General features: G+C 35.7%; 3 non-coding genes and 5 pseudogenes across 3 annotated transcripts; 1 reads left to right on the top strand and 7 right to left on the bottom strand.

The window, feature by feature from the left end:
• Window positions 1-5,117: 5,117 nt before the first annotated feature.
• LOC128282119 (major pollen allergen Bet v 1-G-like) lies at window positions 5,118-6,724 on the bottom strand (annotated as a pseudogene).
• Window positions 6,725-33,813: 27,089 nt separating this feature from the next.
• Window positions 33,814-76,181, bottom strand: LOC108479578 (pathogenesis-related protein STH-2-like; annotated as a pseudogene).
• On the bottom strand, window positions 57,174-57,280 carry LOC128283003 (small nucleolar RNA R71). The gene has a single exon (XR_008273349.1). It is a non-coding gene; the product is annotated as a small nucleolar RNA R71 (small nucleolar RNA).
• On the bottom strand, window positions 60,366-60,472 carry LOC128283262 (small nucleolar RNA R71). The gene has a single exon (XR_008273604.1). It is a non-coding gene; the product is annotated as a small nucleolar RNA R71 (small nucleolar RNA).
• Window positions 76,182-78,144: 1,963 nt separating the features above from the next.
• LOC128283261 (small nucleolar RNA R71) lies at window positions 78,145-78,251 on the bottom strand. Its single transcript, XR_008273603.1, has one exon. It is a non-coding gene; the product is annotated as a small nucleolar RNA R71 (small nucleolar RNA).
• A 9,657-nt stretch (window positions 78,252-87,908) lies between these two features.
• Window positions 87,909-93,872, bottom strand: LOC128279315 (major allergen Pru ar 1-like; annotated as a pseudogene).
• Window positions 93,873-96,344: 2,472 nt separating this feature from the next.
• On the bottom strand, window positions 96,345-97,177 carry LOC108467838 (major pollen allergen Bet v 1-F/I-like; annotated as a pseudogene).
• Window positions 97,178-98,626: 1,449 nt separating this feature from the next.
• LOC108467829 (major pollen allergen Bet v 1-G-like) lies at window positions 98,627-99,408 on the top strand (annotated as a pseudogene).
• The last annotated feature ends 44,771 nt before the right edge of the window (window positions 99,409-144,179 follow it).

Raw genomic sequence — 144,179 nt, 5'->3', positions numbered from 1 at the left:
CTCTATAATTGATTTTTAGGAGAAGAAGGCGTAGTATGAAGCGATTGCTTGATCGATAGTTCGCTAATCTTGAGAACATTGATAATGTAATTATCATTGAAGTTTTGGGTCTTGAAAGGTATAGTCGGGTTCGATTTCAAGGATCCGGTGTTACCCAGGCCAATATTTTGGATCCGACTCCCAAGAATACATGCCTTCCTAGGAGTCAAGCTCAAGCTAAAGTTCAGAGGTTAAGAGACTAGATAGCTCGGATGCAAGTAAACACGGTTGAGCAAATTGCCGAGGTTTAAACAAAAAATGAAGAACTCCAAAGAACAACTTAGGCGGAGGCAGCAGAGAGAGGCAAGGCAAAGAACGAGAGAGGCAGAGGCAAAGAATGATGGCAGCAGAGCAGAGCAAAAGTACAATGAGCCCACTACTGACTTCAAGATGATGCAGATGTTTCAACAGTCGCAAAAGCCGCCATCTTAGACATTAGTTTTCTCGTTGTAAGAATGTTTTTAACATTGTCATATTTAACATTATTATAAGAATATTATGAGTTATACTTTATTTATTAATTACATTATATATCTTTCGTTAAATTTGAAGTATCATTTAGAATTAATGTTTTTGGTTGTATTTTTATGCTAAATTTGTTGTTTTTGGTTGCATTTTATGCTATATTTGTTGTTTTTGGTTGGATTTAATGCGGAAGGGCTGATATTGGTAAAAATGTGCATTGCAAGGCTAGGCGCTTTTCCTAAACGTCGGTAAAAGCCATGACTTTTAGCGGCTTTTTTTTAGATAAACACCGTAAATTTTTGCGGCACTTCGTATAGCGGCATTTTTTGTGGCGCTTGTGAAAACGCCGCAACTAGTTTTAGTGGCGCTTAAAAGCATCGCTAAAGGCTAAAAAAATGCCGCTAAAAGTCTTTTTCTTGTAGTGGTGGTCGAACGACATGGATCCATCTCGCATAAAGCGTAAGTGCTTTTCAGGAAAAACATATTAGTATAAATATCACGCACCAACTCGGTTTTCAAAATTTTAATTTTCTACCTATATGTTTACATTGTGATATCACCGTTATTAGGTATTGGAGTTAAACCGTCAATTAAACTTCCTTCTCTTCATAACTCGTAATGTTGCTTTCAAAGTGAAATTGGAATAGTAGTTTAGGACCACAAATCCAATGTCAAAAATGTATTTATTATTTTAAGGTTTACAACATTATAGTAGCATCATATAAAATTTCGTGGATAAATTTTATCGCTTGCATGCTTAATTTGATAAAAGGATTAAATCACGTAAAGTGTAAAACTTATGTTCTATTAGAAAAACATGTTAAATTGCTATGAACTTTAATCATGAGAGGCCTTAAATGGTGATTAAACCATTAATTTAAGTAGTGGACAATTATGGACAACATTAATATGTTTAATAAAGGTTATATTAGTAATTTAATAATAAATAAACAAAATAAATAAAATAAAAATCACATTACCTTGTCCATCTTAATCTAGCCAAATGCCTAAGGAAGAAAACCACCATTTTTTTCGGCCAATCTATATTCTCATTGCATGTAAGTATTTTTCATCCCGTTTTTAATGATTTCTATGCTTTTAGAGTTTTGTAGCTTAATCTAGCTACCGAGGATTAATTTGCAAAAACATTAAAAGTATAAGGTTTTACCATGTATATTAGTTCTTTTTTATGTTTGATGGATGAAAGTGAATATTTGATGATAGTTGAACAACTTTTGTTAAAGAAATTTTGATGAATTTGTTATTTAAGTAATTAATTGAAAAGTAGAAAATGTTCATGGAAAAATGTGAAATAAATGAAATATAGGGATTGCTAAGGACAAAATTAATATTCAGCTAGCATGCGTAGACTAAATTTCATGAATTTGCATTTTTATGAGCTAGGGACTAAATTATAATAAATTTAAAATTTTAGGGGCAAAAGCGTAATTTTGCCAAAAATATGAATTTTTTATTAAATTGAATAGGATGATATTGAATGAGCTAAATTTGATTATATAGATCAAGAAAAGTAACGCATTTAATTTAGATCGGGAAAGGAAAAAGTATTGGATTAGTTGATCATAAATTCTCGTTTATGATTGAGATAAGTTCGTACATTTAATTAAAGTTGTGTTATGCTAGATTTACATGCTTTTATGTTATATTATAGTATTACATCGTATAGAAAATCCAAAGAAGTTTTAGCGGCTTTCGGATCTCGTTTGAACCTTAGGAATAAATAGGATATAAATGAAATATCATTAGGGGTTACCATGTTTGGTGCTAGTCTTGTATGTTTGAGCAAAGGGCTAAGTTTCGCATGTTACTTTCATCGACAACTTGGGAGCAACCCTGTAGTTACGCCCTAATCGACAACTTCGTGAGCGCACCCATTTATGGCTCGAGAGAGAGCATTAATAATGAGATATGAGATAGTAGTGGTATTAACCACATGTTGGCACATACTATGCGAGATTATCGAGTATCCAATATTATTCTAGTGTTTCAATGGCTATGAAAATGGAAGATTTGACAAATGCTTCAATAAGTGATGTTATGAAAGTATGGAAAGGTATGAGTTGATGATATTTGAAATATGCTTAGCCATATGCTTGAAAGTATGAATGTTTATAAGTAGTGTATAAAAAGCTATGATGTTATTGAGATGATTTGCTAAGCTATGAGATTATCTAACTTGAAAGGTTGTTGCTTAGGTTAATGCCAAATCATATTGGATTATCTCAAATTGTTTTGTTGCTTATAAATTGAAATGGTAAGGTTTGTTTATGTATTACAAACTTGCTAAGCATTTCATGTTTACTTTGTGTTAATTTCTTGTGTTTCTAGATAATCGAAAGCTCGTAAGAGTTGGAAGTAGTCAGAATTCCATCACTCTATCCATAGGTTATGTCGGTATATTTTAAAGATTTTGATTCATGGTTATAATGGCATGTATAGTTGTTTTGTTTAATGAATTTAGCCATTATGTGTGACTTTTATATATGTTATTTTGGTTGATGAACAAATTTGTAAGATATTAAGATTGTATAGTATTTGGTGTGGTTGATAATTTGATGTTGTGTTAGTTAAGATGTTGATAAGGAAATGTTATGGTAGCAATTAATGGTTAATGTGGAATGAATGTAGCCTGATGTTGATAATGATTAATTTTGGTAGTTTGGAAGTGAACATCTTTCGATCAAATTGGTGTGGTACATGTTAGTTGTGAAAATGGTTTTTTGGTATTGGTTTTGCATGAAATTTTGGGTATATGAACATATAGATAAATGTGGCTTGAAATTGTTTAATTGGTAGTTTAATTAGTGAATAAATTGGTTAGGTGTTTAGATAAGTTTGATTGTTGAAATTGAGGTGCCATTTTGGCATATTGGTTGAATGGATAGTTTCTATGTTATGTAAGCTTGAATATGCATATGTAAAGTGTGCCTTAAATGCTTGATTATAGGTTCAATTGGCTTATGCATGAGGTGTGAATTTGGGTGAGAAAAATCGCTTAGAAATGACCTATTTTTTGTCCAGACGGGCAGAGACATGGGAGTGCGTCTCACACACGGCCAGGCAACACGGTTGTGTCTCCCTTGTAGCTTTCAAAGGGTTGCAAGTCAGCCTGTTACATAGCTTGGCACACAGGCTTGTAGGGTTAGTTCGAAGGGTACACAGCCTGGCACACAGGTGTGTGGCTTGGTCATGTAATCCAAGTCAGTAAGTTACACATGTACGGACACGGGCTGACACACAGCTGTGTGTCCCTATTATGAATGTCCACACGGCCTAAGACACTGGTGTGTCTCTTGGCCATGTGACCCTTGTAGTTTGAAAACTTTTGCCTTTTTTTGAAAAATTTCATATGTTTCCAATTTAGTTCCGAATCGTATCTAATCTCTTTTTAGGGCCTCGAGGGCTCGTATAAGGGACCGTATGTATGGTTTAAGTTTTTATTGCTATGATTTACGTGAATGTTAACTAAATGTTCATTGTATGATGTTATGACGGATATGGGCTAGGGGTGTTACAACAACCAAAACCCAGATTTTCATACAGATGCACAATGCACACATCTTATAGATAATCATACAATAGTCATACAAAAATAGAACTGCATATATTTAATCGATCGATTCGTAATCGCTTATGTCAGTATTTATATACTTGGTAACATCACATAACATTTTACAAACTATTAAATTAATGCTATAATTACAAACAAACACACCAATCTGAGCTGAGACAGAGTCTCAACACACTTATAGAGGCCTAACCGAGAGTCGGGTACACATACACATTAAACGGGTCAGTTTATGACTTAGAGCAAAAATTTGCGAAACAGGGCCACACGGCCATGTGGAAGTGCCTAAAAGATGGAGGTCGACATTTACGTGTGCAAGTCTGTACAAGCTCAGTGTGGAGGAGACACACTGCAGGTGACCTAGTTACATGGTGTGTGAGTAGCCCGTGTAACTCTTTGTCCAAAATTGATAAAAAGTTGTAGAGCGAGACACGCACTGTGTGGAAATATCACATGCCCTTGTGGCTAAGGACACGACTGTGACCAAGGCACACGCCTATGAGGAAATCGACTAAAAACCCCAAATCAAAGTGTCATGGCTATGTAGCACCAAAAATTACCTAGAAACCCTAATTCCCAATTTCACACTGTGTGAATTGCCCGTGTGTGGTACATGCTCGTGTGGCCACTCATGTGGTCACAAACCACACCAAACAGGCTGAAAAATGTGCCCAATAAATTAATAAATTAAAATTATTTTTGATTAATCAAAACCTTAGCAAAATTACTTTATCATCCATAATAATAAAATAATAACATGCATTCATTCACATACATTTCCTTAAACATGCATACAATTACAAGAATGTCACATGTTATTAAATATAATCATACATAAAGAAGAGAGGGATTTCGCTCGGTTTACGATATAAACATAGTACAACCATAGCTTTGAAACCAATTGTTGGAAAAAATCCGATTTGAAAATGGTAAAACAATTTAATCCCTAAATCGTTACTAATTTTTGGATTTTAAAGGAAACGAGTTTGACATTAACATAACAATCAAAAGATAGTTTAATATCTTAGTTACAAGCATCAAGATTAGTCAAGATATAAGCTTCAATGGCCTTGTAAACTAGCTCACTCCTTTGAATGAAAGCCTTAATTTCATCTTCAGTGATTATATAGTTGTCGATAGTGTAAAATTTCATCGAGCTCTTGAAAATGTTTCCTCCACTTGCATCAGCCACAAACTGGTTCTCATAGGTGATTTTCTCAAGCTTGTCCCCAAAGGTCCAACTTCGATCAAACTGAACTATATGATAAATTGTTTTCATCATGTCCTCTAATCATTTGTTTCATATATTGAAATGGAGGACCAAAGAAAATAAAACACTTGTTATCTAATAGAATTGTGTCAAACACATGCAAAAAAAAGAAGATAAAAGAAATTGAAAAATTAAAGAACTAACTAACCTTCAACAAGGTTGATCTTTAAAATACTTCTGAGCTTACCATCACCTTGGAGCTCAACACTCTTAATTACGTAAGGGGAAACCTTAGGCTAAACCTTCACGCCTTCAAAAATGAAGTCCTTGAAAAGATTAGGTAGGGTGACTTGAAGGTTACATCAAAGTTATAAGTGGCAACACTTATTATTCTAAAATCACTTAAGACTTTTTATGTCATTTCTTTGTGTTGAAAGAAGAGAAGAAGAAATTAATGATTGAGTGAGTGTTTTGATGTCTAGGAAGATAGAGAACTAAGATAGTATTTATAAAGAGAACTAAGACAATGTTTATAAAGTTGAACTTCACTAATGATTTCTTTTTGCTTTTTGTTAAGAAGATGTAAGGTCAAAATTTATTGAATGAGGTTTTGGTAATGTTAGCAAAAGTTAATATTTTAGAATTTTGAATATTTAAGAATGAAAGTTCTGAAACCACACTTGGAAGCAAGTTCAAGCAGCGCTAAATTCAAACGAATTTAGGCATTGAGTATGAACAAGGTAAAAAAAAGAACACACAATATGTTTATGTAGTTCGGTTTACTACGCCTATAGGGTCTTGCCTAAACATATAATGAACTACCTTAGCAATACGTACAACATGTGATTTCAACCTCTAACACTTCCCAAATTAGACTCCTCACTTTGGCAACTAAGATCTAGAAAACTCTCCTCTAAGTTTTTCCCTTGAAAACTTAGGACATTAACCAAGTAATCGACCACTTCCAGACGTACCAATGTCTAGAATAGAAATCTCATACAAAATATATTAAGAAGCGGTATCTAAAAGTATACGAATCGGGGTTGTAATATAGTTATTATGCGGAGTAGGTGAGTACTTGAGGATCGTACCCAAGGGAGGCAAGCACTAAGTTCACTCCAACCTAAGAACAAATAGGTTAATTAGTACTTTAGATAAATTATATTACAATAAAATATAAAGGAAGGTTTTAGGATTTTAATAGAAATAGTAAAAGAAAAAAATAATGAGAAATCAAATAGTAGAATTTATCAAATCTAAGCATGAATGATTAGCTCACTTTGGTAATCATAATGAACTGTTGCTACTGTGCTTCTTGTTCAATCAACTAGTCGATACCCCTAGCAGTGATCTTCCGATCTTCTACTAGAATAACGAGTCGACAAGAATTACTTATCTTTCAACCTCACAGTCCGCACCATTCGAGTTAAGGTGTTCACAGATAGGCCATACCAATTTTGGGTTAATTCCACTTTAATGACTTCCTTGGGTCGTCAAGCCTAGGGTTTAAGTTCTTCCTTTCCCAAACAGTTGATCCGTTAAGGGAACCCTACAAAACAGTTAATTTATCATACCTCCACTCGCTAATCCCCCACAAGAGGATTAGTTCCTCATGGATCTCATAAATAGTATAAACCTAATATAAAGAATAGACATGAATAATGATTCAAGAACATAAAGTTTAGTAGAAGCCTTATTTCTATTGAATAGAATACCGAATCCTCACAGAGTTTGATCAAGTTCAAAAATCTGATCTCCCCACAAAAGCAAGAGCAAAACTGAAATAAACCTAAAGCCTAAGAAAAGACAAAAACTAAAGACAGAATCGATAAAAGAAATTATACAATACGAAAAGTTGTACATAACATGTGTTAAATTAGCCTATTTATAGACCTAGAGTGGTTATTGTTCTTAACCCTAGGTCACCTGTCGTCCTCGTGTTTAACGTTTGATTGTGTGGACCAAAATGCCTTTAGCTCATAATTATTTCCCATAGAAATGTGATGTTGTGACACACGAGGTCCTGTGTCGCGATATTTAAGGCAATATGCTCATCTTTAATGTAACTCCCCATACCCGACCTACACATTATGGTCAGATTGTGAGGGTCACATTGCATGAGAAAACAATCTTGCTTAATTTTTGGTGAGAAACTCGTTTAACTACAAAAAATGAGATTGCTTGAAACGTTAAAAACACAACTATTCTAAAAAGCTCATGAGTACTTTGATGAAAAACCACATTTTATTAGCTTTGTTTAAAAAGATCTAATAGACTTAACTCCTTTGTGAATTAAAACAATGTAATGACTTAGTAAAAAACTTTACAATGAAAAAACATTATAGCGACTCAATCTTATAAAACCTTAGTCCTTTGTTAGTCATGTCGTTTTGTCTTAAACACCGATTAAAATGAAGTCCTTTGTAAAAAAATACCAAAATAAATTTTAAAGTCCCAAACAAAAACTAAAATAGCCAAGAGTCCAAAAAGCCCAAAGAAAGTCCAAAACATACTTAAAAACAATGTGTAACACAATAATGTGAAAATCAAGTTGCACACATGTTAGTAAAATAAACATTAATGTAAAAATATATATTTAAATCACAAGATTGAACAACAACAATATAAATATACATATATTTATATAACCGTAAAACAATGAAATAAAGATTGGACCGAAATATTATACTCATATGTAGGAAGGAAAAACAGACTAGTAGTGGAGGCTGTTTTCACAATTTCCTTAAGATGATTAAGTCGCTCCTCTAACAACAAGATAAGCACAGAGTAGCATGGCTGCAATGATCAACGAACAATAGTCTTGCCTTCATCTATCATCGAAAACAATTCAAAAAATATGTAGGGAAAAGTATCTCAAAATTTTGGAAAAATTCAATGTGTATCTTTTCCCTAGATATTTGGTTTTAAATAAAATTTGAACGAAGAACTTTTGAAAACTTTTGACTAATGGAGCCAACAATGTGTTCGTGAATTAAGGAGCCATTAAACCTAATTAACGTTTGAATTAAAGGAGCCATTAACTCATTTTAAGTCAAGCAGATAAGCTCTCTCGAGGAAAATAATAAGATTACGTATTGGGCTAAAATATCCGTAGGCCTAGAAGGCCCGACTAGTTCGGATATTTTGTAACACCCAAACCCGAGACCGTCACGAGTCGAACACGAGGTGTTAACAGACTTCAAACCACTTATTGAGAATTTCCCAGACAAGCTGCCAATCTGTGTACTAGTCGCTTCAAAATCATATCTTGAGTTTTACAACTCAAAATCAGTTTTGTAATTTTTCCTGAAACTAGACTCATATGTCCATCTACAGAATTTTTTCTAGAATTTTGGTCAAGCCAATTAGTACAGTTTATTAGTTAAAGTCTCCCTGTTGCAGGGATCGACTACACTGACCTTTGTGTGTTACGAATTGGATATCTCCTGTACAAGGCTTCAATACTGATGCCGTTTGTTTCTATAGAAACTAGACTCAGAGAGGAATCTACAATATATGGCATGACTCCTAATTATCTCTGGTTAATTTAAAATGATTTTCCAAAGTCGGAACAGGGGATCCAGAAACCGTTCTGGCCCTGTTTCACGAGAACTTTAATATCTCTTAAAATACAGCTCATATGGTCGTTTTGTTTCATCCATATGAAAATAGACCCATCAAGATTCGAGTATGTAATTTTTTAGCTATTAATTCCACTTCTACTATTTTTAGTGATTTTTCGATCTCATATCACTGCTGCTGTCCGCAACAGTTACTGCAGAGACTATGCCAATTTCATGAATCCTTCCTTAGCCTTACTACTCATCCATCATACGTGACACAAATTATGGCCACCTTATCAAAATTAAGGTTTCTAAGACTCGTGGCTATAGATTCTAGCATCCCACTCAAACGACCACATAGGCCATTTTCACATGGCTTAAAGTTTACAACCCAAAATTTAACAAAACAAAATAGCTCATACATGCCAAATGTTCTCCTAAGTCGACTAAGAAGACAATACCAAAATTGCTCACGGTGTGATGACTTCGTTGATGATTCTGAACACCCAAAAGGAGACGAGCCCAAGGAACCTAAAATGGGTGACAAGAAAACACCGAGTGAGTTTATAACTCAAGAAGTCATAAGCATTCAACAACCATCCATTAATACAATTATCATAAAATGAAATAATGAAACAAGGCCAAATGTTCCAGACCATACCGAACTATACCATAGTTCCTTAGATCTTTCGGATCAATCTCATACCAAGTCATACATTTACATTTCATATACTGTTCAATAGGATATTTGAAGCAATTTCCATACATCATTTCATTTCGCAACAATCATGCAATCAAATGAACTTTCATCTGCTCCACGATACCTTATTTACGGGAATGCAATTGAGATCATCACATAGATTTAAATCTTACCAACTCCACCCGAGCATGAACATAGCATCTATTAGCCATGAACTCAAGGTACTTACTCTTTCCGCTGTCCATACTCATCTCGATAAAGTCACGCCCATATAAATGTTCAATCGGAGATATGTGTAGAGTTCGCACACATAGTGCTTAATACTCAATCACGCACACTTAGTGCCATATGATTCAAGCCCGCACACATAGTGCCATATAGTCCAAACTCGCACACTTAGTGTCGTACATTACAAGCTCGTACACTCAGTGCCAATCTCATCACCGACACATCTATTTCTCGCACACTTAGTGCCAAGCAAACTTCCTACACATTTCACTATCTCTTTTACGCTCAACATTATCATCTTTTCATACACATACATTTGTATATATTTCATCTCATTAAACACAATTGCATAGATATTACAATCATTTAAGCAATATCAAATATATGCTTAATGACTTACCTTGTGTTGGGTAAAATAGTCCAAGTCGGCTACTCGATGACCTTCGCCTTTCCCTTGCTTGATTCTCCTTCTTTAACTCCTTGAGCTTAATTAATAAATCAACTAGTTTAACCATCTCGCTAAACATTCATAATTCAATTACACATGCATATGTATGTTTGTATATTCGCAACCATCCTCACTTATTACCCATTTAGTCAACAATCTAAGCCAAGATAAGGCTTCAATATGGTTGCCTCTAACCGAATACATGCTCACCAATTTCCCTTCATGTGGCGAATATGCATGTCCATGTTGAGGCCATTTATGCACTTATTACCACACAAAACAGCATACATTTTACTAACTAATACCTTTCCATATTGTAACTCAATACACATCTATCATTTCCTTCATAACCAAAACATCATCATAAGTAAGTATATACCTTAAGATAGTATATACGCCATACCAATACATCATGCTCAAACATATATACATATATGTATTCTAGAGCCGAATCTCAAGTTGATTGTAACTAAACATGAACATGATTTCGAAACACAAATCTTACTCTCCATGCAAAGAGCATAAATCACACTTGGGGATGCACCATGGCCGAATACATCACAACACCATAATTTTGGTCATGATTACACAAAGAACTTAGTATATCATTCAAAAATGCTCAAAGAAAATCTAAGAGTCCTCAATCCACCATCACATGTATCATCATCACGCTTCATATTTAACATGCAATGGCATTAACTCAAAATCCACCTTGGCCAAATACCATCCCCATGATATAACAAAGATTTGAACCATGGGCTAATAAGAACATCAAGTTAACAACCAAAGACATGCATGAATCTCATGGCACAACATCAAACATACCTTAATCTTGATGCAAATATAGCCAAACCTCTTCCTAATCCTCTTCCAACCCAAGCATGAAGCAAAATTCCTCCTTCCCTCTAGTATTTTCGGTCAAGAGAGAATGAAATGGATGAGCAAAAATTTTTTCTTTTCTTTTCTTCCATGTACGGCAATGGGGGGTTTCACTCACACACACATTTTTTTTCTTTACTACCCATGCTTATTTGTTTATTGTTTCCCTAATGCACCAACAAAACATGTTTCATGACATGTTTAGCCCATACTCCCTTGTCATGGCCGGCCATCACTTGTAAAAGGGGGTATTTGACATGCAAGGCCATTGTTTTGCATGCATGCTTTAATTAGTCATCATACATTTCCCATCATACTTTCAAAGTTTTCTACTAGGTCCTTTCTAGTGAAATTCACATTTATAACTCTAAATTAAAGCATCAAATGTCACACATGAGTTAACATATTATAGGCATCAAAATAAATATAAAATTATTTTTATGCCTCGATTTTGTGGTCCCAAAACCACATTCCGACTAGGGTTTTTTAAGGTGTCACACATTTCACGTCGCCCATGTCGTGGGGTGTGCCCCAACCCAAGGGTTTTGATTTGCACCATCTCGTGGGATGGCATGTGAGAGAAAGCATTAGTTTAGTCATTCATTAACCACTAAGTTGGTTCACATATATAAACATATTCCACACTTGATATATAACTAATATGGGATTAAGCTTTTCCATTTCCTCAACATTTACTTTGAGCATCAATTTCTCATTCACCAATCAACTATTTTGAGCATATGATATACCGCTTGCAAAGGTCACATGGAGTAGAATATAAAACCATAATTTTATGATTCAAGTCTCTAACTTTAATAATCAAGAATATTCCTCAAAGCTTCCAAAAAATCTATTTTTTCCAATAATCCCCCACATGAATAAAAATTGATAGTTTTAACGAAAAACGTTGACTAGATGTTAGAATGTATGATCGATAGTTTCATAGGATAGTAGGCATCAACCCTTTAACCTTCCCTTGTGAAAGTATATTTACTTTACTAGCCAACCAGTAGACTCGATTCCTTAAAATGTTCTGCGCTTTGTGTAAACGATGATATACCTTACACAACTACCTCCTTGGCAAGGTTTTAGTTCTCATGGGTATGTTTATATGGTCAAAACATCTCTAGGTTCTCGCAAGAGTTTGAAAGAATTATTCCAAGAGTCTCCTCGGTGACCGCACTTCACTCTCAAATAGATGACTTGTGTTGCTCGGCTCATTGAAACACACAATGGTCATTAAAAGCATTGCTTAACCTATCCCACTGTTAATCACTGTTTATATCATAGGAACGAACTTGGGATAAGAACCCCTAGAGTAACCTCACGAGGTCTATGCAAGTAGGTTGTCCCTTTGAACCTAGATCTTGGGATCTCCAGTTCACTAGGTTGGTTTTTCCTTCACATAGTGCATTTAATTTTCATGGGATTTCCATTCGATGTTTTATCAAAATGATCTCAGTTAAAGCTTTTAGTTAGCAGATTCAGAATGTTATCTTTTGATTTTACAAAGTCAATATATGCATATTATGGGTACAAGCTTTGGCTAGTCAGGAATATCCTCCAAGAAGTTTTGAAGCCATTGAACCTCTTCTCCAGATGTGTCTAGAGTTACAAACTCAAGTTCCATTGTGGATCTGGTTATAATCGCTTGTCTTGATGATTTTCATGACACAACTCCTCCTCCCAACGTAAAAACATATCGACTTGTGCCTTTGGCATCTTGAATATCATATATCCAACTGGCATCAGAGAATCTTTCTAAAACAAAAGGATCTCTGGAAAAATATAGTCTATAATCCCGAGTATATCTAAGATATCTTATGTAATACCCCATATTTCTTATTTTTGTTCTCGTAAATTTTGACACAAATTTGTATCTGTTTCAGTGGTTAAGTATTCTGGGTATGTGTGAGAGGTCCCAAGTTCAAGCCATGCCTTTGGCAAATTTTGAAAATTTTCTAAGTTAAGCCTCACTCTTCTTTAGTAGGCTTTTATTTAATTAGTTGTAAAACCATATTAGAATGGGCCAGCTGGTCTAGTGGTTAAGTAGAGTGTTGGTGTGTTGGAGGTCTTGTGTTCGATTCTGCGATGGCAAGGAGTAGTATTTTGCTTAAAGTTTGACCAGAGTTATGCTAAAATGGGATTCTAAATGGTGGATGTGTAGTAGGAGTTCAAGAGAAAATTAAGGGATTGAGATAGGGTAGGTAGTGGGATTTGAGTAAAACAGTTTCCCAAGAGTTCTCTCTGCAAAAAAAAAAACTGATCATCTTCTCCTCCAGTTCTTCTTTTTCATTTTTTTTTCTTCTTTCTCTTCTTCTCTATTCTCTGCCAAATTTTTGGTTCTTTGTCCTCCCTCTCTATTCAATTTTCCCTTTAGTCTCCATTCTGATCAGTGATTGAAGGCACACGTTCTCTTCCACTCTTTTTTTTACCGTCGCCCATTTCATTCTTTGCTGCCGATTTCCTTGTTTGATTCCCCTTCTACTTCTAAATTTTCTGTGGCTCGTTAATTTGGCTTTTTCACGATATCGGTAAGTTTCGGTTCTTCTAGTCTTAACGTTTTTGGTTACTTTCTAAGAAGGGTTCCTTTTTGGTGTTTAGGAGTTAATCAAGGGACTGAAAATCATTCCCAATCGATGAGTTGAGTGCATGGATTCCTCGTTTTGATCGAAGGTAATTGTTTTGATAGTTATGGATGAATGTCTAATTACAATAATGTTTAAGTCTTAGTTATGTTACTCAAATTGGGGCTTTGATTTATCGATTACTGGAGTGTTTGTGATTGATTAGGCATAAAAAATGATATAGGTGCATACTTGATTGCATAGAAAACGAGGTTTCAGCAAAAGCCGAAAGCTTCACTGTCAACACCACTCGGGCATGTGGTTGCCCTTGTGGTAGGCCGTGTGCCCTAAAATAGTCGTGTGGTCAACGAGGCCAGGCCGTCACAGTCAAGGCCAATTTGGGCCGCATGGGCACACACGGGCAGGCCACATGGGCGTGTGAGCCTATTTTTATTGAAATGACTGTTAAGGTTGCATAGGTCGCCCAAGTCACCTGTGAATCTTCCATAGGGTCGGTAAGCACTACTTAGACCCTTAACTGTGTGATATTGATCGTGTGAATTATGTACTGAGCATGTTATATACAAGCATGTGTACTGAACTGAATGTGTATATGACAAACCTATGATAGCATGACATTTCATTGTATGTTGCATTGCATTGGGTTGGGTTGATATTATTTGGAGGAAGTGTATTGAAAGGATTTTAAGCCTAATATACTGGCAGCTTAGCTGAAAATTACTGTTTTGGCCGCATTCAGTACTATCTGGAGCGTAGGGATGAGTGGGTTGATTTAATCCCCACATTGAGCGTAGGGTTGGAAGGAGATGATGTGTAGAGGCTGATTGGGTAAGAATTTGTTACTGAAAACTGCATGACTAATACTGATACTCAGATGGGCTAAGGCCCAAACCGTTACTGATACTGAAAGAGGCTTAGGTCCAAGATTGTTTGACTGTGCACTATGATTACTGATTGTCTATTGTTTTCTACAGGATTACACACTGAATTTATGAAAACTCACCCCTCTCTGATTAATGTGCACAGGTAATCCCTAGAACTAGATGGATCGGTGCGGTGGAGGACTCGATGGTGACCACAGTTCTGGACTACTGCCAGGTTTTCTATACGAGATCGACCACTAGTGAGTTCACAAGCTACATTGATTGCCAGTGTTGGTAATACTCGATCAAATAAACCCAAGTGTCAGAAATGAGAAAGACGTCATGTGGGTGAATGTTCGGGCAAGTATAATAATAAAGTTTGTTATAGTTGTGGTTCATGAGATCATTTCATTTGGGATTGTCCGAAGCCAGTTGAGAAAAATAATGTTCAGAGTGTGAGATCGAGTGGCGCTGTAGCTAGGGGTAGACCACCTAAGAACACGGGAGGTATGAGTGGTACTCAGAGAGGGGCTTCAGACATAGCAGTTCGATCCAAGACTCGTGCACCTGCTAGAGCATATGCCATTCGCTCTCGAGAGGAGGCCTCATCACCTGATGTTATTATCGGTATATTCACTCTCTATAATATTAGTGTAATTGCTTTAATTGATCCCGGTTCATCTCATTCTTATGTGTGTGAAACATTAGTATCTAGTAAGACTTTGCTTGTTGAGTCTACTGAGTTTGTGATTCAGGTATCAAACCCCCTAGGCTGATGTGTGTTAGTTGATAAAGTGTGTAAGAACTGCCCCCTGATGATTCGAAATTCATGTTTCCTGGTTGATTTAATGCTATTGCTATTTGATGAGTTTGATATAATTCTAGGAATGGATTGTTTAATATTACATGATGCGGTGGTGAATTGTAAACGAAAGACTATTGATTTGCGGTGCCAGAATGATGAGATAATTTGAATTGAGTCTACTGATCTGAATGGTTTACCAGCAGTGATATCTTCTGTATGGGCTCGGAAGTATATGAGAAAGGGTTGTGAAGCTTACCTTGCATATGTGCTTGATAGTAAAGTAACTGAAAAGAAAATTAAATCTGTACCAGTGGTGTGCGAGTATCTGGATGTGTTCCCTGAAGAATTAGCAGGATTGCCGCCTAATCGAAAGGTAGAGTTTGGTATTGAGCTAGTACCAGGGACGACTCCGATTTCGATTGCTCCGTACCGAATGGCACCTACTGAGTTAAAAGAATTGAAAGCCCAGTTACAGGAGCTAACAAATAGAGGTTTTCCGCGACCGAGTTTCTCTCCCTGGGGTGCACAAGTTCTATTTGTGAAAAAGAAGGATGGAACTATGTAAATGTGCATTAATTATCGACAACTCAATAAAGTGACCATAAAGAATAAATATCTGCTGCCATGCATTGACGATTTGTTCGATCACTAAAGGAGCTTCGTGTTTTCAAAAATAGATTTGAGATTGGGTTACTATCGATTGCGAGTTAGAGATTCGATGTGCCTAAGACGCTTCCGAACGAGCTACGGACATTATGAGTTTTTGGTGATGCCGTTCGGACTTACTAATGCACCTGCTGTTTTCATGGATTTAATGAATCGGATCTTCAGACAGTATTTAGATCAGTTTATGGTTGTGTTTATTGATGATATATTGATCTACTCTCGTGATGAAATCAAGCATGCCGAGCACTTGAGATTGGTATTACAAACTTTGCGAGATAAACAGTTGTATGCAAAGTTCAGTAAATGTGAGTTCTGGTTACATGATGTTAGCTTTTTGGGGTATATAGTTTCGGCATCGGGAATATGGGTTGATCCAAGTAAGATTCGGCTATACTTGATTGGAAACCCCCGAGAAATGTTTCAGAAGTTCGAAGTTTTCTAGGACTTGCTGGTTACTACAGGCGATTTGTAAAAGGTTTCTCGATGATTGCAACTCCGATGACAAAGCTACTTCAAAAAGATGTTAGATTTGAATGGACAGAAAGATGTCAGAAAAGTTTCAACTAGTTGAAAACTTTGTTGACTGAAGCTCCAGTGCTTGTTCAACCAGAATCAAGTAAAGAGTTCGTTATCTTTAGTGATGCATCCTTGAATGGTTTGGGCTGTGTTCTAATGCAGGAAGGCAAAGTTGTAGCTTATGCCTCAAGACAGTTAAAGCCATACGAAAAGAACTATCCAACACAAGATTTCGAATTGGTCGCTATAATATTTGCTCTAAAGATATGGCATCATTATTTGTTCGGTGAAAAATGTCATGTTTATTCGATCACAAAAGTCTCAAATATTTGATGACTCAAAATATTTGAATTTGAGATAGCGACGATGGTTAGAGTTGCTTAAATATTACGAGCTTGTGATTGGTTATCACCTAGGAAAGGCTAATGTGGTTGTTGATGCCCTAAGCCAAAATCACTATTTGCTCTGCGTGCAATGAATGCGATTTGGCTATGACCGATTTATGGTACGATTATAGCGTAATTAAAAGCAAGACCATTATTTGTTTAGCGATTTGTGAAGTGAAAAGGTTGATGATGACTTGATAGCAAAAAGGAATCACCGTGATTCAATCTTTGAGTCAAAATTTCGAGTTGATGTTGAGGATGTTTGCGGTTCGAAACCAATATGAGTACCAAAGGATCCCGAGTTGATTCGGATGATTTGTAATGAAGCTCATAATAGTAGATTGTCTATTCATCGGGGTAGCACAAAGATGTATAATGATCTAAAATAGTACTACTAGTGGCACGGTATGAAAAGAGATATTTCAGACTTCGTGTCGAAATGTTTGATATGTCAGCAAGTAAAAGCTGAGCATAAAGTACCGTCGGGATTACTTCGCTGATTATGATACCTGAATGGAAATGGGATCGAGTCACGATGGATTTCGTATCTAGTTTACTGTTGACACCGAACAAGAAAGATGCAATCTGGGTTATTGTTGATAGATTGGTGAAGTCAGCTCACTTTATTCCGACCCGTACAGATTACTCGCTAAATAAGCTAGCTGAATTGTACATTTCTCAGATTGTACAATTACAAGGGGTACCTATTTCTATTGCTTTGGATAGAGATCCGAGGTTTACATCGCGGTTTTGGAAGAAACTGCAAGATGCACTAGGTACTAAATTATATTTTAAAATTGCTTTCCATCCCCAGACGAATGGTCAGTTCGAATGAATCATTCAAATACTTGAGGATATGTTGAGATGTTGTGTTCTCGAGTTCGAGGGTACATGGGAAAGATACTTGTCTCTGATTGAATTTGCGTACAATAACAACTTTTCAATGAGTATCAAGATGGTACCTTATGAAGCTTTGTACGATCGTAAATGTCGTACTCCTTTGTATTGGATCGAGCTTTGTGAGAACAAGATATCGAGGTTGATTTGGTGAAAGAGACCGAATGAAAGTAAAAGTGATCCGTGAAAGTTTGAAAGCAGCGTCAGATCATCAGAAATCCTATGCGGATTTGAAGCGTAAAGACATAGAATTTCATATAGGCGACCAGGTATTTTTGAAAGTCTCACCGTGGAAGAAAATTCTTAGATTTGGTCACAGAGGCAAGTTGAGTCTGAGTTTTATTGTGCTGTATGAGATTGTAGAGCGGATTGGGCCGGCTGCGTATAGATTACTGTTGCCACCTGAGCTAGAAAAGATCCACAATGTTTTTCATGTTTCGATGCTTCGATGGTATAGATCCGATCCTTCTCATGTTATTAGTCTATCTGAGATTGAGATTCAGTTCGATTTAACTTATGAGGAAGAACCGATCCATATTCTGACTCGCGAAGTGAAAGAGATGAGAAATAAGAAAATCTCATTGATGAAAGTGCTATGGAATAAGCATGGGGTTGAGGAAGCAACTTGGGAGCTTGAGGATTCGATGAAAGAACATTATCCAAACCTATTCATCGGTAAGATTTTCGAGGACGAACATCCCTATAAGAGGGAGAGTTGTAATGTTTCAATTTTGACCCTAATTGGAATGGTGATTTGAAACCACGAATCTGAGTCAGAATAATGTTTAAATATTATTTTCTATGTTTAAAATGTGTGAAGTTGCTTTTGTGAAAGTTTCATTTAAAAATTTTAGTGTTTGGAGGTCGATTGATGAAAAAGGGTTTAATCGCGTAAAATGAAAAATTTAAGGGTTAATGTATAAGGGCCAAATTATGATTGTTTTTATACTATGGAAAATTAAGGTTGCAATTTGAACATAAATAGGAATTAGTGGCTGGCCAATATGCATGAAATAGTGACTTGAATTGTTTATTATATTTTATGGCATTATGGTATATTTTAATACATGTTAAAATATTATATTTGATAAAAGATGAAAGTGTTCATCTTTCTTATTATTTTTCCGAAACTATGAGAAAGAAAAAGAAAGTTTAAGTTTTGAGATTTTCGGTCCTTGCAAGTTCAAATGAGTAAGTGATTTGAGTTCGGTTTTATTAATTTTACGTTTTGAGATCGTTGCTTTGAATACTATAAAGCCCATGCTCGAATTTTGAAATTTGAATATGTATTCATGAAGTGTCATTGTTGATAGTTTGATGAAATTTATGTTCGATGTTAGAAAATAAAATAAATGTGTTCGATTAACATTTTTGGTATTGGGATTTTTGGTAATTTTGAGCATTTAGGGTTAAATTGCAAAATTCTTGAATTGAAGGACTAAATTGTGAAATTAGTGAAATGGGAGGACTTTTGTAAGCCTAGTGAACATTCAGCCCTAGCATTGTATATGCAAATTCTTCATATTTTGTGTTTTGTGAAAATTGGATTAAATTGTAAAAGTGCATAATGTTAGGGTAAATTGGTAAATTGCTCAATTATGTGTATTTGGACCTAAATGAATGAAATTATATTTGAATGAGCTTAATTTGGAACATTTTAGATCAAGAACCAAAAAGATCGGACATGGATCGGGGAAAATAAAAAAATCGTTGAGTAGTCAAATTTAACTGTCCGTCTATATCCGAGGAAAGTTATTAAGCAAATTTTTATTTTGTTGTTGACTAAATTTAAATCAATTTATGTATATGAGCCGAATTGAATTACATGAAAGATTGATGTTGCCGAATTTAAAAGGAATTGATGAATTTAAATTAATGTGTATTGGGTAATAGAATTTAGGCAGTAAGTGTGCGAGTATAAACGATTACGGATGTGAATCTTGCACTAAGTGTGCGAATGTGGTTATTGAGCACTAAGTGTGCGAGTTTAAATATCGAGCACTAAGTGTACAAACTATATATATATATTTTTCGAGTAAACATTAGCACTAGGTGTGTGATTTATTTGATTAGATCGGAAATGGTTGAATAAATTAAAGCTTCAAATTTCTTGATTAACAACTATGATGTATAGCTCAAGTTTGTGTAGGTAAGCATTGATTCTATGTGATGGATATTATAAATTGAAAGTATGTATAAAGATAGATTGGTTTTAATGGCTTTGTGCTCAAATATATTAATGTTATACGATGATGGAATGTTAAATGCATTCGGTTTTGTGTTTGAAAGTAATATAGTATATTGTGGTTGAGCAGATGCATATTGGACTTAATAAAAGATATAGTGCCTTCCTCATCAATGGATCTGATTTCATACAAAATATCGCGAGAGAATGAGGAGAACTCAAAATTGTGGAATTATTGTTAATTCTTCAATTACAAGTTATGCTAGTGCTAGGGACAGTAATACGGTTGAGGGTAATGTGGAGTATTACGGACTTCTTACTGACATTATTGAGTTGGATTACTATGGCAGATGGAAAGTTGTCTTATTTCGGTGTGATTGGGCTGATGTTAATACTGCTCGCGAAATTAAAAAAGATCAATTTAGTTTTACAATGGTTAATTTCTCTCGCTTGATTCACACTGGACAACAATTGATGGACGAGCCATATATATTTTATTCTCATGTGAAACAAGTTTTTTATTTGAAAGATCCAACGATGAGGGTTGGTATGTTGTACTCTGGAACACCCCTAGAGACTTGTTTGACATAGGTAATGGAAGTAGAGATGACATCGTCGAAAGATCAGAAACATTACCTTTTCCAGAACAAAACTTAGATGAAAATATCCCTAGTACTAGTACACAACATCAATGGGTTAGACATGATGTGGATGAGATATTTACGAATAATGATGTAGTAAGATTTTATGATTTTTTAATTATATGTAATATTATAATTTTAATCTTGGTCATGTTATATAATTTAACTATTTTATATGTACTATTATTGTTGTAATTTGTTACTAAAAATTCAACTATTTTATGTGTATTGCAGGAAAAATGCGTAGAAGAAGGTTACAAGATTTAAGTATTGTCCAAAATACTCCAAATTCGGAAGAAGCAAATAGTGAACAGCAGACAGTTGTTGGATCTTCGAATGTGCCGGAGACACTTGACGAGCCTGCAGAATTTCAAAGTAATGTTCATTTTACATGTGTTGACTTTTATTATTGATTTATTTGTCAATTTTAATATAATAATATACCGTTTTTCAACTGAAAGTTGTGGAACGCGCAGAGGTCGAGGACGTACGCTGCTTAAAGATTTATATGACTTAAATCCTGTCGAGCGTGTCAAAGTAAGTAGAAACAGTCATGGTCAGCCTATTGGTTCTGAAGCTCGACTTTTAGCAGGCTATTTGGGCATTATATCACGAAATGCCAATATGTTGCCCATCAACTACGAATCATGGCATCACATGCCTGATAGCAACAAAAATCAAGCTCTCGATAATATTAAGGTAACAAAACGTGAATTTAATTTATAATACTTTGGTTTAAGTTTCATTTATATTTACATTCTAAACTTATGTTTTTTTAGGAGAGATTTGCATTAGAGGTCTCTGATGACTATATTAAGAAGGCATTGGGTAAAAAATGGAGAGACCATAAAAGCACTTTGAAAAAATTATATTTTAAGAAAGACATAAGCCTCGAGGAAAAATTGAGAAATGTTCTGCTCGGAATGCTGAGGTACCAATGGGAAGATGCGGTTAGATTCTGGAATTCGAAGAAAGGAGAGGTATTACGTATTTCCAAACTCTTAAATATAGTGTTTACTATATACGTAATAATAATTTCATTATGTAGGACTGTGAACGAGTTGGAACAAGCAGTAGACAAAAACAAAAATTCACGCATACGACAGGGTCGAGAAGTTTTGCTTCTGTAGCTGAAGCCGAGGTATTATGAATTTATTAATTCTTTCAAATATTAATTACTTTCTACTATTAAATAATATTTTTACTACTATATTGTAGGAAGTCTCATTTGGTCAAAAAGTTGGACACCTTCAACTTTTTGAGATTACGCATAGGAAGAAAGATGGATCTCCTATGACATCTGAAGCTGGAGAAATTATGGTATATTTACTTAATAAAATTTGATTTATTATAAATATTTATAAAATGTAATTATAATGGTTTAATTCGTCATTAGTAGTTTTAAATAGTGTTAAGTTATGTTGCATTCCTTTTTATTATATATTTCGTTTCTAACTCTATAATTGATTTTTTAGGAGAAGAAGGCAGAGTATGAAGCGATTGCTTCGACTGATAGTTCTGCTAATCTTGAGAACATTGATAACAGAATTATCATTGAAGTTTTGGGTCTTGAAAGGTATAGTCGGGTTCGATTTCAAGGATCTGGTGTTACCCCGACCCAATATTTTGGATCCGACTCCCAGCAATACATGCCTTCCGGGAGTCAAGCTCAAGCTAAAGTTCAGAGGTTAAGAGACTAGATAGCTCAGATGCAAGTAAACACGGTTGAGCAAATTGCCGAGGTTTAAACAAAAAAATGAAGAACTCCAGCAACAACTTAGAGCGGAGGCAGCAGAGAGAGGCAGCGGCAGCAACGAGAGAGGCAGAGGCAGCAATGATGGCAGCAGAGCAGAGCAAAAAGTACAATGAGCCCCAGCTACAGCTTCAGTATGATGCAGATGTTTCAACAGTCGCAAAAGCCGCCATCTTAGACATTAGTTTTCTCGTTGTAAGAATGTTTTTAACATTGTCATATTTAACATTATTATAAGAATATTATGAGTTATACTTTATTTATTAATTACATTATATATCTTTCGTTAAATTTGAAGTATCATTTAGAATTAATGTTTTTGGTTGTATTTTTTATGCTAAATTTGCTGTTTTTGGTTGCATTTTATGCTATATTTGTTGTTTTTGGTTGGATTTAATGCAGGAAGGGCTGATATTGGTAAAAAATGTGCATTGCAAGGCTAGGCGCTTTTCCCACAAACGTCGGTAAAAGCCATGACTTTTAGCGGCTTTTTTTTAGATAAACACCGTAAATTTTATGACTTAGATAGCGGCATTTTTTGTGGCGCTTGTGAAAACGCCGCAACTAGTTTTAGTGGCGCTTAAAAGCATCGCTAAAGGCTAAAAAAAATGCCGCTAAAAGTCTGTTTTCTTGTAGTGGTGGTCGAACGACATGGATCCATCTCGCATAAAGCAGAAGTGCTTTTCAGGAAAAACATATTAGTATAAATATCACAGACCAACTCAGTTTTCAAAATTTTAATTTTCTACTTTGACAAAAAATCATTTCTAAACCAGATTTTTTTCCTACAACTAGAAGGTCAAGATCTTACCTAGAGGATTTATAGGAGGAAGGGAAGGGAATATGTCACATCCCAAAAACTGGGTTAGTATAATTAAGTATTAGGATGTGGGCTCGAGAGAAAAATTGGGTTTAATATCATAGAAATTAAAATAGGATAAAATAATTAAATAAATAATAATGGTAATAATAAAATATTAAAATGATTATTGGATCTAAAATTAGGTGGTGAAAATTAGGATTAGGTGATCAGTTATTAAATAACTTAAAACGAAATCGGGTTTGACAATAATTGAGAAAAATGTATTTTAATTAAACTAAGGACTGATTTAAAAAACAAGGAAAAATAGAGAGTCTTGAAAAGGTAATTTTCCCTTAATTCAAAAAAAATATTCATCTTCCTATCTTCTTTAAACAACCCTCTTCTTCCCTCCCATTTAGCTTCACATTCAATATTTAGCTTCAGATTTGAAATTTTTTCCAAGTTCAAATTTGATATTTTATCTCAAAATTAACTCATCGTGTGTGATTTTTGAGCTATCTAAACACCTCAACACCTTCCAATTTTAAAGAAAAATCATTAAATACTCATTAATTTTATCGTTATTCTTCTCACGTTCAACTTTGAATTAGTTCCACAACTTGCTGTTTTCTTCAAATTGAGGTAATGTCTTGATTTATTATGAGTAGATTAAGGTTTTTGTTTCTTTAATTCAAAATTTAATTGAGTGTGTTGAAAGTTTTTAAGATTTAAAGCTTTTTAATCAAATTTTGGTTCAACAATGGTGAAATCTAAAATAATGATTAAACCTACTATTTTTATTGATTTCTAATCTATTTTTAACTATATAGAAGGTATTTGATCTCAATTTAATAGATCGATATCCAATTTTAATAAATTTCGAGTTCCCCATTTTGTGTGTTCCTACAAGCTTAATTTTTTGGAAATTTTAATTTCGTGAGATTAGATAAAAATAAATGTTTATATTTGTACTAATAGGTTAAATAGAATGTTTTTAGAAACTTAATTAAGGTTTAGGAACAAAAATCGAGTGAGGAAATCTCATATTTCGGTAAAATGAGTTGATTTTTTGCTTGAAAATGGTAGATCTCATGTTTCTTGGATATGCTTAGCTTTTAAAGTGATTTCTTACTCATTTTGATCTAATTAAAATATATTTGATCTTAATTTAACAAATCCTTAAGGAATTTAAGCAAATTGAATGTTTTTCCCCCTTGTAAAAGATCATATAAGCTTCATTTTTTTGAAAAATTAGATCAGTGAAATTGGATGAAATTGATAGTTTGAATATATAATTAGATGATATTTAGGATGTATGATGTTGAAATCTGAGCTTATAAGTGAGATTTGTGTGGTTAAACACCTATTTCGACAAAACTAATTAAGTTTTTGACATAGAGGTTAAGAGGCTTTGATCTATGATTTTGGAATGATTTAATGGTGTTTGTTGCTATTAGCAATGTCTTGGTAATGTGTTTGATGTGTATGAAAAGTACCAATGCATTCGAGAGCTTCCACAAGTATGGACAAGGGCAAATTAAAGCTTACTTCAGCATGGTAGTTGAAGCAATGGTTGCTAAGGTGAGTGGCGTGATATACTGCATTTAAACTCCAATACATAGGCCAAGGTAACATATGTAAAACCCCTACTTAGTTAATATTCGAACCTTGATTTCTCTTGGTGCAAACCATTGCAATTTTGTTTGAGTGTATGGTATGCATGTTGTGTGATTTTAATGAGCCAAATGCATAAATTTAAAATAAGTATGTGGTTATAGGAATAAAATAGGCAGGCTGTAGATGTAAACCATTTACTTAACGTGATAATTGTGTGTGAATTGTGCGTTTATTTATTGCATGTGTGAGAGAGCATAATAGTAAAGGTGAGCTAATGAACTAAAATGGTATGTGTATATATGTAATACATATAGGTTGTATTATATATAATACATGTGTGTGGGTTTTTATATATATAATATATATGTGTGGTTCTTGATTATATATATAACGTATATGCATATATGGATATTGTTTTATATAATATATGTGTATGTGGGTTTTGTAATGCTTCCGAATTAATAAGTTTTTTAAATAAAAAACTTCACACGTTTTGAAAAATAAAAATAGGATGCCGACACTATTATTTTTTAAAAAAATAATTTTTGTATAATAATCAGTTCAGACTGAATTTTAAGAAATAGAGTTTCACATGCAAATGCACTTGAACCTCATTTTGTACAATTTCATTTTAGGATTTTTATTTCTTTTTTTTTTAAATATATACTCATTTGGCTTGCCTTGTTAACATACTTAACCTCATAATATGCCATGTGTCATCTTTTCATTGCTCTCGCCAATCACACCAGCATCCGTTAACAATCAAATTGATTAATGTTTGTTTTCATAATTCAAATTCAACATTTAATTTTTAGTATATCAAACATCACCTTAATTTTAACAATTTCTTTTGAGTTTTCTATTTGGGTTTCATTTGGGTTTTAGGGTTAATTTGATGAAAGTTAATTGCTATTATTTTTAGCTAATTATAAAGTTTCACCAAATCAACTCTAAAAATTAAATTAAGCACTCAAAATTTAACATTTTTATCTTCAGATGCCAAAATATATATTTTTTTATCAAATACATGTATCACATTAGACAAAAAAAAATATAAGTACCACGGTAAAAATTGTCAAACTTAAGTCAAATATAAGTCTGTGGTGGAACGTAAATGATCTTTCTCGACGCACAAAACACATATGCTTTTTAAGAAAAGTTTATTACTAAAAATATCACAAATCAACTTAGTTTTAAAAATTTTAATTTTCCATTATGGCGCAAAACCATTTCTAAACAAGATTTTTTGCAACAACTAGGAGGTCAAGATCTTACCTAGAGAGTTTAGAAGAGGATAGGAAGGGAATATATTAAACGAGTGAGGAGTTTAGATTGTCTGGAGTACCTCATAAGGGTACTCCGACCGGGGTAGGGAGGAGAATCCCATGTAAATAAATAAAAATATACTATTACTAGGGCCTTATAATTTTAGTCCTTATGGTCATCATCTAATAAAATGTTATCTTATCCTTGCTATTTCGTTGCGTTGTGTTGTATGCTTATGCATTCTCTTTTCACTTCCAAAGTGTTGCTAATTGAAAATAATGTTCCAGTGATTAACAAGTGATAGTCTTCAGCTTTTGTCGTGCCTTCTATTTTTTTCTCTTATGTAGACCTCTTGTTTTCAAAATCTAGTTAATTGATAACCACTCATTTTTTGTGCATAGCTTGTGTGCAAACTCGCCCTTTGCAATGAATGGTTTGAATGCATACCTGCCATTTTTGGCAGATGGATTTTAAGAACTGAAGCAGTGTTTTCCTTTTAAGTGTATAGAGGACGCTTCTAGAAGAGGTAGAAGGGATGTATGGGAGATTAATTGTGTGGGCTGACTATGTTATCTTGGGAATAGATATCAATGATGGAACAATGCATGTTATGTCATAGTGGGGCACAAGTCAATCTCCACTTGGGCTTTGCCAATTGGATGGTAGTCCCTGGAATTGTCACGCTCCGAAAAGTATTCAAGTACCTTCTTATAGATAAAGAGGTGCAGGGTTATAAGGAGTCGGACTTGGAGAATGGTTTTGAACAGGGGGAAGGTTCCAAGCCTTGGAATGAAAGTTTCCCCAGTGACGTAGAGAACGAAGTTGCCCAAATCCTCCGAGGAGACATTTGGAACCTTGGAATTTTTTGGAATTCAAAGAATAATACAACAAGATACTGTTAATTATTTGATAACTCTAAATTATATAGAACTTTTCAACACATTTTTACAAGTAACTCTTGGACTAAATTAAAGACAAATTTCTATTTTTAATTATTTACATGCTAATTTGACATATTTTCCCCTTTTTATCACAACTTTGTGTAAGATGAGGAAAATTGGTCTCGAAGCTCACCTACTCAATGCTTGATGTTGTAGTAGTGGTGTGTCATTGGAAGTACCAAAAATACCCTATCCCTAAATAATGGAAAGAAATAGTATAGGGGAGTAGGGTCATATCCTCAGGGATTGGATCACCACAGCTCCTTATTTCTCAAAATCCTGGGCACAGTCATGCCCAAGAAAAACAGCTAACCTGGGAAATAAAATAAAATAAAATAAAATAGAATTAAAAATATGGATGAGTCGAAATTAAATAGATCGAAATTGTAATTATGATAAGAAGCAGAATTGAGAAAAAATGATTTTCCAATTGAAGGATTCCAGCTTTCGGTTATCTCGATCCTCCTTTGGTTCAATCATAGGCTTTTAGGTGATCCTTCTCATGACCGAATAAGCCAGTTATAGTGGAAGAGGACACCTACGACCACTAGCTTCACTTAAGTTTTAGCCTTACGATTTAAAGGAACCTGACTCTAGCCAACTGTCACTTTTGTGGGACGGTCTTACACTAGATCATCGTTTCTCAATGGCGAATGCCATGCCATTTCACCTATTGGGCTCGACAACCTCTGATGTAGTAAGTTAGTGAATCGACTGTGCAACATTCCCAAAACATACAAGTCGATTGTCTTTTCACAAGATGAAAAGATTACTTTTGGTAGGACATGGACGGAAGCGCCAGTCGCGTAATGCGAAGAAATAATGAATACTCGTTGGGAAGAGCTAAGTGCGAGTTCTAAGCCTCATGAACTCTTTTGGGGGAGTCTTGACAACCTTTGACTAGATGAGTTTAGTGACTCATGCTTTTCAAAAAAGAAAAAACACAAGTTTAATGGAATGAAATTTTATTGGAAAAGAAAAGAAACAAAAAGGCTTAGAGCCTTAGGGGGAAGGGGTTTTTTACAAAGAGTGATGAGTCAATATTCATGTCACTCCATCCCCTATTTATTGTACATGGAAAACACTAGGTGGTTCCTATTTAAACTCTTGATGATAATGTTTAAAATATATAATTTGAAATTAAAGCTAAACAATATAATAATGTTAGAATTAAGTGACCCAAATTCTTATTTAAATAAAATACGATGGAAAATAAAATAAAAGTAAAATCCATATAGAACTAGACTTCTTTTATTTTATTTTAGAATAAGGTTTTAAACCTTATTAAACTCCATCTATTTTATATTGATTAGGATAAGGTGTTTCAATCCTACTAGAATATGGCTTTGCAAGCCTATAAATAGACATAGTTTATTCCTCTTGTATTTGAGTAAAAATTTTTCGACATAGTGAATTTTCTTCTCCTCTTGCCTGTGGTTTTTTTCCGAAAGGGTTTCCACGTAAAATTTATGTGTTCTTTATTTTATTTATTTTATTTTATTTTATTTTTCACAAATTGGTATCGAGCTTCCGGTTATTCATCTCGATCACGGTAATAGCGTCTTTGAAGTATGAAATTCATTGTTGGATCGCAACACAGATTTGCGTTGTGGCAAATTAAGATGCAAGCGTTCTTGCACGATGGATCTAGAGGATGCCCTGCTAGGATAGATAAGATGCCTTCGACATTAACAGATGAAGAGAAGAAGCGTAAGGATCGAAAGGCATTAACACAATTACATCGCATTTGTCCAACGAAATTTTACAGGATGTGATGAAAGAGAAAACGCCACGCATTATGGAAGAGGCTAGAACAAATATGTATGTCGAAAACTCTAATAAGCAAGTTGCATATGAAGCGGCGTCTTTATGCTCATCGTTTGGAGGAAGGTGCGTCAGACACGAACACTTAATGTTGTTTAAAGAAATTCTCTCAAACTTGGAGGCCATGGAGGTTCAAGATGATAAGGAAGATCTAGGGTTGATTCTACTTTGTTCGTTGCCCGTCTTATTCAACCTTTAGAGACACGATTTTATATAGCCGCGAGTCTCTCACGCTTGATGAGGTTTATGATTCTTTAACCTCGTATGATAAGATGAAGCATCTTGTGGTTAAACCCAACTCTCGGGAGAGGGTCTCATTGTTCGTGGGAGACAAGACCGGAATGTTGATGATGATCGTGGTAGAACACAGGAACGGAATCCTCGTGGTAAATCTAAGGGTAGATCGAAATCTTCAAACAGAGGTAAAACTTGCAACTTCGCAAGAAGAAAGGGCACATTAAATCGAGTGCTATAAGCTACAAAATAAGATTAAAAGGAGGTGCGAATCAAAAGGAAAAACAAAAAAAATTCGGTGAAGTGATGTTGTAGAAGACTACAGCGATGGTGAACTTCTAGTTGCTTCTGTCAATGATTCTAAAGTAAGCGAGGAGTGGATACTTGATTCAGGCTGCACCTTCCACATGAGTCCCAATCGGGATTGGTTTACAACTTATGAAACAGTGTCTGAAGGTGTTGTTTTGATGGGAAATAATGCTTCATGTAAAATCGCAGGTGTTGGAACAATTAAAGTTAAGATGTTTGATGGAGTTGTCAGAACACTTAGTGACGTGCGGCATGTTCCAGAATTGAAAAGAAATTTAATTTCGTTGAGTACTCTTGATTCAAAAGATGCAGATACACATTGAAAGTGGGGTTTTAAAGATTTCAAAGGGTCCCTTGTTATGATGAAAGGGCAAAGAAAGATTGCCAAGTTATATGTTTTCTGTGGTTCTATCATATCTTGGTGATGCAATTGTCGCTTCCTCTTCCTTGTCGGATGATGATATTACTAAACTTTGGCATATCGCCTAGGGCATATGAGTGAGAATGGCATGGAAGAATTAAGCAAAGAGGACTTCTTAATGGGCAAGGAATTTGCAAACCGAATTTCGTGAGCACTTGTTTTTGGGAAGCAAAAGAGAGTTCGATTCACTAGAGGAATCCATAACACGAAGGAAACGTTGGAGTATATCCATTCGATCTGTGGGGACCGTCCGAGTGCCTTCGAGAGGTGGAGCTAATTATATGCTAACCTTTATTGATGATTTTTCCGAGAAAAGTTTGGGCGTTCTTCCGAAGCGAAAAGCGATGTGTTTTCCACATTTAAGTCTTGGAAAATTATGATTGAAAAAGCAGACGGAAAAGCAGATAAAATACCTCCGCATGCACAATGGCTTAGAGTTACATTACGATGAGTTTAATAGATTGTGCAAGTCGAAGGATCATGAGACACTTGACGGTTCGTCATACTCCACAAAAAAACGGCGTTGCGAGCGAATGAACGAACGATCATGGAGAAGGTTCGATGTATGTTGTCAAATGCCAACTTACAAGTCATTTTAGGCGAAGCGACCTTCATCGCATGTTTTTGATCAACCGATCTCCATCCGTTGCCATTGAGAAAAAGACTCCACAAGAGGTATGGTCTGGTAATCCTGCTAATTATTCTGATTTAAAGATTTTTGGGTGTCCTGCGTATGCTCATGTTGATAATGGAAAATTGGAACCGAGATCCATTAAATGCGTTTTTCTTGGTTATAAAGTGGTGTAAAAGGCTATAAGTTATGGTGTCCGAAAATAGAAAAGTTGTGATTAGCGAGATGTTGTTTTTGATGAAACTGCTATGCTACCTAACTTATCTCTTAAAGACTCTTCCAATAAAGAAAACCAAAAGCGGTGGAGCATCAGTTAATACGTAATCAACTCCTCAAGCCAAGACAAAATTGAGAATAGAGTTGCTTCTTCACCGCAATACTCTATCGCCAAAAACAGGACAAGAAGAGAAATTAAACCTCCAAAGAAGTATGCCGAGGTTGATCTAGTTGCTTATGCTTTAAATGTGGCTGAAGATATAGATGCGAATCAAGAGCCATTTAATTATTCTGAGGCGATTAGCCGTGAAGACTCAGAAAAGTGGATGTTTGCTATGCAAGAGGAGATGGAATCACTCCACAAAAAGCAGAACATGGGATCTTGTAAAACTTCCTAAAGGTAAAAAGGTCGTTCGTTGTAAATGGGTGTTTAAAAGAAAGAAGGGACTCGAGAGTTGAAGAACCCAGATATAAAGCAAGGCTTGTTGCAAAGGGTTACTGATCAAATTCGAGTGGACTTCACAGATGTGTTCTCTCCGGTTGTTAAGCATAGTTCGATTCGAGCTTTGCTTGGTATTGTGGCCATGCATGATTTGGAGCTTGAGCGGTTAGATGTAAAAGCGCATTTTTGCATGGAGAACTTGAGGAAGATATTTACATGCAACAACCGAGAGGGTTTTATAGTCTCGAAAAAGAGGACTATGTTTGCTTGTGAAAAAGTCCCTTTACGGTTTGAAACGATCACCAAGACAAAGGGTACAAGAGGTTTGATTCCTTTATGACTTCTCATGATTTCAAAAGAAGTAGTTTTGACAGTTGTGTCTACTTTAAGAAAAATGTTGATGGTTCTTTTGTGTATCTACTTCTTTATGTTGATGACATGTTGATAGCAGCAAAAGATAAAAGAGAGATAAGAAAGGTTAAAGCCCAACTAAGTGAAGAATTTGAGATGAAAGATTTAGGACCAGCAAAGAAGATACTTGGTATGGAGATTCTCGAGATAGAAAAGCAAGTAAATTGTACCTAAGTCAGAAGGGGTACATTGAGAAAGTTCTTTGCCGGTTCAATATGCAAGAGTGCTAAGCCTGTTAGTACTCCTTTAGCGACCATTTCGACTTTCATCGGCCTTATCTCCTCAATCGATAATGAGATTGAGTACATGTCACATGTTCCATACTCTAGTGCAGAGGATCTCTCATGTATGCTATGGTTTGTTCACGTCCCGTTTATCATATGCGATCGGTCAGCTTAGCGATACATGGCGAATCTCGGTAAAGAACACCGGAAAGCGATTCGATGGATTTTAAGATACTTACGAGGCACTACTAATGTTTGCTTACAGTTTGGAAGAACTAAAGATGGAGTTATAGGGTATGTTGATGCTGATTTTGCTGGAGACCTTGATAGAAGAAGATCTCTCACAGGTTACGTCTTTACAATCGGAGGTTGTGCAATTAGTTGGAAAGCCACTTTGCAAACTACGATCGCTTTGTCTACCAAGTGAGTACATGGCGATTCTTGAGGCTTGTAAAGAAGCTATTTGGTTGAAGGGACTATTTAGTGAACTCAATGAAGACCTTCAAATCAGCACGATATTTTGTGACATCAGTGCCATCTTTCTTACAAAAGATCAAATGTTTCATGAGAGAACAAAACACATTGATATTCGGTATCATTTTGTTCGTGATATTATTGCTCGTGGTGATATTGTTGTGAGCAAAATTAGCACTCATGAAAATCCTGCAGATATGATGACTAAGTCACTTCCTATAACCAAGTTTGAGCATTGCTTAGACTTGGTTGGTGTTCATTGTTGAAGTTAAACCCTTAAGGGGTTTTTGGAAGAGGTGAAGAACTTGTTTATTGAAAGTTCGCGATGAAGAACTTGTTCATTGAGAATTTGTGTCAAGGTGGAGATTGTTAGAATTAAGTGACCCAAATTCTTATTTAAATAAAATACGATGGAAAATAAAATAAAAGTAAAATCCATATAGAACTAGACTTCTTTTATTTTATTTTAGAATAAGGTTTTAAACCTTATTAAACTCCATCTATTTTATATTGATTAGGATAAGGTGTTTCAATCCTACTAGAATATGGCTTTGCAAGCCTATAAATAGACATAGTCTATTCCTCTTGTATTTGAGTAAAAATTTTTCGACATAGTGAATTTTCTTCTCCTCTTGCTCGTGGTTTTTTTCCCGAAAGGGTTTCCACGTAAAATCTATGTGTTCTTTATTTTTATTTATTTTATTCTATTTTATTTTTCACAAATAATCCTAACAATAATTATAAAAATAAAATTCAAATTTAAATAAAGTTTTACCCATAAACCTCTTTTTTGAAATTTTTCCCCAAGTCTTCCACACTTTGTATTTTTGGCACACCTTCTTCCCTATTTCTCATGCTGACCAGTTTTGTCTTTAAATTCATAATTTTTTCTCCCAAATTTCCTTTTGCCTTTAATTTAGCCCATACAAGATAAAAAATCATAAATAGCCCAAATTAGTAGGATCGTACTCAAAATTTATGTGTAATTAACACATAAAAGTATGTAATTTTAGAGTATTATCATATTCCCCCTACTTAGCCCATGCTTGCCTTCAAGTATGGTTCCTATTCCACTATGTAATTTAGATTTTACCATGAAAGAAGCATCACTTCAAAGTTTTATTAAAATTAGGCATAATGCATATGAAAATAAAGAGAACCTTAAGCCTGGCTTAAGTAAAACTGAAAAAGTACTTCAACTTAAACACACAACAAATAAATCGACTTGGATTATTTCATGAAAGTTAGATAATTCTTACCAAAACACCCTATTTGTTCCACCCCTAGACCCCAAATTTAGCTATAAGTAAAAGCTGAAAACATATGGCTACATCATGATTGCAGTGTTACAATTTTTATTCTTTCTATTCGATTTTAAATACTAATTCAATTACCAAAAAAAAAAAACAAAAATGCGTCGAGATTTCGTTATCACAACGGATGTATGAAAGAAAATTTGTAGAATGTTTGCAAAATATATACCGGCTAAAACCCAGTTATTTTTGAAAGTTTATATGTTAATTTTATTTCATTATATATATAAAAATAATACAACGTACTCAAACTCTTTAAGTATAATAAACATAAAGATGATCAAATCCTGATGACCACCACTCTTATTAATATAACAATGGAAAGACAAATTAATATTTTAGTCGCAAGCATCGGGATTTGCCAAGAGGAAAGCTTCAATGGCCTTGTAAACTACCTCACTCCTTTGAATGAGAGCCTTGATTTCATCTCCAGTGATTGCATAATCGCCAATGGTGTATCAAAAATAACAGATATTATCAGAACTTATAATGAAATTGTTAAAAGAGGAAAATATTATATTTAGCTAAATTTGATGAGGAAATTTTATTTTATAAATCTTATTAACGAGTGCAAAAAAGAAGGAGGTTTTTAGATACAAATTAATATTTTTACTCCAAAGCAATAAGCTATTTATTTAATATAAATGTTGTCGAAACCCTTTTTAAATTGAGTTTTGGAAAATGGAAATCGACTTTAAGAAAAACAAAAACAGGAGTCGCCACCAATCTTTTTAGGTGTGATTGGATCACCTTTAAAACGTTTTGTTTTAAAATCATTAGCTTTGGTCTACGTAATAAAAAGAACGGGTTCGGGAGTCGGTTACGTACAAGGAAGGATTAGCACCCTCGTAATGCCCAAAAATTGGTACCTAATTAATTATCAAACGTCTTTAAGGTCGGAAATTTAAAAATTTTAAGATACAATCCTCTTTAAAATATTTTGATTTTGAAAATTGGGATTCACCTGTATCAAAATATTGATACTAAGTTAGCTTTTTTGGAAATCCCTATCTCGAAACGACAAAACTCCACATCCAATAAGTTAGGACACAATGCTTTGAAATTCCAAGACAGTTGCTCGTTTTTTGAAAATCTTAAAAAACTTAGAAGGGTACTTGACTATTCGAACTCAATGAGAAAAGTTGCAACCCAATAAGTTAGGGCACTACTTTTCTCGAAGCTTCCAAACACCAAGCATTACCTTTTTATTTTTGAAAACTTTGAAGTCTTGTTTTTAAAACCGATGCATGAAGGAGCATATTAACATAACATACGAGATAACATGTTATAATAATAGGTAAGTAAAAGCGTAACAACATAAATATCATACACTAACCAACATATATAAGAAATAAAATATGACAATTTTTAAATAAGAAAAACTATACATAAAACACAATGCATATTTAAAAAGAGTAGGTAAAATCCTAAACATATAATTCAACATATATTTAAACACAAATGATGCATGATATACAATTTTAACACATATATAAAAATGCATTTGAAAATAAATAATAAAGGTCTAAGATATTGCATAACATATAAAATACATAACATAGCAATAATGCATTAATTCTAAAGCAAAAGCAAATATTGTATAATAATAAAAACATAAGTTTTTTTTTAAAATATATGTATAATACAAACGATTGATAAATAGAATGAGCATACAAAAATGTGATATTTAATGATATAATATATAAAAATATATTTATAAGAATAATAATTATATAAAAATATAAAATATAATGGTTTAAAAAAATAATGTATAAAATATCAAATATGTGAAAGAATTTATATTTACAATAAAATAGTTGTATAATATATATAAATATAAGTTTAGAATAATATGAAATAAGTAATTAATGATGAAATATACGTATTATACAAATTATTATATTATGATATCTTCAAAATGTGTAATAATAGAATACAAGTAAAGTAATTATTTACATATAAATAAAAATAAGTATATAATACAAGTTAAAACTTTTAAAGATAACAATATATAGATAAAAATATTTAATAGTATAAAATGACATAATAATATAAAATAAATATAATATATAATATAAAAGTATATATGTGAAAATAATATATAATATATATAAATAATATGAGTAATATATAAAATAATTATATAATATATAATATAAAAATAAAAATAAAGAAAATAACAATAAAATTTTATATATATATAATAATAAAATAAATATATAGGGTTAAATTTGAAGTTTAATAAAATTACAGGGGCAAATTTAAAAATAAAGCTGAATTAAGGTCCTAATTAAAACACGCGTAAAACAAAAGGGACTCATTGGGCAAATCGCCCTATTCCTAAAACGACAGCGTTTTAATCCAGGTCTTTAAACAACTATTGCAGGGACTAAATTAAAACTAAAACAAAATAATGGGGCCAAATCATAAATAAAATAAAGCGTAATTACAAACACAAAGAAAAGTGGAAGGACCGATTGAGTAATTAACCCAATCCTCAAAAACACGCGGATCCTCCCCGGGTAATCGGGTCAACGCGCGGATCCTGTGCCTAAAAACGACGTCATTTTATACTTATTGGATTAAGCCAAAACGACACCGTTTCATTTGTGCTATATAAGCCACATTTAAAGCTTTAAAATCATTTTTTACACCGATCTTAAAAAAACTTAAAACACTCTACAGAGGGGAAGAAAGAGACCCCCGGCTCTGACCTTCAGCCACCGGGTTGCATTCGCACAAGCGCTTCACACGCCGCTATTTTGTGATGATCTGAAGGTTAAAACCTTCATCCTCTCAAGCAAAACCCAGGTAATCCCTTTTCCTTTTAAACATCAGCAGTTTTTTGCTAAAACAATTCATATATATGTGTTCAAAAATAAAGAACAAGATACACGATTAAATCACCTTTTTTAGAAACTGTTTGTATTTCTCCGAATGAATATATGTAAGTATATTTCTATTCTGTCAAAAAAAAATGGGTCCTTTATACAATGAAAGCATTCGGGCTTTATAGCCACTGCTGTTATTACATAAACTGGGAAAGAAATCTTCGATTTCTTTCCATTTCTTGTCTACTGTATCCACTATATCTTTGACCATGATCTGCTGAGATTCTTTTGATTTAGTTTCCTTTTTCTTCCTCTGCTTTTTCGTATCTGCTGTGTTTCCTTTTTCATTTTGCAGGTACCCGAAGACCTCAGTGATGGTCGTGCTACTTGTGACGCGATTTGGGGCCGGATAGAGGGACGACCGGTGACCGGGGCACTGGTGAGCATTGAAGGCCCTTGGGATAGCGCATTAATGGCGGCCTTGATTTTGGGGACTGAACAGACGCTCCCCGAACCCTCTAGAACCTCTTGCGGCGCCACAGTGTTTAGGAAACCCTAGGGTTACCTGCTTCCCTTAAGTCCTTTGGGCCTTTTGGGCTGTTTTAGATTTGGGCTTTGGATGTAAATGGGTATAGGGCAGTAGTAGGGTCTACTGGATAGTTTTAGGCCTGCTGGCAAGCAACCGGTCTATTTGGGTATAACAGGTCTGAGGTACTTGGGCTTGTGTTTGGGCTCTTGTAAACTGGACTTTATATGGACTATTAAATAAACAAACATTTATTTATTTATTTATTTAAGGCCCGATTAAAATTGGGCTATTACAGCTGCCCCTTTTTGCTCATTGCTGTGTAACGGGAATTGAGCAAAGATTTAGAAGGACCAAATTTGACCGGACCTATCAAATCATGGTCTTCAATCTTCTTGTAAACTTATGACTGTCATGTCGATATCTTCGATTTGCTCTCCGCCGAGCACAGAGACGCCAAATTTGCTTCTTCGATTTGTTCTCTGACAATACAGAAATGCCAAATCATCTTAGATTTGCTTCATCGTAAGCACGTGAAAGCCAAATCGGCTATGTCTTCGATTTGTTCCTTGTAAGCACAAGAATGTCAAATCATCTTGGATCTTGTTTCAGTGAAATTATCTAAAGGTGAGATCTGTTATGTGTCTGCTCTCCGTTGAAATAGAGATGCCAGACTTCGATTTGTTCTCTGACAATACAGAGATGCCAAATCATCTTATATTTGCTTCAACGTAAGCACGTGAAAGCCAAATTAGCTATGTCTTCGATTTGCTCCTTGTAAGCACAAGGATGCCAAACCATCTTGGATCTACTTCAGTATAAACATCTGAAGGTTGGATTTGCTATGTGTTTGCCCTCTATCGAAGTAGAGATGCCAGACTTCGATTTGTTCTCTGACAATACAGAGATGCCAAATCATCTTAGATTTGCTTCAACGTAAGCACGTGAAAGCCAAATCAGCTATGTCTTCGATTTGCTCCTTGTAAGCACAAGGATGCCAAACCATCTTGGATCTGCTTCAACCAGATCTGCTATGTTGGGGGCTATTACCCTACTGCTTAGGGGATTAAGGTGCGTTATCTTTGATAACCTGTAGAATGATTATGCCTGATAATTATGATGCTATTTTCGAAATGAGTCGAATGTTTCTAACATGTTATGATGCAAAATTTTGTGAACATGACCCCTATCCTAGACATTACCACTCATTTTGTCTTTTCAAAGCATTATTCTTGTTCAACCTGTAGGCCTGTACCCTTCCTCCAATGCTACAATCCACTGAGGATGTCTGTAAGACAATCTTTCCTTAGAATTGAATTGTTGGTTTTGTCTATTTTTCTTTTGGACTGGAAGAAAGAAATTCCTCGAGTTCATTCATCCCTTACTTACGTGAATTTCTCAAACAATTGTCCTGTTTTAGTTTCTTGTATTATCTAGAAATTTCAGAGTAATGTGCAAAACTTCGTTTGTGAACATATTTAATTCATCTATCATTATTTCAATGCAACATACTTAAAGAATAATTGAAGATGAATAAACTTTTAAGAATAAATGGATTTGAATGAATTATCAAAAAGATACAAAGGAAATTAATCTGAAAGCCTATCTTTAAGAAGAAATAGAATCTAAAGATAGCAAACAGGATAAAAGTTAGATGCCCAAGATATCGCCGCTTGAGTATCTATACACTAGCTCCATGAAGTCTTTTTTGAGCTCAACATGTGTTTAAAAGATCCAAAGTACTTTGTTGATGCCCCAATATGCAACGTGCTTCACTTTTTATTGAATCAAATATAGCAAGATCACTGTGTATTCTTCAAAATTTGAGCTGCCCTTTCGGGTTTTCAACTCAAAACCCCTTTGGTCACAAGGTGTCCTTTGCGGGTTTTCACCTTGGCCTCTCCGTTTTTTTTTGTTTTATTTTTTTTTTGAAATCTCAAGGCGCCCTTTGTAGGTTTTCAGCTTGGATTCTCCTTCCCTTTAGACAAAGTATTTTTTAACTGATTTTGAGTTCACTGGGTTGGGTAAACTTTTCCTATCCATTTCCGTTAAGATCAATGCACCACCAGAGAAAGCTTTCTTCACAACATACGGCCCCTCCCAATTCGCCATCCATTTACCTCTGAAGTCCTTCTGAATAGGAAGAATCTTTTTTAGCACAAGGTCCCCATCGTGAAACTCTCTTGGTCGATCTTTCTTATCATAAGCTTACATCATTCACTTCTGATACATCTGACCATGTCGAATGGCTCTTAGCCTCTTTTCCTCAATCAAGTTCAACTGGTCATATCGGGATTGAACCCATTCAGCTTCATCTAACCTTATCTCCGTCAAAATTCTAAGAGAAGGTATTTCTACTTCAATATGTAACACTGCTTCCATCCCATAAACTAACGAGAATGGGGTTGCCCCAGTAGAGGTTCTGACATATGTTTGATAGGCCAAAAGTGCAAACGGTAACTTCTCATGCCAATCTCTATAAGTCTCAGTCATCTTCCCCACTATTTTCTTAATGTTCTTGTTGGCAGCCTCCACTACCCCATTCATTTTTGGACGATAAGGAGAAGAATTTTGATGTTTGATCTTAAACTGGTCGCAAACTTCTGCTATCGTTTTATTGTTCAAGTTCAATGTATTGTCGGATATGATCCTTTCAAGCATTCCATACCGACAAATGATCTCTTTCTTTAAGAATCGACTCACAGCTGACTTGGTAACATTCGCATAAGAAGTGGCCTCTACCCATTTTGTAAAGTAGTCAATTACCACGAAGATAAACTGATGTCCACTTGAAGCTTTCGGTGATATTGGCCCAATGACATCCATGCCCCACATGGAAAAGGGCCATGGAGAAGTCATAACGTGCAAAGGTGAAGATGGTATATGAATTTTGTCCCCATAAATCTGACACTTATGGCATTTCTTGGTATAGTTGATACAGTCCCCTTCCATAGTGGCCCAGTAATAGCCAAATCTCATGATTTGCCTTGCCATCGTGAACCCATTTGCATGCGTCCCACATACACCTTCATGAACTTCTTCTAAAATCAGCTTAGCTTCCACAGCATCAACACTTCTCAAAAGTACTTGGTCTTTCCTTCTCTTGCACAGGATATCCCCATCCAAGATATAGTCGCAAGCCAACCTTCTCAAAGTTCGTTTGTCATTTTCATTGGCCTGTTCAGGGTATTTACAATCTTTCAGATATCATAATATATCCTAATACTAAAGGTTATCATCCTTTTCTTCTTTCTCAATGTTGCAACAATGAGCTAGAGCCTCGTAGACACTCATTTGAATTGGTCTTATCTCTTCCTCTTTATTCGCCTTAATCATTGAGGCCAAGGTTGCTAAAGCATCTGCCATCTGATTTTAGTCTCGTGGGAGATAATTGAAGGTGTTGTTATCAAACTCCTCAAGTAACCCCAAAACTACCTTTCGATAACTGATCAATTTAGGGTCCCTTGTCTCCTGTTCACCTCTAAGTTGATAAATTACCAACGCATAATCTCCATATTCTTTTAGGGTTTGTATACCTCGCTCTATGGCTGCTTGAAGTCCCGTGATGCATGCTTCATACTCAGCCATATTGTTCGTGCAATCAAAGTCCAACTTGTACGTGAATGGGTAATGATCGCCATTCGGGGATACCAAGACTGCCCCGATTCCATTTTCGACTGCATTAGAAGCCCCATCAAAATTTAGCTTCCAAGGAGAATCTTCGGTCATTGCTACACACATTAACTCCTCATTTGGAAAATCAAAGTTCAATGGCTCATAATCCTCTAGAGCCCTACTGGCCAAGAAGTCTGCTACCGCACTTCCTTTTATAGCTTTCTGACTTATGTAGACTATATCAAACTCTGAAAGCAAAATTTGCCATCTCGCCATCCTTCCATTTAGAGCCGTTGACTCCATCATGTATTTTAATGGATCAAGTTTTGAGATGAGCCAAGTGGTATGGTATAGCATGTATTGTCTTAATCTCCGAGTTGTCTAAATCAGCGCACAGTACAACTTTTCAATTGGTGGATATCTTATTTCACAGTCAGTGAATTTCTTACTGAGATAATAAATTGCCTTCTCCTTTTTCCCTGACTCGTCATGCTGACCAAGCACACATCCCATAGAATTACTGAACACTGACAAGTACAGTATCAATAGTTTATCTGGGCTCAGTGGAGATAATACCGGGGCATTCAACAAATACTGCTTGACCTTTTCAAAAGCATTCTGACACTCCTCATCCCAAGTACCTTGATTGTGCTTTTTGAGGAGGCGAAAGATAGGATCGCATTTCTCGGTCAGTTGTGAAATAAATCGAGCGATGTAATTCAACCTTCCTAGGAATCCTCGAACTTCCTTTTGAGTATGTGGTGGAGGCAAATCTTGTATTGCCCTGACTTTGTCTTAATCAGCTTCTATTCTCTTTTCAATGACTACAGAACCCAATAGTTTTCCCTATCTAGCTCCAAAGGTACACTTTGCTGGATTGAGCTTCAACTGAAATTTTCTCAATCTCAAGAACAATCTTCTCAAGACCTCAATGTGCTCTTTTTCTGTACGTGACTTGGCAATCATATCATCAACGTATACTTCAATATCCTTATGCATCATGTCGTGGAATAAATTCACCATGGCTCATTGGTATGTTGCCCCTGCATTCTTCAGTCCAAACGGTATTACTTTGTAGCAAAAGATACCCCACAAGGTTATGAAGGTGGTTTTATCCATATCCTCTGGATGCATCTTTATCTGATTGTATCCTGAGAAACCATCCATGAAAGAAAACAATGAATATCCTGCTATGTTATTCACCAAAGTATCTATGTGTGGCAGAGGAAAATTATCTTTGGGGCTAGCTTTATTTAAATCTCTGTAATCAACATACATCCGTACCTTCCCATCTTTCTTAGAAACTGGTACAATGTTAGCTACCCATTCGGAGTACTTCACTTCCTGCAAGAATCCTGCATCGAACTGCTTCTTGACTTCATCCTTTATTTTCAAAACAATATCTAGCCTCATTCTTCGTAACTTCTGTTAGACTGGCTTACAATCCTGTCTTATCGGAAGACAATGTACTACAATATCAGTACTCAATTCGGGCATATCCTGATATAACCAGGTGAAGATATCCTTGAACTCTCGAAGCAAATAAACCAGACCATGCCTTGTGTCCTCGGTAATCAGTGTTCCAATTTTCAACTCCTTCCCTTCCTTTAAGGCTATATTCTCTATTGCCTCTTTCTCATGTGGAATGATTTGTTTCTCCTCTTGCTTTACCATTCTTAACAGATCAAGAGATACGTCACAATCTTGATCATCTTCAAAATCCTGAAGTTCCTCTAAACACATGTCTTGCTCGTAAGAGAAATCAGGAGCTGTAGTATCAGTGCTCATATCATTGATATCTAGGGACCTGTGGGGGTATGAAAGAATATACAAAGAATGAATGAATCTAAAAAATGATTGTTTATGTGCTATGAATAAAAGAATAAGAATTGCCACAATTTAAATGAATATTGGTTGGTAAAAATGAAACAACACTCGTTTAAATGGATAAAAGTTATGTTTTATTTAAATAATAATAAATGAACATAAGCCTATTTTCACAAATGTAATCTTACTACTTCTAGGCCCTAGAGTAATAGACATGTCTCGAGAATTACTCTGAAAAATTCCTAAAGACTACAGGAAGATCCTCCGCAGTCCAATTGTTTAGAGAGCTCCCCAGTTCGTAAGGGCGAATGCCCTCAAGGTTTTCTTGTTCCAATCCCTCATTGTGTACAACATTAATTTGATGACTTTCTTTTACCAGTAACCCTCTTGACTTAAAGGATTTGGATATAAGTGTGAATGTCATCGGTTCCCACTCCACTTCTCCTCTGTTCAAACGCGCATTTCTTCTCGCTTTGCGTCTCTCAATCTCTTGCCTCTTGTGCTTATGGTCCGGCTTGAAGCCCAAACCAAAGCGATCTTTCTTCTCCATCAGTCTTGGGATTTGAACCCCTCTTTGTAACTGTCTTCCTAGCCCTTTTCCTGGTAATACTCCCTTCCCCATCATCATTTTCAGGGCCATCCTTATGGCTTTAGACATTTTGGGTACTAGCACCTCACTTCCTTCCAAAATCAAGGTTGAATTGATGATTTCTAAAAAGAGAAAAGAACACTCAATAGCCTCTTCATTCGCCTCGACATAAGAGGCCTTGGTAGTGACTGCTGCTATAATGTCCTCCTCTGTACTTATGGTTATTAACCGTCCATCTGTCACTAACTTCAATTTTTAGTGTAATGAGGAGGGCACCGCTCCTGCCGAGTGTATCCATGGTCTCCCCAATAAACAATTTTAGGATGGCTTGATATCCATCACCAAGAAATCAACTTCATATGTATTTGGCCCAATTTCCAAAGAGATGTCGATTCGTCCCATCACTTTCCTTTCAGTTCCATCAAAAGCTCTTACCACGTTGTGACATGTGTTCATATGTGAACTGTCAATAGGTAATCTGTTCAATGTGGATAATGGAAGGACATTCAAAGCAGACCCATTATCAACGAGTACACTTGGCAGCGTGTATCCTTTCCATCGAGTAGTGATGTGCAAGGCTTTGGTTGACCCTATGCCCAAGGTGGAATTTCATCATCATTGAAGTAGATGAAATTGTCAGCACTGATGTTATTTACCAACCGGTCTAACTTGTTAACGGATATGTCGTGGGTGACATATGTTTCATTAAGCACCTTCAGTAATGCATCCCGATGCACCTCAGAACTCAGAAGTAGGGCTAATACTGATATGTGCGCTGGCTGCTTACACAACTACTCGACCACACTATACTCGCTATGCTTAAGGAACTTTAGGAACTCCTTAGCCTCCTCCTCCTTCACCGGCTCATTGATGGGTACTTCGGTCTCTTTCTCCTTCTCAACCTCAACACCTTTTGTCTTTGTGGGTTCTACTCTGACGCCCCCTGTATCATAACGTTTCCCACTCCGCGTATAGGAACCTTCATTTTGCACGCCCCTAGATGCACTGGCTATACTCTCCCTCTCAGGTACTGTTACACTGCAATCATAATTCCATGGCACCCTCTTGTCATCCTTGTAAGGGAAAGGATTGGTTTTATGGATGACAACCCTAGGCCTGGTTTGCACCCCTACTTTATTATTCCCCGATAAGGAAATAATAATTCTTGGCTGGCTGGTTCCTTATCGTTCGTTTTCCAGCACACATATTTGTCTTTTGTAAGAACTACCTTCAAAAATCTGTAGCTCTTTGTTAAACATAAGGCCTTGCACCATGGCCTTGAACTCCTCATAATTTTGGATCATATGACCCACCCCTCCATGGAATTCATAATAATTCTCTATTCCTCTTGTACCTTTTCTAGAGGTCAACATATCTCTCTTCACCATCTCTTCCCATATTACTTTCATGGGTGTCTTCACCTCAGCAATATCCTCCTTGATTCTTCCTTCCCTTGTTTCATCGATGGCATTCACTCCTTGATTGCCATAATCTGGTAACAGATTTTCAATATTAGGGGTACTATCAAATTTCACAACCCCCATCTTGATAAGCCTCTCCACGATCTTCTTGAATCTGGTGCAGTTTTCAATCGAATGCCCCGGTATTCCTGCGTGATATTCGCATTTAGCATTTACATCATACCATTTGGGGTACGCTGGCTGTAGTGGTTTTAAGTGAAATAAAGCAATGGCATGTGCATCGTATAAGCTTTGATAAAGCTCACGATACGTCACAGGGATAGGCGTGAATTGCATCCTTTTCGAATTCTATCTTGTGCCCGATTCTTGTCTTCGAGTACTTTGTTGTTCAACCGCAGCTACTTTGGGTTGACCAATTGTGATTGTCCTCGAGTTGAGGCTATTCATGTTGTTCACCTCGTTGTCCTTTCTCCTTGGGGCCGATCTTTTAGCCATTTCCCCCTCAATTTTACCACTCCTTATGCCATTCTCAATCATCTCTCCTGCCATAACTATATCCGCGAAACTTTTCGTGGTGCTTCCAGTCATGTGAGTGATGAACGGCATCTTTAAAGTGTTGATAAATAACATGATGGTCTCCCTTTCTAACAGTGGTGGTTGTACTTGCATTGCCACCTCCCTCCATCATTGTGCGTATTGCCTAAAACTTTCATTAGGCTTTTTCTCCATGTTTTGAAGCGTGATCTTGTCTAGCGTCATATCAGTCACATGGTTGTACTGTTGCATGAAGGCTTGTGCAAGATCTCTCCATGAACCGATTCTTGCACGGCTCAACTGATTGTACCACCTAGCCGCTGCTCCTATTAAGCTATCTTGAAAACAATGGATCAATAGTTGATCATTGTTCACATACCCAATCATTCTCTTACAAAATATTGTTATGTGTGCCTCGGGGCAAGTAGTCCCGTTGTACTTTTCAAACTCTAGTATCTTGAATTTGTGAGGAAGTACGAAGTCTGGGACCAAACTTAAGTCTTTGGCATCAATCCCATGATGATGGCCAACGGCTTCCAAAACCCTAAACTTCTCCTCCAGCCATTTGCAACGATCCTCCAACTATTTTGAGGATTCGGTTGCCATTCTTTCCTTCTCCATTAGATCCAGATCAGGAGTGATAGGGTTGATCGGGCTATCACCCAAATTATTTCCCGACCCATATGGAAAATTCACAGGGATTCCAACATCAACCGGCCTATGTTGAGGTCTCACAGTGACAGATGGCCTTCTAGGCAGTGCCTCGGTTTGCAGTGGCACATGAGGCGGAGTAAAACCCGGAGGAGGACCCTCATTCTCCTCTTCAGTGATTACCATGAGAACTTTTCCTTTATCAGTGGCCCTTAACAGCTGAGCCATTTCAGCTATCATTTTCCTCTAAGCCTCTAGCATTTGCTCCTTTATGTCATTCTGCATTTTGGCCAATTGCTCTTGCAATTGGTCTTGCATATCCTTTTGCAATTGTTCAAACCTTTGATCCATACTCTTAGTATTAGTGCGAGTGTCGTAAGGATGTGTGATTTCCAAATTTTCTTTTCTACCTCTCTTTCTCTAGAAGTAAATTTTAACTAATTAGGGTCTTTCTATAACTTTGAATGTATATGATGTGATGTAATGCAAATGCATGAATGCAAAAAGGCATCGATCTCGATTCAACTTCATTTAGAAAACTTTATTTAGAAAAAGAATATCTTTACATATAAGAGGATTACAAATACGCTTTCACCCTAATGCCCAAAGTTCTAACTTTATCTAACAAAAGGGCTAACTCTTGACCTTTATCAGACGCTGACTCATACATCATACTCAAAGCATCAGCTCATACTGCTAAGTCTCAAACATATTCAGCAACCTCTCGGATCTGGGCTATAGCCTCCCCAATAATGTAATCCTTATCTCTGACTTGACTTTTAACTTGATGGAGCTCTTCTTTAAGACAATCTTCTTGAGCCTCGAGCTGTTCAATCCGAAGTTCACCATCATGCAATGCCACTTCCAAATCTTCAACCTTACTTTTTAGCTCCTCTAACTCAACCGTAGGATCATGGTTTCGGTGCCAACGAAGGGATCTTCCAAGCTCAGTTACCTTAGTCTTCAACCCTTTATTCTCTTTCTCTAATGCCAAATTCTGCGACCGCATCTCTTGGAACTTCCTCTCCCAGTACTCGGCTCTGGCTTTTTCCTCTTGAACTTCTTTTTGCAATTGATCTGAAAACCCTCCTATTCTCGCTTTCTTCAAGGATACTTGTGCCTTTTTGTAATGCTCCTTTAGATCATCTCGATCTTCCTCAATCTTCCTCTTTTCTTTTCTCTCTTTCTCGACCTCCATCCTTTGAACGTCAACGTCTAAGCTTAAGTACATCTTTTCTTCTTCAAGCTTTGCTATCCTCTTTTCAAGCTCCAAGTTCTTTCTCTCGAACTCTTACTTTATAATTTCTAACTCCGAGGGCATCACTTGCAAATATTCCTCTATCGGTCGAGCTCCTTCCACGTTTGGCTTAGGGATGTTATCATTAATCCTTCTGCCTCTCCATTCAACATACTCCGGAGTTGTAGCAGGGCTAATAGCTACTCCTTTTAATCGACAAGTCTTAATCCAAGCACTAGAGATCTCACTGACTTTCCTCTTGTAGTAAGCTCTTCTATACACGAACTCACTTTGAGCCAGCCCATGAGTTGCTGGTACAAACTGCCTCAATCCAAGCTGCCTCAACACAATCAAAGGGGCATAACCAATGGCACTCCAAATTCCCAACAGAGAAACCCAATCAAAACTACTGCATCGGTAAAGAATCTCACCAGGAATCATCCACGGAGCCCTCCACTCAACATCTTTTGACTGAAGGTTCTGAAGTAGTGCTATCCAATTCTCTTCCGGCACATCCACTTACATAGATGAAGCTACTATATCTTTAAATGGTGAGTAATCCTTGAAAAAGACCCGACAAACCACTTTGTCTATCAATCAGAAATGACTGTAGAACTAAGCTAAAAGTAACTGAGCACAACCAACAAACCTGCCTGTACTGGCCCTCCTACATGCATTTAAGGACCTGAGTGTCTCTGCCAAGATTGCAGGAATAGAAGTGACCTGTTTGCTAAGTCGATGGAAGAGATCCGTGGTCGCCTCGTCTACATATCCCAAGGCCCTGGGGAAAACCATCAATCCGTATAAGCTTAAGGCAAAAATGTCTACCCTCTTCGCCTCGTCTGGATGCGTCTAGATCAGTTCTTTCAGAGCCCCCTACGGAATGCACTTACTCTCACCCTTTTCCTTGATTCTAGCCATGACCCACTGCTCACTCATCCCCTTAATGGTCATCAGCTTCTTACCAAAGGCTGGGACACAAGCAGCTCAAGAATAAATCCTATCACACTGAAATCTAGGACACCAAAGTAAGGCGGTGTACTCCTCCACAGTAGGCACTAAATCCACCTATCCAAAGTTAAAACAACTGTATAAAGGGTTCCAAAACTGAGCGAGAGCTCAAAACAAGTGCTCATCAATCTGAATATCAAGTAAGTGAGTTAAATCTCCGTAATTACCGTAGAATGACTGTTTAGTCTCATTGCCCCACTGATCCCAAATCTTCTTAAGCTCCTGCAGATTATTCTGTGTGACACTGATACGAGTGTAGTCTGACAGCTTTGACATATACCCCACAGATATACTATCCCCCTTTTCTAGTTGAGTTTGCTCAGACCATCTATGGACGTTAGCGTTGCCTTCCATTCTATCAAGAAGTCCGTTCTCCATAAGAAAACTTTCTAATTAGAAACTGACCGTGAATCGATACCTTTTAAATGCAAAATGACATGCACAAAAGAAAGAAAACAGTCAGTAACATATGATATTAATAAACACAAAGATAACCTAAGTATAATTCTATCTATATTGAGCTCTTACAGTTTTTCTATATGTGGTTTATTTCTAAAGTTTGAGGTACCCGAACCAGCAGATTCCTCGATCCTCACCCATTATAGGCTCATTTGAATCGAATTTAGTTCAGGGGAATACATTTGCCTATGGCTACACGGAGATGAAAATCTCACGAAACCATAAGTACGGATGTATCCCGAAAGTGATCCACTATCCTGCACAGAGGCGAAAACCTCACGATGGCGTAGCTTCTCACTCCCACTTAAGGGTGTGACCGCAACGGTCATGCAAATGCAATGCGTATCAGAATATAGCAACACATGTAATAATACAAACACATGTAATGCAAAGAGGATTAAATTTTAAAATTTTTAATTTCCGACATTAAGACAAGAGATAATCAATTACACGGCTTGACTCTCTTATTAGTCCCAAGTGGAGTCGCCAAGCTGTCGAAACCATTTTTAAATTGAGTTTTGGAAAATGGGAATCGACTATAAGAAAAATGAAAACGGGAGTCGCCACCAATCTTTTTAGGTGTGATTGGATCACCTTTAAAACATTTTGTTTTAAAATCATTAGTTTTGGTCTACGTAATAAAAAGAACGGGTTCGGGAGTCGGTTACGTACAAGGAAGGATTAGCACCCTCGTAACGCCCAAAAATTGGTACCTAATTAATTATCAAACGTCTTTAAGGTCGAAAATTTAAAAATTTTAAGATACAATCCTCTTTAAAATATTTTGATTTTGAAAATTGGGATTCACTTGTATTAAAATATTGATACTAAGTTAGCTTTTATGGAAATCCCTCTCTCGAAACGACAAAACGCCACATCCAGTAAGTTAGGACACAACGCTTTGAAATTCCAAGACAGTTGCTCGTTTTTTGAAATATTGTATAATAATAAAAACATAAGTTTATTTTTTAAAAATATATGTATAATACAAACGATTGATAAATAGAATGAGCATATAAAAATGTGATATTTAATGATATAATATATAAAAATATATTTATAAGAATAATAATTATATAAAATATAAAATATAATGGTTTAGAAAAATAATGTATAAAATATGAAATATGTGAAAGAATTTATATTTACAATAAAATAGTTGTATAATATATATAAATATAAGTTTAGAATAATATGAAATAAGTAATTAATGATAAAATATACGTATTATACAAATTATTATATTATAATATCTTCAAAATGTGTAATAATACAATACAAGTAAAGTAATTATTTACATATAAATAAAAATAAGTATATAATAGTTAAAACTTTCAATGATAACAATATATAGATAAAAATATTTAATAGTATAAAATGACATAATAATATAAAATAAATATAATATATAATATAAAAGTATATATGTGAAAATAATATATAATATATATAAATAATATGAGTAATATATAAAATAATTATATAATATATAATATAAAAGTAAAAATAAAGCAAATAACAATAAATATTTATATTTATATAATAATAGAAATAAATATATACGGTTAAATTTGAAGTTTAATAAAATTACAGGGGCGAATTTAAAAATAAAGCTGAATTAAGGTCCTAATTAAAACACGCGTAAAACAAAAGGGACTCATTAGGCGAATCGCCCTATTCTGAAAAATGCAGCGTTTTAATCCAGGTCTTTAAACAGCTATTGCCGAGACTAAATTAAAACTAAAACAAAATAATAGGGCCAAATCATAAATAAAATAAAGCGTAATTACAAACACAAAGAAAAGTGGAAGGACCGATTGAGTAATTAACCCAATCCTCAAAAACACGCGGATCCTCCCCGGGTAATCGGGTCAACGCTCGGATCCTGTGCCTAGAAACGACGTCATTTTATACTTATTGGATTAAGCCAAAACGACGCCGTTTCATTTATGCTATATAAGCCACATTTAAAGCTTTAAAATCATTTTTTACACCGATCTTAAAAAAACTTAAAACACTCTACAGAGGGGAAGAAAGAGACCCTAGCTCTAGCCTTCGGCCACCGGGTTGCATTCTCGCACGCGCTTCACGCGCCGTCGTTTTGCAATGATCTGAAGGTTAAAACCTTCATCATCTCAAGCAAAACCCAGGTAATCCCTTTTCCTTTTAAACATCAGTAGTTTTTTGCTAAAACAATTCATATATATGCGTTCAAAAATAAAGAACAAGATACACGATTAAATCACCTTTTTTAGAAACTGTTTGTATTTCTCTGAATGAATATATGTAAGTATATTTCTATTCTGTTAAAAAAAAATCGGTCCTTTATACAATGAAAGCATTCGGGCTTTATAGCCACTACTATTATTACATAAACTGGGAAAGAAATCTTCGATTTCTTTCCATTTCTTGTCTACTGTATCCACCGTATCTTTGACCATGATCTGCTGAGATTCCTTTGATTTATTTTCCTTTTTCTTGCTCTGCTTTTTCGTATCTGCTGTGTTTCCTTTATCATTTTGCAGGTACCCGAAGATCTCGGTGATGGTCGTGCTACTTGTGACGCGATTTGGGGCCAGATAGAGGGACGACCAGTGACCGGGGCACTGGTGAGCATTGAAGGCCCTTGGGATAGTGCATTAATGGCGGCCTCGATTTTGGGGACTGAACAGACGCTCCCCGAACCTTCTAGAACCTCTTGGGCGCCACAGTGTTTAGGAAACCCTAGGGTTACATGCTTCCCTTAAGTCCTTTGGGGTTTTTGGGCTGTTTTAGATTTGGGCTTCGGATGTAAATGGGTATAGGGCAGTAGTAGGGTTTGCTGGGTAGTTTTAGGCCTGCTGGGCAGCAACCGGTCAGTTTGGGTATAACGGGTCTGAGGTACTTAGGCTTGTGTTTGGGCTCTTGTAAACCGGACTTTATATGGACTGTTAAATAAACAAACATTTATTTATTTATTTAAGGCCCGATTAAATTTGGGCTATTACAAATGTGTTATTATAAATAAATTATTAATTAATTTTAATCAATTAAATTTGATTGATATTGTTATTAATGTAATAACTCAAAAGACGTGAGTTTGAATTTACTCGAATATATCTTGTCTTCCACTTTAGAGATTAATTAAACATTTTAATAATAAAAATGATCATTTTAATAAATATAGGTGGCTTCGGTACTTTCTAAAGATTTTAATACAACGTGATTTTAGGGTGTAATTGTTAAGAATGTAATATTATAAGTTTGAAACACATGAAAAAATTATATTAATATGTTTGTTTCAATGAGCGCTCTATTAAGAATGTAATGATAATTTTTAAATTAACCCGATCAAATAAAATATAAGTTTTATTAATATTAACATTTTCAAAATATATTTATTATTAGCAAAGTAGTATTAATAAACATGTAATTACATCTATTTATTTTAAATAATATTAATTTATTTCAAAATTAAAATATAATTAAATTTAAAATAATATATGATTAATATATGATTTTGTAAATAAAAATATTTCATAAAAATAATAAATAAATAATAACTAATGAAAAAAAGAAGAAGATGATTTTGTCTCAAAGTAAATGTTAGGGGCAAAGCCAATTTTTTTTAGGTAAGGTAAAAATACAATTTATTTTTATTAATCTAAAATTTTAAAAGATATAAATAAAAAATTTTCCATTTTAAGCACGGTGACACTACCAGCCTCTGAATACGCTCCTTTCAATTGTATTATTCATTACTTTTGTACCATTATTCAAATAAATGACATTAAAACTGCATCGGGGACACCGAGGGTTTGATTTGGTAAAATTAACTTTTAGGCCATTAAAAGTTTTAAAATTATAACTAATAAATTGATAGAATTTGTTTGGCCCCCAAAAATTTACAAGTCACTTCTTGACTTTCTAATATAAAATTTTTGGCTGCACCTTTTATTATTTATACACTTTAATATATTTTTACTTCAAATTAATAACTATTGGATCAGAATGAATGTTTTTAATATATTGTTGTGTCGGATTCCAATTTACATTAACCCTAGCGTTAGGCACTTTTTCTTGTAATTGACTCCTATTCTTTCGTTCTCCAATGTTTGAGTAGGGTTTTCGTTAACCCTAGACTCAACTTCATCATCTGCTTCAATTTTTGGTGATGGCTTGCTCTTAGTTCCTATCACCTCTAATTGCCTTTTTTGTAGCTTTGTTTTCTTGTGATTAGCAATCTCAACCTTTTAATTTTATTAATTGAACGCATGATTTCTTAGAGCACGTTGTCAGTCCCCGGCAACGACACCAAAATTTTGTGTGTCGTTGAAAGCACCAAAAATATCCTATCCCTAAATAATGAAAAGGAATAGTATAAGGGAGTAAGGTCAAATCCTCAGGGACTGGATTGCCACAGCTCCTTGATTCTCAAAATCCTAGGCACAGTCATGCCCAAGAAAAACAGCTGACCTAGGAAAAAGTTAAAATAATATAGAATTAAAAATATGGATTAGTCGAAATTAAATGGATCGAAATCATATTTGTGATAAGATCTAGAATTGAGAAAAAAATATTTTCCAATTGAAGGATTCCAACCTCCGCTTATCTTAATCCTCCTTTGGTTCAATCATAGGCTTTTAGGTGATCCTCCTCATGACCAAATAAGCCAGCTATAATGGAAGAGAACACCTATGGCCACCAACTCCACTTAGGCTTTAGCCTTACGATTTAGAAGAACCTGACTCTAGCCAATCGTCACTTTTGTGACACCGTCTTACACCAAATCATCATTTCTCATTGGAGAATGCCACACCATTTCATCTCTTGGGCTCGACAATCTTTGATGCAATAAGTTAGCGAACTAGTTGTGCAACCTTTCCAAAACATACAAAGCGATCATCTTTGTACGAGTTGAAAAGACTACTTTTGGAAGGACATGGACGGAAGCGTCAGTCCCGTAATACGGAGAATGATGAATACTCATTGAGAAGGGCTAAGTGTGGGTTTTAAGCCTCATGAACTCTTTTGGAGAAGTCTTGCTAACCTTGGGCTAGATTAGTTTATTGGCCCATGCTTTTTGAGAAAAAAACACAAGTTTAATGAAATGAAATTTTATTGGAAAAGAAAAGAAACAAAAAGGCTAAAAGTCTTAGGGGGAAGGAGTTTTTTACAGAAGTGATGAGTCACTCCATCCCCTATTTGTAGTACATGAAAAACCTTAGGTCGTTCCTATTTAAACTCTAGATGATAATATTTAAAATATATAATTTGAAATTAAATCTAAACAATATAATAATCCTAACAAAAATCCTAAAAATAAAATTCAAATTTAAACAAAGCTTTATGTCCATAAATCTTTTTTTTTTGAAATTTTGCCCCAAGTTTTCCACATTTTGTATTTTTGGCACCACTTCTTTTGTACTTCGCATGCTGACCTGTTTTGTCTTTAAATTCACTCTTTTTACCCCAAAATTTCCTTTTGTCATTAATTTAGTCCCTCCAAGATAAAAAAACTATAAACAGCCGAAATTAGCAGGATCGTACTCAAAATATATATGTAATTAACACGTAAAAGTATGTCATTTTAGTGTATTATCAAGTAATGTTCTGTAGAAAAAGCCATACGAAGGAGGGCTGATAATTAATTAGCTATGGACATCTAAAATTAATTAGAATTATGGATAATGGATAGACTTGACCTAGCTTGGAAATCAAATTAGTGAAGTAGTCAAGCCTGCTGCTCAATTTTAAAGTTAAATTGTCCTTTTAAGGGAGACCCCAAATTCGGTGAACTAGAAGCCAAACATCTGTGGAATAATTAAATTAAGGGTCCCTAAACTTTATAAAAATTACAAAATATCCCAAACAAGTTTGTCAACTGACCATTCAACACCTTCCTTAAAACATGCTTTGTTTTTGTTATTTTTAGCACAGCCATTCTACTCACTCTTAATAAACAATAATATATACATCTTTTTACCCCATGCTTGGCATATTTTTGGAAGGATTATCATAAGATTTAATAAATTTGATACTTCTAATTCTTTAATTTCATGTTTTATACTTAGGAGAGCTTAGAATAGCAAAAAGAGCAAGAAACGGGCGAAAAATGAACAAATTGGGCCTAATTTAGTGTTTCACACGGCCTAGGCACTTCTACATGGGTAATCCACATGCCCGTGTGTGACACACGGGCAGGTTGCATGCCCATGTGTCATGGCCATGTCGACATTAAACCAAGCCAAAATTGCACACGGCCTGAGCACCCTCACACTGGCGTGGCACACGGTCGTGTTCTTGTCGAGCTCAAGTCTAATTCTACTCAGAAAAGACTAATTTTAGGCTATTTTGGGCATTCCAAAGTCTATTTAAACACCCTAGAAGAGGATCAAGGGGGACACACAGAATAAAAGGCAGAAAATAGTCATAGACAGCCATCGGAATCAGCTCGGAAGCAGGTCTACTTCAAGACTGAAGATCTCCATTCAATTTCCTTAGAAGTTCTTTGGGTTTTTTTATGTTTTGTTATTTTTCCAATTTTGAGATGTTTTCCATTACTATGAACTAAATTCCCTAAATACCTAGGGAAGTTGAAACCTAAGACGAATCTTATTACTATTTGAATTATATGATAAATACTTGTCTTATTCTTAATTATTAGTTTTAATCATTGCTTTAATATTCCAGGATATTAATTCAGGTTTTGATGTGCTTACTCAGTGGAGCAAAAGTCCCTGTTTAAGAGTAGATCCTCCATAATTAAGCGGAGTTGCATGCAATCCTAGAGATAGGATGACAAAAATCTGCCGAATTAGAGTCAAATCTAATAAGGGAATTCATAGATCGAGTTAATGCGACAATAGGGGTTTTAATTAGAAAGAGATTTCAATTAATGATAAACCATAATATATACATATTTTCACCCCATGCTTGGCATATTTATGGATGATTTTTCCTTGATTTCATTGAATTCGATTCTCCTAATCCTTTAAATTCTTGTTTTATACTTAGGTGAGCATAGGAAGGCGAAAAGAGCAAGAAACGGACAAAAAAGGGACCAAATGGGCTTAAAACAGTGTTTCACATGGCCTAAGCACTTCCACACGGGTGATCCACATGCCCGTGTGAGTCACACGGGAAGGCCACAGGCCCGTGGGATATGGCCGTGTTGACTAAAAATCAACTCAGTAGTACACACGGCTTAAGCACCTTCATACGGGCGTGGCACACGGTCGTGTCCCTGTCAAGCCCAAGTCTAGTTCTACTCGAAAAAGGCTAATTTTGGACTATTTTGGGCATTCAAAAGTCTATATAAACACCCTAGAAGAGGATTAGAGGGACACAGAGAGTTGGAGGCAAACAATACTCAAGAACAACCATCGGAATCACCTTGAAGCCAGGATCTACATCAAGACTGAAGATTTCCATCAAATTTCTTAGAAGTTCTTTTGGTTTCTTTATGTTTTATTGTTTTCCAAACTTTGAGATGTTTTCCATTATTATTATGAACTAAACTCCCTAAATACCTAAGGGAGATGAACCCTATGACGAATCTTATTACTCTTTGAATTATATGATAAAGACTTATTCTTATTCTTAATTGTGAGTTCTAAATTCTTGTTTTAATATTCCAGGGTATTAATTCAAGTTTTGATGTGCTTAATCAGTGGAGCAAAAGTCTTTGTTTAAGAGTAGATCATCCATAATTAAGCGGAGTTGAATGCAATCCTAGAGATAGGACGACATAAATTTTCCAGATTAGAGTCAAATCTAATAAGGGAATCCATAGATTGAGTTAATGCGACAATAAGGGTTTTAATTAGAAAGAGATTTCAATTAATCAACCTAAAGTCAGTTGTTCTTAGTCTCGAGAGAGATACTAACATAAATTAGGCATTTCTACGGATTAAGTTAAGTGAATAAATTGTCTAATCCAGAAGTACTAAGTGAAGTCTAGGTGGAGTCTTCCTTGGGTACTGTCTTCTCCATCGATTTTTCCGAAAGTATTTTCCAAACTTCATCTTTGTCGTAATCTTAGTTAATTAGATAAATAGTTTTAGTTTAAAAACACTCTTTAATTCTTAGGCTAGATAATAAAAAGATAGTAATTAATAGTACTTTTATTCCTCGTGGATACGATATTTTCGGTCTCACCATAACCATACTACTGTTCAATAGGTGCGCTTGCCTTAAGTCGAATTTTTAGTTAGTTACACGATCATCAAGTTTTTGGTGCCATTACCGGGGACTAAGATATTAGGAATGCTTAATTTTTATTACTTTAGCCATTTTTTTTAATTCTATTTAATTTTGTTTACTAAATTTTCTTTTATTTTCTTCTGACAAGTTTTTATAGTTTATGACTAGAAGAAACCCGTCGAGACCATTACTTTTTGATAGTGAGATCGAAAGGACAGCTCGTAAAAATCGGAGAGAAATAAGGCGAAGCCTAAGATACATAGAGGAAGAGCGAGAGGGCGATATTCACACCACAACCGAGGAGATGGCTGAAAATCAAGAAAATCCGCTACCTCCTGCGATTGTTGCTGATCCAGTAAATCAGAATCCTACTCCTCATACTATGTATGATTATGCTAAACCTAATTTAACAGGAACTAAATCAAGTATAGTTAGACCTACTGTTGCTGCAAATAATTTTGATCTGAAACCTAACACGATTCAAATGATACAATAGTTTGTTTAGTTTGATGGTTTGTAGGACGAGGATCCAAACACTCATTTAGTGAATTTTTTGGAACTCTGCGACACATTTAAAGTCAATGGCATTTTTGATGATGCCATTCGCCTTTGGTTATTCCCCTTTTAATTAAAGAATAAGGCTAAAAAGTGGTTGAACTCGTTACCACGAGGGTCAATCACTACTTGGGAACAAATGACTGAAAAATTTTTACTTAAATATTTTCCACTGGCTAAAACGGCTAAATTGAGGAATGGTATCTCTTCTTTTGTGCAGATGGATCTAGAAACTCTTTATGATGCATGGGAGAGATACAATGACCTATTGATAAGGTGCCCTCACCATGGGTTACCTTTATGGTTACAGGTTCAGACTTTTTACAATGGTGTGAACCCCTCAACAAGGCATGTAACACCCCGAATTTGGGCCTAGAAGTATTGGGCCTTGAGTGGGGGTCCGTAAGGAGGTTGTATATAGGTATTTAATTGTGCAATGAAATGAAATAATTAAATGTTTGCTATTAGTGGTTAATGGCTTTGAGAAGTGTTGGAGAAATCTTTGGTTCAAACTTGGGCTTTAGCAAAAATTTTGGTATTAAGTGAAAAAAACACCTGGATGCTTGGATGAGGGTTTTTAAATTATTGTGTTAAATAAATGACACAAGGAAGCTTGTAGTCTAGTGGTTGTGGTGTCATTAAGGTTGTATGGGAGCACTGGGTTCAAGCCTTGGCTCTTGCAATTTATTTTGTTTTTTTAAAGGAACACGGACTTTGGCCTTTAGACCTTATAATTAATTGGGGATAAAATATGACACAAAAGCCTTGTGGCTTAATGGCAAGTAGCGTGTGGAGCATTTAAGGGAGGCATAGGTTCAAATCCCATGGCAAGCAAGGAGCATTTATTTTGCTAACAGGGGCGGCAAGAGTTGGTGTTGAATTTAAACTCTAATGTTGGAGGATCCCACATCGGAAGCTAACATAAGAGTGGTTGTGAAGTCGGCTTTAAATAGAGGAACCATGAAGAGAGTAAATGTACCTTTCTTGGCTGATCCCTTTCGCTGTATGGCGTGCTCGTTTGGGTTGGGCGTCGGCTAAGAGTGCTCGGAGTGTGGATTAACTCCAGTCTCCTATCAGGTGTGTATTTCTTACTACTCTAGCTGTAGGATGGCTACTTCGAGTCATGATGGGTCGAAAGGGTCATGTGGGCCTAATGGGCCTACAAGCCCAATTGGATAAGTTGTTTGATTGTGTAGTAAATTTGGGCTAGGCTAGGTGAATCTAATATTTGTGGCTAGATTTAGGCTAAAAGGGCCACACGAGTGTGGGCCCATTTAATGATAATGGGCTTTAGAGCCATTAGTATTGTTATCCATGTTTAAAATACTTTGGTTTACAAAATTACCAAAATACCTCGCTTTGTAAAATTACTAAAATACCCTTGGTTTATAAAATTACCAAAATACCCCTAGTTTGTAAAATTACCAAAATACCCTTAGTTTGTAAAATTATCAAAATACCCTAGTTTGTAAAATTACCAAAATACCCTAATTTGTGAAATTACTGAAATAACCTCGACACAGTAAAATTATTGAAATACCTCGACTTGTAAAATTACCAAAGTACCCTCGATTTATAGAATTACTGTTTTACCCTCGATTTGTAAAATTACCGTTTTACCCTCGATTTATAAATTACCATTTTACCTCGGTTTGTAATTACTATTTTACCCTCGATTTATAGAATTACCGTTTTACCCCTAATTTACATAATTACCGCTTTTACCTCGATTTACATAATTATCGTTTTACCTCGACTTACGAATTACTGGTTTTACTTTTACCTCAATTTACGATTTGAATTACTGTTTTACCCTCGATTTATAGAATTCTTCTTGTTTTACCCTTGATTTACGAAATTCTTTGTTTACCTCGATTTACAAAATTACCGAATACCTCTCAATTTGTAAAATTACCAAAATACCCGATCGATTTACAAAGTTACGTCGGCAAATACCCTTGACTTTTTAAAAATTATAGAAGTACCATTGGTTTACAAAATTACTGAAATACCTTTGGTTTGTTGATTTACCAAAACACCCTTGTAGGATGAAATGACTAAAATACCCCATTAGGGTTTTAGGCCCAATAACTAAAAGGTAAAAAATCGTTAATGACCGTAAAGCCCTCTTAGGCTAGATAATAAAAGATAGTAATTACTAGTACTTTTACTTCTCATGGATACGATATTTTCGGTCTCACCATAACTATACTCTTGTTAGATAGGTGCGCTTGCCTTAAGTCAAATTTTAGTTAGTTACGATCATCAATTAATCAACCTAGAGTCGATTGTTTTTAGTCTCGAGAGAGATATTAACATAAATCGAGGATTTATACGGATTAAGTCAAGTGAATAAATCGTCTAATTCGAAGTGATAAGTGAAGTCTATGTGGATTGTTCCTTGGGTATTGTCTTTTCCATCGGTTTTCTAAAAAGTATTTTCCAACTTTAATCTCTATCGTAATTTTAGTTAATTAGATAATTAGTCTTATTTTAAAACATTCTCTTAATTGTTAGGCTAGATAATAAAAGATAGTAATTACTAGTACGTTTAGTCCTTGTGGATCGATATTTCGGTCTAACCATAACTATACTCTTTGTTCGATAGGTGATCTTGCCTTAGTCGAATTTTTAGTTAGTTTAGCGACCATTAAGTTTTGGAGCCGTTGCAAGGGACTAAGATATTAGGAACCCTCGATTTTATTACTTTAGCCATTTTTTACTTTTATTGCAATTTACTTTTTGTTTTAGTTTAAATTTTCTTTTACGAAGTTTTCTTTTAATTGCTTACGGCGGTGTCTCTAGTTTATGACTAGGAGAAACTTGTTAGGACCTTCTTTTTTTCGGTGAAATTGAAAGCACACTCGTGAAATCAAAGAAAAATAAGGTGAAGTCTACAATACATAGAGGAAGAGTGAGAGGGCGATATCCATACTACAATCGAGGAGATGGTGATAATCGAATAATCCACTACCTCTTGTGGTTGTGCAAATCCGATGAATCGAATCCTATCCCTCGTACTATGTATAATTATGCTAAGCACCTTTATGAGGCCCGAATCGAGTATAGTTAGACACTGCTATTGCAGCAAATAATTTTGAACTAAAACCTAACACGATTCAAATGATACAACAGTTTGTTCGATTTGATGGTTTGCGGGACGAGGATCCAAACACTCATTTAGCAATTTTTACGGAATTACGCAACACCTTTAAGATCAATTGCATTTACGAAGATGCCATTCGCCTTGGTTGTTTCCCTTTTCATTAAAGAATAAGGCTAAACAATGGTTGAACTTCGTTACCACGAGGATCAATCACAACTTGGGAGCAAATGATGAAAACTTTTTACTCAAATATTTTCCATGGCTAAAATGGCTAAATTGAGGAATGATATCTCTTCTTTTGTGTAGATGGATTTAGAAACACTATATGATGCATGAGAGAGATACAAGGATTTATTGAGAAGGTGCCCTTACTATAGATTACCTTTATGGCTATAGGTTCAAACTTTCCACAATGGTTTGAACCCCTCAACAGACAAATGGTCGATCTGTGACGGTGGAACCTTAAATAATAAAACACACGAGGAGGCTTATGAGTTCATTGAAGAGATGTTCTTGAATAATTATCGGTGGCAAGTTATGAGGAAAAAGCCTAATAAAGCGACCGGTGTTTTCAACCTCGACGTGGTTACCATGTTATCAAACCGGTGAGAGCTCTTAAATAAAAAGATTGATGGCTTATGTGTTTCTATGTAAGTGCATTCGGTGATGCGGTATGATACAAATGGAGGAGGATAAATAATCCGAATGCCTAGCCTACAACCATAGTACTACAAAGAACAAGTCAACTATATGGGTAACAATTTTAGACCATAGAATAATCCATATAGTAATACTTACAATGCGAGTTGGAGGAACCATCCCAACTTCTCTTGGGGTGGTCAAGGAAATCGAAACCACCACCACCTCTAGGATTCCAACAACAACCTTACCAGCAAGAGAAAAAGCTGAACCTTGAAGAGATAATGACGAAGTTTATTTCAGTGGCGGAAACCCATTTTCAAAACACTAAAACTGCAATTAAAAATCAACAGATATAGATTCAAAGACTTAAGAATCAAATAGGACAGCTGGTTAAGTTGGTCTCAGAAAGACCACAAGGTAGCTTGCCCAATAACACAGAAACTAACCTAAGGGAGCGACGAAGAAGGGTTAGTTGAATCTAAATCTGAAACAAGGCATGAAGCTGTGGTAAGTAATGGTAAGGATGAGATGAATCATGGTACATAGAAGCCGATAAGCAAAGAGTATAAACCTCGTATGCCATATCCCAATGCGAAAAGGAAAGACCACACAGACGAACAATTCGGTAAATTTCTTAAACTACTTAAAAAGTTAAATATTAACTTACTGTTTATTGAATCTCTTTCATGAGATGCCCAACTCGATTAAATTTTAAAGGAGCTCTTATCAAAAAATGGAAGTTAGATGAGTCATCACATGTGGAGTTAAATGCAGTCTACTCAGCTATTCTACAAAACAAGCTACCCAACAAACTGAAAGATCCAGGGAGTTTTAAAATTCCTTGTTTAATTGGTAGTTTGAATGTTAACAATGCTTTAGCTGATTTAGGGGCAAGTATTAATGTTGTGCCTTATAAAATGTTTAAACAACTAGGTCTTGGGAAACCCAAACAAACTAGGATGAGCATTCAATTGGCTGATAAAACCATTAGATTTACTAGGGGTATAATTGAGGATGTGCTCATTAAAATCGACAAATTTATATTTCCAGTAGACTTTGTTGTTTTAGACATGGATGAGGATAGTGACATTCCTTTAATTTTAAGACCACCCTTTTTAGCAACTGTTAGGACTATTATTGATGTCGGTACAGGTGAGTTAATACTTCAGTTAGGCGATGACATGATTAAACTCCAAGCTCGTGATTACATCAAAAGACTAGTGATTGAGATGGTTACACAAGTTCTTTTAATGTGAGTAACCTTGTTGTTCAACCCTCTTTATAGGAAAAACTTTCAAGAAGTACAAATGAGCCACGTTCTAGTCCATGTAATGACAAGACTATTCAGGAAGAAGCGAAGGCTACGGATCGAGGAACTAGATGAATGGCGAGCGAGAGGTTAAGGAGAAAGCAGAATACCACGATGAATCAAGCGGTTCTATGACAAACTTAAAGGTGAATCAAATCAACTTAAGGTTGGAGACAAAGTACTGTTAGATGAAGCAGACCCTCGTGTTGCCACTTCAGAACATAATGGAGAAATCCATTTTACGATACTCAACGTTTTCCTATACGGTACAGTCGAGGTAACTCATTCTAAATTCGGCACTTTTAAGGTAAATAGTACTCGTCTAAAACCTTATTTTGATAAAATTGATAGCAGGGATGAAGAGTTTCAACTCCTCGAACCACCATGACCGTGCAAATATGAGGTGAGTCGAGCTTAGACTATAAATAAGCGCTTCTCGGGAGGCAACCCGAGCACTAATACCACTAACCTATTTATTTTATCTATTTTCATTTTTTTATCTGGTATAGTGACCCACGACTTGGGCACACAGGCGTGTCCTTGGCCGTGTGGAAGCAGGGCTTAAAATTACCCAAACTTGTGAGACACTGCATAAAAAGAAGACACGGCGTGCGACACGCTGTGTGGACCACCGCACTGGACACACGAGTGTGTTCTAGGGCTGTGTGGCTGAGCTAAATTTTCAAATTTTAAATAAGTTAGGGAGCTCCATGGGCAGGCACATGGCCGTGTGTTCAGGCACATGGCCGTGCGATCTGGTGTGTGAACCACACGGTTGGGACACCTTGGCGTGTTTAAGGCGTGTGATGAATGGGTATTAAATTTTCACAACAAACACGGGCTAACCATGAGCCACACGGGCATGTGGCCCAACACAGGCCTCACACGACCGTGCCCCAATTTAACCTAATCCTCTTTTCATATTTTTCCTAGTTTGTTTTTTCTAATCTCTTCTTCCTAAGCCACCGCTTTGCCTAAATCCGCCACCACCTAACTCTTCTCCTTGCTCTCCTTCTCTTCTTCTTTTCTTTCTTTTCTTTCCTTCCCTTTCTTTCTTTCCTTCCTCTTTCTTTTCCTTTCTCCCTCTTCTCTTTCTTCCTCATTTTTCTCTTACCTTGCGGCCACTAGCTCACCCACGCCCCAAAGCCATTCTTTTCCACCCTCACCCTTACCTCGCGTGCTTGCAGTAACTGACCCCTACCCCCAACTAGCAACCCCAACACCCACCTTGCCCAGGTCCTTTGTTGCCCTTTCTTGATCGACCACCCTTCATATAGTTAGTTTTGCCTTTTACCCTTTATTTTTATTTATTTATTTATTTTAATTATTATTCTTTATTATTATTATTCTTGTTATTATTCATTATATTTGTTATTAATTATTATTATTATTATGATTATTATTCCTTTATTACTATTTTATTGGTTGTGGTTTTCGATTTTTCATTTTGTTCTTTACTCTATCCTATTATGCTATTTTAGTATTAATACAATATTTTCCCTATTTGCATCAATATGTTTCATTTTGGTTTAATTTGTTCTTATAAAATAATATTTAACTTTTTCTTTTGCATCTTTTTGTAATTAGTATTATTGTTTCACTTTTCTTCTTATCAACATTATATTAGTCATGCATATAGTTTTTGCTCTTTAGGTCCCTACCTTCTTTAGTACATATTCTATGGGATATATTTTTATAACTACTGGTCTTTCTAATTAGACATGTGGATTGAATATTTGGTGATGCCTTATTACTAATAAATTATTTTAATTTTAGGAACACAATGACAAGCGCACAAGGCAAGAAGGCGTCGTCCCCACTTCTAAAAGAGAAAAGGTCGGTGGGACCTCCTCATCAAGCGCTTTAATTGCAACTTGCCACCCTTTGATCCAATTTTCATCGAACAACCAGGAGGATTTATATTAGCTTCTCGATGTATGACCCCTCGGTGTGGGCGTTGCATTGGTTGGGCTACGCTAGAAGCGGTCCGTTTGGTGATGATGTCGCGTAATTATTACCCGACCCCAGGATTGGTTCTTTCGATGAACGAGCCCACCTATTGAGCTTACCTTGGGTTTGGCACTACTTTCCATCTATAGCATGTGATGAATACCCATAGTGAGGCTGGTACTATCACTTTCCGATTTGGTGGCTTAGTCGACATATGGCGTCCCTAAGCTTGGCGCGACTTCGAGCATCTACACCGATGAGTTTATAGGTGCGATAACTTTCTTCACCTTCACCACATCTATTACTCACCTTCATGCTGTTGGACCAATCTCACACTAGTCGGATCCATTATGACATGATTATTTCGGCGACATCTCTTTCTCGACTTTCTGATACATCCGCCTTATTAGCTCACACGTTGGTGGCGGAGAGAGAGCATAGGAGTTGTAAATCTTGATGCATACTATCTTTGGAACATGGCGTGGCCACATTTTTATTTGGCATACTTCATAGTGCTTGCTTTTCGCCATCAGACGAATCGCCATTGGAGGGGTCCTATCTGTCTTGGTCCCTCATTGACTCGTCTCTCGACACTTGACCTCTTCAACACTCTAGAGATGTCATCGACACTCACACTAGTAGGCTAGATGGCTCCTCGGGAATTCCTAGTATGATCCACATGAGGATGATAAAGCAATGCAGTGGATTCGACCCCTCGGTCTGAGACTTGTTCACTCGATGACCGGGATGAGCGGAGGACATTCGATGATGTCCCTTCCCTCACGAGGACCCACACCCTTGCCACCACCAGGTTACTAACCTCTTGCTGCACCGTGACCGATATATCCGAGTGACTCACTCGCTTTGAGCAATAGTGTTTTGCGAGGTTTGACAATATCGAGGCAACTCTGCAATAGATCTGCTAGCATTTCCACATCTCACCTCCACCACCACCACCACCTTGTGATGTTGGCGCATTTGATGATGAGGACCTCTGAGTCTATTTATTTTATTTATTTATTATTTAGTTTTCTTTTATTTATTTTTTTGAAGACTTACATTTTATATTTTGAACTATGTTTATCTTTATGGTTATTATCAAGTAATCCTAATTCTTTTCCATAGTGGTGTTTATTTTATTATTAGTAAATCGAATCATGCCTTTCATTAGCCTTATCTACAACTCAAGTCATCACTATTCAAAGGATTTCATCAAAAATTGAGGCGGTTCGCTTCTCTCCTCTCTTACGATTTTATGCTTATATTATTGTTATCTATCTTAGTACATTGAGGATAATGTACATATTATTTATATGTTTATTAGAAAATAATTGAATTTTATCTCGTTCTCAAATAATTTTCTCATATTAGTATTAGAGTGAATTCGATTGATTTATAATTTTTGTTGATATGTTTTGAATTAAATCATAGGTAATTGTACATTGATTGTTTAACCTTAAGACATTAGAGAATCAAACATGATAAGTTGACTTTTGATAATTAAAATTACTAGGTTGTTTCCCTGAATTGAAGTATTATCTTGAAGTTCTAAATTCACAGGATTGACATCAAAGCTATAGTTTTGTGAGATCTTAAGCCTTTAGAGCATATATCCTTTCTTGCTCACTTTTATTATTGCTTATGAGTGTGTCATTACTGATTTGTTATTCTAGAACTTGCTTTGATTATACATGTCGAGACCACACCATTGATTTGATATACCAAGATCATAAAGGCACTTAGGTTTTAACCCACTTACCCCATAAAAAGCCTACCCACATAATTGACCCTTAGCGAACCTCTTTGAGCCTTAACCATTGTTTCTTGATTTTTCCCTTAATGTTAACCCACAACTTAACCCTTTTTGATTCGTTAAGAATTTCTCCCTTTTCATTAACTTCTTTTTTATCGAGATTTGATTTGATTAGGTAACTAACTAATGTTCGTTCATTCCATTTGCTGAATTATTTCTTATTATGCACTTTCCTTATTGTACTTGTTCTTATTCTTTAAAAAAATTGTATATTTATATTCATATAATTACATATTGTTATAAAGAACTTGGATAAGTTAAAGTTACTATTCGAGAAAAGAAAGCTCATTTCATTACTTTTGATAGTCTTAATTCGGAAATTGTTTGTAATTCAAGAATTAGCTTTATTATTCTAAGTTTGGTAACTTATTAAATTAATCTCAGTTCTAACCCTCTTTTTAGCCTTTATCCACACCTTTAACTCAAGCCCCATTACAACCACTAAAGACCTTTTGATTTGTGTATCATTTCATTTATAGTGGTGGAGATTTGATTTTTCATGCAAGCCTATGGTAATAACTTTTCATGTTTGACTATTGAGTGCTTAATTATTGAACCTTAAACACTTTGAGTGATTTGAGTGAATCTTTAGTGAGGATGCCAACTCTTGTCGATTTGGAATTAAAGGTAATTATTTAGATAAGGGAGATACCTATGATTTTTATAATTAAAACGCTCAACTTGGATTGTTTGAAACTTTGATGTTCTTTTAGTTGAATTCTCAATGTATGATTATTTGCGGATCATTTTGAATCATTATTGATGAAAATTATAAGTTGAGAAGAATTTATTTTAATTGAGACTTGAAGATTTTGCTTGAGGACGGGCAAATGCTTAAGTGTGGGGATATTTGAAAACCATAATATATACATCTTTTACCCTATGCTTGGCATATTTTTGGAAGGATTATCATAAGATTTAATGAATTTGATACTTTTAATCCTTTAATTTTATGTTTTATACTCGGAAGAGCTTAGGATAGCAAAAAGAGTAAGCAGGCCAAAATGGACAAATTGGGCCTAATTCGGTGTTTCACATGGCTTAGGCACTTCCACCTTGGTAATCTACCACAGTATGCTTTGCACAGGTGAGCCACACACCGTATGTCATGGCTGTTTCAACATTAAACCAAGCTAGAATTGCACACGGTTTGAGTACCCTCACACGTCGTGGCACACAAGCTGTGTCCTGTCGAGCTCAAGACTAATTCTACTCGGAAAAGGATAATTTTAGGCTATTTTGGGCATTCCAAAGTCTATTTAAACACCTTAGAAGAGGATCAAAAGGGACACACAGAGTAGAAGGTAGAAAATACTCAAGGACAACCATCAGAATCAGCTCGGAAGTAGGATCTACTTCAAGACTAAAGATTTCCATTCAATTTCCTTACAAGTTCTTTGGGTTTCTTTATGTTTTTTTATTTTCCCAATTTTGAGATGTTTTCTATTACTATGAACTAAATTCCTAAATACCTAGAGAAGTTGAAACCTAAGGCGGATCTTATTACTATTTGAATTATATGATAAATACTTGTCTTATTCTTAATTATGAGTTCTAATCCTTGCTTTAATATTCCGAGGATATTAATTTAGGTTTTGATGTGCTTATTCATTGGAGCAAAAGTCCACATTTGAAGTATATCCTCCATAATTAAGCGGGTTGCATGCAATCCTAGAATGGGACGACATAAATCTGCAGGGTTAGAGTCAAATCTAATAAGGAATCTATAGATTGAGTTAATCGATAATAAGGGTTTTAATTAGAAAGAGATTTCGTTTAATCAACCTAGAGTCAGTTGTTTTTAGTCTCGAGAGAGATATTAACATAAATCAGGGATTTCTACAGATTAAGTCAAGTGAATAAATCGTCTAATTCAGAAGTGATAAGTGAAGTCTAGGTGGATTCTTCCTTAGGTATTGTCTTTTCCATCGATTTTCTAAAAACAATTTTCCAACTTTAATCTCTGTCGTAATTTTAGTTAATTAGATAATTAGTCTTAGTTTAAAAAATTCTCTTAATTATTAGGCTAGATATTAAAAAGATAGTAATTACTAGTACTTTTAGTACTTGTGGATCGATATTTTCGGTCTCACTATAACTATACTCTTTGTTCGATAGGTGCGCTTGCACGAGTCAAATTTTTAGTTAGTTTAATGACCATCAACTCCTCTTCTCAAGGTGGCCGACCATGGGAAGGGGATTGGCTCTATTTTTAGCAAATTTCTTTCTAGTTTTCTATTTTGAATATATCAATGTGATTTAAATTGGGTTTCAAGGTTAATTTGATGAAAGTTAATTGCTAGTATTTTGACTAATTATAAAATTTTATCGAATCAAATGTAAAACTTGAATTAAGCATTCAAAATTCAACATTGTTATCTTAAAATGCCAAAAATATATTTTTCATCAAATCAGGTACCACATTAGACAAAAAGAAGAAGACAAGTAACGTGCTAAAAATTTCAACTTAAGTCAAATATAAGTCCATGGTGGAACATCAAAGATCATCTAGCACAAAGCATAAGTGCTTTTCATTAAAAGTTTATTACAATAAACATCACAAACCAACTCCGTTTTCAAATTTTAATTTTCCATTGTGACGAAAACCATTTTTAAGCGAGATTTTTCCAACAACTAGGAGGTCAAGATCTTACCTAGGCGATTTAGAGAAGGGTGGGAAGGAATAGATTCAACAAGCTGGGGAACTAGATCATTTGGTGTACCTCGTAAGGGTACTCCGATTAGAGAATGCGGAGGAGAATTCCTTGAAAATAAATAAAAATATAGTCTTTGCTAGAGTTGTGGTTTATGCCTATGCATTCTCTTTTCATTTTCAAATTGTTGCTAATTGAAAATCTGTTCCATTGATTAACAAGTGGTAGTTTTCAACTTTTTTGGTGTCTTTTGTTCTTCTTCCTTGTACAGACCTCATGTTTTCAAAATCTAGTTAATTGATAACCACCCAATTTTTGTGGATAGTTTGTGTGTAGACTCGCCTTTTGCAATGGATGGTTTGAATGAATACCTGCCATTTTTAATAGATGGTTTGTAAGAATTGAAGTGGTGTTTTCCTTTTAAGTGTATAGGGGACGCTTCCAGAAGAGATAGAAGGGATGTAGAGGACATTAATTGTGCGAGTTGACTATTTTGTCTTGGGAATAGATATCAATGAGGAACAATGCATGTTATGTCATAGTGAGGAAGGCATCAATCTCTTCTTGGGCTTTGTTGATAGGATGGTAATCCTTAGTAAACCTAACCAGATAATAGTCCTTGAAATGTATTCAAGTACCTTCTTATGGATGAAGAGGTGCAGGGTTACATGGAGTTAAACTTGGACAATGGTTTTGAGCAGGGAAAGGTTCCAAGCCTTGGAATGAAAGCTTCCCTATGATGTAAAGGCGTAATTGCCCAAATCTTTCGAGGGCACATTAGAACCTTGAAATGTTTTGGAATTCAAAGAAATAAACTAAAGGAAGTGGATGGGAGATAGTAGAAGGGAGAAACAAAATATTTGCCCCTACTCCTCCGGATGGTATTCATTTCACAACATACATGGTGGGATGATGCGAGAAATTGACAAGGAGGAGGAAATGGAATATATGCACTGGATACCAAAAGGGGCATCAGTTGTCCAAATTATTAGCTAGCTAGAATCAAAGCCAAATTTTTATCAAATATTTATCTTTATTTCTTATCTTGGGTTCTTATGTTTTACTAGTTTCTTTTATCCTGGCTTATTTAAAAAATACACATAAAAACCACCAACTTTCAAAATAGTAAATTCTGATTTAGCTTGTTGATAATTAGCTTCCTATTATTAGTCATGTTCGACTATATTTAATGGTAGAGAAATGACAGAAGCATAAAACTAGAGTGACATCCCATAAAATGATTTTCAATTGACAGTTTGCAATTTGTGTCTTCGATTTGTAATGTAAATATTATACATAGTGTTGTAAGTAATTCTCTTTGTAGATTGTAGCTATAAGTAAAAGTTGAAAACATATGGCTACATCATGATTGCGATGTTACAATTTTATTCTTTCTATTCGATTTTAAATACTAATTCAATTACCAAAAAAAGACTTGAGATTTCGTTAACACAACGGATGTATGAAAGAAAATTTGTAGAATGTTACGCAAAATATATACCGCTAAAACCCAATTATTTTGCAAGTTTATATGTTAATTTTATTTCATTATATATATATAAAAATAATACAACGTACTCAAACTCTTTGAGTATAATAAACATAAAGATGATCAAATCATGACCACCACTCTTATTAATATAACAATGGAAAGACAAATTAATATTTTAGTTGCAAGCATCGGGATTTGCCAAGAGAAAGCTTCTATGGCCTTGTAAACTACCTCACTCCTTTGAATGAGAGCCTTGATTTCATCTTGGTGATTACATAATCCCAAAGCGGTGTAAAATTTGATCGAGCTCTTGCAAACACTTCCTCTCAGCTTACGGCGACCACAAATTGGTTCTCATAGTGATTTTCTCAAGCTTGTCCCCCAAAAGTCCGCCTTCAATCAAGTACATGGCGTATGACAAATTGTTTTCATCATGTCCTCCAATCATGTGCTTCATATATTGGAATGGAAGACCTAAGGAAATAAAATACTTATTATCCGACATACTCATGTCAAGCAGATACCAAAAGAAGAAAAGAGCTAAAAGAAAGTGAAAATTAAAGAAGTAACTAACCTTCAACAAAGTTGATCTTTACAATACTTCAGAACTTACCATCACCTTAGAGCTCAACACTCTTAATTGAATTAGGGCAGCCTTGGGGTTGTTGGATCTTGAAACAAAACGATAAGCAAGAAGAGAAGCTTGTACAACAAGCCTCATGGCTTGTGGAAGAAACAAAGACAGAATTTCAAAGGAAAACAAGAACATAAATGAAACAAAGGAAAAATAGAGCATAAAAATGAATGAAACATGATAATGATTCATTAACTTGAACAATGGCATAATGCCAATACATAAACCAAGCTTTTTGCGTGTCAAAATCAACATAAAGTCAACTAAACTATACCAACTACCACTAATACATTGGAACTTACAAAACTAAACTTGTACACTTGAGTAAAGTCGGTCATCAGCTCCTACATCATGAAATTAGATCAAATGTAAACTAAACTAAGTTTAAAAATGAACTAGAACACATTACATAAACTATGGTTACAAAAAACAAAATAAACTGACTTAACTGACGGTGGCTTGGTAGCTTACGGTCTTGGCCTACTACTTGCAGTGCGATGGTGGTGTGTGAAATGCCCTGAGGCCACATTCTAACACTCCTCCTTGGTCTCCATGCTACTAACACCAAGTTCTTTTCTTAACTTAATGAACCTTAAAGTACTTAAGGCCTTTGTGAAAATATCAACAACTTGGTCCTCTGAATTGTAATGAACCATTTCTATCTCTCGAGCTTGTTCCATCTCCCTTACCATATGCAACTTAATCTTTGAAATGTTTGGTTCTACCATGGAAGGCAGGATTCTTTGCAATTGCAACAGCGAACATGTTATCATAATAGATCTCTTGCTTCCTTTTGATATAGGTTTAGATCGGCAAAGTTTTCCTAAGCCAAATGGCGATTCAACTGCTCAATGACCCACATACTAAACTTCTCTCGTAGATTGAGAAACTATATTTTGCTTCTTTGAACTCCAGCAAAACATTATTAAACTAAGTGTAAATGCATAACTTTGAAGTGCTTTTTATGTCATCCCTTGAACCAGCCCAATCACTGTCGATTGCAACCTATCGACTTCGGTCTTCACTCATGCTGAATTTTAATCCATAGTTCAAGGTGCCTTTGATGTACCTAAGCACTCTCTTTGCTACTTGAAGGTGTTGTTTGTTGCAGCAATACATAAAGCTTGATAGTATACTAACATCAAACATAATGTAGCAGTGCAGTTCTTGTCATATACAACAAACAGCAAACAAGACTTCTAATCGGCTTCTTGACACATTCATAGCCTTCTTGACTTGATAGTTTTTCTCTAATAGCCATTAGTGTGCTTGTTGGCTTGCAGTTTTCCATAGAGAATTTGCTCAGAATTTTTGCAGCAAATGTCTTCTACCCCAAGAAGATTCCACAATGAGTTTGCTCACCTCCATTCCAAGAAAGTAGGTCATCTGTCCCAAGTCAGACATTTCAAACTTGTCTTTCATTTTGGCCTTAAAATCAACCAATATACTTTGGTCACCTCTTGTCACCAAAAGATCATCTACATAGAAGGACACAATAAGGTGTGTTTCATCTTGTTTCTTCTTGACATACAAGGTTGGCTCACTGATGCTTCTCTTGAATCCCAAATTGACTAGATAGCTGTCAATTCTTGTATACCAGGCTCTAGGGGCTTGTTTTAGGCCATACAAGGCCTTTTTGAGCCTGTATACCATATTCTCTTTGCCTATCACAACAAAACCTTGAGGTTGGTCAATATAAATCTCTTCTTCAAGAAAGCCATTGAAATCAGACTTTACATCCAAGTGATGAATGATCCATTACCTTTGTGCAACCAAAGTAACTAGCAATCGATTGTGTCTAGCCTAGCTCTTTGGTGCAAAAGTCTCCATGTAGTCTAGGCCATATCTTTATTGAACCCCTTGACAACAAGCCTAGCTTTTAACTTGTTCAAGCCGCCATCGACATTTTGTTTGGCTCGATAGACCCATTTTACTCAATAACCTTCCTCTTGGTCGGTGCAGGAACCGGTTCCATGCTGGTTCTTCTCAATCATGGCTATTTCAACGACATTGCTAGTTTCTAGCCTTCATGAGCTTCAACATCTTCAAAGTAGCTTGGTTCTTCTTGTGCAATATGAGCCCTCTCATAAATGTCGATAATGTTCTTGTACCCGGTGGTTCATCATCAATAGCCATGTCACGATCATTTTGGTCGATTCAAGCGATCTACTATGAGTTCTTGAAATGGCCTCGGGTTCTTTTCTTTTCCAATTCGAGTAAGCCTTCTCATCAAATACCACATCCACCTCACTTAAACTTTGTTGGTTAAGGGATCCAAGATCTGTAACCCTTTTTGATTGGTTTGTAGCCTACGAGAATACCGGTTTGGCTCTTTTATGACTTGTCTCTCTTCACGACTGGTACATGGTAGTAATCTAGGCAACCAAAGACTTTCGGGTGAGCTAATGAAGGTTTGGATCCAAACCAGGCTTCAAATGGAGTCTTGTGCTCAAGTGCTTTGATTGGTAGCCTATTAAGATATAGCGATGGTGTAAATGCTTGACCCACATTGTCTTGGTGATTCTTACGAAATAGGAGACACTAGCCATATCCATAAGGCTTTTATTTTTCTTTCACTCACCCCATTTTGCTGAGGTGTATAAACATTGGTTATTTAGGTGTTTGATGCGACATCATTGCCTAAAAGCTTGGCGAAATTGAGGTGTACTCGGCTCCATTATCGACCTAATGGTCTTTATCTTGCAACCTATTTACTTTTCCACTCGACTTTGAACTTCACAAACACTTGAGCTACCTCGGTGGTGCTTCAAAAAATAAATCTGACAATATCTGGTACAATCATCAATAAAGAATAAAATACTGTTGCCACTAAGTGATTCGGTCCTCATGGGGCCACAAACATCACTTGTACCAGTTCCAGCTTGCTTGATGCTCTCCAGGTGGTGTTTGCAGGAAATGGAAGCCTGGCTTGCTTTCCCATCTAACAAACCTCACAAACATCTTCATTCTGAACTGTATTGGTGAAGTTTTCAACCATTTCTTTGCTAACCATCAAGACCACAGTTTGAAGTTAGCATGACCAAGTCTTTGATGCCAAAGCTTGGCGTCTTCTATTGAAGTAACATGGGCTAAGTGTGAGTCACTGACCAGTTGACTTCAAGCATTTGTCACTCATGGTGGTATCATGAGCTTGATCCATTTGGATCGGTGATTTGCCTCCGGCCCTTGAACATAACAGGTAGCCTTTTGAGAAATTATGCAATCTTTGAGAAGGTTCTGTCAATCTCGGTACTAACAATTACATTTGTTATGACTTTGTCTCTGTGGAGGTGCATATTAGCATCTCCTTGCCTTGACCTTAATGGTGACCATTTCCAATTTTATCTTGGTTTTGCAAGATCTATCCAAGGTTTTGAAGATGCTAACTGTCGGTGACATGTGGTTAGTGCAACCTTTGTCTAGCAACCATCCTTTGAGCCTTTGCCTTGACTAGCTAAACATGACATAGCAAGACCTACTCTTCATGGTCCTTCTTGTCTTTAGCCACTCGAGCTTCTTCACTCTTGTGTTGTGGTTGGTTTTGACCAGTGCGCCTTTTTTTGCGAGACCCTTTCAACATAGCCCTTTTTCTTGGTGTTGACACCTGACGTCTGACTTTGAACAGACATCTGGTCTCTAGATGACCAAGCTTTTACAAAATCTGCTGAGTCGATCTCCTCCTCTTGCGACATCGAGCTTAGGCTGATTCTCTATTCTTCTTTCCTTTGTAGGGTTGAGGTGCTTGAGGTTGCTTTGGCCTTTGAAAAGCACCCTCCTAGTGCTCTTCCATTCTCTTGGCTCTCCTTTGCTCCACAGGCATAGGGCATTAATGAGCTTCAGTTAGAGATGGTTGTGGTCTCTCGAATCCTTCAAGGTGAGATCTTTGCCTCATATCTTTTAGGCGGTGTTGAGAGCACCTTCTCAACAATTTTGCCTCTTTGAGCATTCTCCCAGCAATCTTATCTTTGTGACCATAGCCATTATCACGTCACAGTATTACTTCTTGTCTTTTCTTCCTACATCTTGAGATTTTCAAAGTCTCTTCTCAAGTTTAGCAAGCCACTTCTTGCCTTGTTCTTTTCGGTGCCTTGGAACTCCTCCTTGAGCTTGTCCGAGCCTACTTGGAGTCTCACAGTCAAAATCTGGTGAAGATAACACCGAAACGATTCTGAATACATGACATGGCCTTGTGCCTTTTGGTCCCTTTATGCGCATCTTTATCGATTTGAGCCATAGTGGGATTGGCTCTAAGTGGGCAGAGCTCGGCATGTCGATGTTCACACTTCCCACCGGATCGAAGGCACATTGGTAAGTTCTCATTTGACAATCAAATGTGGAATCCTCACTATTAAAAAGCGCAAGTGTTGTAGGAAAAAACAGATGAAGCCATCTTGTTCGATGTTTAATTACAACGAGGTCTTCTAAGAATGTGGCTCTAGATACCAATTGTTAGATCTTGAAACAAAGCGACAAGCAAAGAACAAGAAGCTTGCAGACAAGCCTCGTGGCTTGTGGAAAACAAGAACATAAATGAAACAAAGGAAAATGGAGCATAAAAATGAATGAAAACGATAATGATTCATTAGCTTGAACAATGGCATAATGCCAATACATAAACCAAGCTTTTTCTTCTCAAAATCGGCATAAAGACAACTAAACTATACCAACTACCACTAATACATTGGAACTTACAAAACTAAACTTGTACACTTGAGTAAAGTTGGTCATTAGTTCCTACATCATGAAATTAGATCAAATGTAAACTAAACTAAGTTTAAAAATGAACTAGAACACATTACATAAACTATGGTTACAACGAAACAAAATAAAGCGACGACACGGTGGCTCGGCAGTTTTACGGTCTTGGCACGCTCTCGCAGTCGATGGTAGTGCGTGAGATGCATGGAGGTCACATTCTAGGGGTAAACCTTGGCACCTTCAAGAACAAAGGCCTTGAAAAGCCTAGTTGGGGTAGCAGGGAGGTTACCTCGAACTCATAAGTGACAACACCTATTGTTCTAAAACTATTTGGAGTTTTGTAGTCTTGTCTAAAGCTATTTTATGAGTTGAGGATTTTGCTTGAAGACAAGCAAATGCTTAAGTGTAGGGATATTTGATAAATCGTAATATATATTTTTACCCCATGCATGGCATATTTATGGATAATTTTTCCTTGATTTCATTGAATTTGATGCTCCTCATCCTTTAAATTCTTGTTTTATACTTAAGTGAGCATAGGAAGCCGAAAAGAGCAAGAAACAGACCAAATAGGCTTAAAACAGTGTTTGACATGGCCTAAGCACTTCCACACGGGTGATCCACACGCCCGTGTGAGTCACACGAGAAGGCCATATGCCCGTGGGTCATGGCCGTGTCAACTAAAAATCAACTCAGTAGTACACATAGCTTAATCACCTTCACACGGGTGTGGCACACAGCCGTGTCTTTGTCGAGCCCAAGTCTAGTTCTACTCGGAAAAGGCTAATTTTGGACTATTTTGGGCATTCAAAAGTCTATATAAACACCTTGGAAGAGAATTATGGGGACATACAGAGTTGAAGGCAGAAAATACTCAAGACCAGCCATCAGAATCATCTCGGGGCCAGGATCTACTTCAAGACTGAAGATTTCCATCCAATTTCCTAGAAGTTCTTTGAGTTTCTTTATGTTTTATTGTTTTCCAAAATTTGAGATGTTTTCCATTATTATTATGAACTAAACTCCCTAAACACCTAAGGGAGATAAACCCTATGACAAATCTTATTACTATTTGAATTATATGATAAAGACTTATTCTTATTCTTAATTGTGAGTTCTAAATTCTTGTTTTAATATTCCAGGGTATTAATTCAGGTTTTGATGTGCTTAATCAGTAGAGCAAAAGTCCCTGTTAAGAGTAGATCATCCATAATTAAGTGGAGTTGAATGCAATCCTAGAGATAGGACGACATAAATCTTTCGGATTAGAGTCAAATCTAATAAGGGAATCCATAAATCTAGTTAATGTGACAACAGAGCTTTAATTAGAAAGAGATTTTAATTAACCAACCTAAAGTTAGTTGTTCTTAGTCTCGAGAGAGATATTAACATAAATTAGGGATTTTTACGAATTAAGTTAAGTGAATAAATTGTCTAATTCAGAAGTACTAAGTGAAGTCTAGGTGAATTTTTCCTTGGGTATTGTCTTCTCCATCTGTTTCTCCCAAAGTATTTTCCAAACTTCATCTTTGTTGTAATATTAGTAAATTAGATAAATATTTTTAGTTTAAAAACACACTTTAATTCTTAGGCTAGATAATAAAAAGATAGTAATTACTAGTACTTTTACTTCTCATGGATACGATATTTTCGGTCTCACCATAACTATACTACTGTTCGATAGGTGCGCTTGCCTTAAGTCAAATTTTTAGTTAGTTACACGATCATCAATTAATCAACCTAGAGTCAGTTGTTTTTAGTCTCGAGAGAGATATTAACATAAATCAGGGATTTATACGGATTAAGTCAAGTGAATAAATCGTCTAATTCAGAAGTGATAAGTGAAGTCTATGTGGATTGTTCCTTGGGTATTGTCTTTTCCATCGGTTTTCTAAAAAGTATTTTCCAACTTTAATCTCTATCGTAATTTTAGTTAATTAGATAATTAGTCTTATTTTAAAACATTCTCTTAATTGTTAGGCTAGATAATAAAAAGATAGTAATTACTAGTACGTTTAGTCCTTGTGGATACGATATTTCCGGTCTAACCATAACTATACTACTGTTCGATAGGTGATCTTGCCTTAGTCGAATTTTTAGTTAGTTTAGCGACCATTAAGTTTTTGGAGCCGTTGCAAGGGACTAAGATATTAGGAACCCTCGATTTTTATTACTTTAGCCATTTTTTTACTTTTATTGCAATTTACTTTTTGTTTTTAGTTTAAATTTTCTTTTCTGAAGTTTTCTTTTTAATTGCTTCTGGCAGGTGTCTCTAGTTTATGACTAGGAGAAACCCGTTAGGACCTTTGCTTTTTTACAGTGAAATTGAAAGCACAGCTCGTAGAAATCAAAGAAAAATAAGGTGAAGTCTACAATACATAGAGGAAGAGTGAGAGGACGATATCCATACTACAATCGAGGAGATGGCTGATAATCAGAATAATCCACTACCTCTTGTGGTTGTGCAAATCCAGTAAATCAGAATCCTATCCCTCGTACTATGTATAATTATGCTAAGCCTGCTTTAACAGGAACTGAATCGAGTATAGTTAGACCTGCTATTGCAGCAAATAATTTTGAACTAAAACCTAACACGATTCAAATGATACAACAGTTTGTTCAGTTTGATGGTTTGCAGGACGAGGATCCAAACACTCATTTAGCAATTTTTCTGGAATTCTGCAACACCTTTAAGATCAATTGCATTTCTGAAGATGCCATTCGCCTTCGGTTGTTTCCCTTTTCATTAAAGAATAAGGCTAAACAATGGTTGAACTCGTTACCACAGGGATCAATCACAACTTGGGAGCAAATGACCGAAAACTTTTTACTCAAATATTTTCCGCCGGCTAAAATGGCTAAATTGAGGAATGATATCTCTTCTTTTGTGTAGATGGATTTAGAAACACTATATGATGCATGAGAGAGATACAAGGATTTATTGAGAAGGTGCCCTTACTATAGATTACCTTTATGGCTATAGGTTCAAACTTTCCACAATGGTTTGAACCCCTCAACGAGACAAATGGTCGATGCAGCAGCCAGTGGAACCTTAAATAATAAAACACCTGAGGAGGCTTATGAGTTCATTGAAGAGATGTTACTGAATAATTATCAGTGGCAAGTTATGAGGAAAAAGCCTAATAAAGCGACCGGTGTTTTCAACCTCGACGTGGTTACCATGTTATCAAACCAGGTAGAGCTCTTAAATAAAAAGATTGATGGCTTATGTGTTTCTATGTAAGTGCATTCGGTGATGCAGTATGATACAAATGGAGGAGGGATAAATAATCCAGAATGCCTAGCCTACAACCATAGTACTACAAAAGAACAAGTCAACTATATGGGTAACAATTTTAGACCATAGAATAATCCATATAGTAATACTTACAATGCAGGTTGGAGGAACCATCCCAACTTCTCTTGGGGTGGTCAAGGAAATCAGAAACCACCACCACCTCTAGGATTCCAACAACAACCTTACCAGCAAGAGAAAAAGCTGAACCTTGAAGAGATAATGACGAAGTTTATTTCAGCATGCGAAACCCATTTTCAAAACACTAAAACGCAATTAAAATCAATGATATAGATTCAAAGACTTAAGAATCAAATAGGACAATGGTTAAGTTGGTCTCGTAAAGACCACAAGGTAGCTTGCCCAATAACACGTAAACTAACCTAAGGGAGCGACGAAGAAGGGTTAGTTGAATCTAAATCAAACAAGGCATGAAGTCGTGGTAAGTAATGGTAAGGATGAGATGAATCATGGTACATAGAAGCCGATAAGCAAAGAGTATAAACCTCGTATGCCATATCCCAATGCGAAAAGGAAAGACCACACAGACGAACAATTCGGTAAATTTCTTAAACTACTTAAAAAGTTAAATATTAACTTACCGTTTATTGAATCTCTTTCGCAGATGCCCAACTCAGTTAAATTTTTAAAGGAGCTCTTATCAAAAAAATGGAAGTTAGATGAGTCATCACATGTGGAGTTAAATGCAGTCTACTCAGCTATTCTACAAAACAAGCTACCCAACAAACTGAAAGATCCAGGGAGTTTTAAAATTCCTTGTTTAATTGGTAGTTTGAATGTTAACAATGCTTTAGCTGATTTAGGGGCAAGTATTAATGTTGTGCCTTATAAAATGTTTAAACAACTAGGTCTTGGGAAACCCAAACAAACTAGGATGAGCATTCAATTGGCTGATAAAACCATTAGATTTACTAGGGGTATAATTGAGGATGTGCTCATTAAAATCGACAAATTTATATTTCCAGTAGACTTTGTTGTTTTAGACATGGATGAGGATAGTGACATTCCTTTAATTTTAAGACCACCCTTTTTAGCAACTGTTAGGACTATTATTGATGTCGGTACAGGTGAGTTAATACTTCAGGTAGGCGATGACATGATTAAACTCCAAGCTCGTGATTCTGTCAAAAAGACTAGTGATTGAGATGGTTACACAAGTTCTTTTAATGTGAGTAACCTTGTTGTTCAACCCTCTTTATAGGAAAAACTTTCAAGAAGTACAAATGAGCCACGTTCTAGTCCATGTAATGACAAGACTATTCAGGAAGAGCGAAGGCTACAGATCGAGGAACTAGATGAATGGCGAACAGAGGTTAAGGAGAAACCGAGAATACACGATGAATCAAGGCAGTTCTATGACAAACTTAAAGGTGAATCAAATCAACTTAAGGTTGGAGACAAAGTACTGTTAGATGAAGCAGACCCTCGTGTTGCCACTTCAGAACATAATGGAGAAATCCATTTTACGATACTCAACGCTTTTCCTATACTGTCACAAATGAGGTAACTCATTCTAAATTCGCACTTTTAAGGTAAATAGTACTGCGTCTAAAACCTTATTTTGATAAAATTGATAGCGAGGATGAAGAGTTTCAACTCCTCGAACCACCATGACCGTGCAAATATGAGGTGAGTCGAGCTTAGACTATAATAAGCGCTTCTGGAGGCAACCCGAGCACTAATACCACTAACCTATTTATTTTATCTATTTTCATTTTTTTTATACAGGTATAGTGACCCACACGACTTGGGCACACAGGCGTGTCCTTGGCCGTGTGGAAACAGGGCTTAAAATTACCCAAACTTGACAGACACACGCAAAAAGAGAAGACACGAGCGTGCGACACGCCTGTGTGGACCACACAGCCTGGACACACGAGTGTGTTCTAGGCTGTGTGAAAACTGGAGCTAAATTTTCAAATTTTAAATAAGTTAGGGAGCTCCATGGGCAAGGCACATGGCCGTGTGTTCAGGCACATGGCCGTACGATACGGCTGTGTGAACCACACGGTTGGGACACACTGGCGTGTTTAAGGCCGTGTGATGAATGGGTATTAAATTTTCACAACAAACACGGGCTAACCATGAGCCACACGGGCATGTGGCCCAACACGGGCCTCACACGACCGTGCCCCAATTTAACCCTAATCCTCTTTTCATATTTTTCCTAGTTTGTTTTTTTTCTAATCTCTTCTTCCCTAAGCCACCGCCTGCCCTAAATCCGGCCACCACCTAACTCTTCTCCTTGCTCTCCTTCTCTTCTTCTTTTCTTTCTTTTTCTTTCCTTCCCTTTCTTTTCTTTCCTTCCTCTTTCTTTTCCTTTCTCCCCTCTTCTCTTTCTTCCTCATTTTTCTCTTACCCGCACGGCCACTAGCTCACCCCACGCCCCAAAAGCCATTGCGCACCACCCTCACCCTTACCTCGCGTGCGCTTCAGCAACAGCCCCTACCCCCAACTAGCAACCCCAACACCCACCCTTGCCCCGGTCCACTGTTGCCCTTTCTTCGATCGACCACCCTTCATATAGTTAGTTTTGCCTTTTACCCTTTATTTTTATTTATTTATTTATTTTAATTATTATTCTTTATTATTATTATTATCATTATTATTCATTATATTTGTTATTAATTATTATTATTATTATGATTATTATTCCTTTATTACTATTTTATTGGTTGTGGTTTTCGATTTTTCATTTTGTTCTTTACTCTATCCTATTATGCTATTTTTAGTATTAATACAATATTTTCCCTATTTGCATCAATATGTTTCATTTTGGTTTAGTTGTTCTTATAAAATAATATTTAACTTTTTCTTTTGCATCTTTTTGCTTAATTAGTATTATTGTTTCACTTTTTCTTCTTATCAACATTATATTAGTCATGCATATAGTTTTTGCTCTTTAGGTCCCTACCTTCTTTAGTACATATTCTATGCGGGATATATTTTTATAACTACGGGTCTTTCTAATTAGACATGTGGATTGAATATTTGGTGATGCCTTATTACTAATAAATTATTTTAATTTTTAGGAACACAATGACAAACGCACAAGGCAAGAAGACTGTCGTCCCCACTTCTAAAAAGAGGAAAGGTCCCGGTGGGACCTCCTCATCAAGCGCTTTGGTCGCAACTTGCCACCCTTTGATCCAATTTTCATCGAACAACCAGGAGGATTTATATTAGCTTCTCAGTGTATGACCCCTCGGTGTGGGGCGTTGCATTGGTTGGGCTACGCTAGAGCAGGTCCGTTTGGCTGATGATGTACGCGTAATTATTACCACAGCCCCTTGGGATTGGTTCTTTGCGATGAACGAGCCCACCTATTCAGAGCTTACCTTGGAGTTTGGCACTACTTTCCATCTATAGCATGTGATGAATACCCATAGTGAGGCTGGTACTATCACTTTCCGATTTGGTGGCTTAGTGCGACATATGAGCGTCCCTAAGCTTGGCGCAGCTTCAGGCATCTACACCGATGAGTTTATAGGTGCCGATAACTTTCTTCACCTTCACCGTCACATCTATTACTCACCTTCATGCTGTTGGACCAATCTCACAGCTAGTCAGATCCATTATGACATGATTCGCTCGAAGGCGACATCTCTTTCTCCGGCTTTACGATACATCCACGCCTTATTAGCTCACACGTTGACTGGCAGGAGAGAGAGCATAGGAGTTGTAAGAAATACTGATGCATACTATCTTTGGAACATGGCGACTGGCCACATTTTTTATTTGGCATACTTCATAGTGCTTGCTTTTCGCCATCAGACGAATCGCCATTGGAGGGGTCCTATCTGTCTTGGTCCCTACGTGACTCGTCTCTCTCGACACTTCAGCCTCTTCAACACTCTAGAGATGTCATCGACACTCACACTAGTAGGCTAGATGGCTCCTCAGGGAATTCCTAGTATGATCCACATGAGGATGATAAAGCAATGCCGTGGATTCGACCCCCTCAGTACAGACTTGTTCACTCTGATGACCAGGATGAGCCAGAGGACATTACTGATGATGTCCCTTCCCCTCACGAGGACCCACACCCACTGCCACCACTGAGTTACTAACCTCTTGCTGCCACCGTGACCGATATATCCGAGTGACTCACTCGCTTTGAGCAATAGTGTTTTGCGAGGTTTGACAATATCGAGGCAACTCTGCAATAGATCTGCTAGCATTTCCACATCTCACCTCCACCACCACCACCACCTTGTGACGCTGGCGCATTTGATGATGAGGACCTCTGAGTCTATTTATTTTATTTATTTATTATTTAGTTTTCTTTTATTTATTTTTTTGAAGACTTCTGTTTTATATTTTGAACTATGTTTATCTTTATGGTTATTATCAAGTAATCCCTTAATTCTTTTCCATAGTGGTGTTTATTTTATTATTAGTAAATCAGAATCATGCCTTTCATTAGCCTTATCTACAACTCAAGCTGTCACTATTCAAAGGATTTCATCAAAAAATTCAGGGCAGTTTCGCTTCTCTCCCTCTCTTCTGATTTTATGCTTATATTATTGTTATCTATCTTCGTACATTGAGGATAATGTACATATTATTTATATGTTTATTAGAAAATAATTGAATTTTATCTCGTTCTCAAATAATTTTCTCATATTAGTATTAGAGTGAATTCTGATTGATTTATAATTTTTGTTGATATGTTTTGAATTAAATCATAGGTAATTGTACATTGATTGTTTAACCTTAAGACATTAGAGAATCAAACATGATAAGTTGACTTTTGATAATTAAAATTACTAGGTTGTTTCCCTGAATTGAAGTATTATCTTGAAGTTCTAAATTCACAGGATTGACATCAAAAGCTATAGTTTTTGTGAGATCTTAAGCCTTTAGAGCATATATCCTTTCTTGCTCACTTTTATTATTGCTTATGAGTGTGTCATTACTGATTTGTTATTCTAGAACTTGCTTTGATTATACATGTCGAGACCACACCATTGATTTGATATACCAAGATCATAAAGGCACTTAGGTTTTAACCCACTTACCCCATAAAAAGCCTACCCACATAATTGACCCTTAGCGAACCTCTTTGAGCCTTAACCATTGTTTCTTGATTTTTCCCTTAATGTTAACCCACAACTTAACCCTTTTGATTCGTTAAGAATTTCTCCTTTTCATTAACTTCTTTTTATCGAGATTTGATTTGATTAGGTAACTAACTAATGTTCGTTCATTCCATTTGCTGAATTATTTCTTATTATGCACTTTCCTTATTGTACTTGTTCTTATTCTTTAAAAAAATTGTATATTTATATTCATATAATTACATATTGTTATAAAGAACTTGGATAAGTTAAAGTTACTATTTCGAGAAAAGAAAGCTCATTTCATTACTTTTTGATAGTCTTAATTCTGGAAATTGTTTGTAATTCAGTAATTAGCTTTATTATTCTAAGTTTGGTAACTTATTAAATTAATCTCAGTTCTAACCCTCTTTTTTAGCCTTTATCCACACCTTTAACTCAAGCCCCATTACAACCCTGCTAAAGACCTTTTGATTTGTGTATCATTTCATTTATAGTGGTGGAGATTTGATTTTTCATGCAAGCCTATGGTAATAACTTTTCATGTTTGACTATTGAGTGCTTAATTATTGAACCTTAAACACTTTGAGTGATTTGAGTGAATCTTTAGTGAGGATGCCAACTCTTGTCGATTTGGAATTAAAGGTAATTATTTAGATAAGGGGAGATACCTATGATTTTTATAATTAAAACGCTCAACTTGGATTGTTTGAAACTTTGATGTTCTTTTAGTTGAATTCTCAATGTATGATTATTTGCGGATCATTTTGAATCATTATTGATGAAAATTATAAGTTGAGAAGAATTTATTTTAATTGAGACTTGAAGATTTTGCTTGAGGACAGGCAAATGCTTAAGTGTGGGGATATTTGAAAAACCATAATATATACATCTTTTTACCCTATGCTTGGCATATTTTTGGAAGGATTATCATAAGATTTAATGAATTTGATACTTTTAATCCTTTAATTTTATGTTTTATACTCAGAAGAGCTTAGGATAGCAAAAAGAGTAAGAAACGGGCCAAAAATGGACAAATTGGGCCTAATTCAGTGTTTCACATGGCTTAGGCACTTCCACACTGGTAATCTACACGCTGTGTGCGGCACACGGGTAGGCCACACACCCGTATGTCATGGCTGTTTCAACATTAAACCAAGCTAGAATTGCACACGGTTTGAGTACCCTCACACGTGCGTGGCACACAACTGTGTCCCTGTCGAGCTCAAGACTAATTCTACTCGGAAAAGGATAATTTTAGGCTATTTTGGGCATTCCAAAGTCTATTTAAACACCTTAGAAGAGGATCAAAAGGGACACACAGAGTAGAAGGTAGAAAATACTCAAGGACAACCATCAGAATCAGCTCGGAAGTAGGATCTACTTCAAGACTAAAGATTTCCATTCAATTTCCTTACAAGTTCTTTGGGTTTCTTTATGTTTTTTTATTTTCCCAATTTTGAGATGTTTTCTATTACTATGAACTAAATTCCCTAAATACCTAGAGAAGTTGAAACCTAAGACGGATCTTATTACTATTTGAATTATATGATAAATACTTGTCTTATTCTTAATTATGAGTTCTAATCCTTGCTTTAATATTCCAGGATATTAATTTAGGTTTTGATGTGCTTATTCAGTGGAGCAAAAGTCCCTGTTTAAGAGTATATCCTCCATAATTAAACGGAGTTGCATGCAATCCTAGAGATAGGACGACATAAATCTGCCGGGTTAGAGTCAAATCTAATAAGGGAATCTATAGATTGAGTTAATACGATAATAAGGGTTTTAATTAGAAAGAGATTTCGTTTAATCAACCTAGAGTCAGTTGTTTTTAGTCTCGAGAGAGATATTAACATAAATCAGGGATTTCTACAGATTAAGTCAAGTGAATAAATCGTCTAATTCAGAAGTGATAAGTGAAGTCTAGGTGGATTCTTCCTTAGGTATTGTCTTTTCCATCGATTTTCTAAAAACAATTTTCCAACTTTAATCTCTGTCGTAATTTTAGTTAATTAGATAATTAGTCTTAGTTTAAAAAATTCTCTTAATTATTAGGCTAGATATTAAAAAGATAGTAATTACTAGTACTTTTAGTACTTGTGGATACGATATTTTCGGTCTCACTATAACTATACTACTGTTCGATAGGTGCGCTTGCCTGAGTCAAATTTTTAGTTAGTTTAATGACCATCAACTCCTCTTCTCAAGGTGGCCGACCATGGGAAGGGGGATTGGCTCTATTTTTAGCAAATTTCTTTCTAGTTTTCTATTTTTGAATATATCAATGTGATTTAAATTGGGTTTCAAGGTTAATTTGATGAAAGTTAATTGCTAGTATTTTTGACTAATTATAAAATTTTATCGAATCAAATGTAAAACTTGAATTAAGCATTCAAAATTCAACATTGTTATCTTAAAATGCCAAAAAATATATTTTTCATCAAATACAGGTACCACATTAGACAAAAAAGAAGAAGACAAGTAACGTGCTAAAAAATTTCAACTTAAGTCAAATATAAGTCCATGGTGGAACATCAAAGATCTGTCTAGCACAAAGCATAAGTGCTTTTCAGTAAAAGTTTATTACAATAAACATCACAAACCAACTCCGTTTTCAAATTTTTAATTTTCCATTGTGACAGAAAACCATTTTTAAACGAGATTTTTTCCAACAACTAGGAGGTCAAGATCTTACCTAGACGATTTAGAGAAGGGTGGGAAGGGAATAGATTCAACAACTGGGGGAACTAGATCATTTGGTGTACCTCGTAAGGGTACTCCGATTAGGGGTACGGAGGAGAATTCCTTGAAAATAAATAAAAATATAGTGCTGCTAGAGTTGTGGTTTATGCCTATGCATTCTCTTTTCATTTTCAAATTGTTGCTAATTGAAAATACTGTTCCATTGATTAACAAGTGGTAGTTTTCAACTTTTTTGGTGTCTTTTGTTCTTCTTCCTTGTACAGACCTCATGTTTTCAAAATCTAGTTAATTGATAACCACCCAATTTTTGTGGATAGTTTGTGTGTAGACTCGCCTTTTGCAATGGATGGTTTGAATGAATACCTGCCATTTTTAATAGATGGTTTGTAAGAATTGAAGTGGTGTTTTCCTTTTAAGTGTATAGGGGCGCGCCTGAAGAGATAGAAGGGATGTAGAGGACATTAATTGTGCGAGTTGACTATTTTGTCTTGGGAATAGATATCAATGAGGAACAATGCATGTTATGTCATAGTGAGGAAGGCATCAATCTCTTCTTGGGCTTTGTTGATAGGATGGTAATCCTTAGTAAACCTAACCAGATAATAGTCCTTGAAATGTATTCAAGTACCTTCTTATGGATGAAGAGGTGCAGGGTTACATGGAGTTAAACTTGGACAATGGTTTTGAACAGGGGAAAGGTTCCAAGCCTTGGAATGAAAGCTTCCCCTATGATGTAAAGGACGTAATTGCCCAAATCTTTCGAGGGCACATTCCGGAGCCTTGAAATGTTTTGGAATTCAAAGAAATAAACTAAAGGAAGTGGATGGGAGATAGTAGAAGGGAGGGAAACAAAATATTTGCCCCCTACTCCCTCCGGATGGTATTCATTTCAGCAACATACATGACTGGGATGATGCAGAAATTGACAAGGAGGGAGGGAAATGGAATATATGCACTCTGGATACCAAAAAGGGGCATGCAGTTGTCCAAATTATTAGCTAGCTAGAATCAAAGCCAAATTTTTATCAAATATTTATCTTTATTTCTTATCTTGGGTTCTTATGTTTTACTAGTTTCTTTTATCTGGGCTTATTTAAAAAAATACACATAAAAAACCACCAACTTTCAAAATAGTAAATTCCTGATTTAGCTTGTTGATAATTAGCTTCCTATTATTAGTCATGTTCGACTATATTTAATGGTAGAGAAATGACAGGAAGCATAAAACTAGAGTGACATCCCATAAAATGATTTTCAATTGACAGTTGCAATTTGTGTCTTCGATTTGTAATGTAAATATTATACATAGTGTTGTAAGTAATTCTCTTTGTAGATTGTAGCTATAAGTAAAAGTTGAAAACATATGGCTACATCATGATTGCAGTGTTACAATTTTTATTCTTTCTATTCGATTTTAAATACTAATTCAATTACCAAAAAAAAAGACTTGAGATTTCGTTAACACAACGGATGTATGAAAGAAAATTTGTAGAATGTTCGCAAAATATATACCGGCTAAAACCCAATTATTTTTGCAAGTTTATATGTTAATTTTATTTCATTATATATATATAAAAATAATACAACGTACTCAAACTCTTTGAGTATAATAAACATAAAGATGATCAAATCCTGATGACCACCACTCTTATTAATATAACAATGGAAAGACAAATTAATATTTTAGTTGCAAGCATCGGGATTTGCCAAGAGGAAAGCTTCTATGGCCTTGTAAACTACCTCACTCCTTTGAATGAGAGCCTTGATTTCATCTTCGGTGATTACATAATCCCAAACGGTGTAAAATTTGATCGAGCTCTTGCAAACACTTCCTCCGCTTGCAGCAGCCACAAATTGGTTCTCATAGCTGATTTTCTCAAGCTTGTCCCCCAAAAGTCCGCCTTCAATCAAGTCAGAATCAGTATGACAAATTGTTTTCATCATGTCCTCCAATCATGTGCTTCATATATTGGAATGGAAGACCTAAGGAAATAAAATACTTATTATCCGACATACTCATGTCAAACAGATACCAAAAGAAGAAAAGAGCTAAAAGAAAGTGAAAATTAAAGAAGTAACTAACCTTCAACAAAGTTGATCTTTACAATACTTCCGGGCTTACCATCACCTTAGAGCTCAACACTCTTAATTGAATTAGGGGCAGCCTTGGGGTTGTTGGATCTTGAAACAAAACAGTAAGCAAGAAGAGGAAGCTTGTACAACAAGCCTCATGGCTTGTGGAAGAAACAAAGACAGAATTTCAAAGGAAAACAAGAACATAAATGAAACAAAGGAAAAATAGAGCATAAAAATGAATGAAACATGATAATGATTCATTAACTTGAACAATGGCATAATGCCAATACATAAACCAAGCTTTTTGCGTGTCAAAATCAACATAAAGTCAACTAAACTATACCAACTACCACTAATACATTGGAACTTACAAAACTAAACTTGTACACTTGAGTAAAGTCGGTCATCAGCTCCTACATCATGAAATTAGATCAAATGTAAACTAAACTAAGTTTAAAAATGAACTAGAACACATTACATAAACTATGGTTACAAAAGAAACAAAATAAACAGCTTCAGCACAGTGGCTTGGTAGCTTCTGGTCTTGGCCTACTCTGCTTGGTCTGATGACTGGTGTGTGAGCTGCCTAGAGGGCCACATTCTAACACTCCTCCTTGGTCTCCATGCTACTAACACCAAGTTCTTTTCTTAACTTAATGAACCTTAAAGTACTTAAGGCCTTTGTGAAAATATCAGCAACTTGGTCCTCTGAATTGTAATGAACCAGCTCTATCTCTCGAGCTTGTTCCATCTCCCTTACCATATGCAACTTAATGCTGAAATGTTTGGTTCTACCATGGAAGACAGGATTCTTTGCAATTGCAACAGCAGACATGTTATCATAATAGATCTCTGTTGCTTCCTTTTGATATAGGTTTAGATCAGCAAGGATTTTCCTAAGCCAAATGGCTTGATTCACTGCTCCAGCAGCAGCCACATACTCAGCTTCTACTGTAGATTGAGAAACTATATTTTGCTTCTTTGAACTCCAGCAAAACATTATTAAACTAAGTGTAAATGCATAACCTGAAGTGCTTTTTATGTCATCCCTTGAACCAGCCCAATCACTGTCAGTGCAACCTATCAGCTTCAGGTCTTCACTCATGCTGAATTTTAATCCATAGTTCAAGGTGCCTTTGATGTACCTAAGCACTCTCTTTGCTACTTGAAGGTGTTGTTTGTTGCAGCAATACATAAAGCTTGATAGTATACTAACATCAAACATAATGTCTGGTCTGGTTGCTGTCATATACAACAAGCAACCGACAAGACTTCTACAATCAGCTTCACTGACCTGTTCATAGCCTTCTTGACTTGATAGTTTTTCTCTAATAGCCATTAGTGTGCTTGTTGGCTTGCAGTTTTCCATAGAGAATTTGCTCGAATTTTTGCAAAGAAATGTCTTCTACCCCAAGAAGATTCCACAATGAGTTTGCTCACCTCCATTCCAAGAAAGTAGGTCATCTGTCCCAAGTCAGACATTTCAAACTTGTCTTTCATTTTGGCCTTAAAATCAACCAATATACTTTGGTCACCTCTTGTCACCAAAAGATCATCTACATAGAAGGACACAATAAGGTGTGTTTCATCTTGTTTCTTCTTGACATACAAGGTTGGCTCACTGATGCTTCTCTTGAATCCCAAATTGACTAGATAGCTATCAATTCTTGTATACCGTGCTCTAGGGCTTGTTTTAGGCCATACAAGGCCTTTTTGAGCCTGTATACCATATTCTCTTTGCCTATCACAACAAAACCTTGAGGTTGGTCAATATAAATCTCTTCTTCAAGAAAGCCATTGAGAAATGCAGACTTTACATCCAAGTGATGAATGATCCATTACCTTTGTGCAACCAAAGTAACTAGCAATCTGATTGTGTCTAGCCTAGCTACTGGTGCAAAAGTCTCCATGTAGTCTAGGCCATATCTTTGACTGAACCCCTTGACAACAAGCCTAGCTTTTAACTTGTTCAAGCTGCCATCAGCATTTTGTTTGGCTCGATAGACCCATTTTACTCCAATAACCTTCCTCTTGGCTGGTCTAGGAACCAGTTCCCATGCCTGGTTCTTCTCAATCATGGCTATTTCAACAGACATTGCTAGTTTCTAGCCTTCATGAGCTTCAACATCTTCAAAGTAGCTTGGTTCTTCTTGTGCAATATGAGCCCTCTCATAAATGTCAGCCAATGTTCTTGTACCCCTGACTGGTTCATCATCAATAGCCATGTCACGATCATTTTGGTCAGATTCAAACTGATCTACTATGAGTTCTTCAGAAATGGCCTCAGGTTCTTTTCTTTTCCAATTCCAGTAAGCCTTCTCATCAAATACCACATCCCTGCTCACTTAAACTTTGTTGGTTAAGGGATCCAAGATCCTGTAACCCTTTTTGATTGAGCTGTAGCCTACCAGAATACCAGGTTTGGCTCTTTTTAACAGCTTGTCTCTCTTCACAGCTGGTACATGGTAGTAATCTAGGCAACCAAAGACTTTCAGGTGAGCTAATGAAGGTTTGGATCCAAACCAGGCTTCAAATGGAGTCTTGTGCTCAAGTGCTTTGATTGGTAGCCTATTCTGAATGTAAGCAGTAGTGTAAACTGCTTCAGCCCACATTGTCTTGGGCAGATTCTTCTGAAATAGGAGACACCTAGCCATATCCATAAGGCTTTTATTTTTTCTTTCACTCACCCCATTTTGCTGAGGTGTATAAACATTGGTTAGCTGGTGTTTGATGCCAGCATCATTGCACAAAGCTTGAAACTGAGCTGAGGTGTACTCAGCTCCATTATCTGACCTAATGGTCTTTATCTTGCAGCCTATTTCTGTTTCCACTACAGCTTTGAACTTCACAAACACTTGAGCTACCTCAGACTGGTGCTTCAAAAAATAAATACAGCAATATCTGGTACAATCATCAATAAAGAGAATAAAATACCTGTTGCCACTAAGTGATTCAGTCCTCATGGGGCCACAAACATCACTGTGTACCAGTTCCAGCTTGCTTGATGCTCTCCAGGTGGTGTTTGCAGGAAATGGAAGCCTGGCTTGCTTTCCCATCTAACAAACCTCACAAACATCTTCATTCTGAACTGTATTGGTGAAGTTTTCAACCATTTCTTTGCTAACCATCCGAACCACGGATTTGAAGTTGGCATGACCAAGTCTTTGATGCCAAAGCTTGGCGTCTTCTATTGAAGTAACATGGGCTAAGTGTGAGTCACCTGACCAGTTGACTTCCAAGCATTTGTCACTCATGGTGACTGTCATGAGGCTTGATCCATTTGGATCAGTGATTTGGCACTCCTGGCCCTTGAACATAACCGAGTAGCCCCTTTTGAGAAATTATGCAATGCTGAGAAGGTTCCTGTCAATCTCAGGTACTAACAGTACATTTGTTATGACTTTGTCTCCTGTGGAGGTGCATATTAGCACATCTCCCTTGCCTTCAGCCTTAATGAGCTGACCATTTCCAATTTTTATCTTGGTTTTGCAAGATCTATCCAAGGTTTTGAAGATGCTAACATCTGGTGACATGTGGTTAGTGCAACCACTGTCTAGCAACCATCCTTTTGAGCCTTTGCCTTGACTAGCTAAACATGACATAGCAAAGACCTACTCTTCATGGTCACTACTGTCTTTAGCCACTCGAGCTTCTTCACTCTTGTGTTGTGGTTGGTTTTGACCAGGTCTGCCTTTTTCTTTGCAGACCCTTTCAACATGGCCCTTTTTCTTGCAGTGTTGACACACAGCATCTGGCCTGAACCAGCATCTGGTCTCTAGATGACCAAGCTTTTTACAAAATCTGCAGAGTCGATCTCCTCCTCTTGCAGCATCAGGCTTAGGCCTGATTCTCTAGTTCTTCTTTCCTTTGTAGGCTGAGGTGCTTGAGGTTGCTTTGGCCTTTGCTTGAAAAGCACCCTCCTAGTGCTCTTCCATTCTACTGGCTCTCCTTTGCTCCTGGGCATAGAGGGCATTAATGAGCTCAGTTAGAGAGATGGTTGACAGGTCTCTCGAATCCTTCAAGGGTGAGATCTTTGCCTCATATCTTTTAGGCAGTGTTGAGAGCACCTTCTCAACAATTTTTGCCTCACTGAACTGTTCTCCTAGCAATCTTATGCTGTTGACCATAGCCATTATCCTGTCTGAGTATTACTTCACTGTCTTTTCTTCCTACATCTTGAGATTTTCAAAGTCTCTTCTCAAGTTTAGCAACTGCTACTGCCTTGTTCTTTCAGTGCCTTGGAACTCCTCCTTGAGCTTGTCCCAGGCCTACTTGGGAGTCTCACAAGTCAAAATCCTGGTGAAGATAACATCAGAAACACAGTTCTGAATACATGACATGGCCTTGTGCCTTTTGGTCCTTTCGTCTGCATGCTGTCTGATTTGAGCCATAGTGGGATTGGCTCTAAGTGGAGCAGGCTCAGCATCAGTGTTCACCACTTCCCACAGATCGAAGGCCTGTTGGTAAGTTCTCATTTTGACAATCCAAATGTGGAATCCCTCACTATTAAAAACTGCAAGTGTTGTAGGAGAAAAACCTGATGAAGCCATCTTGTTCGATGTTTAATTACAACAGGTCTTCTAAGAATGTGGCTCTAGATACCAATTGTTAGATCTTGAAACAAACAGCAAGCAAGAACAAGAAGCTTGTGCAGCAAGCCTCGTGGCTTGTGGAAGAAAACAAGAACATAAATGAAACAAAGGAAAAATGGAGCATAAAAATGAATGAAAACTGATAATGATTCATTAACTTGAACAATGGCATAATGCCAATACATAAACCAAGCTTTTTTCTTCTCAAAATCAGCATAAAGACAACTAAACTATACCAACTACCACTAATACATTGGAACTTACAAAACTAAACTTGTACACTTGAGTAAAGTTGGTCATTAGTTCCTACATCATGAAATTAGATCAAATGTAAACTAAACTAAGTTTAAAAATGAACTAGAACACATTACATAAACTATGGTTACAACAGAAACAAAATAAATGACTTTTCAAAGACAAAGTGGCTCGACAGCTTCGGTCTTGGCCTCGCTCGCTTGGTCGATGATGACTGTGCGTGAGATGCATGGAGGGTCACATTCTAACAGGGTAAACCTTGGCACCTTCAAGAACAAAGGCCTTGAAAAGCCTAGTTGGGGTAACTGGGGAGGTTACCTCGAACTCATAAGTGACAACACCTATTGTTCTAAAGCTATTTGGAGTTTTGTAGTCTTGTCTAAAGCTATTTTATATAACTAATATTTATAAATATATAAAGTATTTAATTAATTATGAAAAAATATTTAAAAGGATTAAAATGAAATAAAACTAAAGTTTTAGGGGTAATAAAAAAAATAAAAGATTTTAGGCCTAATTGGAACGCGCCCAAGATTACAAGGGACTCACTGGGCAATTTGCCCTAATCCCAAAACGGCGTCATTCTTCAGAATGAATTTTAATGGCCATCAGGGCTAAATTGAAATAAAATATAAAGGTTAGGGCCAATTTAAAATAAAAAAATGAATTTAAAAAAAAAACTAAAGATGCAGGAGGATCAATTGGGCAATTAGCCCCTTTAAAAAAATGTGCGGATCCTACCCGGATCTCGAGTCAACGCGCGGATCCTGGATCTATACGGTGTCGTTTTGGTACTTATCATATTAAGTAAAACGACACCGTTTTGATTACACTATTTAAGCCAGTTTTATAGCCTGAAATTCATTTCAGAAGCCCCATTAAAAAAATTTGAAATTCTCTGAAATGAGAGAAAAGAGGGTAGCCCGGGCTCCGGTCTCCGACTATGGGCAAGACTCAGATACGCCACCACACGCCACCGTCGCCGCGCTGGTCCGAGGTTAAAACCTTCATCCTTTCAAGCGAAGCACAGGTAACCTCTCCTTCCTTTTAAACCTCAACAATATTTTTGCAAAAATAATTCGTATGCGCCTCGAAAAATAAAGAACAAGGTACAAGATTAAATCACCTTTGAGAAACTGCTTGTATCTCTCTGAATATTTCCGTATATCTTTTTTTATTTCTTTTTCAAAAAAAAAACCCTTTTACATTATTTCCCTTCGGGCTTTTATAGCCTTATACAATATTTTTACAGATTTCAATTTTATTTTCTTCCCATATTTGTTTCGTCTTTGTTGTTTCTTTCCCTTTTTGCAGGTAACAGCGAGGAATCCGGCAGTAAATGCGTCGATTACGGCACGAGATGGAGCTGGAGTCACGGCGCTGATGGAGGGCTACTGGAACGGCACGAGACGAAGAGGCACGACGATTGGGCATTTGGATCTGGTTTGGGTTTTTGGGGCTGTTGGGTTTTAGGTGTTTGGGCTAAAGGTGTAACCGGGTATAGGTTTCCAGGCTTTTAGGGCCAGTTGGGCTACACTGAGTTGGGTCAAGAGTGTAACGGGCTAGTGGGTTTAGGTATAACTAGGTGTAGGCTTATTGGGTTAAAGATGTAACCAGGTTTTGGGCTTTGTACATGGACTGTATAAAACTGTTATTTTATTTTTTATTTGTTTTTTATTTATTCATGGGCCCAGGTAAATTTGAGTTATTACAATATATATGTAATTAACACATAAAAGTATGTCGTTTTAGTGTATTATTAGGTAGTGTTCTGTAGAAAAAAGCCATACGAATGAGGGTTGATAATTAATTAGCTATGGACATCTAAAATTAATTAGAATTATGGATAATGGACAGACTTGACCCGGCTTGGAAATCAAATCAGTGAAGCAGTCAAGCCTGCTGCTCAATTTTGAAGCTAAATTGTCCTATTAAGGGAGACCCCAAATTCAGTTAACCAGAAGCCCAACTATCCATGGAATAATTAAATAAAGGGTCCCTAGACTTTATAATAATTATGGATTATGGAACGATGCATGCCATAATGGTGTAGGCGTCAATCTCTTCTTGGGCTTTGTTGATAGGATGGAAATCCTTAGTAAACCTAACCAGATGGTAGCCCTTGAAACTGCCACGGAACGAAAAGTATTCAAGTACCTTCTTATGGATGAAGAGGTGCAGGGTTACAAGGAGTCAGACTTGGACAATGGTTTTGAAACAGGGGGAAGGTTCCAAGCCTTGGAATGAAAGCTTCCCATATGATGTAAAGGACGTAATTGCCCAAATCTTCCGAGGGGACATTCCAGAGCCCTGGAATTTTTTGGAATTCAAAGAAATAATCTAAAGGAAGTGGATGGGAGATAGTAGAAGGGAGGGAAACGAAATATTTGCCCCTGCTCCTTCCGGATGGTATTCATTCCGGCAACATACATGACTGGGATGATGTTGAAATTGACGAGGAGGGAGGGAAATGGAATATATGCACTTTGGATACCAAAGATGGGCATGCAGTTGTCCAAATTATTAGTTAGCTACAATCAAAGCCAAATTTTTATCAAATATTTATCTTTATTTCTTATCTTGGGTTCTTATGCTTTACTAGTTTCTTTTATCTTAGCTTATTTAAAAAATACATATAAAGAACCGCCAACTTTCAAAATAATAAATTCCTGTGTTGATAATTAGCTTCCTATTATTAGTCATGTACGACTATATTTAATGGGCGAGAAATGAAAGGAAGCATAAAACAAGAGTGAAATCCCCATAAAATGATTTTCAATTGACAGTTGCAGTTGTGTGACTTCCATTTGTAATGTAAATATTATACATAGTATCGTAAGTAAGTTTCTTTGTAGATTGTAGCTATAAGTAAAAGTGAAAACATATGGCTACATCATGATTGCAGTGTTGCAATTTTTATTCTTTCTATTCGATTTTAAATACTAATTCAATTACCAAAAATAAAAAATGTTAACCTCGAGATTTCGTTGACACAACGGATGTATGAAAGAAAATTTGTAGAATGTTTGTAAAATATATACCGGCTAAAACCCAGTTATTTTTGCAAGTTTATATGTTGATTTTATTTCATTATATATATATAAAAATAATACAACGTACTCAAACTCTTTGAGTATAATAAACATAAAGATGATCAAATCCTGACGACCACCACTCTTATTAATATAACAATGGAAAGACAAATTAATATTTTAGTTGCAAGCATCGGGATTTGCCAAGAGGAAAGCTTCAATGGCCTTGTAAACTACCTCACTCCTTTGAATGAGAGCCTTGATTTCATCTTCGGTGATTACATAATCGCCAATGGTGTAAAATTTGATCGAGCTCTTGCAAACACTTCCTCCGCTTGCAGTAGCCACAAATTGGTTCTCATAGCTGATTTTCACAAGCTTGTCCCCCAAAGGTCCGCCTTCAATCAAGCTGTAACTGTATGACAAATTGTTTTCATCATGTCCTCCAATCATGTGCTTCATATATTGGAATGGAAGACCTAAGGAAATAAAATACTTATTATCTGACATATTCATGTCAAACAGATACCAAAAGAAGAAAAGAGCTAAAAGAAAGTGAAAATTAAAGAAGTAACTAACCTTCAACAAAGTTGATCTTTACAATACTTCCGGGCTTACCATCACCTTCGAGCTCAACACTTAATTGCATGAGGGGCAGCCTTGGGGTAAACCTTGGCACCTTCAAGAACAAAGGCCTTGAAAAGCCTGGTTGGGGCGACTGGGGAGGTTACCTCAAACTCATAAGTGACAACTCCCATTGTTCTAAAGCTATTTGGAATTTTGTAGTCTTGTCTTTGAGCTGAAAGAAAAGAAGAAGAAATGAATGGATGAGTGAGTGAATGAGCGAGTGTTTCGATGTGTGGGAAGCTAGAAAACTATGATAGTATTTATAGACTGAAATTGAAACTTAAGAACTTGATTATTTTCAATTTTTAATTGGATTTATATCCAATAATGTTATTAATTTTTATTAGTCAAAAAAAGCATCCCAGATATGTCTAAGTAATTGCCAATTGATGACTTCATATATAGAGAGAGAGAGGAAAATGCTTATATAAATATTAGTCTGTTATAGGAATAGATGAAAAGAAGTTGAGGTCAAAAAAATCAACTGATCCAAAATGCTCAACATGAAGCACCGACTAGTCCTATGATTCTATGCATATTTAATATTAATAATTTAATTCATTTAAAATAATATTGAGAAATAATGTTTCAAGTAAAAGGATCGAGTAAAAGGATCGACTAGTCCTAATTCGATTTGAATTTTTTTTTTGAATAGGATCGAGTAAAAGGAGATTCGAGTTGAATCGAATTGAGTATAATTGTTCGTGTTAAATTAAAAAAATTAAACATGTCAAATTAAAATCTTATTACAAGATAATTAATTCCATGTTGGAGCACATAAATTTGAAACCAGATACTTTAGTATGATAAACTTCAATCATTTAATTAACTTATAATTTAGGTCCTAATATAATTATTTTAGAAAATGTTTAAATTTTTAACTTTCTTTCTATATTCTCTAGAATTTTTTAAATTATTATAATTTTTTAAAAAATATAAATTTTAGAACTTTTATAAATATTTTGAATTTATTTTTGTAATTTTGTTAAGAGAGAGACTAATTTGCTCATTTTCAAAATTGACAGGGACCAAATGGGTATTTACACCATTATGTTATTCGAGTTATTCGAATTGTAAAATTCAACTTGATTCGAACTCGAATTACTTACTTGAGTTGACTCGAATAACTCGATTCGATTAACTCAAAATACGATTTTCTTTTTGATTTTTTCGAATAAAATCGAGTTTTGCTCACTCCTACTTTAAGTCCCTAATTCTAAGCATCCGAATTTTACATATTAATTACCAAAAGGAGTTGACATGGAAAATTTCATTTATTTCTTTTCTACAAGTTTTCTCGTCATTCTGACAAAGGATTAATTCATCAGCAAAATGAACAAAAGTGCAAATTTAATTTCAGGTTAATTCGATTCCACCAAAATTTCTATTTATCGATTAAAATTTAATTTTAAAATATATAATTACTAATAAAATATTTTTAAATATATTTAAAATTAAATGAATATCTAATATATGTTATCTTTATATATTTCTTTTTAAAAAATACATTTTGAAGAGATATAAAGCAAATAAATAGGAGATCACAAACCGATAAAATATTTAGTCACCAATTTGCAATTTAATAAGTTCGTCATTTCATTTGACTAGTACCAATTCAATGAATATTAATAACAATGTTGGATATAAATCTAATTAAAAGATGAGAATAAATATTAGTCTATAAATAGCATCTTGGTTCTCAATCATCTCACACCTCAAACTCTCACTCAATCATCCATTTATTCTTTTCTTTCAACTCAAAGTCCCAAGAATCATGGGTGTTGTCTCTTATAACTATGAGTCTACCTCCTAGTCGCTCCCGCCAGCTTTTCAAGGGCTTCGTTCTTGAAGTCGACAAGGTCCGCCCATAGCTGCCCCTCATGCAATCAAGAGTATTGAGGTTGAAGCTAATCCCGCCCTCGAAGTATCGTAAAGATCAACTTTGTTGAAGGTTAGTTCTTTCATTTTTTTTTCACTTTCTATGGTCTCTTTGCAATGCGGTCAACACGAGTATGTCGGATAACAAGTATTTTATTTGTTTAGGCTTTCCATTCCAATATATGAAGCACCAGATTGGAGGACATGATGAAAACAAATTTTTGTACGATTCTGCTTTGATTGAAGGTGGGCCTTTGGGGACAAGCTTGAGAAAATCAACTACGAGAATAAGTTTGAGGCATTGTAGGTGGAGGAACTGCTTGCAAGAGCTCGATGAAATTTTACATCATTGGTGACTATGTAATCACTGAAGATGAAATCAAGGCTCTCATTAAAGGGAGTGAGGGAGCTTACAAAGCCATTGAAGCTTACCTCTTAGCTAATCCCGATGCTTGCAACTAAGATATAGGTTGCTTTGAATTTTCATGCTTCCCTTAAAGACGGGTCAGATTTTAATGTTGTGCTTTTGATATTTTCTTTTTCATCTTAAAACTTAAACTGTCATCTGATTGTTTCAATAAAGAGTGGTGGTGGTCATTGAGCTTTGATCTTCTTAAGTCATTTTCATTACAGTCAAAGAATTTGAGTTGTATTGTAACACCCTCACCCGACCCAATCACCGATCCAAAAGTGCATCACAATGTAACCGTATTAATGTTTATACTATGATCTTACTATTTCGAAATCAAACTTTATTACCTATTAATAAATTAACTTACATCAAATACATAAATTTCTTAATAAAGTTCGTTGTCTCTACTCCACTCTTAAGAAACTACATAATTACAATATATTCACCCCCATGGCAGAGTTCCTAAGGGTGCTCCCTTCCTATGCCCTTGACTCTACTTAAATGAATCTTCGATTCCAAATGATCTGGCTTGGTCCCTCCTCGAGTCCGTTATTCTGTATATCCTGCAATCACAAAACAACCATTGTAAGTTCAGATGAACTTAGTTTCATCATTACACGAAACGTACCCCACCTTGTCGAGATTCAATTAAATAATAATAATACAACAATTCCCTGCTCATTTGTGATGTTTCTCTTAAATCACTGTAGTGGAATTTTCCTATTCCCGACACTATCAACTGGCAGATAGATCGTTGAGCGATTTCCTTCCAGCCATTCTCTCTATAACAGCCTGTTTTTAGTGAAATTGGAATAGTAGTTTTGGGACCACAAATCTAAGGTCAAAAATTTATTTTATTATTATTTTATTTCCTACAGTATGATAGTATTACCATATAAAAATTTCGTTAAGAAATTTTACCATTTACATGCTCAATTTGATAAAAATGACTAAATCGCATAAAATGCAAAAGTTTAGTTTTAGTAGCTAAAGGTATTAAATAGTTATAGAACCTTAAAGTAAAAGTCCTTATATGGTAATTATACCACTATTGGAGTTAGTGGAATGCGATGGCTTGGTATAAGTGAAATTATGAATATTTTTAAGGTTAAATTAGTAAATAGGTTATTAACGCTAAATTAAATAAAACCAAAAATTTTCTCATCTTCTCCAATGTGTTCTTCACCGAAAATTGAAGTAGAAAACAAGCTATTTAGGGTTCTTCCATTTGGTTGCATAAAATCTTAGCATGTAAGTGAATTTTCATCTCGTTTTTAATTATTTTTATGCTTTTGGGATCGTTGTAGCTTAATCTAGCTAGTTCGATGACTTATTTGTAAAACCGTTTAAGGATTTGAGTTTTTCCATGAATTAATATTGGTTTCTTTTGTTGTTTGATGGTATAAAATGGATAGTTGTTGATAGATAAACAACTTTTGTTAAGTGATTTTTGGTAAAAATATCAAATAGGGATTAAATTGAAAAATAGGAATTATACATGGTAAATTTGTGAAAAAAATGAAATACAGGGTTTTCTAAGGATCTATATGAAATTCGGCTATAGTGGGTTAAGCATGAATTGTATAAATTTTCATTTTATGAGCTAGGGACTAAATTGTAAAGAATTTAAAAGTACATGGGCAAAATTATAATTTTGCCAAAAATATGTTTTGGATTAAATTAAATGAATTATATGATAAATTGAATTAAATTTATCTGTATAGATCCAATTAGACCCCGTACGGAGTTAGATTGGGGCAAAGAGAAAGTCTCGGATTAATCTCCTATGTATATACGTATACTCATCAAGGTAAGTTTGTGAAGTTAAATTGTGTTTATATGTTTTTAATTGTAATATATAGATGTTATGATTTGTCATATATAATTATCGAGAGCATATCCAATGAAATACGACGATTTTGAGCCCCGTTTGAGCCTTAGGAATCCGTAGGATACAAATGACATGTTATTAGGGTTACCGATTTATAGCTCGTGAGAGCATACCAATCTCTAGCTCAAATGAGACACTGATTCTCAGCTCATATGAGTATACATGTACATGAATTGACGAATTACAGTTATATAAGCTAGCACACTATGTGTAAGCTATCCTGGGTATCCAATGGTATTCTAAACGGTTTAACGAGCAATGTTTTGATATGAAATGATATGAGTTCAATACGAACTATTACAGGTATACATATGAAATACATAGAAATAATGCTACATGATATATAGATATATAAAATGGATGATATATGTATATGGAATTTGATTAATTGTTGAGCTCATCCATGATTATTGGTTCATATATGTATTTACATGGCTAATATGGTTGGTGTATATATGTTTAGGCATTTGCCCGAAATGTGTTGGGATATGCCTAGTACTTACCTATTACTTGATTAAAAGGTAAGTTAAATTCTAAGCTATACGAACTTACTAAGTTTAAATGCTTACTCTATGTTATTTTTGTGTTTTATAGTGAATTAGAAGCTCGTTTGGGTTGGAAGATTGTCAAAGCTCTATCACACTATCCATTGGTTCTTTTAGTATATTTCGGATGTTTAATTTTGGTTATAATGGCATGTGTAGGTATTCTTGGCTAATGTTGGCCTATATGTTTTGTTGTAAATATGACCATTTGATTTAGCTTATGTTGGCATATTTTGGGATGTACAAAATTAGCATTAATATGGTTGATGTGTTGCTTGTTTTGTGTTTGAATTATGGAAGTTGAGATTATGGTTTGAATATGCATATTGTATAAGTTTTGTAATTTGTTGGAATTGTTGTGAAATGGCACTTTGGTTGAATGGCATGATTAGTACCATTTGGTATGTTTTGATAAGTAAGTTCCATGTTGTATTAAGGCAAACATGCCTATAAGTTAGTTGATTAGAATCATACACATAAATTTATAAATAAAGTTCATTGTCTCTACTCCACTCTTAAGGAACTACATAATTACAATATATTCACCCCCATGGCAGAGTTCCTAAGGGTGCTCCCTTCCTATGTGCTTGACTCTACTTAAATGAATCTTCGATTCCAAATGATCTGGCTTGGTCCCTCCTCGAGTCCCTTATTATGTATATCTTACAATAGCAAAACAACCGTCGTAAGTTCAGATGAACTTAGTGAGTTTCATCATTACACGAGATGTACCCCGCATTGTCGAGATTCAATTAAATAAAAATACTTCCTTAATGGTTTCCCCTTAAAGTGGAAAAGTCCTAATAGACATTTTGTCATTCGATGTATCCTTCTTTGTTGATAGGTTCTAACTCACCTCTCGTTTCTTTATGAACTAACTGGAATATGTATGACAAACCACTAGCTGTTAGGGTTTCTCAAAAACGCCCACGACGTTTCGTAATGGAGGATCCTTATCTATGATCCTTGGTTATACCAACTTTAGTTCACCCTTACACCAAGCACCGCTAGTGTAACAACTCTCGACAACAGCTCCAAAAAATTGACTGGCTGTAAATGTCACAGCAATAATGTGCAAGCATACACTGTCGATGCAAGAATAGTAGATAGATGTGGATGGTTGCTTTTGTCTATTAATGTCAGTGCAAAAACTAGATAGTAATAAGATAAATTTTGAGGATAGTTGTTGAAGCAATAACTCAAAAACAATAAGATAAAAGTATGCTATGGATAAACTGGGATCCCCAACATGAATCTTCAGTAGTATACTAAATACTTACAAGGTATAAAAGATAGGTGATTGTATACACAATAAAATTTAATCTATATCCTACCAAATGCCATTATTTCATTTAATTTGGGACTTAACCATGGACATTAACCTTAACTTCCGATGATGGCAATATGTCACTATTAAGAACAAGTGGACTAAATTCCTTTAGTCCTTACTCAACTTCCACTGAAATAGTTATTAGCTTTAACTGCCACTGCACCTTCCAGTGTTAGTGACTGGAATAACACTTCCGTGTTTAAAACATTCAAATCACCAAGATTAAACAATAAAAATAAGATTTAATAAGATATCATTTAACAAAGCATTCATTGTACTTCTATACAGTAGAAAACATAGAGTAATCACTAGCCTTTTCAAAGAAATAAGAAAAAACTGAATGGAGAATACTATTCCAAGGCTACTCGATTGAATCTCTCCATTTCCCATTGTCCTGCACTTAGATCTCCTTGTCAAGGTAGATCTACATCAGTCTTCACGTTGGCTCACGCAAAGGAGGCTCAAGTTGCCATGGCCGCAAGCTTCAAAATAAGGTAAGAGAATGGTGCTCTAGCAAAAAATTCTCCCCTCATTCTTCTCATGTTATCTTTTATGTTTTCCTCAACAATACAAGTGTCATTCCCACAGGATTCTTCTATCCTTGTTCATACAGGGTAGTTACATCAGACTGGACAGTTCATGCCTGGTTGGCTCTTATTAGACAGCTGTCAACTGCGACGACAATTCTAGATGCAATCTGGAATTAAATCATGCAGTAACATTAATGCAGTAAGATAACATAATTAAGGATAAAATAGGCTAGGATTCACTGAGTTATAAAATGCAATTTACAAAACTGAACATGTTAAAATGTATGCTAAGGGAAACTAAATGGGAACAGATTAACCAATAAGTAGGGATAAAACATATGTTATTTCTAGTACAATCACCACCAATATGCTTTACTGGCTTTTACAACTGCTTTTGTAGTAGTCTTTTCCCTCTTTATATTTCCCCTTCTATTGGTGGATTCCTTTGACCCGATGGCTATCTAATGCATGCCCATACACCCATTTTCCTTAATGCGGGTTGTCCCATGATTTCTCTTTTTATTTTGCACCCATTTATCGTCCCAGTGGACACTCTATGCTGTCATAGTCGATCCATGGTCTTACAAAGTATACCCTTTCCAAGTTTAAGGTCTTGGTGGACTCCATTAGTTTCCATAGTCTAACTATGGTCCTTCACATCTATAACCTCCCAAATCATGCCTAGACATTATGGCTAGATTGAGAAGGCTACATTAGCCACCGAAATGGCTAAGCTAACTTACGTTACTATTTAAGACTTTAAATAAATTCATTTTAGAGAAAATCGTAGTTGTACTTTGAGTTAGCTTAAAAGCATTCATTCATTAGGTCGTGTATGCTTAGGATTCATTTTATTGTTGATAGTGTTGTTTTAGAAAAACCATTTGCTTGTCACCCTTCTCTAAGAAAAAAACTCAGTTAAACTAATGCAGAGGAAAATCCATTTTTCAAGTCATTTTAGAAAATTAGTTGTCTTATCGATTTGTTTTCCACAAATAGTTCCTTTGCAATGTAGTGGAAGCTAGGGAATAGTGAACAATATCAAATTTTACTTAATCCCGATATCATGCATTATCCAGTTATTATGCTTGAGTAATCCATACATGCAAAAATCACCAAAAGAAAAGTTACCAAGCCACAAACCAAAAATAATTAAAAATTACAAGCCAAAACCAATAAAGACTTAATAATACTTAATTAAAAAAATAATAATCCGAGGTCCAAGTTGATTCTCTGAATGCCGAGTCAAGTCCTAATTTTGAGGTTTACCTAAAAAGTTAAACACTATTGGGGGTGAGCTTATGAAAAGCTCAATGTGAGTCGAATAATTATTTCAACGAGCAAAAACATCAAATATAGTGAACATATTAGCATCAACAGAAGAAAACAAAACCATCATAGGAATTTCATGTCATTACATAGTCATTATCAAATTGATGTCAAATGGTGTATGAGCATAGGTCATCATTTATTCAAGTAACAATCATTAATTTCGGTACCATTCAATACAACAAAATACAATACGTAGCATAAATCAATAACATTTGAATATGTTGTGCACATGATGCAGTGCAAAAAGGTTCCTACCCATACCATCTGCTACAAACCACGAGTTCCATAGGACCCGTCTGCCAAACTCTAAAACATTATGAGCATAGCTCGATGTGGTAAAACCACCGAATAATCAATAATGCAGAAAATCTGCTAGATATTAAATAGTGCGATACAATCACCAAAAACATATAGTATGCGATAAAATAGCCAATCCCCTTGATACTCCAGGTGCAGCGCACTGACTACAAATAATGCAGACTTAATATGCCGCTGGTACTCCACTGAACTCCTCCGTTAACCACAAAATCCCAACCCAATGCATATGCAATATGTCACACAATTTTAGACATAATCATATTTCAATACTTTTCACATTCATTTGACATGCTTAGCATGTCCTCAATAATCACATACTTTCAGTAAATGGAAACAGTGCTCTAATCTTTCAAATTACCATTGTATAGGTATCAATCAATATTGTTCAATTTCACATACTTTACAAATTTTCATTATGCATAAATAGCACCCTTTTCAATACACAATATAACAAATATCTCATGCGTTTAAATCATACATAAGTTTAACATCTCAACACATTATATCATTCAGTCAAATATTCTCATATCTCATAACTCAAATATGCAATTACGAACTCCATCAAACATTCATACTATCAAACTAGAAATTTTGTCAACATGTCAGTCTTTTAAGGCTCGAAACATACCTCAATAATTTGGCTATTAAGCAAATCCAATCAGCAAGCTAATTTATCAAATATAACATGATATTTAATATTTTCAAACAACTTTATGAGTTTAATACTCACACCTTATTTTTCACTTCCTCACAGCACACTAGCGAATATTCCATTTTTCCTTAATAATTCCTTAAATGAACCAAAACCAAAATTCAATGTAAATTCAATCAATTTACCATTAAACCAGCCACAAACACCCACTTATGAGTTCAAACCAATCGTTGAAATTATAACTATTTTATGAATCCAAACTATTTAGATTCCTTACACTGTATCGATACAGACCGTACGTACAATCGTTCTTTGCCTTTACGGATGATTTTGGGTGTTTGGGTCAGCACCTAATTCAATCATATACTGTAAAATAAGTAGCTAATTAATTATTAAATTCCTTCATTTAATCAATTTATAAATATAACTAGACAACTATGTCGAAATAACAAACTAGATACCCTTAATTACACTTACGCTTCATGATTTGTGGGATCCGAATGGCCAATCGATCAAGAATGTTTTCCCTAATTTAAATAGGTTTAAAATATGATATGGAGGGTTCAAGAACTCAAATTAATTCTGGAAAAATATAAGCAAGAACCAAGAAACAAAACAACCCCTTTCTTGCACATAAGCACACGCACAACCACCCATGGTGGCCAAAATTGGGGCTGAATTTTAAAACGGTTTGAGATCTCATTAAATTTTGGAAAAATACCTTTGAAATCATTTAAAATCCCCAAAATTCCAGATCTAGAAATTTATGTTTCTAATGGACAAGATTAATTAAGAAATTGAAGAGAGAATAGACCTTACCCAAGCTAGTCGAGAGAAACAACAATGGCAGTTTCTTGGCAATGTTTGGGATTGATTTTGGAGTTCAAGATTTCAGATTTGGGATTGCTTTTAATAATTAAAAATTATAGCAATATGGTTGAGAATATGTTAACAAATCTTGTGGCAAAAGGAAAAAGGAAAAAGAAAAGAAAGAGATGGTAGAATTAGGTGTAGGCGACGACAACAATGGATGAAAGGAAAAAAATTAAAATCAAAGAGAAGGAGAGGAGGAGAGGAACTACTAGGGGAATGAGGAGAAGGATTAAAGGATAATTATTAGTAAAAAATTAGTATTTATACCTAGGTTAACTAGACTTGGATGAGAATTGAAACAAGGGGTTTTTGTCAAAAATTAAATTATTTGCATGGGAAGGGTATTGAAGTTAGGATCTCAAGGATAAATTCACTAAAGTTTAACCATCAAACCAATAAATCATTCTTGATATAATTTGAAATATTTATTTTAAAAAACAAGGCATGTCACATATTAAGGTTTAAGGTAAAATTTGCAAAACAATAAAAATGATGCGAAAGAAGGTATTTGAACTTGGGTTTCAAGAAATGTTACACTAACACTTAACCAGCACACCAATACGTCATTTATTTCCTAAAAATTCATAGATAATTTAAAAATTAAGGCATGATCACTCTCTCTCGATTCACAAACCTGATTCTACTAACCCATTATTTTTAAGATGTTACAACATCAGTATCCCCGTGTTTATCATCGCAACGAACTATCTACAATGCCAGAGCTTCTTTCAATTATGGCCTTGCATAACCCTGTGTTTATCATCTCGACGAACCATCCCTTGTTCAGTGTCCTGTCATACTATCCCGTGTTTAATGTCCCATCAGGCTATGTTGTGTTTAATGTCTCGTTGGACTTTTTATGATGCCATAATGCCTTTCAACTATGGTCTTACACAGTTTAACCCATGTTTACTGTTCCCGTGGACTACTAGGATTCCGTAGCGTCTTTCATCTATAGTCTAGTCCTGTTTACCATGATGTCATAGTGTGTTTAAGCCATAGTCTTACTCATTTATATCATGATGCCATAACATCTTATAGCTATGATCTTACTCATCTTTATCATAATGCCATAGCATCTTTCAGTTATGGTCTTACTCGTTTTAGGTGTATAGCCTCCGATTAGTCCCATGGCCTAGCCATGATCTTTCTTGTTTTCTCCTTCCATTGCAACCCATCCATTCCTCCATTTCACCATTCCTAACCTTGATGCTTGAACACTGCAGTGTCCCCTTCACGCAAGGCACGGTGCTTCGCATATCACGGCTGCACTCAATAACACTGTACAACAGTATATAACAAAATTACTCTCTTTTTCTCATTCCTAACTTCATCTAACCCGTCATTAATCCCCTTTCATGCTTCCATATGTATACATATTTTATAAATAAAGCTTCATGAGATCATGCATACTGAACTAAAATGGTGGATACTTATAGACCTATGCAGACTTTAAACATATTTAGCATTTCAGAATGGAGTGTAGAAACTCACCTAAAGCTTTTTCGTCTTATCACCTTAACCTTTCCAAACACTAGAGCTTCCATTCTCTAGGCAGTTAAGCTTGACATCCAAACTTATGGGTTAAACTCAACATGTTTAGCTCAAACTTCAGTTTTTTCGAGACACACAGAACCCTTAAAATAGATCTCAAACCCTTTATCTCTATTCTCTTAATTCATACGATTACAAAAGGACTAAGAACCTCGCGATCATTAATCCATACATAGTTTTCTTTAATCATGGCCTTTCAGAGCGACCAAGGAAAAAGATGAAGACGAGAAGAAAACTAAACAAATTGGAGAAGAAGTCTCTTAGGATGTCATATCCCCGTAAAATAACCTTTCCCGCAAGATCTTCAACAATTTAGAAACCATTCATTGACAATCATTTTGTCCCCACAAAGGAGTCGGTGGTTCTAATCCAACCAAACCAGACTTGGTTTTCAACCTTATCCAATTTCAGTTACTATCCTTTCCTAATTTTTCAATAGAGACTGTTAGCTTATGGTCTCTTTCAATTTAACCCCTAATGGTTTCTAATTTTGGGTTTAAAAGGAAACTGAGTGTGACATGTATCATCTTTGATATATAATGAAATAAAATAAACATATAAACTCATAAAAAAATTCCTATGACATATCTTGTAATTTTCATGAAATACTATCAAATTTTCTTTCATATATCTTTGGGGTTAGCAAAACTGATGGGTAAACAATTTTTTTTCTTTTTTCAAATTGGATTTGTATTCAAAATCTGAAAGAAAATAAAATATATGCTACATAGTGTAGAGAATTCTTTGATAAAAAAATAATAATTGCAAATAAGTGAACGAAATATATCGAGAAAAGGTGCATGTAACACCACAAACCCGGCCTGGATGTTATGACCGGATCTGATGCTCCACATTGATGCGTTCAAAACATTCTGTATTACTTAGTTTGGAAAAGCTGAGTTGGGGTTGTAAAGACACTTTTAAAGGCGGGTTAAAGTGAATAGAAGTCGTGCACCGGTAGGAAACCAGAAAAAGAGGAGGTGAGTCCGCTTGACCGCTTAAGTACCAAGCTCTTCCGGATCCAATCCTAGACATGCACACCACCATTGCCACACTCTAACATCTCGTATAATTTTGAGAAAATCGTTTGATTATGTCCGTCTTAAGAAAATGTTTAAGTTGAAAACGTTGTTTAAAATATTTATTTCCTTGGAAAAACATTTACTTTATGGAAACTTTGCGCGTCATCGTGATCTTTTAAAAATCAAGTAGTTTTTATAAAACGAACCCTAGTGCTAACCAGTTTAATAATCCCCAAAATAAAAATAATTAAAAAGAGCGGCCTTATTATAACTTTAAACATAATAAAAATAAAATAATCCAAATTAAATGCTAAACTTATTTAAAATTGGCAATCCATCTTCATGGCCACTCAATCCCGTCCCACTCCAAGTCCACCAACTAGGGCTCACCGCAAGGAGGGAAGAGGAAGGGGTGAGTTTGGAAAACTCAGTATATCTGAAACCCATCCAAAGCCCAATTCAGCTCGAGCCCATTGGGCCCAAGCCCTATTCAGATAACAAGACACAATAGGTCAAGCCCTTTTCGAATCTGATAGCAAGGCCTTAGCCCTTTTACATAACAAGGTGGCCCATAGGCCCGCTTCAAGAACATGAGTAACAACAAAATAATGAATGCAAGCCCATCCGGGAGACTACTCAACCCACCAACCGCTACATCGCCTGCACCAACCCTACACACCATGTGGGAATATCTCAACCCACCCACCTCACACATTTCATTGCGAAGAACGCACTCAAATTCAGTCGATTGAGGCAAAGCCTCCAGTACGTGGATGAACCACTTTCAGTACTTCCTCCATTAATACCCCAATCCCATGCAACAGATATTAATAAATGCATATCATGCAAAATACAGTAGTAATCAATCAAGCAGTTCAGCCAACTTAAAACCCTAGGGGTATATCGGTAATTTTACTCTTTAGGGGTAATTTCGGTAATTTTGCTCTTTAGGGTAATTTCGTGATCACGCCATCGCACAAACTAATTCAGTAATTTTTATCAGTTTTATGCAATTTGATTCCACCATCTACCTAACAGCTAATTTGCCCATCTCTTACCCATATTGGTCCCAGAGGCCCATTGGGCCCGCTTTTGGCCGTCGAGCCCCCTTTTTTCGAAATACGCCAAAACATCACGCTTAACGTGCTTACCATCTTGCGGTGCCGATCTAACAATTACTCTATGACTTGAGAGCATTCACATACTTACATGACCATGAAATGCCGAATTTGGCATTTCGCTTTTGAATTGAACTAAGAAAGGGTGTTCGGTACACACCGATTCATAACGATCGCCATCGAGATCACTTCCGATGTCCTACAATTGATTAGCATAGTTCTTATTTACAAACCATAATCACTAAACCCCAAAACTTACTTATCTATGATCGAACCATATCCCTAAAACCTTTGAAACCTTACCTTCTTTGCCAAAAGCGGTAACTAGCTCGAATCCGATTGCTCCAACAACCCACGCCTTTAATCCAACACTTAAGAAGACACTAATAATTGATGAAAATGTCGATTAAAAACCTTTAGAGCCACATGCCCAATTCGACAAACCGCTCTATATTTTAGGGACTTCGCTTTTCCTAACTTTGTAAAATATAACCAGATCCGAGATGATGAACACTTACCCTTACTCATTTTTGATCTCCACGCAATCTGTGCGATTTATCTTTCAAACGATGGTAAAAACTCGACTCCGGAGTTCAAGTTTCGCTATAAGCCCCCAATTCTATGGTTTTTCGCTTTTGTGTGATGAAGGAGATGATAATGCGGGCTACAACCTTGAAGTAGAATTGCGGTCGAATCCAGATTAAGAAAAGATAATTTGTAAATTAATAAAAGTAAAAGAATATAGGAGAACACGGCTTTGAAGAAATCGGCACAAGTAGTGATCACAGATTTCGGCTTTTATGGATTCGGCAGAAGATTGATGAATAGTAGGTATGATGAATAGTTTGAAGAAGAAAAATAGAAGAAGAAGAGTAGGGAGGTGGTAGTTTCACTAGAGAGGAAAAAGAGAGAAAAGAACAATCCTAAGGTGTAAAAGCGAAGAAAACAGCACCAACAATACCCTAAGTGCCGTAATACTACCCTCATAATCCCCCGCCGATTTTCCTCTTCAATTCCCCATTCGGCTAACTCCTAGCCTCATCCCAATCCCTTAAATCTCTCCCTTATCACTCCTTAATCCAAGCGCTTAAACCGATCCAACTCTCCTCTAGCGAATCCACCGAACTCCAACACTTACCCTCCTGCACTAAAAAATAAATGCACCTATTTGCCAACAAAGGAATCGAACCTGTGTCTTCCCCAAAGACTTACACGCCACCTTCATAGCTCCCTAGTGGCGCCACTTAGCCACTTTACCAAAGGCTCATTTGTGTCATAACTTACGCAGCTTCTTCTTAAAAGCCCACTTAACCAAATCTCCTATTCACTTAAAAATCCCACCTTGATATTTTACCGTGTTTAGCTTAGTCTTGGGCCTTCTAAAGGTCTACTAACACATTTAAACATAATTCCAATATTTAGAACATGAAAATTTCAAGATTTACTAAAATCACAAAACCCAAAAAAATCCAAAATCGTATGCTATAACTAATATTTTTTTTCCTTTCCAATAATAATAATAATTTTATAAATATATCTAATAATAAAATTTCAAATATCAATAATACAAGAAATAATAATAATTTTCATAAAATTTTCAAACATACATACAAGAATATTTTTCTAATAATAATAATTTTATCTCATAATACTAATTAAAATTTCATAAAATTTAAAATATCCGTAATAATAAATACAATAAAAATTTTCTAGTGGTAATTTAATAAAATAATTTTTTTCTCAAACGATAATATTTAAAACTTCCTAATTATTCGTGTTTTCTTCTATTCAATCCTGCACTCAAAACCCAACTCTTCTAGGCCCCAAATTTAGGATGTTACAACTCTACCCTCCTTAAAAAATTTCGTCCTCGAAATTTCCAACTATCAATTAACCGTATAAGTCAAACCACTATGCCACTATGATACAATACAAGACTCGATCTAAATAATTTTAATACGACCCGAACATCCAATTACCAAATAAAGAAACGTTTTGCGAATTGAACTAAGAAAGGGTGTTCTACACACACACGATTTATGCGACGATCGCTCATCGAGATCACTTAGATGTCCTACAATTGATTAGCATAGTTCTTATTTACAAACCATAATCACTAAACCCCAAAACTTACTTATCTATGATCGAACCATATCCCTAAAACCTTTGAAACCTTACCTTCTTTGCCAAAAACAAGAATTAGCTCCGAATCCGATTGCTCCAACAACCCACGCCTTTAATCCAACACTTAAGAAGACACTAATCATTGATGAAAACGTCGCTTAAAAACCTTTAGAGCCACATGCCCAATTCGACACCTCTCTATATTTTAGGGACTTGCTTTTCCTAACTTTGTAAAATATAACCAGATCTCGAGATGATGAACACTTACCCTTACTCATTTTTGATCTCCACGCAATCTGTGCGATTTATCTTTCAAACGATGGTAAAAACTCGACTCCGGAGTTCAAAGTTTCGCTATAAGCCCCCAATTCTATGGTTTTTCGCTTTTGTGTGATGAAGGAGATGATAATGCGGGCTACAACCTTGAAGTAGAATTGCGGTCAGAATCCGAGATTAAGAAAAGATAATTTGTAAATTAATAAAAGTAAAAGAATATAGGAGAACACGGCTTTGAAGAAATCGGCACAAGTAGTGATCACAGATTTCGGCTTTTATGGATTCGGCAAGATATTGATGAATAGTAGGTATGATGAATAGTTTGAAGAAGAAAAATAGAAGAAGAAGAGTAGGGAGGTGGTAGTTTCGGCTAGAGAGGAAAAGAGAGAAAAGAACAATCCTAAGGTGTAAAAGCGTAAGAAAACGGCACCAACAATACCCTAAGTGCCGTAATACTACCCTCATAATCCCCCCCGATTTTCCTCTTCAATTCCCCATTCGGCTAACTCCTAGCCTCATCCCAATCCCTTAAATCTCTCCTTATCACTCCTTAATCCAAGCAGTTAAACCGATCCAACTCTCCTCTAGCGTAATCCACCGAACTCCAACACTTACCCTCTCCCGCACTAAAAAATAAATGCACCTATTTGCCAACAAAGGAATCGAACCTGTGTCTTCCCCAAAGACTTACACGCCACCTTCATAGCTCCCTAGTGGCGTCCTTAGCCACTTTACCAAAGGCTCATTTGTGTCATAACTTACGCAGTTCTTCTTAAAAGCCCACTTAACCAAATCTCCTATTCACTTAAAAATCCCACCTTGATATTTTACCGTGTTTAGCTTAGTCTTGGGCCTTCTAAAGGTCTACTAACACATTTAAACATAATTCCAATATTTAGAACATGAAAATTTCAAGATTTACTAAAATCACAAAACCCAAAAAAATCCCAAAATCGTATGCTATAACTAATATTTTTTTCCTTTCCAATAATAATAATAATTTTATAAATATATCTAATAATAAAATTTCAAATATCAATAATACAAAAATAATAATAATTTTCATAAAATTTTCAAACATACATACAAGAATATTTTTCTAATAATAATAATTTTATCTCATAATACTAATTAAAATTTCATAAAAATTTAAAATATCCGTAATAATAAATACAAGAAAATTTTCTAGTGGTAATTTAATAAAATAATTTTTTTTCCTAAACGATAATATTTAAAACTTCCTAATTATTCGTGTTTTCTTCTATTCAATCCCGCACTCAAAACCCAACTCTTCTAGGCCCCAAATTTAGGATGTTACAACTCTACCCTCCTTAAAAAATTTCGTCCTCGAAATTTCCAACTATCAATTAACTGTATAAGTCAAACCACTATGCCACTATGATACAATACAAGACTCGATCTAAATAATTTTAATACGACCCGAACATCCAATTACCAAATAAAGAAACGCTTTGCGAATTGAACTAAGAAAGGGTGTTCGGACACACCGATTTGCGACGATTAATCTCATCGAGATCACTTCCGATGTCCTACAATTGATTAGCATAGTTCTTATTTACAAACCATAATCACTAAACCCCAAAACTTACTTATCTATGATCGAACCATATCCCTAAAACCTTTGAAACCTTACCTTCTTTGCCAAAAACAAGAATTCAGCTCGAATCCGATTGCTCCAACAACCCACGCCTTTAATCCAACACTTAAGAAGACACTAATCATTGATGAAAACGCCGATTAAAAACCTTTAGAGCCACATGCCCAATTCGACACCTCTCTATATTTTAGGGACTTGGCTTTTCCTAACTTTGTAAAATATAACCAGATCGAGATGATGAACACTTACCCTTACTCATTTTTGATCTCCACGCAACTGTGCAGATTTATCTTTCAAACGATGGTAAAAACTCGACTCCGGAGTTCGAAGTTTCGCTATAAGCCCCCAATTCTATGGTTTTTCGCTTTTGTGTGATGAAGGAGATGATAATGCGGGCTACAACCTTGAAGTAGAATTGCGGTCGAATCCGAGATTAAGAAAAGATAATTTGTAAATTAATAAAAGTAAAAGAATATAGGAGAACCTGGCTTTGAAGAAATCGGCACAAGTAGTGATCACAGGATTTCGGCTTTTATGGATTCGGCAGCAGTATTGATGAATAGTAGGTATGATGAATAGTTTGAAGAAGAAAAAATAGAAGAAGAAGAGTAGGGGAGGTGGTAGTTTCGGCTAGAGAGGAAAAAGAGAGAAAAGAACAATCCTAAGGTGTAAAAGCAGAAGAAAACGGCACCAACAATACCCTAAGTGCCGTAATACTACCCTCATAATCCCCCTGCCGATTTTCCCTCTTCAATTCCCCCCATTCGGCTAACTCCTAGCCTCATCCCAATCCCTTAAATCTCTCCCTTATCACTCCTTAATCCAAGCAGTTAAACCGATCCAACTCTCCTCTAGCGTAATCCACCAATTCCAACACTTACCCTCCCCGCACTAAAAAATAAATGCACCTATTTGCCAACAAAGGAATCGAACCTGTGTCTTCCCCAAAGACTTACACGCCACCTTCATAGCTCCCTAGTGGCGTCCTTAGCCACTTTACCAAAGGCTCATTTGTGTCATAACTTACGCAGCTTCTTCTTAAAAGCCCACTTAACCAAATCTCCTATTCACTTAAAAATCCCACCTTGATATTTTACCGTGTTTAGCTTAGTCTTGGGCCTTCTAAAGGTCTACTAACACATTTAAACATAATTCCAATATTTAGAGCATGAAAATTTCAAGATTTACTAAAAATCACAAAACCCCAAAAAATCCGAAAATCGTATGCTATAACTAATATTTTTTTTCCTTTCCAATAATAATAATAATTTTATAAATATATCTAATAATAAAAATTTCAAATATCAATAATACAAGAATAATAATAATTTTCATAAAATTTTCAAACATACATACAATAATATTTTTCTAATAATAATAATTTTATCTCATAATACTAATTAAAATTTCATAAAATTTAAAATATCCGTAATAATAAATACAAGAAAAATTTTCTAGTGGTAATTTAATAAAATAATTTTTTTTCTAAACGATAATATTTAAAACTTCCTAATTATTCAGTTTTCTTCTATTCAATCCTGCACTCAAAACCCAACTCTTCTAGGCCCCAAATCTAGGATGTTACAACTCTACCCTCCTTAAAAAATTTCGTCCTCGAAATTTCCAACTATCAATTAACAGTATAAGTCAAACCACTATGCCACTATGATATCAATAAGACTCGATCTAAATAATTTTAATACGACCCGAACATCCAATTACCAAATAAAGAAACGCTTATTCACTTAAAATCCCACCTTGATATTTTACCGTGTTTAGCTTAGTCTTGGGCCTTCTAAAGGTCTACTAACACATTTAAACATAATTCCAATATTTAGAGCATGAAAATTTCAAGATTTACTAAAAATCACAAAACCCCAAAAAATCCCGAAAATCGTATGTTACAACTAATATTTTTTTCTTTCCAATAATAATAATAATTTTATAAATATATCTAATAATAAAAATTTCAAATATCAATAATACAGGTAAATAATAATAATTTTCATAAAATTTTCAAACATACATACGATAATATTTTTCTAATAATAATAATTTTATCTCATAATACTAATTAAAATTTCATAAAATTTAAAAGATCTAAATAATTTTAATACGACCCGAACATCCAATTACGAAATAAAGAAACGTTTATCGTGCACGCATACAACTCGTAACATATATTTAAATAAAACAAACTTGGCAATCCAGAGCTCGATGCTCCTTGGACCCACATCTACGACATGCTCCTTTCTTCCTATGGCATTCACCGAATGACGTCCGTTCTGCGATCTTTGCAGATTGGATAGTTTGGTCGTGCCTTAACATGTTTCACGTAAGCGAGGCTTGGTTTTACGAGAACTAGAATCCTTCCTTTTCTTACACTCCAAGCACCACGCTTGAAGCGTTTCCCTAATTTCCTTAATTTTGGTATCCAATACTTCCTCTACCACTTTCCTTACTAACTCGGCGATTGCCTCGGTACCAAGCTCAAGTTACCGCTACCGGTTGGCGGACTTAACACCCTCGAATCCATATCAACACTCTACATTATTAGCATGCATACAATAACTACTAAGATCTCAATTCAAAAATTTCATACTTTTCATATGTTCTATCGAGATAGTATTTTAAAGTTTCTATTTTCACGAATCATAGCCTAGCTACTGATCTCGATATTCTAGGGTTTCTGACTCTACCTTATCTAGAGTATCATAGTAGGGTCTCGATTCTATTCATAGCATCATATCAATATCACATAACGTAAAGAGAGTATACTTACGGACTTGGTGCCGGGATTCGGTCGCCACTTCTTTCTCCAATCCATTTAAAACTCAAAAGCCATATTTTGCTTATAGAGGGTAGAAATTTAAAATTTTGATTTGAAAGCACCCTTATTTTGAAACTCTTGTTTAAAACATAAAAACTTGTACCATTTTAACAAATATACTCATAAAATATCTTTAAAATTAACTTTTCAAAACCATCTCCAAAAATACCCTTCTTAGGCCTAAGTTTTGAAAAAATTTTGGACCCGATCCACAACCGAAGTTGTTGCAACCTAGGCTCGATACCACTAAATGTAACACCCCAAACCCGGCACGGGCGTTATGACCGAGATCGATCGCCACATTGATGCGTTCAAAACATTCTATATTACTTAGTTTGGAAAAGCTGAGTTGGGGTTGTAAAGACACTTTTAAAGGCGGGTTAAAGTGAATAGAAGGCATGCACCGGTAGGAAGCGAGGAAAAGAGGAGGTGAGTCCGTCGGATTGCTTAAGTACCAAGCTCTTCCGGATCCAATCCTAGACATGCACACCACCATTGCCACACTCTAACATCTCGTATAATTTTGAGAAAATCGTTTGATTATGTCCGTCTTAAGAAAATGTTTAAGTTGAAAACGTTGTTTAAAATATTTATTTCCTTGGAAAAACATTTACTTTCTGGAAACTTTGCGCGTCATCGTGATCTTTTAAAAATCAAGTAGTTTTATAAAAGCGAACCCTAGTGCTAACCAGTTTAATAATCCCCAAAATAAAAATAATTAAAAAGAGCGCCTTATTACAACTTTAAACATAATAAAATAAAATAATCCAAATTAAATGCTAAACTTATTTAAAATTGGCAATCCATCTTCATGGCCACTCTGAATCCCGTCCACTCCAAGTCCACCAACTAGGGCTCACCGCAAGGAGGGAAGAGGAAGGGGTGAGTTTGGAAAACTTCGGTGTATCTGAAACCCATCAAACCCCAATTCATTCGAGCCCATTGGGCCCAAGCCCTATTCAGATAACGATTACAGTGGGTCAAGCCCTTTTCGAATCTGATGGCAAGGCCTTAGCCCCTTTTACATAACAGTGTGGCCCATAGGCCCGGTTCGATAACATGAGTAACAACAAGAATAATGAATGCAAGCCCATCCGGGAGACTACTCAACCCACCAACCGCTACACGCCTGCACCAACCCTACACACCATGTGGGAATATCTCAACCCACCCATCCCTACACACCATTGTTGCGACAGCAGCACTCAAATTCGGTCGATTGAGGCAAAGCCTCCAATCGTGGATGAACCACTTTCATACTTCCTCCATTAATACCCCAATCCCATGCAATGAGATATTAATAAATGCATATCATGCAAAATACATATTAATCAATCAAGCGGTTCACCAACTTAAAACCCTAGGGGTATATCGGTAATTTTGCTCTTTAGGGGTAATTTGGTAATTTTACTCTTTAGGGTAATTTCGTGATCTCGCTCTTGCACAAACTAATTCATAATTTTATCGGTTTATGTAATTTGATTCCACCATCGCCTATGAGCTAATTTGCCCATCTCTTACCCATATTGGTCCGTAAGCCCATTGGGCCCGATTTTGGCCGTCGAGCCCCCTTTTTAAAATCGCCAAAACATCACGCGAACGTGCTTACCACCTTGCGTGCCAGATCTAACAATTACTCTATGACTTAAGAGAATTCACATACTTACATGACCATGAAATGCGAATTTGACATTTGGCTTTTTAAATTGAACTAAGAAAGGGTGTTCGGTACACACGATTCATGACGGCCTCTTGAGATCACTTCGATGTCCTACAATTGATTAGCATAGTTCTTATTTACAAACCATAATCACTAAACCCCCAAAACTTACTTATCTATGATCGAACCATATCCCTAAAAACCTTTGAAACCTTACCTTCTTTGCCAAAAACAGTAACTAGCTCCGAATCCGATTGCTCCAACAACCCACGCCTTTAATCCAACACTTAAGAAGACACTAATCATTGATGAAAACGCGTCGGTTAAAAACCTTTAGAGCCACATGCCCAATTCGATGACCTCTCTATATTTTAGGGACTTGGCTTTTCTAACTTTGTAAAATATAACCAGATCGAGATGATGAACACTTACCCCTTACTCTTTTTGATCTCCACGCAATCAGTGCGGTTTATCTTTCAAGCGATGGTAAAAACTCGACTCCGGAGTTACGAAGTTTCGCTATAAGCCCCAATTCTATGGTTTTTCGGCTTTTGTGTGATGAAGGAGATGATAATCTTGGCTACAACCTTGAAGTAGAATTGCGGTCAGAATCCGAGATTAAGAAAAGATAATTTGTAAATTAATAAAAGTAAAAGAATATAGGAGAACACGGCTTTGAAGAAATCGGCACAAGTAGTGATCACGATTTTCACTTTTATGGATTCGGCGGTGTTGATGAATAGTAGGTATGATGGATAGTTTGAAGAAGAAAAAATAGAAGAAGAAGAGTAGGGGAGGTGGTAGTTTAGGAGAAAAGAAGAATCCTAAAAAGAGAGAAGAAAACTAGAGCAATAACAATTAAAAACGAAATGTACAGCTTTAGGTAATTTGTTAAAAATGTTCCTTGCTCTTCTTTTGGGTAAAGAACTGATGAAGAAATTTTGGGTTTTTTATTTTTTTTATTTTGGCATAGAATATGAATTGAATTAATTTAATTAATTGCAAGGATTTTTCTTTACTTTTAGCTTAGGGTGGAAATTAAAGATCATATAATCAAAAAAGAAATTTGGGTTTTGTAGACAATTATTAAATATGAGTTATTTAATTTTATTTTAAATTCGATACATAAAAGTTTTTTTAAATTTTAGAAGGAGATTAATTAATTAATTAATTAAATTAATTTCAATGTTATAGTAACAAATCGATTGACATTGTCAAGGAATAAAATATTTTTTGAACAACTTACTTAATTTATTTTGATGTTTTGATATTTAAAAGTTAAATATTGAAAAAAAAGTAGAACCTCTGGCTATGGGGTACAAAATTTTTTTTAATGCATTATTATAATTTCTACCGCTTTTTCACTCCTTAATGATTTTTCACACCAATCAACACTTGGTTTCTGTGAATTCTAACAAAAATGTGTATCTTTAGTGGCTAAGTGTTTTGGATGTGTGTTTGAGGTCTTGGGTTCAAGCCCCATTTATGGAAAATTTTGTTATTTTTTATCCTAGCCCAATCTCTGTTGGGTGGGCTTATATTATATTTCTGGTAAACTTATATTAGAATGAGTTTGTTGGCTCAAGTGGTAAGGTGGTAGCTTGCTTGAGGACTTATGTTTGAATCCTCATGCGAGCATGGATGATAATTTTTGCTTCAGATGTCTAAAAGAGGTTCAGTAGAATCGAAACTCTGAGGTTGCTAAATGAGGATCAAGTTGTGGGACAGTGGGGATTGAGTTGTTAGTGGGAAGTTAGGATATACCTTATTTTGTTTCATTCTATTTTATTTTATTATTTTTTCTCTATTTTCTCAACTTTCTTGACGTTTTTCTTTTATTCTTCCTTTCCACTTCTGACTTTTCCTTTTTTTCTGCAAAATCCCTTTTCGCTTTTTTGTTGATTTTGTTTGCAAATCATTCGTTCAATCATTGCAACTTGGATTCTCGGGTTCTTTAATTGGCTTGGTAAGTAGAGCTTCACTTGTCGTAACATTATAATTTTTGTATGCTAGTGATGTTTTTGTAACTTTTAATTAGTGGGTTTTGCGTTTAGGAGAAGGTGGTAAAGCAATGAGTTACGCTCCAACAGTCTAATTCGTGATAGCGGGGTTTTTTTTGGTGGTAAGTTTTTGGGTGTTGTTGAATTTTTGTTGTTAACCCATAAATTGGTTGCTAAATCAGTGTTGGGGTGCTATTTCTTAGGTTTTGGAGGGCTCGAGTTTGCTATAGCATAAAAAATGAACCAGGTGTGTAATGAAAAGATGAGAAATGCATGATACCTTCCTAATCTAATAGATTAATTTGAGTTTAAGAAATTGATATGCATGACTTGTCTATTTTGTAAAAGCATGTATGATATATGTATGTGAGCATGTGAGACATGCTAATTCTGTATATCTATATCTGTTATCTGTATATGTATATGGGACAGGTTTGGTTTATCTGGAGGAAGTGTTCTGTGAGGCGACATATCGGCGATTTACTGGCAACTTGTCAGCATACTATTTTGATAAGTGTCATTTAGACACTATGTGGTGTGTAGGGATGGGTGGGTGTTTTATACCCCACATGGTGTGTTGGGATGGATGGAGATGGTGTGTAGAGGATGGGGGTAGGACTCTGTATATCTATATGTTTCAAAATCTGATTTTGATACAATCTGACTCTGTTAGGGACTTATGTCCGCTTCTGTTCTGAAAAACTGGAAATCTGAATTTTATGTTTGCTTGTCTCTGTTAAGTTACACACTGAGTTTATGAAAACTCACATCTGTTGTCTATTTTGTTTAGGTAATTCTCAGGCATAGGTGGATCGATGCAACAGAGTCTCAGCGGAGACCACTAGTTCAAGAACTGGTTTAATTAATAGTTTTATTTTAATTCGGATTATTTTGAGAGTTTGTAATTTTTGGGACTCTTCGGACTGTTTGATTTAATTTTGGTTTTGGATGTGTTTTTGATATATTTTTTTTCAATTTTTAACAAAACGATTTACGAAAACAATGGTTTACACAAACAAATATTTTTTCTGAAATCAAACTTGGTTTTCAACTATATCGCCTTATAAACATCCGTTGCAACTAATGTTTTACATAAAAGGACTATAAATGATGGATTCGTTAAAGAGAAAAATATTAAGTTTTCCAAAAATGTGGGCTTTTTTAGAGCAATTAATACGAGGAGTTTTAACACAAAAGTTGGTTTCAAAACCCTTCTTCCTAACATTTCTTGATTCGGCCATAACATCTAGGCCGGGTTTAGGGTGTTATAGGCTTGTACAGTCAATCACCGTTAGACATTTAATGTTTGGGTTACTATAATGGAAAAACAATAAAAGTTGGGAATGAAATTGCAAGGATTTCTTTTGGGTGTCTAAAAGTTTGGTGGCCACTTAGTAGTTTACCTATAATAAATATAATCAATCTACTTTTTGAACTCTTGCAATAAAAAATGATTTATTTCTATTACGAAGTTGTAAGGTCAAAATTTAGTTAATGAGGTTATGGTTAAGTTAGCCAAAGTTAATATTTTATTATTTTGAATATTTAAGTTTGAAAGCTCTCAAATAATACTTGCAAGAAATATTTAAGTAGTGCTGAAGTTTAGGCACTAAGTATGACCAAGGCAGAAAAACAAAGAACACATGATATGTTTACATAGTTCAATTTCCCTACATCTGTGGGGCCTTACTTAGAGAGATAATATCTTAGCAACATATTGTACAAGTTATTTCAACCTCTAACACTTACCAAATTAGACTCCTTACTTTTGTACCTAAGATCTAGAAAATTCTCTTCTAAATTTTCACCCTAAAAACTTAGGACATTAACCAAGTAACACACTTTGATTTTTCATTCAATGCACTCACAAGAAACATTCCTCGATGAGCAAGAATAAGTGTCTTCAATTCAGTATATCACATGTATAAGTCTCCTTAATTTAGAAGGAATCAAGACTTTATAACATACTATATCAATTATAATGAATCTTCCCGTAAAACCAGTAGAATAATAAGCTCAGGTAAGTTTTGAATCTTCAAGATATACTTCTAAATTTTACCCAATTTGATTTGTTCTTCCCAAAGTTGGGAAGTTGATATCATTGATCAAAACACAAACCAATCTCCAAGTTATGTTGCTATATGCACTTTGGATACCAAAGATGGGCTTGTTGTCGTCCAAAGTACTAACAAGAATCAATGTCCAAAGGTTTATGTTGCCAAAATTTTCCAACTTAAGCATGGAAAGTTTTTGAGCTCAACAATGCTAGCCATTGGTGAGCACTACTCCTTGGCATTAATCAAAAATTGCCTCAACAATCTCCCCCTTTGGCAAATTTTTTTAATAAAACCATAATAAGAGAACATACTCAACACAAGATGAAAATTATCTCCTAAGTAACCCCCATTAACAAATCATATTTAACCATTAACATAATCAAGTAAATCAATCATTAATGTTAGAAAGTTGATAAGACCATCAACAATCAAAATACTAAAAAATATATTATAATATGCATAATTAAGAAAAGGCTCACAAAATAAACACCCAAAGTAATTGGAAAAAAGAGTTTAAATTTCCAAAAGTAATAAAATTATTAAATAAAACAACAAGAAAAATAAAAGTGATAAGTGTAAAAAAGTAGCATATTATAAACTCATTCTTAGTACATCTTTGGATGATTATGTGGCATTAATTATGAATTATATACTCCTAATCCTTTATATTCATGTTGTGATGCTTAATATGGTGCTTGAGAGCAATATGAGTGAAAAACGGTGGAAATTAGAGCATTTCGGAAGTTGTGCTCATGCAATGATTTTACACAAGCATTCCACATGGCCATGTGGACTCACATGACTATGTGTCCAGGGTGTGTCGATCAGGAGATACGTGTACACTAATGGCTGAAATTTGCGACTTTTAGGTGGTTTAACACTTTAATAGGATATAAATGGTGAAATAAAAAAAAGAGGCAACCACTAAGGGAGAGCACGAAATTACCTTGAGAACACCATTAAAGCAATTTTCCAAGCAATTTTCCACCAAGATTCAAGAGTCCATGTTGATTATCAAGGGAGTTATCATTGATTTCTTTTATTCTAGTGGTTATATTGTATTTTTGGTGTTTACTCCTGCCATTGTGAATTAATATTCTTAATACTTAAGGGAGATGAACCATAGGATGGATTCTATTATTAGATTTCTCTTTTTATGCAATAAAATTTTTGTCTCTTTCTTTTCAATTATGAATGCTTTATTATTCTTAGGTTAATAATTTTAGAGTGTTAATTCATGTTTGATGTGCACAAGTTTGAGGTTGAATAGACCCTTCTTATAATTAGATCTTGCATAATTGAATAGAGTTGCATGCAATCTTAAAAATTGGACAACATAAATCTACTAGGTTAGAGTCAAATCTAATAGGGGGATCCATAGAGCAAATTACTATAATGATATGGTTTTAATTAGAAAGAAATTTCAATTAATCAACCTAAAGTTAGCTATTCTTATGCTTGAAAGAGATATTAGCATAAATTAGGGATTTCTACGGATCAAAGAGCTAAGAAAATAAATTGCATAATTAACTTGAGAATTATAGATAAAATCTTGGTGCATTCTTACATAGGTATTGTTTTGTTATTTGGTGAATACTTAATTGTGTTTTTGTTTCATTCTTTGGTGCATTCATTAGTTAATTTAGATAGTTTGATTTAATTTCAGTTAATCCTTTGAATCATTAGGTTATATAATAGAAAGGTGATAATTACTAGTAATTTTAGTCCTCAACGGAATGAAATTTGTGCTCATAATAGCTATACTATTAATTGATAGGTGCACCTGCCTTGGTTAATTTATTAGTTAGTTTAGTGGGCAAGAAGTTTTTGGCACCGTTACCGTGGATTAGAATATTAGGAAAATCTTATTTTTGTTAATTAAACCATTTTTAAATTTTATTTTGTTTTTAGTTTATTTTTGAGATATTGATTGACTTTCATTTGGTTTTTGACAAGTTCTTTTGGTTTATGACTAGGGCAACCCATTGAAACTTGTCATTTTTATGGTAAAAAAATGCTCGCTGAAATCGAAGAGAGGTTGGAGAAGCAAGACAAGATCAATATCAAACTATCATAGACAATCAAGAGGAAGAAGATATTATTGAAGAAATGGCAAGTCCTCCATTGACTACATATGACTATGCTAAGTCAACTTTGATGGGGCTGAGTCTAGTATCATTAGACCGAATGTTGCTTCAAATAACTTTGACATCAAGCTGAACATGATTTAGATGGTGCAACATTATTTTCAGTTTGATAGGTTACAAGATGAAGATCCAAATGCTCATCTAGGAAATTTCTTAGAGATTTTTGATACTTTCAAGATCACTTGTGCTACTAATGATGTCATATGCTTGAGGTTGTTCCCATTTTCTTTAAAGAACAGAGGAAAGAAGTGGTTGAATTCACTTTCACGAGGTTCCATCACTACTTGGGCTCAGATGACAAATAACTTTTTGTTATATTATTTTCCACCAGCCAAGAGAACTAAGTTGAGGAATGATATCTCTTCCATTTCCCAATTGGATCTTGAGACATTTTATGACACCAGGAGAGATTTAAAGATATTTTGAGATGGTGTCCTCATCATGGTCTACCTTTATGGTTGAAAGTTCAAACATTCTATAATGATTTAAGTCTCTCAACTAAGCAACTGATTGATGCAGAAGCTGGGGGAACACTAATTAACAAAACACCTAAGACAACTTAAGAGTTTATTGAGGAGATGATATTGAATAATTGTCACTGACAAGTCACAAGACAAAGCCTACAAAAGCAACTAGTGTTTATGATGTAGATGCAGTTACTATTTTGGCAAGTTAGGTTGAAGCTCTTGGTAGAAGGATAGATGGTTTGAGTATAGGGAATGAGGTGACTCTTGTGATGCAGTGTGATGTGACTTGAATGGGTATAATTAGTTAGGAATGCTTACCTTTGAATGCCAACATGGAGCATGAGCAAGTTGATTTTATTGGTATTAATTTCAAACATCAAAATAACCCTTATAGCAATACCTATAACCTAAGATAGAGACATCATCCAAACTTCTCCTAGGGTGATCAAGGGAATCAAAGATCACAACCCCTTCCTGGTTTTCAGCAGCCTCACTAGCAAAAGAAGAAGCCAAATCTTAAAGATATGTTGGCTAAATTCATTTCAATTTCAAAAATAAGATTTCAGAACATTGAAGTAGCTTTGACGAAAAACTTTCATCTATTTAGGATTTTCAGAATCAGATTGGTCAGCTTGCTAAATTGGTTTAAGAGAGACTACAAGGTAGTCTACCCAAAAAACCTAAAAAAACACGTAAATGCAATTACATTGAGAAGTGGAAAGGTGTTAGCCGAGCCTCGAAAGATTATATATTGGGCTAAAATATTCAGAGAGCCTAGAAGGCCGCCTTAAGATTGTTGCATACATGTTAGTAAAATAAAAATTAATGTAAAATATATATTTAAATCACAAGATCGAACAAGAACAATATAAATATACATATATTTATATAATCATAAAGGACTAGAAATAAAGACTGGATCGAAATATTATACTTGTAGTAGGCAGAAAAAACTTTTCAAAAACTTTTCAAAAAATATGCAGGGAAAACATATCTCAAAATTGTGGAAAAATTCAGTGTGTATCTTTTCCTGCAGATTATTTAGTTTTAATAAAACTCAAATGAAGAACTTTTGGAAACTTTTGACTTATGGAGCCAATAACATGTCCGTGAATTAAAGAGCCGTTAAACTCAATTAATGTTTGAATTAAATGAGCTATTAACTCCTTTTAATTCAAACAGATAAGCTCTGCTAAAGAAAAAAAATAAGATTACATATTGGGCTAAAATATTTGTAGGCCTAGAAGGCCTAACCAGCCCGACGTCCCCCCAAACCCGATGGGGTTGGATTTGCACCCCGCTTAAAGGCCTACAAGGGAGAGCATTAGTTTAGTTATTCAATAACTACCAGGTTGGTTCACATATATAAACATATTCCACACTTGATATCTAACCAATATGGGACTAAGCTTTCTAATTTACTCACCATAATTCACAAGTAGCTTACTTTGAGTATCAATTTCTCATTCATCACTCAACTATTTTGAGCATATGATATACCTTTGTAAGGTTTCATGGAGTAGAATATAAAACTATAATTTTATGATTCAAATTTCCACCCTTAATAATCAAGAATATGCCTTCAAGCTTCCAAAAAGTCTATTTTTTCCAACAAAAAATGAACTCTAGAGTTGCCGTCCAATCCTAAGCCTGAGGACCACCTGAAATGAAACATGCAAACACATGAGCTTTATGCCTAGTGTATGACTTGACCCATATATCATATATACATATAGAATTTGCATTAGATCGAATTCCTTACCAAATATCATATAACATATCAAAGGTTATAGTATCTCATATCAAAGCATATCGTATTTCATATCATAGCATATCCTACCCTCATCCGCTACACACAATCTGCGTCCAACTAATCACACCAAATAGGACTACTAGAGTCCATGTAACACACCAAACTCGGCCTAGACATCATAAGGAATGGGTTTTGAAAACTGAGTTGTTTCAATAAACCATTCAACTTTTATAACTCGTATTTATTCATAATTACTACTGAAAACGTCATTTAATGAGTTCATTTTCCAAAACATAATTTACAACGGAAGTCACAAAACCGTTATATTTTAAAAACGTAGTTCATTTTTCTAGAAAATCTTTATTTTCATAAAACCATGATTTTAGATACGCATTGCAATGTAAATGTCAAACACACATCCAAAACCAAAATAAAACCAACAGTCCGGAGAGTCTCAAAAATACAAATTGTTAAATAAAACTAGAATTATAAATAAAAACCATAGATTACTAAATTAAAATAGTTCTCGATCAAGTGGACCGTTGAGCCTCCGTCGTACTAGCCCGTCTAAGTCTGTGGATTACCTAAACAAAATAGACAAACAGATGTGAGTTTTTGTAAACTTAGTGTGTAACCCAATAGAAATAGACATGCTATACATATAGAAATCACATACATAATCAGATTCAGATTCGGACTTAAGTCCTTTACAGATTCAGATAACAGAAACATATATGCAGAGCAGATATATAAAGTCCTACCCCATCCTCTACACACCAACTCCGACCATCCCAACACACCATGTGAGGTTAAAAACACTCACCCATCCCTATACACATATCATGCTGTTATGGCACATATCAGATAATGTGTAGCCAAATTGTCAGAATATAAGCGATGATCACCATACAGAACAGTTCCTCCACATATATAAATCCCCCCAAACATAATCACAAATTACAAATACAGACTCAACATGCTTACATGCTTACGTACAGATATCATATATAACAGAATAACCAGGCATGCATAACAGTATTATACTTCGAGCAGAATATTAACCTATCACATCACATAATTTTAGGGTTTGGTTAGCCCTTACTGACCCCATGGTAGGCCCACAGTAGATCAGTATGACCCATACAACCCTAGGGAAAATTTTAGAATTATGGGTCCATATGCCCGTGTGGGCCTGCACGCCCGTGTAGCCCACACGTCTAGATTGGCCTTGCCCGTGTGGTTCACAAGGCTTGGCACAAAACCCACATGCCTATATGGGCCCACACACCCAACTCGGCCTAGCCTGTGTGGCCTACACGCCACACCCACACCATCACACAGTCGTGTCTTACGCACGATGACCCCTTTGTCAGACACACAGCTGTGTCTCGTACACGGCCTACCACATAGGCGACTACAGGCCCGTGTGGCATCGACAGTAGGCGATTTTTACTTTCATTGAAACTTCATTTTTCGCATTTTGGGAACACACCTGTTAAAGTTGTGATGCAAAAACACTCCCGAGCCAAAAACACCCTAACACCCCACATGATTTCGACTACAAATCAGCACGAGGAGAGTCCCGCTCTACACGATTCTTAACAACTGAAAGAAATGGAGAACAGATTACATATATGAAATGACCGATTGAAATAGAATAGAGGGAAGTAGTAATTGAAAACGAAAGAGCAAAAGGGGAAAGAACACAAAATTGACGTCAATTTCTTTTCTGGAAAGAGAGGAAAGTTTTGAAAAAAAATAAAAATAAAAATATTAAAAGATTAACTCCCAAATCCCTCAAATTTTACCCCACTAACCTACTAACAAACAACCTTCTCAAAACCCAACTCCACCGAAACTCTTACATGCAATTGAGCAAAAATATCATCCTCGCTTGCGTAGGGATTTGAACACAGGACCTCTAACACCCTAACTCCTTTAGCACTTGAACCAGCAGACCCATTCTAACATGAATTAACAGACAACTTTATATAAGCCCACACAACAAGGGTGAGGCTAGGATTAAAGAATTAATAAAATTTAGCAATGCTGAGACTTGAACCCAAGACCTTTCACACACACCTAGGACACTTAACCCTTGAAGCAGACACATATCTGTGTCAGATATTTACAGAATCAGAAATAAATTATTCAAGGCGTTACAATCCATCCACCCAATCACAATGATATGTGGCGATCTGCCACTCATAAATATGTAGTTGAGCTGCCAGACAGAAATTTGTGGTTTAGCGCCATAATTACAGTAATAACTGCCAAACAACACTTTCTCTAAAAAGTCATACCCCACCCCCATGCATATGCAAAATCATACTAACATACATACAAATATCATAAGTTGTATGGCATGCATACCTAAACATATATTTTACGGATCATAAACATAACACATAATTTTTACAAACAAAACTTACATGTCTTACCACCTAAGCTTACCTACGTGTATATATCGAAACTTAAACTTTTATAGGTCTACATAATGCCCACAGACCCAATTTTTGAGTCCCTCAATTGGACCTTGATCGGGCCTTAAAGTTAGCCAAAAGGGCCCGCACACTCGTGTAGCCTACACGGCCTAACAAGCTAGCTTGAGTGGTCCACACGGTCTACCTAGCACTGATACCATCAAATGTAACACCCCATACCCGACCTAGTCATTATGGTCGGTTTGTGAGGGTCACATTGCACTCGAAAACAATCTTGCTTAATTTTCAATGAGAAGCTCATTTAACTACAACAAATGAGATTGCTTGAAACGTTGAAAATGCGACTATTCTGCAAAACCCGTTAATACTTTGATGAAAAACCACATTTTATTAGCTTTGTTTAAATAGATCTAATAGACTTAATTAATTTGCTAATTAAAACATTGTAATAACTTAGTCAAAAACATTACAGCAGAAAAACGTTATAATGACTCAATTTTATAAAACCTTAGTCCTTTGTTAGTCATGTTGTTTTGTCTTAAACACCGATTAAAATTATGTCCTTTATAAAACAAATACCAGAATAAAATTTAAAGTAGCAAATAAAAATTAAAATATTAAAGACTCTAAAAAGTCCAAAGAAAGTCCAAAACATACTTAAACACAATGTGCAATCGAATAATGTAAAAACCGAGCTCTAGAGTCGCCGTCCAATCCTAAGCCTGAGGATCACCTGAAACGAAACATACAAACTCATAAGCTTCACACATAATGTATGACTTAATCCACATCATATAAACATAAAGATTTTGCATTAGACTGAAATTTCATATCATATATCATATAAAATATTGAAGCTTATCATATCTCATATCAGAGCATATTATATTTCGCATCAGAACGTATCATATTTCATATCATAGCATATCTTACCCCTATCCGCTACACAGCATCTTCGTCCAACCAATCACATCAATTAGGATTACTAGAGTGCATCCATCCAATCACATCGATATGTAGTGATGTGCCACTCATTAATATGCAACTGAGTTGCCAGACAGAAATTTACGGTAGTTGCCATAATTGCGGTAATAACGGCCCACACTTCCTCGAACAAGTAATACCCCACCCCCATGTATATGCAAAATCATACTAACATACATAAAGATATCATAAGTTGTATGGCATGCATACCTAAACATATATTTTATGGATCATAAACATAGCATATAATTTTTACAAACAAAACTTACATGTCATGCCTCCTAAGCTAACCTACGTGTATATACTGAAACTTTAAACTTTTATGGGTCTACATAATGTCCACAGACCCAATTTCTGAGTCCCTCAATCGGCCCTTGATCGGGCCTTAAAGTTGGCCAAAAGGGCCCACACACCTGTGTAGCCCACACGCCCTAACAAGCTAGCTTGAGTGGTCCACATGGTCTACTTGGCTTTGATACCATTGAATGTAACACCCCATACCTAGCCTAGTCATTATGGTCGATTTGTGAGGGTCACATTGCATGCGAAAACAATCTTGCTTAATTTTTAGTGAGAAGCTCATTTAAATACAAAAAATGAGATTGCTTAAAACGTTGAAAATGCAACTATTTTGCAAAACTTGTGAGTACTTTGATGAAAAACCACATTTTATTAGCTTTGTTTAAATAGATCTAATGGATTAATTCATTTGCAAATTAAAACATTGTAATGACTTAGTAAAAAACTTTATAGTGGAAAAACGTTATAACGACTCAATCTTATAAAAGCTTAGTCCTTTCTTAGTAATATTGTTTTGTCTTAAACACTGATTAAAATTATGTCATTTGTAAAACAAATACTTGAATAAAATGTAAAGTACCAACTAAAAATTAAAATATCCAAGAGTCTGAAAAGTCCAAAGAAAGTCCAAAACATACTTAAAAGCAATGTGCAACCCAATAATGTAAAAACCAGGCTTCAGAGTCGCCGTCCAATCCTAAGCCTAAGGATCACCTAAAACGAAACATACAAATACATGAGCTTCATGCACAATGTATGACTTGGCCCACATATCATATATACATATAGAGTTTGCATCAGATCGAAATTTCATATCATATATCATATAAAATATCGAAGGTTATCATATATCATATCATAGCATATCCTACCCCTATTCTCTACACTACATCTTCGTCCAACCAATCACACTAATTTGGACTACTAGAATGCATCCATCCAATCACACCGATATGTGGTGATGTGACACTGATTAATATGCAACTTGTGTGGTCCACACGGTCTACCTGCACAGGCCGTGTAATCACATACGGTCGTTTGCTCCATGTGGCCTACCACACAACAGTGTGACGTTGGGAAATTTCGAAAACAGTCCCTATTTTCTTATTTTTACGAGTTTCTGGCAAGCTTTTCGGGTTAGTTCACACACCTGAATATTGATTTGACAAACCACATGTCTAGAACTCACAAAACCTACATTCATTCATTAGATCAAACTAAATAACCGAGGAAAAACTCATCTAAAATCACACACATAACCCAAAATTTCAGACCTCAAAACAAAATTCGAGTACTTACTTGTAACAGCCCATTTTTAGTCAAATCAAAAAAGTGGTTTCGGGACCACAAATCCAAAATCAAAATATTTATTTTGATATTATTTTAATGTTTACAGCATGATAGCATGTATGTGTGAAAATTTTGTAAAGAAATTTTATCATTTAAATGGTTAATTTGATAAAAAGGACTAAATCGCGTAAAGTGAAAAATTGGGGTTTTATAAGCTAGAAGGGTTTAATAGCTATAAAATTAAATAGAGGAGGTCCTTATATTATAATTTAACCATTTATAATGTAAGTGGACATATTTTTTCATGGTTAAATGAATCTTAATGTTTAGTAATAAAGGTTAAAATGGTAAAATAATAATTAATAGCTTAAAATTAAAAGATACAAAATATGTATCATCTTCTTCTTCATTTTTTTGACCAAATTTAACAAGAAAGAAGCCATTAGAATAGCTTCAAGGTTTGGCTAGGTTCCTCCTCTTGCATGGTATGTATTTTTGCTCGGTTTTTAATGATTTCCATGTTTTTGAGATCGTTGCTTTGTATTCTAACTAGCCCGTACCTTAAATTTCGAAACTGTTAAAGATTTATCATGTTGCCATTGTTGAATGCTTGAGTAATTTGATGAATTATGATAGATTTGGAAGGTTTAATGTTAGATTAATAGCTTTTGTAAAGTGATTTTTGACAAAAATGTCAAAAAGAGATTAAATTGAAAAAAATGTGAAATGTGGTGGTTAAAAGTGTGAATAAATTGAAAATATGGGCTGCTAGTAACATGTATTAAATTTGGCTAAGCATGGGTTTGTACTAGATTGCATGAATTTGCAATTTTATGTGATAAGGACTAAATTGTGAAAATGTGAAACATTAGGGACAAATGTGTAAATTTACCAAATTATAAATTATAGGCTAAATTGAATAGACTGAATGTTGAATGTGCTAAATTTGAAAATATATAGATCAAGATAAGCCAAGATCGGGATTAGATTGGGGAAAAGTAAAAGTGGACGAATAGTCAATTTCTATCCGAGCAAATCGATGTAAGTTCGTATAATTAGAATTGAACTTTTAAATACTTGTAAATTATTTGAAAAGAAAGTATAACTGAGTAAATGGTATTACTGAGCTCGAATTCCTAATTGATGAGAATTATTGAATACCGAGTCCCGTTTGAACTGTAGAAAGTCGCAAGATACGAGTGACATGTCACTAGTGTTACTATTTTAGATGAGATCCTGCATGTGTTGCGGACTCATCACAGCTCGTAAGAGCTTACTATTTTCAGCTCGTCAGAGCTTACTGTGTGGTTTTAGAAATCAAGTTAGAATGCTCCACACGGCCTCACAGACGGGCATGTGACTTGGCCGTGTGGCATAAGTCAATATACCCTACATGTTTGGCACGGCCTAGTACACGGCTTGGCACACGGGCGTGTATGGCCATTTTTAGGGCATACAGGCTAGCCACAAGGGCATGTGTGTTGGCCGTGTAACCCAAGTCAAAGAGTTACATGGGGTCGAACACATGCTAGGACATGGTAATGTGCTCCCATTTCGAATGTCCACACGGCCTGTGACACGGGTGTGTCTGGTGGCCGTGTGAGACACACGGCCTGGCCACACGGGCGTATGTCCCCTGTTTTGAGAAAAATTTTAAAAGTTTTGTGGAAGTTTCTTAAGTTACGGTTTAGTCTCGAATCATTTCCAAAGCATGTTTAGGGCCTCGTCGGCTCGAATAAGGGACAAATTGATTGAGATTGAATGATGAATGCTTGAATTGAGAAAATGTTTGCTAAATGAATGTTTAATTGTTTTGTAAGTCTAGTAATACTCCGTAACCCTATTATGGCGTTGAACACAGGTAAGGGGTGTTACATTACTTCTCTGAAACAACATCCAAATTGAAAATTACTCCGCGAAAATAATATAATTTTTGCATTCTTCGCCTAAACAAAGCACAAAAACATTTGTCACAACCAAGAATGGAAACAAACACTAATACAACCCCTACCTTGAATGTGGAATAGTTCAAATCCTAATATCAGAAACTTAATATGACGTTACTTATACTTTGCTTGGATTATGCCCCAACAATCAAACACCACACAACAATTACCATTAAAACACAATATGTTAGCAAAGCAAAAAGGAAAATGGAAGAAAAAAAGAAAATAAATAGTAAAAATTAAAAAGAAAATAAAATAAAAGAAGCAAGAAGGCAAAAAAATACAGTAAAAATGGAGTGGGTGATGGAAGGTAAAATTAGGTGACCGATTCTAGGGATTTTGAAAAATTAAAATAAAATAAAATAAATATAAATTTACCTTAATCCAAATCCTAACCAACTAGATTTTTTAAAAAAAATTTAAATTGAACACTACTACTTAAACAGTACTAAAGCAAAATTATTCCAAACTTATGCAATGCAAGATTCGAATATAAGACCAAAAGGTAAGCTAACAAACACCTTACCACCGAACCAATAAGCTCATTGTATCAACAAACTTGCGAAAATAAAAGATAAGCTCTAAGGCCCAAGCTTGACATAATGCCAAAATTAAGAGGAAGAATTCAAAACAATGGAATCAAGCTCAAGACCTTAAGCAGACTTTCAAGGGCTTTAAGCATCACACCAAATATAGTTATTTGACATACTTGCACATTCTAAATATAAGAATTTAGACCTCAAAATTTACTTGAGTAAAAAAATAGGGATACTGTTGAGGAATCGAGTCCTCAGGCTCCCAAGTGGCCTCTTCTGAACCATGATTTCCCCACAGAACCTTAACTAATGGAATGATCTTTTCCTTCAAGACCTTAACCTCACGATCCAAGATTTGAACCGGCTCCTCCACAAAAGAGAAATCGACCTTAACTCAATTTCCTCCACTGGAACCATATGAGAAGGATCAGATTGATAACGCCTCAACATGGACACATGAAAAACATCATGGATGCGATCTAGCTCCAAAGGTAACTCTAGTTGATAAGCAACTCACCTAACATGTCTCAAAACCCAATACGGTCCAATGAACCGAGGGCTTAACTTGCCCTTACAACCAAATCTGAGAACCTTCTTCCAATTTGATACTTTAAGGAAAACACGATCCGTTACCTCAAACTCAATATCTCGCCTCTTAAGGTTCGCATAATACTTCTGTCTATCAGAAGAGGCCTTAAGTTGATCTCGAATCATACGAACCTTATCCTTAGTCTAAGCCACTAACTCCAGACCTAGAACCTTCATCTCACCCAACTCAATCCAACAAAGCGGAGTGCAACATTTCTGACCATAAAGTGCCTCATAAGGCGCCATTTGGATGCTAGGCTGAAAGCGATTATTGTAAGAAAATTTATGCAACACCCCATACCCGTAGCCCACGCCAGAGCAGAATACGAGGTATTACCTAACTCGATCTCATGCACCCAAATGTTCACAAGTCACCAAGACTCGGTCCAATTTAATTTTTTTTCAATTTCTACTTTAAACTTCTTGTTATGAGCCTACAAGCCCCAAATTGACCATTGAAAACTATTTGGGATTCACCTCAAATAGATGCATTTATTTTTTAAAGTGCAGGAGGGTAAGTGTTGGAGTTCGTGGATTCTGTCCTTAAACCATCCATAGAAAATTTGACTTTGAAACAAGACACACACCCATGTGGAAGGGCAACACACCCATGTGGCCATTTCGACATGGTCGAGTGATGGCTGTAGGAGTGGCTCACACTGTTCTTATTTTGCGATGTTAAGAAAAGTCAAGTCCCTACAATTTGAGCATAAGCCTAAGCAATACAGGGACACGCCCGTGTCCTCCACTCGTGTGGGAATAATTTTAAATGCACACCTACAGGGGCTTTCACATGGCCTGGCACACACTCGTGTCCTAACCGGTGTGCAAAAACATGGACATTCTGTTTTTGACATCAGCATCCCCAAAATGTCACATGGCCAATGCACACGCCTATGTGCTAGGCCGTGTCTATCACACGGCTGAGACAAACGGCCGTGTCTCTGCCCGTGTGTTTACTACCATGCATATTGACTTGAAATTTTCATGTACAGGGGACACACGGCCAGACCACACGCCCATAGGGCAGACCATGTGTCACACACGGCCCAGACACATGCCCGTGTGTCTACCCGTGTGGACAATATTAGGCTATTTACCAAGCCTCTTTGCCACCCTTACTTACACAACCTACACATTAGCAACCAAAGCCAATACAAGGCTATCTCATGCAACCAAATCAGCCACAATAAACAACATTCCATGTGTGCATTTTACTCATCTATGAAGATAACATCTTTGTATATAAATCAAAATGAATATTAACCATCATTCGAGGCTTAATACAAAATGAGAGATTTATCTCAAGCCAACACATTTGGCCAAATTGATAATGACACAAAACACAAGTCTAGTTCCCTATACATGCCATATTCAAAAATATAAATCAAACTATACTAAATGCTTCGATTGATAGTGTGATTGATATCTCGACTTCCGTTGATCCTTGAGCTAGATAGGCGGCACTATAAAAAAATGGAAAAGGAGAGGGAGTAAGCATAAAGTTTAGTAAGTTGCGCAAAAATAAATTTACAACATAACTTTACCATTCATCAACAAGCTAATAATATACAATTGGGCATAAGTAAAACTTACTCATCAATATTTAGTACACATCGTATATCATAAAATTGGGCTCATATTCTACATATACCAAACAGTACACTGTACCACTCACAACATAGTTATACTTTCCTCGTTAACTTGAAATCATAACTTTCACCGTTAAACCATTTGGAACACTATCAGATATTCATTAAGCCTCAAACATGTGGTAAGGTGCAGATGCCATGTCCCAAACATGGTCTTACACAAGCTCTAGCATATCTGTGCCGATGCCATGTCCCAGACATGGTCTTACACTGACGCATCTCGTAGCCGATGCATGTCCCAGACATGTCTTACACTAGTACTCATCTCAATGCCAATGCCATGTCCTAGACATGGTCTTACACTGGATTAGCTCTCATGATGTGGCCGATGCATGTCCCAGACTTGTCTTACACTAGCTCACAATAACCCATAAGTTATGGCATGAATATCCGATTTATTTCCTAGGTTCAAACGGGAACTCTACTATCTCTATTACCATCATGCTTTCCCAATTCCACAATCAAGCAATTAATGCTACATTAAATTCAAGTACAATTCAACACATACATTAACATTGTAGTTGTATTATTTACATTCAACTTACCTCATATTACAAAATGTGGCGACTAGTCGATTTAATCGATTTGCTTGGCTTTCTCCCAATTTAAGTTTGAATTTGGTGATTCTTGATCTATAATCACAAAATGCACTTATTTAGTCACTAAATAAAATTAAGAAATCGAAAATTCATATTTTTGGTAAAATAACCATTTTGCCCCTAGACTTTGACAAAATGACCATTTTACCCTTAGGCCCAAAAATCGATTTTTATCAAATTTCTTCATATCTTAAGCCTAGTCGAACCCTTTTTACTCTTATAGCAACTCTAAATTCCAACTATTTCACATACTTAACATCTATTTTACAACTTATACAATATAGTCCTTTTAAGTGTTTTCATGCTAACACCTTTCACAAAAGTTGTTCATAAAACACCCAAGACTTATTTTCTTCCATAAAAACTCAGCCCTTTCATGGAAAAACCCTACACTCTTGATCATTTTGCAAAATAGTACCCTCATTTGAAAGCTCATGCTTCAAGGGTCTCAAAAGTATAAAAATATTCAAGAAAAGCCATTAAAATAACTTACTTGTGAAGACTTAAAGTCGCTAAAATTTCAAGCTCTTAAAACCCCATTTCTTTGCTAAAAATTTAGGTGGTAGAGAAGAAGGTGAGAAGGTGATATCATCTTTCTCTTATTTTATTTCTATTTTAATCAATTTAACCACCAAACCCACCAAATTTGGACTTTTTGACCAAGTTTGTCTCCTATGGCCAGCCATGCCTCCCTAAAGGGTCTAATTGCCCTTTAAAGACCCCCAATTTAGGTTCTCTAGATATTTGGCATGTTTAGCTATCAAAATAGGACTTTTTCATTTTATGCGATTTAGTCCTTTTTCACAATTGGGCTCATAAATGTCACAATTAACTCACCAAATTTTTCATGCACTCTTAAAAACATGATATAACATCTAAATAATTATAAAATAATTTACTCGACTCCAAATTTGTGGTCCCGAGACTACTATTCTGACTAGGCCCTAAATCGGGCTGTTACAATTCTCCCCTTAGGGATTTTCGTCCCCGAAAATCTTACCGGCGAATAAGTTCGGGTATTGATCTCTCATAGCCTCCTCAGGTTCCCATGTGGCTTCCTTGACTTCATGTCTATGCCACAAAACCTTCACGAGTGTTATACTCTTATTCCTCAACTGTTTGACTTCACGAGCCAAAATCTTGACCGGCTCTTCGCCATAAGTCATGTCCGGATAAATCTCAACCTCTGTTGGCGCAATCACATGTGAAGGGTCTGATCTATAGCAGCGTAGCATGGATACATGAAACACGTCATGAATCTTTTCAAACTCTGGTGGCAAAGCCAATCAATAGGCAACTGGTCCTACTCTTTTGATAACCTCATAAGGTCCTATGAAACAAGGACTCAACTTGCCTCTTCTACCAAATCTAAGGACTTTCCTCCACAGGGATACTTTCAAAAATACCTTATTGCTGACTTGAAACTCAATTTCATTTCGTTTCAAATTTGCGTAGGATTTCTGTCTATCCGAGGTGGCCTTCAAGCAATCACGAATCACTTTAACTTTCTCTTTAATCTTTTTTATTAAATCGACCCCGTGAATCTGACTCTCTCTGAGCTCAATCCAATATAAGGGTGTTCGACACTTTTTCCCATACAAAGCCTCATAAGGCGCCATTTCTAGACTTGTCTGATAACTGTTGTTGTAGGCAAATTCAACCAATGGCAAGTACCTTTCCCAACTACCTTGAAACTCAAGAACAGAACACCGCAACATGTCTTCTAAAATTTGAATCACTCTTTCCGACTAGCCGTCGGTTTGTAGGTGAAATGTCGTGCTAAAACTCAACTTTGTTCCCAATGCCTCTTGTAGCTTTTCCAAAACCTCGAGGTAAATCTCAGGTCCTTATCCAAAACAATCGACAAGGGCACTCCATGTAGTCCCACAATCTCAAAACATACAAGTCGGCTAGTTTCTCGAGAGAGTAATCAGTACGCATTGGTATAAAATGTGCCGACTTTGTTAGCCTATCCACAACAACCCAAACAACATCCTTTTTCTTTAGGGTTACTGGCAAACCCATCACAAAATCCATATGATCCTATCCCACTTCCACTCGGGGACCATGATAGGCTAAAGTAGACCCGAAGGTACTTGGTGTTCAGCCTTCACCTGCTGACACACAAGACACTTGGAAACGAACTGTGAAATATCTCTTTTCATCCCCGACCACTAATACATTTTCTTCAAGTCGTTATACATTTTAACATTACCCGGGTGGACGGACAAACACCCGCTATGTGCCTCATCTAAAATCTTCGGATCAATTCGTTGTTCTTGGGTACACAAACTCTATCTTTGAACATCAAACACCCATCGACACTCACACGAAACTCGGATTTATTTTTCGTCTCACACTGAGTTATCTTAGCTTGCAACTCTTTATCACCTTTCTGAGCTTCATGAATCTCTTATAGAAATGTCGGTCTAGCTCTCAACTCTGCTAGGACCGAACCATCGCTAGACATAGACAACTGAGTATTCATGGCTCTCAAGGCAAAAAATGACTTTCGACTCAGAGCGTCAGCGACTACATTCGCCTTTCCGGATGGTAGTCGATAATCAACTCATAATCCTTTATTAGCTCTAACCATTTTTGTTGTCATAAATTTAACTCCTTTTGAGTCATCAAGTACTTAAGACTCTTGTGATCAGTGAATACTCCACATTTCTCTCCATATAAATGATGTCTCCAAATCTTCAGCGTGAACACGATGGCGGCCAACTTTAAATCGTGTGTCGGTATTTTTTTCTCATGTCTTGAAGCGTAAGCTATGACCTTACCTTCTTGCATAAGCACGCACCCCAAACCATTCAATGAGGCGTCACTATATATTACAACCTCATTGCCCGACTCTAATTGCACTAACACTGGGGCCTCAGTCAGTAAAGTCTTTAATTGGTCGAAACTCTGTTGGCACCTTTCTGTCCATTCGAACTTGACATCTTTTTGCAGCAGTCGTGTCATTGGGGTAGATATCATAGAGAATCCATTTACAAACAGCCTATAGACCTCTGTATCATTCTTCGGTAGTTTCCATTCAACAATAGCTAAGATTTTGCTTGGGTCAACTCTAATCTCGTCACCCGACACAATATGTCCTAGAAATCCAACCTCCTTAAGCCAAAACTCGCTCTTACAGAACTTGAGGTACAATTGTTTATCTCTCAAGGTCTATGATACATTTCTCAAATGCTTCGCGTGCTCACTCTCATCATGCGAATAAATCAGTATGTTGTCGATAAAGACAACCATGAACTTATCCAAAAAACGACCAAAAAATACGGTTCATTAAATCCATAAACACTTCCGGGGCATTAGTCAAACCAAAGGGCATGACGAGGAACTCAAAATGCCCATATCTTGTCTGAAACGCGATCTTCGGTACATCTTGCTCTTTCACCCTTAGCTGGTAGTATCCTAACCTCAAGTCAATCTTGGAAAATACAGTGGCTCCCTTTAACTGATCAAATAGGTCATGATTCTTGGCAAAGGATACTTGTTCTTCACTGTTACTTTATTGAGCTGTCTATAGTTGATCGCGAGGTTTCGTGATAGGTTTTAAATATTTATAATTACTCGTTATTGAACTAAATATTATCGCGATGTAGGTAAGTGTACCTATCGAATAGTAGTATAGTTTTAGCAAGACCGGGTTGTCGAACCCAATAGAACTAAAAGTACTAGTAATGACTGTCTTTTTATTATCTAGCCTATGAATAATAGGGTTTTGTTTTAATTAACTAATTATCTAAACTAAGAACACACAGAGAAAAGAATTGGGGAATTGCTTTTGGGAAAATTGATTGACTTGAGACAATACCTAAGGAAAAATCCACCTAGACTTTACTTGTTATTCTGGCTCCAAATCGGAAGATTTATTCATTCAACTTGTTCCATAGAGATCCCTAAGTTATGTTATTATCCTTATTCAAGACTAATAACATCTAATCCCTAGATTGAATAACCGAGACTTTTCTCTAATTAACACTCTAGGGTTGCATTAACTCGATCTATGGATCCTCTTATTAGGTTTCACCCTAATTCGGAAAAATCTTGTCACCTTATTTCTAGGCGCGCAATCAACTCCGCTTAATTATGACAAAAGTACTATTAGACAAGGTCTATTCCTCCTCTGAATAAGAGCATCTCTTGAATCGGTATCCTGGGATATCAAGACAAGAATTAAGAACACATAATTAAGAACAAGTTAAATATTTATCATACGATTCAAAAAATAATAACAAGATTCATCTTAGGTTTCATTCCCCTTAGGTATTTAGGGGATTTAGTTCATAACTAAATAAGAAAAATCACAGAAAAATAAAGAATACAAAACATAAAGAAAACCCAAAACTCCTAAAAGGAAATTGAGGAGAGATCTTTAGTCTTGATGATGAATCCAGCTTCTGATATGGATCAATCGGCTTCCTTAGGGTAATTCCTTACCCCCTATTCTCTGTCTCCCTTTTTTCTCCTCTTCTAGGGTGTATTTATAAGCTTTGGAATGCCTAGAAGCCCTCAAAAGTGGCCTTTTCTGAATTGGACTTAATTTTGGCTCGGCAGGGACATGCCCATGTGCGATTACTTCAAGCCGTGTTTGAGCTTGTTAGAATGGCATGGGCGTGTGCTATGCCCGTGTGAGTTGTGCTCCAATTCTTCCAGATTGACACGATAGTATGGTCTGCCCGTGTGAGGAGGTCCAAGCCATGTTGATTTCGTACTTTGGCCCATTTTCTCAGTTTTTGGCCCGTTTCTCGTTCTTTTCGCTCTTCTATGCTCTCCTAAGTTTAAAACATGAAATTAAAGCATTAGGAGCATCAAATTCACCAATTCTAATGGAAAATCATCCATAAAATGCGTTAAACATGGGGAAAATATGTATAAATTATGGTTTATCAATAGTCGATACATAACCTCATCGACCCATCTTTCTTTTTCGCAAAGAGCACCAGAGCACCCCACAAGGAAAAGCTCGGTCTCGCAAAGCCCTTGTCAGTTAACTCTTGTAGTTGAACTTTCAACTCCTTTAACTCTGTAGGAGTCATCCTATATGGAGCAATAGAGATGGGTGCCGTATCGGGGACCAACTCAATTCCGAACTCAACTTCCCTCACTGGAGGCAATCCGAGTAATTCCTTTATAAATACATCCATAAACTCACAAACCACTGGTACCGATTCAATCTTCAACTCAGACACTTGAGTATTCAGCACAAAAGCTAGGTAAGCCTCATATCCTTTCCTCAAATATTTCTCAGCAGTCAAAGATAATACTATTACAGGCAAATTATCTGATTCATCTGACCTGACTCGAAGAACACTTCCGTCTTCACATTTCAACTCAATAACTTTTCTCCCACAGTCCACTACGACACTATGAGAATTCAACCAATCCATTCCAAGGATTACATCAAATTCATTAAATGACAATAATATCAAGTTAGCCGAAAAACAGTGGTCTCTAATTGTCAAAGGACAATTTCTACATACTTGGTCCACTAGCACATGTCTGCCTAAAGGGTTGGACACTTTTATCACAAACTCAGTGGACTCTACTATTATGTTCATACGAGGTATCAATTCCATACAAATATAAGAGTGGGTAGACCCCAGGTCAATTAAAGCAACAATAGATATTTCATGAATAGAAAAGGTACCTGTGATCACGTTAGAGATTCTGCCTCTTCACGGGAACGAATAGCATAAGTCCTTCCAGGTGGTCTGCCCTCGAACCTCACTGCAGTATCTTTTGGCGCACCTCTGCTAGAAGCCCCGCTTCCAGGGTTCTTTTGTGGTCTACCCCTCAATCGAGCACTACTTGCCTTCACTTCTTACTTTTTCTCTCTCTCTTCCATTTTGGGATAGTCTCAGATGAAGCGTTCTAATAATCCACACTTAAAACAACCCCTTTCATTCCCCCAACACTCGCCAAAGTGACGCCTACCACATTGAGAACAGTCTGGCCTATTTGGTGAAACCTTCGACGCCGAGATGTAGTGGTGCAGGCTCTAGAAATTATGTTCTGCCAGTTCTTGTTTCTATTCGAAAACCCCACTAAAGCATTCGATCGAGTAGTGAATTCCTTCGATCTCTTAGATGAGGACTGATGTGACTTCCCCGTCTTTCTCTTCTTTGAATCTCGCGACTTAAAAGTCGCTTTCCTCCTCTCTTTTACCAGCTTCCCTGCATTGCATGCTCTCTCAACGAGCACTACAAATTCTCTTAGTTCTAGGATGCCAACAAATACTCAGATATCTTCACTAAGACCACCCTCGAACCTCTTACACATAGTGGCTTCAGTAGACACGCACTCTTGCGCATACATACTGAGACTCACAAATTCACGCTCATATTCTGTCACCGACATTCGACCTTGCTTTAGCTCTAGGAATTCCTTCCTCTTCTGATCTATAAACCTCTAGCTAATATACTTCTTTCGGAACTCTTCTTGGAAAAATTCCCAAGTTACTCTCTCTCTCGGTACGACAAAATGAGAGTGT

Source organism: Gossypium arboreum, chromosome 10 (genome assembly GCF_025698485.1).
Source record: "Gossypium arboreum isolate Shixiya-1 chromosome 10, ASM2569848v2, whole genome shotgun sequence".
NCBI classification, from domain to species: domain Eukaryota; kingdom Viridiplantae; phylum Streptophyta; class Magnoliopsida; order Malvales; family Malvaceae; genus Gossypium; species Gossypium arboreum.
This window is presented reverse-complemented; position numbering and strand designations above follow the sequence as displayed.